A 141,123-nucleotide genomic window follows, 5' to 3' on the forward strand; every position below is an offset into this window, starting at 1 on the left:
CTGGACCCTGTTCCTGCCTCCTGCCGTGGCCCTCCTGCTACTGCTATCGTCATCATATCATATTACTATTACTGACATCCTAAACCAACATGACCCCTTACTAAAGTCGTTGTGCTTTCCCTCCCCACAGGCTTCTGTGGATGGTGGTTCAATCTCATGGTGATTGTCCCTGCAGTGGTCCTGCTGTGCGCCTGGCTTACTACTCACAATTATTTGAATCTTTTCTGTCATAGGAATCGAATGTCTTTTACATTGTTCATTCTGTACACATGACATCCATTGTAGTCTCTCCATCCCAGGAGAGCGATCCCTCCTCTGATGTTCTCCCTGAGGTTTCTTCCCTAATTTCCCCATGGAAGGGTTTTTCATTTTTCGGGGAGTTTTTCCTGTGCCGATGTTTGGGTTTCGGGACAGAGGATCTCACATGTGTACAGACTGTAAATCCCTGTGAGGCAAATTTGCAATTTGCGATTTTGGGCTATACAAAATAAAATTGATTTGAATAAACGTTGACTAAACAACTACAAACTACTAGTGCACGGAAACACACGAGGGTGTAAAAACACACTAGACCCCACCTCACTCATGGGTGTATACTCACACACACACAGTGCCTGCCCACCACCTGCTCCCTCTATTGGCCTAGTGACACAATCGGTTGTCAAGGGGTATGTGTGTTTGCCTGTGTGTAAGTGTGTGTGTGTGTGTGTGTGTGTGTGATTGATGACGGGTCGCATCTCGCTGTGCTCTAAAACACTTCACTGATTTAAACTGCTGAACCAGCAAGAGGCTGTCTGTGTGTGTCTGTGTGTGTGTGTGTGTGTCGCACTTGGTCTGAGCCAGAGAAACACAGCTGGTCAACACAAGTTCCCAAGCAGCTGCTTCCTGAAGAAGGTCTCAGTACACTTCAAACCCACCCGGCTGTTTATTCCTCTTGTTTTACACACTCCAACCCGTGCTTCTGCCTTTTGTTGCTGGTGATAATGACATCTAGAATCAGCGCTAATGAATAGTATTGAGGCTTTGTTTATCTCCACTGGTTTCATCCACCAAGTCCTGATGGGCTTGTCCATTCCTTCGCTTTGGCTCTTTGTCTTTTCATAGTGTGCTGGTTGATTTGATCAGCTTGATGTGGGGCGGAAACTACCCTAATCCTGTACAGCGGAACCTCTGCTATATTTTAAGGGGAATGAATTGACCTATTTTACTAAGTCCAAACTTATCATCTATCAGTCCCTCCTCCATAAAATCTCCTTTTGGATGTTCAAAACGTGTACACGCATTGTACATGCATTCAGGAGACTGTGTGGCACTGAGACCTTGTGGCTGTTCTTGATGAAGCATCACATCCTCACACAGAGCCAAGAATGAGGTTCAAATCCAATGGACCACTTTGAGAACCACTGCGGTAAACTGTATTTCCTCACTTTGAGTATGATCAATAATGTCTGGGCTGTGTAATATGAAGCCTAATTGTATGCAAAAAAATGGATTTATGGAAAAAGAACCCCAATCGTTAGGACTTAAACTCTGGTGGTATTTCTTTTCCTCCGCCCTGCTGTATTTTTTTTCCTGTATTGTCATGTCGTATTTAAGTGTGTGTGCACTCTGTGTGTGTGTGTGTGTGTGTGTGTGTGTGTGTGTGTGAATGTGCCTTTCTTCACAGCGGACTGGATGATATGGATGTGTCAGTGTGTGTTCTGAAGCATAAGTGTGGGGGGGGGGGGGGCACGTGTGTGTGTTCATGCATGCAGGGAATTAATTCTGGGTGTGTGTGTGTCGAAGCGTACGTCGTGCATTAATCGCACGTGTGTGTGAATTCAAATGGAGCGGAAGTTCATACAAACTCACACAAGTCGGAACAACTTTGAGACTCAACTCTTCCAGCCAACTCATCTCAGCTCAATATCTAAACCTCTCCCAACATATCCAGTGCCTGGTGATGTCAGATCATCTAGTCTAACGCCTTGTTACCGAGCAGGAACATCAACTGTGGACTTCCTCCTAGGATGCTTCCTTTATGACCTTCATCACCTCATCCTGGTCGATGATGCAAAATACAAATTCACAATGTTCCAAAGGTCCATTGCTCAGAAAATACAAACCCTCCCATAGTTTGGCTGATTATTAAGCCAAATTAAATCATCGGACAATCCCAGTCCCAATACGGATCGCTAAACTATATCACCCCCCATGTTAACCGAACCAAACTATCCAGCAAAAGCAGCATGTAGCAACAGATAGAATGGTGGGTCTGTCCTTTGCCCGTAAGAAAAGGAAATAACTGTAATGGGACAAGTGAATCCGACCTGGGACCTGAATCAGGCTACATGATGTCAGGTAAATCATTTTGAGTCTGATTTGGTTGGATCGGAAATACTCTGTGGTTCCATCGCTGGGATGTCGGTGAAAGGCCCATTGGGAGCCATTAATGTTCGCTGCGTGTGATGTCACATGGCGGCCGGCTGCCAGTAGCTCCTCACTCGATGGTCATTTGGGTCGTCAAACAAGCTGCTCAGAGACAAAACGCAAAAAGGAGCCTGAACAAATCGATTGTCCTTTGAATGGGCCATCCCGCGATTCTCAAGCGTGTCCAAAACCACACTTACAAGATTACCAACAAGATAAAAAAATGAACGGTCGCCACAAACGATCACGCTTGTGCACAAGAAGCCCAGCACTGAAATCCAGCAGCCGCGCCAACTGTGCACTCGTCTATTGCGTCTTGCTCCTGCGACCGGTCATTTTCTGCTTGGTTGTCTCATGGCTGTTGTAAAGGCTTTACAGTGTCTCTCTGTAATTACGCATCTGTCTCTGGTAGAAGCTGCAGTGAATCAAAGTTTGTGTCCAACTTTTTAATTATTTATCTGACTTCAATATTGTTACTGCAAGCGAATGACCTGCTTTCACATCATAATAACACAAAGTGCGGAGCCGTGGAAAATGTCAATTCGATGTTTAATCAATTTGTGCTGTGAAGCGGATCACAACGTCTGTGCTGTCTATTTCATTACTTCTATTTTAAGTTGGCGTAACATTAAAAAAAACACTTATTGACTGCTTGTATTACTTTTTATTATGAAGAAGATTAAGAGAGATCACAAAGGAGAAATGTCGAATCAGAGAACAATTCAACTCAATAACTTAGTTTTAGGTTAACGTAATGTTCTTCTTAACAGAAATCTATCAAGCGAAAAAGCATTATATTCCACAACTAACTCATTAATCTCACATTTATGGTAAATATTTAACTCGGAAATCAACATTTTTTGACATGTGAAAGGCTGGACTCAAGAAGACAACTGAAGTGCCCCAACGATTGATAAAACATGATTAAGTTTTAATGACGTGCCCACTTGCATCCCCTTGTAGTGTAAAACACACGCATGTATGTGCGTATTTGGATTTGCTTCCGGTGGAGAAAAGATGATGAGATTCCCTCTCGGATATCCTGCACGAAGAAGAAGAGAAATCATGATAAAGAGCCACTCGGGCTGCTGTGCTGTGGAGAAAGTGAGCTACAGTCAACTAATGGGTCCTCTTGAAAGGGAAAAATGAGATGCAGGGCCACATGTAAAATATCCCAAACACTTAACCCACATTTATAATGTTTATTTGCTGTAGTTGTACCAGAACAAACCAACAAATGCTCTTTCATCCTCATCCTAAACCCTTAAGAAACACACCTTCTGTGTCTTTCAAGCAGAGCATCGCAGAGGCACGTTACGTTATGGGATCTCAAACTATAGATCAGCGTAGAAGCTGTCTCACAGACAGCTCCATAGCGTGACTGGAGGTCTAAATCCCCCAGGGTCTAAACTATTGCATTTACCATCTTCCAAATGGGAATACAGTTGATTCATGAAACGCGCTGTTTTATAAAATGTATTCGGGAAATGTTGTAAATTCACATTTTGGATTTTTAGAGCTGTGAATTTGTAAATAAAAGTAACACTCTGTTGTAACAAACCAACAAAGCTGACATGTAGCTACTTCCATAATATATTGACTCTGGGACGGATACAGTTGGTCTGCAGCAAATCCAGCAACTAAAATGATAAGAAAATGTGAATGAAAAAGAAGACTTGTTTGAAAACCTCGCACGCCTCAACTACGGGATTTTACTTGGATAACTTGATGAATAAAATGGTTGCAGCGGCAAAGGGCATCCCGAAAGAAATGTTATTGCCTTAAATGACCCATTATATTCCAATTGAGCAGGTAGCGAATAACCGATCCTTTATTTCATACATTTACAGAGAAATAATGAGAGGGAGAAAATGCCTGCAATGCCCTTTTCCAGGCTCGCAGTTTTCTAGTAGGGAGGCAATAGTTAACAAACATCCTCTTTGAAGAAGAATTGCAAAGAAGGATTGAAATAAAAGGGAATTCTAAGTTAAAATCCCATATCACAGTTAATAGTTAAGTATTTGTAATCATGTCAACACACACACACACACAGATTGATAGAGGCACCATCTCATCTTTTTCTCCACACACATCCACACAGATACACACATACAGAGCTAATGAAGTGAAAACGATATTCTCTCCAGAGCGTCGCAACAAAAATGGAATTTGCACTTTGTGAAACCGTTGGCGCACTTACATTTAACACAAACACACACACACACACAGCTCACAGCCTTAAAAGGTGTCATTTGTGTGCTTCGGTAAGCATGCTGAATACTCCCCCTGACAGCTCCCGGGAAAGACACGGGGCCGACAGGAGTCATTGTCAGCAGAGAAGAAGGGAAGGGAGACAGAACAGCGTTTTGTTTTTTGCCCGAGGTGGACAAACACTTTTTACACAGCGACGCCAAATGTGTAGTTTTATACAATTTACTGAAAACAGTAGATCAATAGATCAGAAATGTACATAACATGCATAGTTCTGGAGTTTCTTCTGACATTACAAACAGGAAAGATAGTCCTCCAATAACTTGAGAGAATGTTCAACCCCAATGAGTTAAATGCTTCCCTCAACTATCAATGAAAGTCTGATCGCTGTTCGTACTAAATTGTGCATTAAACAGACACATCGAATCTTGGGGGATGCAATAGATACCCTGGTTTTATTTGTAGGAAAAGCTGTACGAATATACCTTTGAGAGAGAGTTAATATAGAAAAACTTTGACTTTATTCTCTTGGTCATTTGGGATGTTGTCGTCGTTTTTTATACGACATTATGTTGTATCGCTTTCACTAGGTCACCACTCTCTATGTGGGATATAGTCCTGGGTTCCTCCCATAGCTCTGTTGAGTTTGACACAAAGATCTCCGTCTACCTATCGGTGCCCGGGGGCCCGGGGGCCCGAGGGGCCCGAGGGGCCGGGGGCCGATGCAATGCATTCATCCGCCGCCATGGCCGAACACATAACATATTCACTATCCAATCCCCCCCAAGTTCCACTAAAGTTTGGACATGTATGTGGACAATCGGGCACATTCAACTGCAGAAGTCACGTGGGAGACCTTTGCATTGAAGACCTTTGCATTGAAGACCTTTGCATTGAAGACTTTTGCATTGAAGACCTTTGCATTGAAGACCTTTGCATTGCAGACCTTTGCATTGAATACCTTTGCATTGAAGACCTTTGCATAGAAGACCTTTGCATTGAAGACTTTTGCATTGAAGACCTTTGCATTGGAGACCTTTGCATTGAAGACCTTTGCATTGAAGACCTTTTGCATTGAAGACCTTTGCCTTGAATACCTTTGCATTGAAGACCTTTGCATTGAAGACCTTTGCATTGAAGACCTTTGCATTGAAGACCTTTTGCATTGAAGACTTTTGCATTGAAGACCTTTGCATTGAAGACCTTTGCATTGAAGACTTTTGCATTGAAGACCATTGCATTGAAGACCTTTGCATTGAAGACCTTTTGCATTGAATACCTTTTGCATTGAAGACCTTTGCATTGAAGACCTTTGCATTGAAGACCTTTGCCGAAAATGTTTTTTAAAAAAGTGAGAAACCTCTTTAAAAGTACTAATAAAGCACAACGCTCACTTTCTGAGTGCACTGTGCTGTTTGAGTGCTTGCTGCCTCTGATGGCCGTTACCTGTGCCCCCCACACGCACACACACACACACACACACACACACACACACACACACACACTCCCTGTCTCTCTGTGTCTGTTTGTATTTCAGACAGAATGGTAATCATTGGCCAGTCTAACACCATCTAGTGTTAAATGACTTGGAAACGGCATCGGTGCCCTCACACAATACACGCATCTAAACATATACTGTGTGTGTGTGTGTGTGCATGACCTCAACTGTTTGCTTGACTGGCTGCATGTTTACTTGACAAGGCTCTTTGTCCTTTTGACTGAAAGCCTGTGGACACAGACACAAACACACACACAGAGACACAAACACGTGTCCACGTGTAACAGCGGGAGGTGAGAGAGGAGCCGTTTTGCTAATGAGCTTTTATCATTCTTCACTCTTGGCCCCTCAAAACATGCGTCTACCCCTCGTTCGTTGCCTCTCTAGCAATTATCTTAAAATTTTTGTTTTTGGTCGTCACGAGTCCGAACGTGCGTCCTTCAAACTCAGCATTTCCAGAAATTATGCCGTTGATTGGATAAAGATTGAATAAAGCCGATTGGGAACCTTGAGATTAAGCATTTGAGGTGTATTAATTGTTCCCTCCTTTCTTTCCTTTCTTGTTGTTTTCATTGAAACGTTCTCCATGGAACATCCCCTTTCCCTCCTGCATGCACCATGTGCCCGTCAGTGTACCTGCTTCTTCATCGGCCCGTCCTGTAGCTGGTGATGTCACGTCAGCTCCATCTGCCCGCAGCGTGTCAACTCATGCCAGAGCCTCAATGTACGGATGAACAGAACGAAGCCGTGAAGAGCTGTCACCGTTTTCTTGCGTACATAGTATTTATTATTCCATCAAAGCTAAGACGGTTCGTGCTATACATGACAGATTGTTTAATTTTGCTGATGTAATCAGTGACAGTAGATGGGAGACGCTAAGCTTCCATTTGGCTCCGTTGGAACAGACTGTGAGAGCGTTAATCAGGTGCTCATCATACTCATTGGTGCTTCGACGAAAGCTAAAAGTAACGAATTGCTGTTGTGTGTAACCAGTTGAACTGGATTTCACATCCATATCCGTCCAAAATCTTGTTTTTTTTCCCAAAACGTGTTGAGATTAAGATAATTAGCATATGGTTACAGCATACAGTTATCGTTTTAGTCATAGTGTGGAAGTTGGAAACATCAGGTTCACCAAAATGGAACGCATATGATGTCACACTGACCATTAACCACCAAAATTGAACTAGTTCATCGTTCCAGGGGGACGTTTGTTCCATAATATCAAAAAAACAGTCATTACACTATTGCGTTTGCAATATTGCGTTGACGAACTAAAAATCTCGATCAGCTTCCTAACTCTTGTCAAATTTACACACACGCTGTGTCCGGGAACACTACGTGAGTCTGACAAAATGTTCTCCAAAGAGAAAAAGGTGGTCAGAGAGACCAGAGCCTTTAACCAAGAATGGACACACTCTTACACTATATGGTGGTTCCTCCTCCTGTGTGCCTCACATGTCCAGAGTCCATGACGATTATTACAAGAGGTCATGTGAAGCTCCTCTATGAGACAACTACATGTCCCGATAAAATATTTATTCACAAAGGTGACTAGTGAGCCAGAGCCCCAACCGGTCGCACAAACTAAGTCTGTTTCTCAGTCTCTTTGTGGAACTATTTGGACCCTTTTTGACCGATTCTGACCCGGTAGCTTCTGTGAGAACGTGGATTGAAGCCAGTCATTGTCTTTTTCTCCACAAAGGTTTTTGGTATGAAAGAATACCGTGAACCTGTTTGAAAATGCAAACATTTTGTGATAAAAAGTAAAGAATGAAGACAGATGGGAGAGTGGTAGATAAAGGGGGGGAGGAGGAGGAGGAGGGGGAGGAGGAGGAGGAGGGGGAGGAGTTGATAATTGTGTCTGACAGAGGGAGAGAGAGAAAAAGTAGAGTTGCTAATAGTGTGTGTGATGTTGGTATTGATCAGTCACACAGACAGAGAAATGGGACGTGACACCATGACCTGACACTGTGGCTAATCGAAAACTAATTCCCCGTCTCCATCATCATCATCATCATCATCATCGTCGGCGGCGATGACAGAAACACACACACACACACTTTTAAAGCTGGTCATCGTCCAGCAGCCATTATTGTTTCTTGGGTGTCGTCTTAAAGAGCAACCTGCAGGTTAGAGACCACAGTGAACAAATGTTCAGGAACATCTTGTTGAAACTCATATGAATGTGAAATGACATAAACATTTAGTAGGACGCTCAGTCGAGGTCCAGCATCATCAAAAGAAGAACAACCTGCCACTTTTTTGACTGACAAAAGTCCGAAATGATGGACTCCAGTGTTGCGATAGGATTGTCCAAGATGACAGACTCAAAGTCCATCTTTCAATTGGTCGTATTGTCTCGCAAAATGTCCTTTATGCCATGCAGAGGTCCAAGGACAAAAGATGTGTGCAGGCTGCAATGCCCTCAGAGGCAAATGTAGGACTTGCTGCCCCGTTCTCCTCCCTTGCACTGAGGATAACCCCGCCTGGCTTGTCCAGCATCGTCTTTGATCCAGAGATACTGCACGCCACCGATCACTCCTCGTTCAAGTGGTTGCAGCTGTTTGGAGGCCTCTTGTTGGGTTTGGGGGTCTTTCAGGGTCCAACCAAACTCGCAAACACAAGACTTGACTCCTTGACTCAGTTCACATCAACCGTTTTTACAATTTCAATCTGTATAATTGACCATTATGGAAAATGCTCTTATATGAGAATTTGGAGGGGCATAAGTAAGTAATACGTATGTAGTATATATAAATTCTCTATCTCTGTCATCTCTCTCTCTGTCTTTGTGTGTGTGTGTGTGTGTGTGAGTGTGTGTCTGTCTGCCTCTCTCCATTAGTGAAGATGTCTCCTCAGGTCGATGTTTAGCGAGGTGACAATTGGGGACGCCCACTTCACTGTAAACATCCAATCATAGACCTTATGACTCCCGGCTGACCTCTGACCCATCTCCACGCTCAGTTTGTCTGTGTGTGCGCACACGTGTGTGAATCTTTGTGCACGCATCAGGCTGAAAGCACCGAGTGATTACGCTGTCAATAAACGTGTTTATTTCCCAGGGCCGGAGTGAAGCTTTTCTCGGAGATGAAAAGGTGTTTTGAAGCACTTTGTTGCAAAGCGAAGCACACCTATAGCTGTAATCAGATCGCTGTCTAAAGAACAATGTGAGGGCCAAAATAGTGATCAAAAATCACAGGGTAAAAACCCAGAAACACACAATCGATGCCTCTAACGGCAAGGAGGAGAGGAGCAGAGAGAAAAGGCCTTCAGACAAATCCAAAGGATATTTAAAACGCACCTCGGTGGACACTCCTCTACAACCTCTGTGACACTATTAGGAGTGGGTGAGTTACTCAGTGACTGAGTGCTCAGAAGTCGTATGAATAAATCTGTGTCATCCACAAGAAAAACCATGTCAACAGTTATGTGGAAATCCAAGACAGTATTAATCAGCTTATGTTCGCACCCATGATCAATACTGCAGAGGTATTTAGGAATGCATGAAAACGATGGAAGGCATAAATGAAGATTTGTTTTAGTTTATAATTTATTCAAAACCATATGTGTGCAGAAGCAATTTATTGCCACGTATTTTACACATGACACACACTGGAATTGGTGAAATATAAGGATAAGATAGCATAAAACAAGAGAAAGTCAAATAAATATCCAAGCAAACATTTTTAAAAGTTAAAACATGTATGTATGTCCGCATATTTCCATCCAGAGGAGCAACCATTGGGTCAATGGAGGACGGAGAAAACTGTTTCTGTGGCGAAAGGTCTTGGTCCAGATGGACAGCAGCCTCCTACCAGAAGGAAAGGGCTCAAAGAGTCTGTGTCCGGGTGAGAGGGTCCTGGAGACAGAGAAACACTGTTATTTTACAGATTTTCCCTGTATTATTGCAATCAATAATTCAAGTATTTTACTTTACATCAAATCAAAGGATATCACTAAAATCGCTTCTTCTTGAGAGACACTACTACACAACCCCAACCATGTGGTTTACCAGAGGAACCCCTCTAACCACGGTCACCCCGTGTCGTACAAGTTAAACCGTGGTCATAATCCTATTTTCTGCCTGGACTATTGCAATGCATGGTAGTCCTGTCTCGGCCTTTACTGAATATACTTTTGTCAGATTTATTGACATGTACGTTCTTCTACTCGCTGTGATATGACTGATTGGGGCGTCGCAACATGTCTGAAGGTTTCAACATCAAGGGCAGTGCAGCTTTGTACCACATTATGTTTGATGGAATGAAAACAGCTAAATTGAGACGCAGAATTACAGAGTTGAATATAAAAGTAAACATTAATATAAAACTAATATGATTTACCTTAAAACAATGAAGAAATTGTTAAAATGCACTGTAGACCTTTATATAAAGCTAGGTATTTAATTACGGATAGTTATTTTACATAATTTAGGAAAGGAGTACAATGCTGTATAAATAATACAGTATATTTCTGTACAAAAATGAGAAAAAATGTAATTTATCATTGTCTAAATGAACAGCTGGGTTGTCAATTTACAGATGTTTATATATAATTAAGCGTTGGTAATGAGCCCTCGTGTGATGTGTATTTCCTCCTTTGTTTATATTACAGTTTTCTTTGAGTGTTTGGTACATATGGTGTTAAAATGGATGCGTGTTGAAATGTATGAGACAACTGTAAGACGCCCTCAAAAGTTTACATTATTTTTGTGGTTTGTGGTAAACGTAAACTGTTGAGTGGTGAATAAGCAAGATAATGTGAACCACAAGACAGAAGCAGTAAAACAATTTTTACCTTCATTCATATGTTTGTATTTTGTACAAAACTGCAATTAAATGTGAAGCATCCAATTGAGCCTTTTTTGTGAAAAACGAGTACTAGGAGTAGGGTTTCTTTTCAGGCTTTTAATTACAAGACAAAAAGAATAAAAAATCAATCATATTTATTTGAATAAAAGGCAGGTAACAATTTCCACACAGAAATCCTTTGCAATCTTTACTCAGGAAATCTCAAGTTTAGTTTACTTAAGAGTATGAATTGTTTTTTATTGAAAAAATTCAAGTACATTTTAATTGAAAACGTCTTCTTTGGATATGAAATTCAACTACCCTTCAATAGCAATTACGTTACTTAGGCTACCTTTGCATCGAGATTAAAAAAAGCCTGAATGATTGAGTCTTTCAGGGTTATTTAATCTGTCCAGAGGAGGGTGATGCAGCAGCGAGATAAGACTATGGCTACAACAAAAAAACTGGGTTGTCATAGACAAGAATGCACCTGCACATTTTCTAAACACACTGTCAAATCTGTTGGTGGGACGATTGTTAACGTCTTAGTTTTCCTCAAGCTCCTGGCTTTGAGCGATCGGTCCGGCCAGTGCGTTGATCACCGACCCGTCAGGAGCTGGATTGTTGGGGGTGAACACAACGAGCAGATCCAAACTTTTGCAGATGAAGCGGTTTTCAGCTAGGGTCATGTCCACGGACGTTTTTATTTTCCCGGGCCATGAGGCTGGTTTTATGACATTACATTACAGTACATGTCATTTAGCTGACGCTGTTTTATTTTGTAGACCACAGACACCTCTCATCACTTCCCCACCTGTTTTCCCTCACGCCCGTCTCCAGTTTAACTATTTAAACCCCAGCTGCTCACCCTCTCGTGGTCAAATGATCAGTCCTGCACACGGCAATGTGACGGTCCACGTGTCAGACCCGGACTTAACAGAGGACTCCGGGGCAGAAGGGTGAACAGAATAGGCCGTCTTTATTAGGCTCTCCCACACTGGGCGATAAAATAAGCAGCTATATAAAAAAAAAAACTATAGGAAACCTATAAAAATTCCCTCGTAAGGAGGCGAGACAAGGCACACTGCGTCTGTGGTGGCTTGGGTAGACGAATAGACACTCGAGACAAAGGGAGACGTAGACTATAAGACACATGAGGGTAATGGGAAACCGGTGGACACAATCAGGAATCAGGGAAGACAATCTAAATGGTGACACATGAGGAAGGGCAAGTGACCTAAAATCTTTCAAAATAAAACAGGAAATGACGTGACAAAACATGGAGACAAGAAAAACCCCAACTTGACCTCACGCCACGAGCGTCAGTTACTTGTTTACCTGTGACTTTGTTCAACCCTTGTTTTGGCTGAGATTGCCTCAGATCTACCATCTCTGCAAGGATCACCGGCCTGTCACCCAGCTACCTTCCAACACCACTCCAGCCCCCAGTCAACCCAGACCTATGCCATTTCCACCTCTGCTCCACTTTGAACTGTTCCTTGTCCCATCAGTATTCGGATCTTGGGTCTATCCCAACACCTATCATGACAACAATCAAAATAAACAATATATGTGGTATATTCCAATGAATGTTTTGTTAAATCATAGCACTGGGTTGTCTTATTTCCCTGTGTATGAGCTGGTAGCCACGGCACATGCTCAGAAGTTTGCGAGCATGCACTAAAAAGGGAAGTTTCTCATGTCACATCCCCTTAAGGTAACTGAATGACTATTTCTGTAAAATGATTCAGGTGACTGCTGCACGGCCCTTTTTTTAAGATGTTTTCCAGGCATCTTCAACTCGTACGAGGGCCCTGGTTAGATCCAGTACATACTGGAAGAATTCTATGTCTCTCCTGGCCTGGGAAAGTCTTTGATCCAGAGGGACGTCTGGAACAAGACGGAAGGATTGGCAAACCGACAGATGGACATTAAATGTAAAAATTACAAACGATAAGTGGGATTAAACAAAACAGCTTACATTTTGTGGACATGTATGCAAGTAAGAAGTAAGAACCGTGATATAGAAGTACCAGATGCGCTTGTACTCTGGTTCCATATGCGCCCCCCTATCTCAGACCAAAATGTTTCTGGTGCAAAGAGGGTTTCTAGTTCCTCGATGCATGTTCAGGCCAAGTGTTGAGCGATTAAGAATTCCACATACATTAATAAAACATTGGGATGGATATGTTGACACACACACACACACACTTAGATTATACTGTCAACATGTCTGAGCAGTAATTACAGACAACCTGAGGGCAGCTCCTCTTCTCTCCTTTCTGTCCATCTCGTTGTCAACAATGCAACGTCTTTATGATATTATCTGATAGATGGTGAAAAGAATGAGCCTCTCAACCTGCCAGCACTCAACCTGACATTTATCGAATGTAAAGCTTTAGTAGTCAGTAATTATAGAGAGAGAGGGAGCGCTTCCATCTATGTAAGAACAACAATTACACACTGACCTGGTCCGCAAACACACAGAACAGTGCGGATCCTATATTGCATACTGCGAACAGAGATACCGAACGAGGCGTTAACGCAACACTCCTCACATGAAATAATCTGAGAACGTCAGCAAAACTACGATCCAAAAGCTTTCCTTCCAAGTCAACAGTACAATTACAAGTAATGCATTTAAAGCCTCGAGGTCTCCAGTAAGAGGAATAGTCTGTAGGTCTGTATATTTGAGCAACTCACATTTACGTGGGAGTTTAAAACCAATGACTAGCATTTGATTGGACCGCTAAAAGGAGGGAGGGCTCCATATGTTGTGCGATCCCCCGTGAAAGCAGTGTGGCTTCACACACACCTCCCTTGTCACTAAACATTACAAATTCACTAAATTACTGTTTTGCTACTTTCATTTTTTTTTTAATTCGTCATTGTCAAGAGCAAAAATTAAAAAAGTGTTTCAAACTACTGAACATGGCCCATCTTCATTTCCTGGCCCATGTTAATTAAAAATGTACCTGAATAGCCGTGGTGTATAAAATAAGAGTACAATATAAATTAATAAATACAAAAGTACAATTGCAATTGTAAGTAGAGCATTCCTTGTCACATATATAAGGACTTAGCTCATTATAGTTATATGTACATATCTGATAATTAGAGGGAACCTAAAGACATAACTAACTTGTAGTGACAAACCCACAGAGGGTTCGCCAAACAAGATACAGAATATTAGCCATCTAACGTTGTATGGAGGATCTGACTGATAAACATCCAAAGAACCATTGACATTTTCCTCATATAGATTTAAACAGGAAATTAACGGAGGAATTCCATTGACTATTCATCTAAACAAAGTTTCAAATAAATCAAAATTTGGAATGGATGAATTCCTTGTGCTCCTTCTCGCACCACAGAACAACTGAGGAGCTGTGATCATCGTGATCCTTGGCTGCCATCTTGTGGCAAGTCAAAACAAATCAAGGGAAAGACACAAAGGACAACGGGAAACCAAATGAACTTACATTGCATTACACTACATGCCATTTTTAGATAGTGATATATATAGTTTATTGATATTCTGAAGAGGTGTGTCTTTAGTTTTGCGGCGGGAAGGTGTGAAGGCTCTCTGCTCGTTCCACCATTTCGGGGGCAAGGACAGCAAAGGTCTCGTCTTCAGCCGCCGTCGGCTCACCTGCCTCTGTCCTGGAAAAATGGAATCCTCGTCGGCCCGAACTGCGTGCCATATCAATGTCTTCAGAATCAGGGTTTTATGATATGAGACTTAGAATTGCGTGATGGAAAATTACTGAGACCAAGTAGGAAGTTACGTTAGCCAGGGGGGGAAACCCCTGTATAGTAAATTTACATTTTTCTCTCACGCACACACGCATGCTAATCCAAGGCCCTTTCTTCCCCAGCCTCTTATCCGCCATGGCGCCAATCAGCCACGCTCACTCTTGTCTGGTAGCTGCAGGCAGGATCATTAGTCAGCAGGATTTGAATGGTCAGGTTTGGTATGGACGGTTCCAAACTGAGTGAAATGACCCGGTAGTGTAAGTGGCCGCCATGATAAGAGCTGTTTGAACAATCTAATGCTAAGGAAAGAAGCTTCAATGCTTCTGTTAAAGGGTTGGGAAAGCCCTTCGAAGGAGGCCTCGCCTTTGTTCTCGTCCCGGCCGGAAACGATGAACCAAAAGAGTCAACTTGCTCAAATGTAAAAATCAAAAAGTATTTAATAACTAAACAAAGTGATGAGGAATACAGTTACAAAGTGAAATACAATGCGAACAATGAAATATTTCTCAAAATAGAGAATTCCCTCATTAAGTCTAAAGTGACTTATCAAAGCGGCAGCAGGAGAATTGTAACAGTCCTTTCCCCACTTTGGTCTTTTTAAAACTCCTGAGGTGTGTCTTCTTGGGTGCATCTGAATGTCATTGGCGTCTCCTTCAAACGTGTCTCCTCATGGACTGTCCCCCTCACATCGAGGTGTGAAGCTGCAGCTGTAACCTGAGACCTTTCTGTCCTATCTGTCCCTCACATTCCAATGCATTCCATGTAGATACAGTTGGCTTTATGCCTCAATGAGTGAATGTAACAAAGAATGCATGGTTTGTCTTCATCTTATAACTAGTACACTTTAATTACAACACATCATTAATGATCACAGTTCATCGCACTACATCATAAGATCTAAGACAGTTCATGTGGTCCAACACTCAAGACATTTCCCTCAATCGGCTGTCTTACATTCAGTTGCTCATCTACTACCTGACAGGAGAAAAAACTCCCAAAAAACCCTCTTTGGTGATAAAATTGGGACTAGCATCCGTCCCCAGGTTTTAACATCACAATGTGACAGAATGTCAATGTGTACAGTGTTTAAATGATTTACATGACTCTACATTGTGTTTGATTCATATTGCATTCACTTCATCTGGTGAGGATGCCCCCTGGGCTCCTCCCTATAGGGAGGTGTTCCATGCACGTCCAGCTGGGAAGAGGCCCCGGGGGAAGACCCAGGACTACGTGGAGAGATGATATCTCTGCAGTGGCCTGGGCACGCCTTGGGATCCCCCAGTCAGAGCTGGTAGATGTGTAGACGTCATTCTCCCATATCCTGACTACACGTTTGTTGGTTTGTACTTCACTAATGTGTCGTTCTCTTGTTGTTATGTCTATGTATCTTAAAATAAAATCATGTTACCCGTCTTGTGACCCCTCAGAATGATCTCTGTAGCAGCATATGGATACACACCATCAGGCTGGAATGGGGTTGGGAACTATCAATTAAAACCATTTATTATTGATAGGAGGATTCTTAAACATTTTCTTGTTCTTGCACTATGTTGTCCTGGTCTGATGTTATGCACCAACCGCCAAGTCAAATTTGTTGTATGTCTAACATATGTTACCAATACATGTTCCTGATTTCTGATTCCTGAAACCTGGCTTGGGCGTAGGGCAGGAACAGGTTCTGCCACTGACTGGCTTCTGTTTAGAAAAATAAAAAATAAATGCTCCTCTTTTATCAAGAAAGCTAAAGGTGAATAATATTTGTCTGTTGCTGCTGGAAATTCAAATAATCCAAGGAGATTTTGGAAAAACCATAAAATCCCTCTCTGGGCAAGTTTTATCTGCTTTTATTATGTAGGACTGTAAAGTCACACCCATTGTGTTCCTGACTAAATGGACACACTAAGTTGTTCTAACAAACACTCATATGTTCTGGTTCTCTGTTTGACTTTTGTGAAACCCCGACTGGCGTTCTGGTCAGTTTTGAAATTTGACCTCATTTCTTGTGCAGGAAGTTCATACAGCCCTAAAAAGCCAGGAAATGTCAGGGGCCTGACTGTAAAGACCAGGGGTGTCTAACTCATTTTAAGTAAGGGGCCACATGCTGTCTGCTTTGATCTCCAGGCCCGGCCAGTAAAATCATGGGCGATGGGCAAGTCAACGGAGGTGGGGGAGGAAAGGGGGGGGGGGGGCACCGCCATTTTCAAACGAGCGCTGTCAGCTTGAGAAGTGGCAGTTGGTATGTGCCGATCTCAGAGTGCTTCTCGTGCGCCTATGAGACCCTTGAGGATGGTATCAGCGACGTTGGTGTATGAGAAGGAAGGAATCAGTCCAACACGTTCTGGCTTTTCCTCATCACTTTAGTGAAGTCCTAACAGCAACACTCCAGTCTCAATGTCACGTCCACACGACTTTCCTCTTTCTCCCTGTTTCTACTCCTCCGGACCCCAATATAGTGCCGATTAGAGTTCAGAATTTATATCCATCTTAACATAACTTAATACTTATACTAAGTATGTGTATACAAGATGACAGAATTTCACTCACACATCCCTCCGCCCCACCTGTAAAAGAAGAGTCGTTGCTTCCAAACAGCTGAATTTATACCTTTGGTACACTTTCCAACATATACAAAATACCTATATAAACTGGACTGTAATGAAACACTAGGAACAGCATCCTTGTTTTCGTATTATGAATGTTTTCAACTGCAGAAGTCACGTTGGAGACCTTTGCATTGAAGACCTTTGCATTGAAGACCTTTGAGGATGGTCATACCCCTGACATACACTTTTTTTCGGACATTAGTTCCATGACGTACTTGAGGACGCACACAGCGGCAGTATCACCAGGGGCTACCAGGGTGTTTTGGTGGTGGCAGCTCCTTGAGTTGAAGGACACACAGTAGTCTGAGTCCTATCTAGAGCAGTGGTTCTAGTGTCGCAACCCCCGTTTTCAGGGGGGTTGCAGGTCTGGGTCACAGGTCCAGACAGGCACAATTCACGTCCAGTCTGGACAAAGGGGTTTGTCTGCTCTGACTGCATCTGAGAGGGGCGGATGCGCGAGGAGTGGGCCACCTGAGCGTGCTTTGGGATGCTACATTTGTCATAAGTTGCCTCTTATTTTTTTTTAAAGGGTTTGACAGTTGGTGTGAGCCAGGTTGGGTCAAACCATCCTGACCTTGGGCTCAGCTCTTGGATCCTGCTGGTTCAACAGTTCATAGTCCACTCCAATGGCACCACTGCCTAACCGTCACGAAAACGCTGATGACGCAAGCAGGTCACCCATAGGCCAGACCGTCCCATTTCAGAGACCGCTCGGTTGTTGGAGGACCAGCCCAGGTCTACCGCAAAGGTTGGGTCCCCCAAGGTTCGATCGTAGGGCCGACCTTATTCAACATCTACATGCTCCCACTAGGACAAATCATGCAAAAAAATTAAATTGACCACCATTGCTACGCTTGATGACACCCAAATCTATGTAGCGCTATCACCAAACGACTATCGCCCCATAGATCTTCTGTGCCAGTGCATTGAGCAAATCAAAGACTGGATGTTTCAAAATTTCCTACAACTAAATGAAGACAAAACTGAGATCATTGTATTTGGTGCTAAAAAAGAAAGGTTTAAAGTAACCCAACACCTTCACTCACTGTCGCTGAAAACATCAAATAAAGCCAGAAATCTGGGGGTTATTATGGATTCAGATTTACACTTGGAGAGTCACATCAAATCAGTAACAAAATCGGCCTACTACCACCTCAAAAATGTAGCACGACTTAGAGGGGTCATGTCAGCTCAAGACTTAGAAACACTTGTACATGCCTTTATAACCAGTAGACTAGACTATTGTAATGGTCTCCTTGCAGGTCTCCCAAAAAAAACTGTCAGGCAGCTCCAGCTTGTTCAGAACGCTGCTGCTAGAGTTCTAACAAAGACCAAAAAATGTGAGCACATTACAGCAATTCTTAAATCCTTACGTTGGCTCCCAGTATGTCAGAGATTTAATTTCAAAATCCTACTGCTCACATATAAATCACTACATGGTTTAGGGCCAAAGTATATCACTGATGTGCTTCCACTACATAAGCCTTCAAGATCACTAAGATCTTCTGACACCAATCTGTTAGTGATTCCCAGAGTAAATACAAATCATGGGAAAGCATTATTTAGTTACTACGCAACAAACAGCTGGAATAAACTTCCTGAAGATTTAAGACTTGCCCCAACTCTGACCACGTTTAAAACAAGAATGAAAACTTTTATGTTCAGCTTCGCCTTCTGCTAAACTTTACCTACATTGCACTTTTAACCTGTGCCTTTAATTAAACAATTTAAATAAGATTTTAATTTATAATCTTATTTGCTGTTTTTAATTGTCTTTTAATTCCTGCATTTTATTTCACTTTATTGCATGAAATGTTATGATGTGAAGCGCTTTGAGTCTGCCTCGTGTATGAAAAGTGCTATACAAATAAAATTGCCTTGCCTTGCCTACGAGGATGCAGGTTGAGACACAGCTACCGTGCAGCCAGCTTGGACCGGATGTGCACGCACTGTATCTTAACCTGAAAGGGCTGCCCGGATGTGGTTGGCCGTAGTCGCGTGGAGCTTCACGCCGGGTTGGGTGGACGCCGCGCTGCTGCAGGCTGCATGGAAGAACGCGCTCCGGGGAAGCGCCGCGGGGAACCACTGCAGCTGCGCTCGGGACGCCGTTCACGCGTTCGCCCCTTCCTCGCTCGGATCAAGAGGACACTCGTGTCCGCCGAGGCGCCGCGGCAAACATGTAACGTTACGCCCGTTCAAATGTTGTGGTGGTTATTTTGTTGTCCGATTGCCGAACGTCCCCGTTTGCGCACACCTGTTGGTCCTCTGAGCCCCGGGTCTCTGCTCAGCGGATGAACCGGCTTACCGGGACGTGTCTCCGCCGGTAACAACGTCGCAGAGCGCCGATAGAGTGGCAGCGGGCGTCCAGGTGCGCCCGCAGCGGGCGTTTGCTGCGTGCCGTCGGGGTCGGACTGGACTCGCCGCCGTTGTGGATGTTTGCCACTTGATTTGGAGACGGAGAGAAAAAAAAACCCAAACGTGTGTTTGTGCGCTTTCTTGTTCGTGTGCGCGTGCGTGAGACCTGCGGTAAAGGCGCTGCGTGCGTGTTCTCGCAACCACAGTTTGGGAGCGACTGCGCGCGCGCGCGTGTGCGTAGTTTGGGTACTGTTTGGCTAAATCACTGAATGAAGTCATTCCTATTTGTTAGCTTGTAAAATATACTATAGTTTATCATAACATTTCATATACATTATTTAATATAATGTCCCATTGAATCAAAAGGTTTGAGTACAGCTGAACTGCAGTTTTAAGAACTTTTAAAAAATATTTAGAGCTGACCCACAAACCCACAAAATAAAACGGTTGACTGTTGGTGTTACCACACAATATTTACTGTAAGCCAGAAACGGCCATATGTTTCTGTCCAAAATCGAAGAAAATATATCAAGATATTAAACGAAGGAACAAGAAATGTCAAATGCGTGGAAAGTAGGAGCGTATTCGACAGAACATTAGAGCTGTGTACCTGTCAATGTATACTTCATCAACTTGATTTATCACAAACAATACAACACTCAAATATTCAAATGAAATGAGTAATTATACAAGAAATGTCATTGAAGAACAGTAGCTTAGTTTTTCTAACTTGTTTCTCTAATAATCTGGAAGGGGGATTTCAGTCCGATCTCACAAGACCCGGTGGAGCTAATTTCCTCTTGGCCTGGTTTGATTATGCTCTAATGCCTTTATTAAGACTAAATCCCCATAAAATATCCCCAGCTGATACTTTCATCAGGAGAATTGCTTTTGACATTTTTATGAAACGTGTTACATCTTGTTTGATCTCGTTGACATATTCGAGTCAAGCGTTTCCACTGTGTCTCTGTCACAACCACCTCTGTAGAAACCTTCACTATATCGATGAATACAAGTGGAAAGAGTGTGTGTAAGTGCACTGAAGTGGAGATTTCAGATCAGTTTGAGAAAAGATCTGTCTTTTTTTTTATAAAAATCAATTGAATTTACCCCATTTTTTTTTTTTTAAAGGGACATTTTCATATCATCATGAAAAGATTCTCAACAAAGCCAAACAGGGCACCTTATTTTTAGACTAAATGACTCATTTATTGAGTCGTTCATAATTAAAGTCACCCCCACACCACATTTGTTTTTGTCATCTGTCATTCATTTGTTATGTGTACTTTTACTAGGAACTAAGTTAAATAATGGATCATTTATCTGTGTTATGCAGCACAGTGATGCACAAGGAAATCATTTCCAAGAAAGACATGACATACAAAATAAAAGCAGTGTAACATTCCCGTAGTGCATTTGTTTTTCAGCATGAAGAACGTAAACGGCATCACCGAATCCAAATAATATGACCGGCATCCTCACATTGAAACTGTGTGTGAGAACCAAGCATCACTCCAGCTCCTCTCTGTGCAGCAGCCTAGCACGCCTAGCCAGGTTAGCTTAGCTTCCAGGCCCGGGCTAGGTGGGCGGCCATCGCTTCCAGGGCTGCTGCACCTTTTCCGATTGTTGAGCGTTGACCTCCACATCGGACTCCAGTCATTTAAACGCCCGCAGTTCCACCTGGTAAACAGACTTGATTGAAACAAGCCGTGAAGAGGAATCATTTACTAAAACGTCTCAGTGAGGTACACCATCAGTGTAATCATGCTACTGTGGAGTTGACACCTCCCGGTAATAACGGTTTGCTCACTACAGTTATGATGGCATGCCATCAAAGTTGAATCTCTTTGATAAATGCATTTTACCAAGATTTGAATTGGAACAATGCAACCAATCCATCCAACATTTTCCCCAAAGTTGTGGTCTACTATAAGGAAGAAAATGCATTCTTACCGTTACAGTTCCCATGTGCTATTTATTGACACAATTAGGTCAGTTGGACTTAGCTATGTAGCGCACACACACACACACACACACACACACACACACATAGGCATGCTCCTTTGAAGTTAATGACTTCCTCTGGTGGGTTCGACTTCCTCGAAGAACTGGACAAACAGCCAATTAAACCGAACATAAAGACACTGGACATGCACACGTACACGCACGGGCCAGTCTGGACTGTTAGAGTTGTCATTTTTTACATGACATTTTTTACGCTTGGAGACATTATTTTCTGCAATTCATTACATTGTTTTGCACAAGATTGAAAAATGAATTCGAGAGGAGTGTGTTGTGCACCTTGTTTTTTAAAAGTACTTCTGTATCAACAAAAGTCCAACAACATTTGGTTTTCAGACACAAATAAGGTGATTTTAACACAAATCAAGTTGTTTAATCTCCTTTTTAACCAGTAGCAGTAAAATTATTTATTGTAAATCAACTTACATATAACTTAGATATTTATATAATCAAATCAAATATGAAAAATCTATTTGCCACCACCAGGATATTAGATTTCTTATCTCAATTAAAAATCTATCTAAAAAGTGAAAATGCTCTCATTGGTTGGGACGCATGATGACGCCTCTCTCAACCCAACACTGACCCGAATCTCCCCCTCCGTGTGTTTTTTTTCATTGTGTGTATTTAGAGCCAGTGTCCAAAGACTTTTAAATTATAATGCATTAAAAAAAACCTGCATGATGAAATAATTGTTGCGTTAATTAATGCGCGATAACTGGTTAAGTTGTCTGGCTTTAGTTAAAAGAAACCACAATCTCTTCTAAACTTTAGGAGAAACATCTAACCTCTTTACAGCAGACTTCTAAGAATATGCATTCATATGTATTCAGTTGTCAGATAATTTCATGCAGGGAGTATTGAAATGTGGACGAATTGCAATAGATTATATGTGACCTAGAAGGTTAAAAAAACTACAAGATGCCGAACAGTTTTTGAAAGACACATCTAAACTAATAGAAGCCTCTGCTTCGTGGAGTGGCATAACGTTGTCATAAAATTCTCCCTACTTGGCTTTTAAAATGTGAATAAAAGCGGTAATGGACTTGGGAATTGGAGGTATTGTTCTTACACCATATAGGCATTATTTTTATTACTGTATGATTATCTTTGCTTATTTATATCTACAGATAACTCTGTATATGTGAATATATATAAAATATATGTGGGTGTGTGTGTGGCAATAAGAACACTGACAGCATTATAAAATACCTTAACCTACTAATCATATTTACTAAAACCTGCATGGCAGAACCAAACCACAGTAACCTTCGGTCCCCACACACGGTTGTGATTAGCCTAAAATGAATACACTATCATAGTTGCACACCCTTGCACAACTTTTTTTCTCTTAACAACGTCATTGTTTAAACATACTCATTGTTTGTTCGCCATGTTTCATAGTACATGTTTCTATTTCAGATTCATGTCTCATAATCGTTGGCCCCCAACATGTTCCAATGTGGTCTGGTTGACATTCTGGAACCCCTCTCAGTGCTGGTCAGGGGTCCCAGATTAAACCATTGATGCTTTGGGTGTCTCTGTACCTGCCCGTGCAGCAGCTTAACCTGGTCAAACCCAGTGACAGTTTCCCTGCTGCACATTCGGCCCATCAGCGTTGTGTAACGGACCCAGCAGATAGCAGCTTTCTCCAAATCGCACAACCTACATTGTGTCATGTTCAGATTCTGATATTCTGATTCAGGTGATGTTTTGTATTGATATGGAGTTTATTTCAGTGTGCGTCTGTGGTGACCATATTTGAATGGCTACACACTAGTAATTAGCCCGCTGCACTCAAGTGACAGTTAAGCTGCTTATTGGCCAGCTGGAGATTAACCAGAAAGTCCCCACTTCACAGGGGTCCACACACACACACATAGACGGAGCCCGTCACGTGATGCTAAGTGAAGTAGGATCAGTCCGTCAGCTCATGACCACACTGATTCTATTTCAACGTAGCATTTTTCATCATTACACTACATGTTTGCTCCCTGCTTGTTGAACTGTAAGGAGAGACAATCTGACCAAGGAAGAAGAGTGTTACCGATCAGCACTTCCTGCTGCTGCTTCACAATAAAGGCCTTGCAGCAAAGAAACAGAAGTGTGAATGTGGGGTGTAAATGGAGACAATCCCATTGCGAGATTGTGTCTCAATCTTTGATGAATGTTTGTAATATTTTTATAACCTTTTTGATCAGTTGTCTTTGTTTAAAAAGGAGAATGATATGCATTCGATGGCTGCAGACAAGATAATGCACTGCCCTGATGTTTGAGATCATGAAATGTGAGATCAGGACGTCTTTTATTGGTCTTCTACTCACTGATAATGTTACATTGCAAAAAAACAATCCGCGTTGAAGATGTCCAGAGAGCTAGAACTAAGGCTTCATTCTAATAATACTTTTTTTTGGAACCTGAGGATTTGACCCCAGCTGGTCAATAGCGAGAATCCACATTTTAGAGGTTGCCACAGTAGGGCCGAGTGCGAAAAGTGGTCGGTGGAAGGTTCCTTTGTCAGAATGGCAGGTGCCGATGGTCGGTGGCAGGTTCCTTTGCCATGACGGCAGGTTGCGTGGTCGGTAGTAGTTTGCGGTGGTAGGATCCTTCGGTGGTCGGATCCTTTTTCAGAACGGCATAAGCCGATCTCAGTTGAGTATTTAGCGACATGCAAATACCATGTAACGTTAAATGAATATCTTCGTGACGTGATGTTTTTTTCTAACTTTATTAACAATCTAGCAGACCACAGCGACTTGCAAGTAGCGCAGCGTCGTAAACAAAGTGATGTTTGTCTTAATGCGGCTTTAGAAATGGGATTCTATATTTATTAAGTCTGAAAAGGGTCATTTGAGCAATGTTTTGATAACCGACCGAAGCCAGCGGACAGAGAGCACTGACAGCCCATCGACTGACTACTGCCCCCCCGGTCAAACCGTTCGCTCGACCACCAGCCGTCTCTGGGTTTTCGTTGTATTTATTTAGTCCGATACATATGTCCCACTATTGTTTTAGCGTTGCCATGCCTCTCTGATTACCGCCATGTTCCCATCATCCGATAGGCAGGTCGCGTGATCTGTCGCCAGTTTGCTATGATATGATCGGCAGGTCACATGATCTGTCGCCACCTTCCTATGATATGATTGGCAGGTCGCATGATGTGTCGCCACCTTCCTATGGTATCATCGGCAGGTCGCATGATCTGTCGCCACCTTCCTATGATATCATCGGCAGGTCGCACGATCTGTCGCCACCTTCCTATGATATCATCGGCAGGTCGCACGATCTGTCGCCACCTTCCTATGATATCATCGGCAGGTCGCACGATCTGTCGCCACCTTCCTATGATATGATTGGCAGGTCACAAGATCTGTCGCCACCTTCCTGTGATATCATCGGCAGGTCGCACGATCTGTCGCCACCTTCCTATGATATCATCGGCAGGTCGCACGATCTGTCGCCACCTTCCTATGATATGATTGCCAGGGCACATGATCTGTCGTCACCTACCTATGATATGATTGGCAGGTCACATGATATGTCGGCATCTTCCTATGATATGATCGGCAGGTCACATGATCTGTCGCCACCTTCCTATGATATGATCGGCAGGTCGCTAAATCTCCTATGCAATCATAGGAACATGGCGATAATCAGAGAGGCATGGCAACGCTAAAACAATAGTGGGACATATGTATCGAAATAAATAAATAAAACAATAACCGGCTAGTGGTCGGGCAAACAGTTTGGCTGAACCGGGGAAAGGGCGGAGGGGTAGTAGTCAGTTCGGCGTCAATCGGTTGCCAACTGGCCCTGACACAGTACATACGGCCTGGAAGTTACAACTGCAGGTAGTGTTATGTCAGAGCAGATACAAACATTGTAAAATGAAATCTTTACAGCTTTGTCCATGTAGTTTTTGGAGGGGGGCGTCCGATGATGATGTTAAGAAATTTTAGGTAAGCATCTTCTCAAATGAGACGTAACAAGTGTAAAAATATTATACAGTACATTTTTGAATAAGAACATGCGCACGTGTGTCTTTGTGCATGTCTTTGTGTGTGTGAGTTCAGTCTCATGCGGCGCCAGCCTCCATAACTCTTCACTGTCAAGTCTTCTGGAATCTCCCGTTCATGTAATCCTCCCAGACCGCTGCCGCATGCTCTCTGTCGGATTCTAGCATAAACTAGTGTACATTTCTTTACATTGAACCTCTTTTCATAGCTGGTAATCTAATTCTTTGTGTTTCACTACACAGTGAAATACGAACTTGAAGGAACTTCTCACCGGTCATCATTGATCATGAAGTTTCTCTAACGCCCCACGGGTACATGTCAGGATCACGTTGTTAAAAGCACGAGAGTATCAAATAGCTGCTGTACAATATGTCATCAGAATAAGGGAAACACCGTTGGTGTATTAGGAGTTGGAGAGATCTTGAACGCACCAGCAGATGGAGGCTCACCCCATAATGACAAGAACGTCCTGTTACTGCTGCCGGCATTTCACTCCGATAAACTGGTCCGAGTTCACCCTTTTGTTCTGCGCAAGTTGCTCCAGCTAACTGACTCTACATTTTGGAAGAAGCCAGCAGGAGAGCTGACATGCCCCTCCAAGTATGTTAACATGTGTTGCACCTTTAAGGAAAGAGTTGTAGCACAGGTGTGTGTTAGTTTTAGAAGAATACTTTATTCCTTTACAGGGTAAGAAGTGCGCATCAGCGCCAGTTACACTTTTTCTCTTTTCCTTCCTCTTCCAAAGCGCACGTAAACAATCTCCCGCTTGTCTCCTAAAACAAGGACCCCTTAGGTGACCTCTCTGCCTGTATAACCAGAATAACTCAATTACCAACACAGGTACATAATCTCTTAGCAAAGGAACATACACCAGGTTAATAAACAAATAATTAGAAAATCAATCAAAATTAAATAAATAAATAATGGAATATAGGGGGTAGCATCTCAATCCTGTGGACCCCACTGAGTATTAAAAAGTAACCTCGGGATGCTGCTACATGACGTCCTGCTTGTTATATTCTACTCATGGTAGTAATGCGCCAAGAAACAAGGAATGAAGAAGAAGGCTGCAAGCTGGTAAAACAGGCGTCCACATGATGGATTATAAATACTGTAAAATGATTTATGAGGAACATAACTGTTTTGTTTAGATCTCATGGAAAAACACACGAAATCTAAAATATAAGATTTGTTTTACAGGACAACTTCTTAGAGCCCCTTTGATATTCTGGAGGACCTTTATGAATAGAGAAATACGGCAGAGCTCCAACATCCACAAAGAACGAGAGGAATTTATCAAACAAGCTGATAGGAAACAAACATACCTGGTCTAGTATGAACAGAAAGAATGTGGCTTTGTTTCAGGTGTGTTTGCGTATGTGTGTGATTTACACTCACGCTGAAAAAAACGTTCTTTGTTCACCAAAGGCCTCGAGCTACAAATGTAGAAAATAATTCTTCAACAACTTGTTTTTAAAACACACGCATCATTTCAGGTTATTGCAACAGTTTGAGATTATATGACAACAACCTTTTAAATCCTCAACCCAAATGATACTGTAACGGTTATAAATGATTTATGTTTGGAAAATGGAATATTGATATTGTGGTGGAAGGATGTTGGTTAAAGAATGATCTGTATGTTCTGAAACAATACGCACAACGGGGAGAAGGGGGGGGGGGCAGGAAGACTGGGTGTGTCAGCCGGGAAGAAGAGGAGGGAGGATCGCTTCGCTTTTTCCCTTTTCCTCCCTCCCCCTCCTCTTCTTATCAGTGTGTGTGAGGCACAGAGCGGATCAGTAGGTGAGTGGACGTGAGGATTACCACCAGGGACAGTTGCTATGGGGGAAGAGAAAGGGGGAAACAGACCGGGATAGAGGGAAACACTTGCCCAAGAGAGAGCGGGAGGAATCCGAGGGTACATCCACGAGGACGGACTGCTTGTTTTGTGGAATTGGGTTGTTCCCTCACTACGATATCTGGACATCAACCACAACGGCTACCATGTACAGTGGATATGGAGGTATGCAGCAGCTAATCATTAACTCTCCGTTGCTCAGGATGAACTTACTCTTGCTGGTTAACAGGTTTGTTAACAAAGAGTTCCAAAAGAACAACGCAACCTGTAACTTGGTCCAAGCCATGATTGTTTGTTACAGTAATGTGATTGGATTGGAACAGAGCAACATGCTAACAGTCTCACATCTACTTTGAGAAGCCTTGTCATCACTTGATACCTGCTTAGTGGGATCTCTCATAGAGGTGACCACCTTAGGGACCATGCCGTCATGTACGTCAGTGCCTGGTTTAAATACGCAGTTTCACTTTAGATTTGATTTGCTATGTGGCAATAACTTCTCCATTGTTTACTACACGCCCCATCTGAGTTTCAAGGATATGTTCATGTTTTGTTTTTGTTTTTTCTGTCCTGTACCTGTACTGACCTGTTCATTGCCTCAGTTTTATTTTGCGGTCTATATTAGCCATTTTAACTGCCTATTACTACATCCTGGTTTGTAGAAAGTCTTTAGCACTGTCTCATACCCATGAACTTCCAAAAAATAAAATGAACCCATCAACATCAGTAATGATTGATTTGATTGGCTAGCATGTTTTTGTTAAGATCACTATTTTAACCTCCTACCCACTGTTAGACGTACATCACTGCCAGTGGCAGACACAGTGAAAGCTCAATAAACAAACAAATCTGTGTGTGGCATGAATCTTGATCGGCTACCCTTGGAAAAATGTTAATTACATATATAAATCGGGGATAAGCCAGTTAATGCGCCATTGTTGGTTTGACACAATAACTAATTGACTCATAATTATTTAATGGCGCATTGCAGTCTGAAAAATACATACATTATTATTATTTTGAAGGTCGTCATTTTTTTGAGGACTTAACGCCTATTCCTAACTACTATTCCTTGACCTCTGTGGAAAACCTCACAGGGTAAAGGAAAGATGGTTAGGAGAAGCAAACCGTGATGTTGGGGTGGTGTGTTGTTGGTGTGTTGTGTTGTTGGGGTGATGTGTTTGTTGGTGTGTTGTGTTGTTGGGGTGATGTGTTTGGTGGTGTGGTGTGTTGCTGGTGTGTTGTGGTGTGTTTGGTGGTGTGTTGTATTGTGTTGTTGGGGTGATGTGCTTGGTGGTGTCCTGTGTTGTTGGGGTGGTGTGTTGGTGGTGTGTTGGGGTGGTGTTGGTGGTGTGTTGTGGTGTGTTGTTGGGCTGGTGTGTTTGGTGGTGTGTTGTTGGGGTGGTGTGTTTGGTGGTGTGGTGTGTTGTTGGGGTGGTGTGGTGTGTTGTTGGGGTGGTGTGTTTGGTGGTGTGCTTTGTTGTGATGTTGGTGGTGTGGTGTCTTGTTGGGGTGGTGTGTTGGTGTGTTGTGTTGTTGGGGTGATGTTGGTGGTGTGGTGTGTTGTTGGGGTGGTGTGTTTGGTGGTGTGCTGTGTTGTTGGGGTGGTGTGTTGGTGGTGTGTTGGGGTGGTGTTGGTGGTGTGTTGTGGTGTGTTTGGTGGTGTGTTGTTGGGCTGGTGTGTTTGGTGGTGTGTTGTTGGGGTGGTGTGTTTGGTGGTGTGGTGTGTTGTTGGGGTGGTGTGGTGTGTTGTTGGGGTGGTGTGTTTGGTGGTGTGCTGTGTTGTGATGTTGGTGGTGTGGTGTCTTGTTGGGGTGGTGTGTTGGTGTGTTGTGTTGTTGGGGTGATGTTGGTGGTGTGGTGTGTTGTTGGGGTGGTGTGTTTGGTGGTGTGCTGTGTTGTTGGGGTGGTGTGTTGGTGGTGTGTTGGGGTGGTGTTGGTGGTGTGTTGTGGTGTGTTTGGTGGTGTGTTGTTGGGCTGGTGTGTTTGGTGGTGTGTTGTTGGGGTGGTGTGTTTGGTGGTGTGGTGTGTTGTTGGGGTGGTGTGGTGTGTTGTTGGGGTGGTGTGTTTGGTGGTGTGCTGTGTTGTGATGTTGGTGGTGTGGTGTCTTGTTGGGGTGGTGTGTTGGTGTGTTGTGTTGTTGGGGTGATGTTGGTGGTGTGGTGTGTTGTTGGGGTGGTGTGTTTGGTGGTGTGCTGTTGGGGTGGTGTGTTTGGTGGTGTGGTGTGTTGTTGGGGTGGTGTGGTGTGTTGTTGGGGTGGTGTGTTTGGTGGTGTGCTGTGTTGTGATGTTGGTGGTGTGGTGTCTTGTTGGGGTGGTGTGTTGGTGTGTTGTGTTGTTGGGGTGATGTTGGTGGTGTGGTGTGTTGTTGGGGTGGTGTGTTTGGTGGTGTGCTGTGTTGTTGGGGTGATGTTGGTGGTGTGGTGTTTTGTTGGGGTGGTGTGTTGGTGTGTTGTGTTGTTGGGGTGATGTTGGTGGTGTGGTGTGTTGTTGGGGTGGTGTGTTTGGTGGTGTGCTGTGTTGTTGGGGTGGTGTGTTGGTGGTGTGTTGGGGTGGTGTTGGTGGTGTGTTGTGGTGTGTTTGGTGGTGTGTTGTTGGGCTGGTGTGTTTGGTGGTGTGTTGTTGGGGTGGTGTGTTTGGTGGTGTGGTGTGTTGTTGGGGTGGTGTGGTGTGTTGTTGGGGTGGTGTGTTTGGTGGTGTGCTGTGTTGTGATGTTGGTGGTGTGGTGTCTTGTTGGGGTGGTGTGTTGGTGTGTTGTGTTGTTGGGGTGATGTTGGTGGTGTGGTGTGTTGTTGGGGTGGTGTGTTTGGTGGTGTGCTGTGTTGTTGGGGTGATGTTGGTGGTGTGGTGTTTTGTTGGGGTGGTGTGTTGGTGTGTTGTGTTGTTGGGGTGATGTTGGTGGTGTGGTGTGCTGTGTTGTTGGGGTGATGTGGTGGTGTGCTGTGTTGTGTTGTTGGGGTGGTGGTGTTGTTGGTGTGTTGTTGGGGTGGTGTGTTTGGTGGTGTGTTGGTGTGTTGTGTTGATGGGGTGATGTTGGTGGTGTGGTGTGCTGTGTTGTTGGGGTGATGTTGGTGGTGTGTTATTGGGGTGGTGTGTTGTGTTGTGTTGTTGGGGTGGTGTGGTGGTGTGCTGTGTTGTTGTGGTGTGTTTGGTGGTGTGTTGGTGTGTTGTGTTGGTGTGTTGTGTTGTGTTTGGTGGTGTGTTGTTGGGGTGGTGTGTTGGTGGTGTGTTGTTGTGGTGGCAGACCCAAGCGCAAACACAGACCAGCGAGTGAGGGAGATAAAGCAGAGGCAGGTAGACATGGGAAGATAAACAGATAAACAGCGACGGAGGTCAATCGATTTGAGCAGTTTGGAACATTCTCAGAAAACAGGAATTGCTGATCAGCCGCACAACGCTTGTGTGGACGAGAAACCAGGGTAGATATGCTGTGCAGCGATGGTATGATGGAAAGCAGCTGGGTGAGGAGGAAGTGTAATCCGGTTGAAGTCCCGCAAAAAAGACACACAGACACACACACACGGAAAAAGAAGAAGGCGCGGCTGATGTAAATATGAAGTAACTGCAACACTTTGCACCATCCAGAAAAAGAGTTTTAAAGATACATTTAAGCCTTGTTTTCATCTATACCTGCAGACATGTTTAAGAGTACAGATGCAGTCGAAAGTTTAGACCAAATATAAACAGGAGGGTTTCTGTATGTGGGGATTTGCACATTTCCTTATTTGCATTGAGTTTTTTTTTGTGCAGTCAAACTCTCAGCTATCAGCTGTAAACACCCTTTGATGTGTGAACTCTGCATACTAGCGTCAATCTCCTCATCTCATTCTTTCCAAGAAGGTTGAGGCATGCTAGGCTCTGATAGCATGGTGCTCCCAGCTTCATTGTGTTCTCAAACACTAGTGTCCTTTTGGTGGAAGCTATCTAGCGTGTTTGTTCCGTAGCTGGTGGGTTATTCCTGTGTCTCACTACAGCCATAAACTGACCCTGCCCTCCATGCAGGAAGTTACTCCCCCTTGGGTTTCCTTTTCCTAAGGAAAGTAATGTGGGGGAGGGAGTTGAGAAACTGTACTCAGCGTGGGGGTGTATTTGTAGCCGTGTTTTTGTGAAGGGAGGACTATGTTCAACTGACCCTTCGTTCACCTTGCTTAGCGTGCAGGACAAACCATACGTGTTTCAGTCCGTTCTCGTCGTGTTATTTCTACAGTCACAACTTCTAGTTTGGGTCTCAATAAGTCTGTTAACATCTGTCAGGTCCTTACAGGTGCCTTTCTAGTTCCAGGTAGAATATCCCTCATTATCCTCCTTTTTATACCTCGACTGAAGGTATTTCCACAGCAAACACGCATGTTTCATGATTTGACAGGTTGATTCACTATAGAGGAGGATGCGACCGTCTTCTCTGGCAAGCTTCTCCAGCTGCAGACCCAGACCAGACTAACGGCTAGATCCAGCCCCAAATAATCAACTCACTTCATTGGCTTCATGAAAACAGATGGCATTATGAGACGTGTTCGCTATGAGCTGCCAGTGTGACATCAATTCAAATGCTCCTAATTAGGGATCTTGCGTCTGATCCTCTGAAATGTCCATGAGTAAATCAACTCTCACTTGATTCACTAGATCAGTAAGCATTGTAAACATGAGTTTATATTGGCAGTCCCTACTTTCTGGCCTGCTTAATTTCGCATCCGGTAAATTACATGAAGGCCAAATAAAGGGGACTTGGATTTATGGGGATTTTCCAAACAATCTTGTGACCTCAACGCGAGTTACGGTTCATCCCAGGAGACTGCGAATGAACAGTAAACTCAGTCTATTCCCTCCAACTTCCTGCTAGTGGTGTCTACACTGTTATGGTTGTTAAATAATTCTCTGGTCTGGAATCGTAGACGCCATGAGTAGGTCAGTAAGTGTACCATGATTATTCATCAAATGAATACCTTCATATCCAACCCTCGGGCAACCCTGCGCTTTTGTGTGTGTGCGTGGACACCCTGCTTGGTGATGGGCTGTGTTTGGGTCCTGCGCAGCTGATTTTTCCAGAATGGTCTGGGAGCGTGAGGCCGGGGGAGCATCAAACAATAGTCGCGGTGTCACACACTCGTTTACCACAGAGGCGTATGGAAGGCCGAGTGCGCGGCTCGGAGCGGACTAGATGGTGTTACCGGGATGCGCTTTTGTCAATGGGCTGAACTGGGGCGCTGTTTGGATCAGGTAGGGACCGCAAAAGTATGTGTTTTAACTGTGCAAGTTCAGGTAGATGAAGCTTAAACAGAGGTAATGGATCATTAAACTAAATGGGACGCAGATCGATCAGCTCATGAAAGTCTGATAACAAGGCGAGAGATTTCCTACGGGACAGGAAAGGGAGAGAAGTGTGCCGACTACCGCTGCTCTGTCCGAACGGGGACCGGGACAGAGACACGGGGCCTAACGCTACTACGGAGGGACAACTAGAAAACCAGAAGATGACACGCGTGTTAAAAAAAATGCAAAGCATGTGCATGTAAAATGAAGTTTCGTAAACATTGGCACACGGTAGATATTCAGGATAAATGTGTATAGATACATATATGTATAGGTTGTATTAGGTTAATGTGACAGTGTTGGTTCCTAGCGCCTTGCTCCTATAGAGAGTGGTCAATGTAAAGGGAATAAATGGTCCGTAATGGTAAAAAAGTAATCTGTTGTAAGCGCACACTGGCTCCTGATTCTGCTTACATCGGAAGGTCGCTGGAGAAGAGATGGTTTGTTGTTAAAACCTTTCTGGTTTCTGCGCAGAAAGTGGGATGCTTTGTTCTTCCAGTCTTTGTCAATGTGACGGTTTTCTGTTGGTGCCTTTTTCAAGAGTGTCATTGGGCAAGACACTTTAACCCAACATTGCTCCTGGAGCTGTGACTCCTGTGTGTGGATGTGTGGTAGCTCCTGTCGTCAGTGTGGGAAGACTGTAGAACATTTATCCACTAAGGGTATGAGGTGACTGGAAAGGGTGCGGTTCTCTGGATCCAGCGGTTTGGTACCTTTTTTAAAGTATCAACCACAGTAACCCCAACTTCCACAGACAAAGAGTATATGCAATCAATCCCTTTCTGTGCACTGATCTAAACGCAGCACAAAAAGCAAATCTTATACTAGAAAATAGTTGGAGAGCCTGTATGTTTCCCTTTTAAATGGTGGCACAGCCTTAAGGAACACTTGTGGGATGAGCAGCCGAGCGTGTGGGTTGCGCCCATGGAAGTTCGGCCCAATCTTCTCTGCCAAAGCCAAACCGCTTATTCTGCCGTCAACTCTTGTTTGGAAGATTCAACTCCATTGAACACTTGTGCGATGAGGCTGGGTGGGCCGATCGTGCCAAAGTGACCAACACAACCACATTGGCTGATTCGGATGCCATCCCACTAGTACCGTGTGACCAGGCTGGTGCCCAGGTTGTGGCTGTGGATGGTTCTTCTGCGCTACTGGGGCTTGTGGTTAAGTAATTGTAGATTTGCCAATATGCTTTGTTTCATGAGACTTCAGTCATCTTACCCGCCAAACCAGAGTCAACAGCACAACAAGCATTGCCAGAGGATATTTGCTGCTCATCCCACAAATTGTATTGCCAATAAACATTGTTACAATTGAGAAATAATCTATCAAACAGAAATTGACTTTCTTCTTGTGCTGTTTATATAAAACCAGAAGCAGAATGGTCCTGGGACTGCGTTATCAGTGGTAACTGTACTAGCGCTGTGCAAAGAGGCAGAGGTTATCGAGCCAGCAGCGCACAAACAGATTCCATTCACATGACGGGTATCGAAAGACGTATTTTCAGTACTGGTGGCACTCAGTTTCTGGTTATAGTTTATTGACATCTGTTTTTTTTCTTCTCCAAATCGAATTAACATAGTTTACCTTCTTCTCAAAAAGTCACTTTTTAGTCGTTGGGATCCCCAATTCGGGCTACCTGCAGCTTTAATACATCTGTGAGGCTTGATTACTTCCATCTGTTCGTCCATCCGTCACTGTCTTCAGTCGTTAAGCCTTTATTCTATCATGATGCATGCACCTAATACGTTAACCACCCCAGCTTCAGTATATGCAGTAAAGTCCCTCCAATCCACAGAACGAACATCAACAGCATTAACCTGCGGTTTTAGAATTGCCTTATTTTTGACTCTCTTTCCAAAGAGAATCTGGCTCCGTCATTATTATAAAAGTGTCGTGCAACGACGTATACCAGCTGGGAAACTCATTGAGTATAAGATCCAAATGCTTAAGAGAGACTCCTTATTGTCACTCACTGGGTTGGCACTCTCATAGAGACGCTGAACCTCTGTGACAGCACACGGTGATATGGCATGAACTCAAAAGGGGGGAAGTGGCCTGAATGGGATGTCCGACCGGACCGTTCCGCTGTGCGTCTCCGTCAGGGTGCTTCTCCCTCTCGGAACTGTGCTGTCTTCCTTTATCTCTCTATTCCCCTCTAGCTCCTCTATGAGGGGACTTAAATTGGGTTAAGTCAACAACTGGTTGACCGCTGTCCCACTGCACATAAACACATTCTTTGGTAGGAGTAAGTGATCGCATTTACTCCCGTTTACCTCGGGTTACTGGGTTTTTAGTATTTCAATACCTTTTCTGTGAATTAAGAGTCAAATTATAGTTGTTCTTCATTCAAACGGTCTTTGAACTTCGACATGAAAGTTGTACAACAATCAATGAAAAGAATTCTTCACATCCCTTGTGATTCCGTTCAACTGACCTTTTGCTCTTCATCCCGATGGCTGCAGCCCTCAGGTCTGTCTCCCTTTGTCCAATTTCCTGTCCGGAGAAGCAGTTGCATCCGCCTTCCTTTGGGATTGTGACATTTCCTGCGCTACGAGGGGAGTGGATGGGGCTTTAAACAGGATGCAAGGCACTGTGTCAGCCCCAGTAGGAAAACGCTGCTTTAGCTGACACAAGTTAACCGCTGACGCACAACAACAAACCACTGCTCCTGGCAACAGGCATAAAAAACAAAACAATTGTCACAATGTATCCAGATATCAACCACTGTCTCTTTGAGTGGCAGCTATTATAACGGACATGATAGTGATGCGAAACGCCCCCCCCCCCCCCCCCCCCCCACACACAGTCTCCAACGCAACCGAAACCACATCAGAGGCATTGTTCATCATTTGATCCGCTCTTGTGTTTGGCCTTTAAATATCGACCACTTAGCACTCAGTGGCTGATCGATTGCCGCCCGGCCATGTTGGTTTTGCTCAAAGGCAATGTTAATAAAGGTAATCTTGATGAAGTAGCTAGTGTGTTGTTTTTTTTATTACCCAACCAAAAACCCAGTCCAGAGATGTTTTCTCTGGACTGTTTTCTTATGAAAGCATCTATCAGCACCAGCTTCAACAGCTGCTGAGTCTAGTGGTCCTTCGACATGGCAGTGAATTAACACTCAACCTGTAAAGCTAGCTGCTTGTAAAAAAATCTGAGTAACAACAGCCATAAAGCCATAAGTACTTCACTTTTTGTCCGAGCATTTAATTGAATGATTGCTGTCAGGATTCAATGGTAATTTCATCAAATATAACAAAGTGTTTTTGATGAAGATGATCAGCCCTGCCTTTTACAAATCCTACTGCCTTTTGTTTAATCTGCTTTTGTGCTTCCAATTAGGACATGGGACATACTGGTCACACAGTGACTCACTGTTAATACACTCAAGGATGAGTTTGTGTCAATTGGAGTGAGAATGAGATCGCATACAGACGTGTACGGCGTAGAATAGGTGGCAGCGTACTGAAGTGACTAACGTTTAGGGCGTCATCGTACCAGGCCGGGTTATTCTCGTCAAATGTGTCAGTGTTTCCAGCAGGAAACGGGTCATTGACCCACTGGATGCTGACCATCACAAAACAATAGATGGTGTTTTAACGGCCCTTTCTGGTTTGGTATAACAAGATTCTTCTTTTAGTTTGGAGAAGTCACATCAGTATATTTGCTTCATATGGAGGCAGTTTTATTTGAAAACGCTTGAATATATGAGCGGCGCGTTAACTCCAAATCAGTCTGAGGGGGGAACCCAGAGAGGGAAGTCTGAACAGAATCAACTCTCAGGGGTAACGGGAGCTGACGTCGCGCCAATCCCAGAACCGCCCATCAGATCGGTAGACTGACCAAAACGCGACGGGGTGTAAAGTTCTGTTGTCATCAGCCTATTGATGGTTCTTCTCCTCCCCTCTGTGCAGGGAGCCCGTCCCGATCCCTCTCCACCATGTCGCTGTCTGTTCGCCCAACCAGGCGCCTCACCTCCAGATCCATCACTAGGAGCCAGAGCTTCACTGGAGTCAACACCCACGACAAGACCTACAGGTGCACATCTGTCAGCTGGATCTCAAGAGACAGCCTGGATGTGGTTGTATTCATAAATACCTTTTTAGGGACACATTTTGGGCTAAAGACGTGGTAAACGGGATTGGCTTCTCCAATTTAGACCAAAATGTACCCTATTGAAAAAGGGATGTTTGGGTCATCTTTGAGTTAAGCCTCCAGAATATGTATGAGTCAATGTAATATCCCATCTAAAGAGACATCTTAGAGTTCTTGGTGATTTAGTAAAGAGAAATGTTGAAGTGCTCCTTTAGTGAGGCGACTGGCCACGTCAGAGCCGGTAGGGTTCAGTCCAGGTTAATCGGTCTGCGGAGCGTCACGCTTGGTGCCAACACACAAGACGGCAACAGTAGTGGTAATGTGGATTACAGAACAATGGCAAGATTTCCACTACATCCCCCAAATGCCCTAAGTGAACTTGTGTGCTCATACAGTTGAGAAATAGTCCAATATGGATTATCATAATTTAACCTTGAAGAATCAAGATGTTTCGTATAGTGTTTTTGGGCATAAACTGGAACAATAGCAGTTTATTGCTGCCACTTGTAATAAAAATATGCTGAGATGCTTTTCACTTTCACTTTTCACCCAATATTTAAAATTTGTACTGACATATGTTGGTTCTTGTTAGAAATAAGTTTAATCACTAATACAAATACATATGTAGTGTTATAACAATGTTAAAGGAACTGGTGCTCAGAGACTCTACCTCTTTTTTTCCACCAAAATGTCCTCCTTGTTGCTATTAATAAGTGAAATATTTTCATTCCCCTGTGTTGTTGGCTGGGGACTCAATTGACTGGGACAACTGGTACTTTCCTGTCCAGGATAACCGTGGCACATACTATTCCTCTACGGCTTTCTTTGACGATACAAAATATGTAGCTGGAAAATAATTATTGTTTTATTGTTGCAATAAATCTGTTTACTGTATAACTAATTTAAACAACAAACATAAGAATATGTACGGCATACCAATTTATCATGGTACAATGACACTACTTTGATTACATTATCGGTTAATTATGTGTAACAGGAACATTTGTTGACGTAACGAGAAAGCGCTGTGTTGAAATAGGATAACTTATATAATCATAAAAATCAATAATCATTATAACGTGTATAAATGTATGTTGAAGACGCAGACCGATATAGTGTCAATACGTGATACGACAATGCTGTCAAATGAAAACCGAGTTGGATCCCGCTGATGTCAGGAGGGGATGTTTAAAGGATGATCCTGCTGATGTTGCAGGAACCTCTCGGTGTTCAGCGCTCCAGCTCTCAGCAGGAAGCCCAGCAGAGCCAGTAGAATGTTCAACCTGTCCGCCAAGTCCAACCCACCACCCAAGGTCCCTCAACCGGAGCGCCTGGACCAGATCTACGAGGCCCTGAAGAAAGGCCTTCAGTGAGTACACCGTCACACGGTCCTGACTGCTGGTTTACAGTGTCTGAATATAGGCTGTTCGGATTGAGCCGGATACTTTTCCTGGTCCTCATGTAGCACCTTTTTTAATGTTTTTTTATTTTAAAGGGACAGACAAACCTGACTTTCTACAATAATGTGACCTTTAAAAACCTCATAAGCCCACAACGTCCCCTTTTTTGAGGGCTCTCCCTGTTGAACCCTGATTATTCTGCCACATACCATCTCATAAGAGAGACCCATCACAAACCAATCAAATAATGCTGCACACCGTTCCAAACGATAGACCAGGGGTGTCCAACTCAATTGCACAGGGGGCCAAAATTCAAAACACACTTCAGGTCGGCCGAACAGGATAAACATTTATTGAACACACTAAAACTAAATGTTTCTTTTTAGTATAAATACAAACAGACAGGAATGTTATTCTGGAATAAATAAACTTAAACTTTAAATAACTTGAATTATCTTGCTCTCCATAAAAATATATCCAGTCGAAATTATACAAGTTAGAAATATGAACATGCTGCAAAAAAACGCCTGAAAAAATTAATAAAAGTTGTGACAGTGCTTGTGATCAAAGTAAACATTAAAATAACAAATCAAAACATTTGAATTTCTTTGCTTTTGTCATTTTATATTTAAAAAAAAAACTTAGATTTTAAATATCCCAAATTATTTTACTCTCCATAAAAATATCCCCTGTCAAAATTATACAAGGTAGAAATATGAACATGCTGCAAAACAAAACAAAACCTGGAAATATAAATAAAATTTGTGCTTTTCAGCAATAAGAAATAACGAATTAAAACATTCCGTTTTCTTTGCTCTTGTAAAGAGTGCAGGCAAAGTTTCTGAGACCCCTGTTGTTTCTTGTAAGGAAATCAGCTGTGGTGGAAATTTTGTGGATTTAGTCCTCGTGAGAACTCCAAAGTATCTTGAGCGAGCCTCACCCTAATCGCTTACACTTTGATACGTCTGTCATTGCGCGTTTGTTTGTGTGTTTATTCTCTCAGGTCCTACCTGCAGGTTCATCAGATGGAGTCGGACAGCCTCAGCCGACAGATGAAAGAATCAAAAAGGAACTCGAGGCTGGTATGTTCTCACCACACCGTGTGGCTCAGCACTCAAAGCACAACCCAGATTCGTCTTCTGTCTGATTTAGACACCGCTACGCTATTATGCGTGTGCTGTTTCAACCTGTGGCATTCAGTCTACTAGACATGACGAAGGAAAATACCAATTATCCTCAAAGGTGAACATTACATTGTGCCACTAAATGAAAGAACGTGAGACACTGATAGCCTGATGTTCTCTGCCTCCACAGGGTTTCCTCTATGAGTTGGACAAGGTGAGCTACAGAGAATTCTTCCATCCAGCGCATCCGGCCTTCAGACCCCTTTTCTACATTTTGTCATATGTTGAGCGCATATGTCTTCAACCCCTTAACCTCCATCCAAACTGATTGACTGAGCTTCAGCTTTGGCCGAGAAGAAGTGGGGTGGGGGGGTCAGAGGGGGGGGGGGGTGAATACTTATGCATCCAACAACTTTTTTGTCGTCGTTGTCGATTGTCACTATAATAAAAGGTATTTTGCACCTTCAAAGTACTATGCGTGTTGGCACGTGAGCTCTGCAGGGTGGTGGAATCCTTACGCAAGGTACTGTTCTTATCTCAACTGCCGAGAGTCAAGGGGGGGGGGGGGGGGGTACATCAGAGACATGCCTTCATTTCTAATTACGGTAGTTAAAAATAACAAAGTGCTCATTACGGAAATTAGAGCGTATCGATTTGTTTTTAAATCGACGTACGCAGAAAGGAGAACGACCTCGTTCTCCGCTCGAGGAGACTTGAGACCACTCCGTACGTAGGATGTAACAGAGCGACGGATCATGGAACTCACGCGCCATATCACAAATTAGATCAGCGTGAAATTGTGTAGAGTTTCCCCCTTACTGGGCTGAGCTGTGGGGGGGGGGAATCTGAGCGGATCACAATCTTATCGCTCACCCCACTAATATGCAAAAGTTGTTTTGCCGCTCGGGAATATTGTATCGGGAATGTGATGGATGCAAATTCAACACCGTCCCCCATGTTCACCTGTAGTTGACGTAATTCAGTATAGTGCACATTTCCAAAGAGCTGCGTTTGTGTTGCAAATTAGATTGTGACTTTGTGCTTCCCTCTGGCAGCAAGTGAAGGTGACGGAGCGGTACATCAGACGACTGGAGTTTCACCTCAGCAAGGTAAGACCACCGCGATCCCCCTCAAACAAAGCCTGCTCATGATTTCATTCCAAAAATGACCCCACAATAGTTTTTGAGTAAAGACCGCTTGGTTTAGATTTGGGTCGTACACCACTGTCAGCAACCAAAGATATCAATACCGGTTGAAAGTGTGTGCCATGTGAAACAGATTTCTAGCCGTTACATCGAGCGACATTAGACAGACCCTTTAGGAAACCTCAAAGTCACACAATAACACACACTAACTAGCCGCAGCGAAACCAGCCGTCCGTTTCCTCAGAGGCGAAGTTACTGGTTTTGTCACCGAAGAGAGCAAAATAATGGCTTTAGTTCCTTGTTGGAAAGACAAAGCAGTAAGCGTGTATATCGTGTTTTTAGCCGGGGCCTTTATGAGATCCGTTGGGGTGTTTGGGTTGTTTTACTTTGTATTTCCTGGGTTAAATTCCCTTCCTGCCTGTCTGCCTCGTCCCTTCTTGTTCCCTCCTGTGTCCAATCACCTGCGCCTCCTCAGTGTATTCAAACCATGTGTTTCCCGTGTCTTGTGGTCGGTCTGTTTGTCATTTTTGGTTTTTGATGCTGAGCTCTGATGTTCCTGCTTCCCAGCCGTTGTATTCCCTGCTTGCTCCCGAGGCATCTCAGTTATGAAGAAGTGATTTTGTTTGAGACCCGGTCTGCATTTGAGGCCTACTTCCACCGTGAAATCCCAACAAAATGACATTTTGCTGTCAGCGGACAACACCCCCACTTCGAATCCCCCAAACTCTCCCTTTCAAGTCTCTGAATGCAATGACTTTATATAAACATTTTGCATAGCGTTGGGTGTAATGGTTGAAACCTGCCTCAAGGCAAGGCTTCATCGGGTAGAAGGACGTACCCTCTCGCCCCTCTTTCCCCAGATCGAGGAGCTCTACGAAGCCTACTGCCTGCAGAGGAGACTTCGGGACGGAGCCAACAAGCTGGCGAAGGCTTTCAATGCCTCGCAAATCAGCAAGGAGGCCAAAGAAAGTTTAGCAGAAGCCAATAAAGGATACAAAGAGTACACGGAGGTAAGACGAAGGGGACGGAGGAGAGAGGGTGAGGACGCAAACTGAGACGGTGGAGAAACGGTCGCGGAAACAGAGCGAAGGGAGATAAATGAGGAGTGGATTTACAAACCAAAGCTCTTCAATTCGTATTTGTAGAAATGGATAAAAAGTCTCCCTCTCTGCAGAACATGTGTTTGTTGGAGAGCGAGTTGGAGAACCAGCTGGGGGAGTTCCACATCCGAATGAAAGGTAAGAAGGAACCACGGCCCGGGTTGGTTCACACGCCGGGTTCCTCGTCAGGACAAATCCTCACATGTCCCTCTTCATACATTGATACGGTGTGTTGATTAAAACAAAATGTAGCTACTTCCCCGTCATCAGAAGTAAATCAGATGTAATGATAATCATAAACTAGAAGCCAGGACCTTCTTGCTGTGAGGAGACCGTGCTAACCACCTTCACGGACGTGTTATGAAAACGAATCTCTTCACAATAGATCGGTGCCTTGGAATGACCTAGGACGCAGAAGAAGAACGGTGTGTTTGAAGCTCCAAACGTTTCGATATCCGTTTCCATTTGTCTTTCAGGTCTGGCGGGATTCGCCAGGTTGTGTGCTGGTGATCAGTATGAGGTTAGTTTCTCTGATCTGTTCTAATAGCCAAACCAATCCGAATACTAAGGATCTTATACTATACTGAGTTATGAACACACAAAAAATCATAATACAAATTATAACACAATAAATAAACATTCGAAATGACGTAATGATTAACTTCCTTATGTCTTGTGTTCATACTGTTATTTTTGTATCTGTCTATTGTTATTATAATTATAGCATTATTGTTAAGGAACTTTTAACTGGTTAAAAGGTTTTACCACATTTACTCATGAAAAATAGATGGATTCAAATTGACTCAGGAAACCATGTGAGGTAGGTGGGCAGACGACCGGCACGTCTGGTTGGAATTGCAAGACCTACAATTTGTACAACCCGAATTACCCTCAAGCCTCGGAACATCTCACACTGTGCTGCTGAGGGCAAAGGCCTCGCGTGAAAAGGCGTCAACCGGCGCGTCTGAGACGTCTGCGTGACGCGTTTTTTCAGGTCTTCATGAAGTTCGGCAGGCAGCGGTGGAAGCTCCGGGGCAGAATAGAGCTCAACGGCAAGCAGGTGTGGGACAGCGAGGAGACGGCGTTCGTGCCGCTCGTCAGTGAGTTCCTCTGCGTGAAGGTCAGTCCTTAACGACGGCGTGAATACTCCGTATCGCCCCCTTGTGCCCATCACACAGATTTACCTTCAACACTGAGTGCGTTGACACGCCGCAGCGGCCTCGGCCCGAGCGACCGACCCCCCGTCGAGGGCAGCCAACGCTTTTGATCGTGTTCCTGTCGTCTCCTAGGTGACGGAGCTGAAGGGCTTAGCCAATCACGTGGCGGTGGGGAGTGTTTGCTGCGAGACCAAAGACCTGTTTGCTGCCCTCCCCCAGACGGTTGCCGTGGACATTAATGACCTTGGGACTATTAAACTGAGCCTTGAAGTCACCTGGAAGTAAGTTTGGCCAACAATGATTTCAGCGTACTGAGAATCTACTGTTGGTCAATAACATGAAGCGCTGTTGAGTTTACTAAGAACATTTCTTAAAGTTTTGACGTGTTATAAATCGGTCTCCGTTGCATACTGACGCCTTCGTCTGTAAACAAGGTCATTGGAGAGTAGATTTCTATGTAGTTATTTTGAATGCATGTCAGCGGTTCCCAGAAGTTTGATTCCGTGTAAAATCACAAGGAGGCCAAGGTCCAAGGGAGAACGGGTAGTAAAAGTAAAATGACGCCAAAATCAACATAGAATGAGTTCCTCGTTGTACCTTTAACATTATATTTATTAATTTGCTCTTTGTCCCCCCCCACTCTTGTCAGTCCATTTGATAAAGATGACCTGGGATCAGTGGCAAGTTCTGTCAACAAAGTCCCCACCGTCAGTAAGAGAATCTCCACCATCTTCAACCAGAGTCCTCCTGACACGCCCTCCTTACGGGAACAGGCCTTCTACGTGAGTCCTTTAGGGTTCTGCTTGCTTTTCTAGGAGACTCGTCCCCGGTGTCCCGCTGCAACTTCTCTAGTCTACAACAATTGGGTATTCTGTGCAATATCATAGTCATAGTCATAGTTGTCATCGTGTCTGGAACTGGCTGTGTACTGTGAGGAAAAAAAAGCAGTTCAGGTCTCCGGGTTTAGTGACGGGGGAAATGGGAGTTTTTAACCCGGCGGAACCCCTTAACTTTCCCTTTTGTCCGACCCGCCGCTCCATCGACGTGCAGTCTCTGCCTCGGAGTCTGACCGGGCGGCAGCACTGGCCGATGCTGGACATCTTCCGAGACACGATTAGCCAGAGCTGTTCCTGTAGCGACAGCTCGCCGACAAGGCCGCCCACTGCAGTAAGTCAATACGGTGGAGAACCTCCCCCCCTCTCTCCGACCCCCCCCCCCCACCCTGAATGTCCAAACGCAAACCCCGCTGGTGGATTGATGAGTGACAGTAACGGTGGTGTAGAAACCTAGAGAGCAGTAGTAGGCTTAGTCCCATATTTATTCAAGTAGCACAGCAGTCGTATTAACATGTGTATGTAGTCCACAGCTGGCCGTCAAATCAAATCATTTCAATTGAAATATGGAAATATTCATCGTCAGCTATCTTTTTATCATACACCAATGTTCTTTTCTCGCCTTCTTTTCAGATTTGAGAAGGTGCATTCGCTCAAAAGCATTGTTCTTTGTCTCTTTAGTGTCGCCGGGAGTTATGGTTAAGGCTGTAATTGCGACAACTACATTTTTACAACCTAAATTATCCTCAAGTCTTGGAACATCTCACACTGTGCGGCTGAGGGCAAAGGCCCCCGTGTGAAAAGGCGTTAAAAAGCTACGACTTTGGAGCCCACGTCACTGAAGGAAACATCTTGTCCCCCCATTCATGACAAACAGTTTTTGAAATTTACAAGGAAATTGGAAGGACGCAGCCCCCTCTTTTGATTCCACGTGTAAAATGGGTTTTCCAATGCTGTTCACCTTTTTAGCTCAGGTGGTGCGTTACGAAGCCCTTTTTACTGGTAATACAAACTGTTCAAGGATGTTTTCAACTGGGACTCGACAACCCTGCACCCTGACGTTGGACCCTATGTCTCAAACCGCCGCTGCCCACCGGATTGTGGGTGCAATGTAATATATTATAAGTATAGATTTATAGAGAAACGTATAAAACAATTTAATGAATGATTGATCAGCTGTTTTTGTAGCCGTTTGTTTTGGTGTCCCAGTCATTGCCGTGAATGAAACGGAAGCAAATGTGAAGAGAACAAATGAAGGTGATTGGGGTCGATAGGGGTTGTCGTGGCGCAGGGGTTAGAGAAGGTGTGCTGTGAAGCACAAGGTTGTTGGTTCAATTCCAGGCGGCCCCCAGGCTGCCCCATGTTCCATGTCGAAGCGTCCCTGAGCACGACACCTAACCCCTAATTGCTCCCCGGGCATAAATGTGAAAAAAAGCCATGGGTTTAAAGTGTAATGTAAGTCGCTTTGGATAAAAGCGTCTGCCAAATGACCTGTAATGTATTTTGGGTTCGCCAGATTGCAACACGCCTCAGAAACGGTCACAATTGAACCCAATCAACACATTTTCATATATGTCCGCTGTCGACCGATCAACGCACACACGTGCTCTTTGACGTGTCCGCAAGGAAGATGGTGTCACTGGTGTTTGCGTCGATCAGAATTAGCCTGCTAGCAGCTCCCGGACCCGGAATGGAAGTGAACTGGTTTTGCTCTTTTTTGGGCCTCCATGACGGCGGAATCGTCGGGGGCCACGTAAGCGAGCGCTTCTTTTCCCCATCGGTCCAGCCCCCCCTATTTTTTAAAACGAGCGCTGCTCTTTTCCAGAACATGCTCCGGCGTCACGAGGAGTTTGAGAATGGAACGGCGTGGTCTAATTCATCAGAATCCTCCGACGACTCCTCCAGTCCTCGGCTGTCTGCGGTCGGCCTGCGCGGCTCTGCGCGTCACAAGGTGAGGCACGCGGGGATGGGATGGTGGATTTGTCGTCCCGTTCGGGTCTCTTTATCGCGAGGGCCGTTGGCTTGCATGCGAGATCAGCAGTGGAAGGGTCTCCACCTGAACCCTGCGTCTATAGCGCGTGGCGATTCATGCAGTGGGCCGTGATGGTTGGTCCAACAGAGTCATTTATGTGGCTTTTACTTTATTTAGCTTGTAAAACTGTTTTTTCGTCTTTGCTCCCATCTGTTTTTAGATGAGACGAGAACAAAACCACTGGTCACAAGGTCCCTTGTTAAAGCCGTTTTAGTCAACCGTTAACTTTATTTAATTATTATGTCACTTTGTTTCCCTGTTTAATAATGTGCAGGTGTATTATGTTCCACCTGGAGCTTTTTCCCCCTCTCTGAGGACATACCTTTCTTGGAATGAGTAATTACCCTTTTTCAGTCGGGGTAAAGCCGCCGCCGCCGCGCAGATAACCGCGTTTCCAGCGCTAATAGCTAACAGTGCAAACCAGGGTGCAGGCGGTTTCTGCATAGATCACCTAGAACTCCTCAAGAAAAAAATATATATTTGTCATAGTTTATCAGGAATCAGGAAACATTTATTACCAAAATATGCCAAACATACAAGGAATTTGTCTTGGCGGTTGGTGCGCGACAGTAGACAGTGTGACAATAGACAAGACAACAGCGCACAAGTAACAAAATAAAGTAAAATGAAATGCTAATGCAATGGGTTAGTAGAATAAGGCTATGGGTTAGTATAAAACGAGGGAATAAAGTTACAAATTTTAAATATTAAAAAAGTTTAAAAAAAGAACTATTAAGCATAAAGTGCACAAAGTGACGAGTGACGACAAAGTGATGAATTACAGTTAAAGTGACAATTATTGGATGGCTGCAGTCCAAGCCGCCTGCAAAGCCGCCCCCTCTCGACAAAGTGCTGCATGTGCAGTCTAACAATTTAATGTCCCGGGTTCCGGTAACTCAACTCCTTTTGTTTAAATGAAAGCGTGCATAAAGTCAGTGTGCGGAGAATCGTGGACGCAACTTGTCAGTCTGCATGACTCTTCCACCTGTGTCTCTCTCTCTCTAGTCCGTGGTGGTGACCCCAGACATCCAGCCAGCTGCGAGCGGGAGGTCCTCCTCTCAGCCCGACGTCTCCTTCCGCTCCTCCGCTCCACCAAACCCCGCGCCGAGGGTCGGCCCGCTCCGGGAAGCCGCCGACTCCTCCGGAGACCAAACACAGAGCAACGGGTGATGAGTCTGATAAGCCGATGTCTTTTCATCGATACGTTGTGTTTCACACCGACACGAACTGACACCCAGGCTGCCTTGCAGGGAGGAGGAAAAGGGCCCGGCCCCGGTGATGACCGGACCCGACGGCGAGGACCGGGACGCGGCGGCCACCACCACCGACGGCCACTCCTCCCGCGGCTACTCGCGCTCCCTGAGCCACATCAGCGAGAACAGCGCCGACGGCGCCGCGCCGACGGACAGGCCGGCCGAGTCCGGGGAGGCGGCGCCTTTGGCGTCGGGGGGGCTCTCCGTGAGCGACGTCGAGATGGAGCTGCCGAGCGGCACCCCGGGGACCACCCCCCGCCGCGCCGACTCGTCCGGCTCCGGAGCGGACGCGCGGCCAGAGAGCGTGGACCTGACGTACGTGGCCCGCCGGGTGTCTGTGGAGGAGGAGGAGGAGGAGGAGGAGGAGGAGGAGGAGGGCGGCGCAGGAGCAGATTGTCTGCCCCAGGAGGGGGGCGGTCCGGTGGACAGTGGGCTGGAGGACGCCCTGGTGGCCGTGATTTCCTCTTTGGATGATTACAGAGGACAATTCCCCGAGCTGCAACTGCTGGAGCAGGAGCTGAGGCTGCTGCAGGTCACGCTGAAGGTGAGGACGAGCGAGGCTCCCGGAGCTAGTTCTCGAGTAGAAGTGACGGCACACCATGTCACGCTTTTGTGTCTTCGGTGCTTGTTATTAGTATTTGATGGCGAGGCGAACGACATTGTTTTAAACCCAAATGCTCCTCGGGTAGCAGGGAAGTATGGAAGTAAATCTGTGTCATCGGATTTTGAAAGAAAAAGGTGATTGAATTTCTAGCACTGAATATTTATGCATTGAAATCATGTATTTGAATGTTTTTCAACGTTAAAATATTCAACTGCAAAAAATTCAACCGCAAATAATTCAAATGCAAAAATTCAATGCAAAAATTCAATGCAAAAATTCAATGCAAAGATTCAATGCAAAAATTCAATGCAAAAAAATTCAATGCAAAAAAAATTCGAACCGCAACATCCGGGAACACAAGGAAGAGCAATCGATTCTAGATTCAAGATCGGAGCGTGCGTCAAGCAAAAGGAGCGAGCGCCCCAATACAACTTGGGCTTGTCGACTATGATGACCGGATTTCAGCCATGTCCATTAATAACGGGGCTTCGTTGAGTGTTTTAACTTTAACTTCATGCCATCAGTGTGGTTTGTGTCTGTACGATTCAGTAATAGACAGCTGATGCTGGGATGCTTCCACGAGCTATTAGGAGGGATTGGCGGAGTTTTGCAACCAGGAACGCGCCTGTAGAGCGCATAGGAGCCGCTGCAGCGTATGATCTAGAATCGGTTGCTCTTCCTTGGGTTCCCGGATGTTGCGGTTCGAATTTTTTTGCATTGAATTTTTTTGCGTTGAATTTTTGCATTGAATTTTTTTTGCATTGAATTATTTGCGGTTGAATTTTTTGCAGTTGAATATTTTACCGTTGAAAAACATTCAGATACATGATTTCAATGCATAAATATTCAGTGCTAGAAATTCAATCACCTTTTTCTTTCAAAATCCGATGACACAGATTTACTTCCATAGGGAAGAAGTGATTCGTGTTCAGCATCTCTGGAAGGCATAACGTCTCTGTGTGATCCACACAAAAATCCCCGTGTGAATATTTTGTAAATGTGCATAATACATTATGATTTGAAAAATCCGATATGCACGGACCACGGCGTCTTTTATGTTAGAAGGTATAAAGACATTAAATAAAGACTATAAAGAGCGTCGACGAATGACGTACGACGGATTAAGGAGATGAGGATGGGAGGTTTCATTTGAATCAGTCAAATAAGATACGGTCACACGGAGCCACGGCGGTAGTTCAAATACATCATCACCAGAAGTTAAGCGCGTACGTCTCAGAGAGCCGTCAATCACATTAAGCCGACACATGACTGCGCGTGCAGGGCGGCCGGCGCAGCCGGACGGCCAGCGTGGCCAGCCTCGCGGTGGAAACGGCTCTGGGCAGCTTCGACTTCCTCAACGCGTCCGACTGGGAGGAGGAAGAGGAGAAGGGCAAGAAGAGCGGAAGTGGCAGGTCAGTGCTCGCTCGGGAAAACCCCCAAACCGCATGTGTGGGGGGGGGGGGGGGGGTTTGTCCGAGGCCGCCGCGCACTCTTCATCAAGTCTTCATCAAGTCAACCTGCCCATCATGTCGGCAGCTTTTCACCTCACAAATGCACAAACGACGCTTTTTTTAGAAATAGGTGCAGCAAAGATTGATGGAGGAATAGGGTTCACGGTCATCTGTCATGGACGCTCCTCTCAGACAGTGTCCAAAGTTAATAAAAGTCCTTCCTTGGCACAATTGTCGGGATACTTTTAATCCAAATAAACGAATTAAGATTCGTTCCTGTGTGAAAGAAATGCTGTGTTTCTGCAAGCAGACGAGTGGAGAATCAGTTTGCGGCTGAGAGAACAGGCTGAAAAAACACGGGTTTTCATGACTTCTCCCTCAATTTGGCCTTCGGAGGATTAATGTGCATTGGCTTGATGGCCAGATTCTTGCCGCGGCCTGTGGTCGTACACGAGGTCACATCCCTGTTTTTAAATGATGACGTCAGTTAAAAATGGCATCTAATTTGTTGCTTAGGAAAGGAGTCATGCATTTTGATTATTTGATTATTAGTGTTAAGTAGTTAAAGAAGCTTTACGGAGTAGTTGGGTCACTGTTTTATAACCGTTCTACTATGAAGCAGCATTCATTCTCAGTCACTTGCACCTGATTCTTTTAACAAGGTTATTGATTACACACAGACCAAATACGGGACTACTGTGTGTGTGTGTGTGTGTGTGTGTGTGTGTGTGTGTGTGTGTGCGTGCGCAGGTCTCTGCAGGAGGGCGGCTGGGACAGCCCCCCCTCCCCCCTCACCACTGGCTGCACCACCTTGGACGGCTGCCTGGTGGTGCACCTGAAGAACTGCAGCACCCAGCTGTTGGTAGGACAACTTCTTTATCATTTCTGGGATTGATGAGTGTGATTGTTTGTCGTGAATATCGTAGAATCAAGTATGAAATTCCCTTTTCCTTCATCAAAAGTGCCCATTTTCTTCTGGCGAATTCGTGAAGTTGAACCCGAAGTGCTGTTGTGACGAAAAAAGGTTGAAGGCGCTTTAATCGTTGAATCTAATCTTCTAACAGCTGTGTTCATAATACCTCAAGGATGAAGTAGGAACATTATTTTCCGTCAGTACCTTATTTGAAGCATATGAGCGCTTCAAGAGGGTTAAATGCATTAGTTTCCTTCAGAAATCACTAAATCAAAATAACGTTTTATGTAGCTTCAGCCGCTGTAGTTGTTTTCAGTGGCAGTGGGATCTTTACTACTACGGAAACAGAAAAGTATTACGTTTCACTCATTAGTATTGTATTTTTACACTAAATGCTGTAGGAGCAAAGGCAGATTTCTCTGGGAAAATGACACCCGACTAGTTTTGTCCTCTGATAAATGTGGTGGGATTCGGTGTTCTGGAGAGAACTCAAAGTATTCATTACAGACTAACATGCAGTGATACATGTTGAAAATGAGTATTTAATTACTTCATTTAAAGGTAATTAAATTACTTACCAGTTACTGTGTATCAAAAGTAATGAGTTACTCTGGAAAGAAACTTTTAAGTAACTTATAAGTCCTGCTTTTTAAATGTAATGAATATAAATAGTACTGAACAATAATAAACATATTTTTTAGACCTATTTATTGTAATCAACAGGGCAACAGGCCTTCAAATCAAGCAGCAGTACAAAAGTCCTTTTTAATACTTAACTTATACCTTAGCGGAGCAGGAAGGTCTGACCAAGCGTCTTGGAGGAGGAGAAGCTTTAATATATTCTTTACTGAGAACTCGCAGTGTGCAATGAGACCCAATAAACGGTGCAAACGGGCGTGACGTCTTCTTCAGCGTCTGGGCGTGTTTGGCCCGCTGCGCTGCCGGGAGATGTACGCCTTGGACCGACTGCTGAGGGAGGCTCGGGTGCTGGAGGCCGTTCGACGCGTCGCCGCGGACGAGCCCAGGCGCCGCCGGGCGTCCGAAGGTGAGAATTGGATTCGATTTAGATTCAACTTTATTGCCACTGAGGCAACGAAAATGCAGTTTAGCATCCAACCAGAAGTGCAAAATAGCAAAAAAGTGTATGTGCATATGTAAAGTGTAATAAGTGAATAATAAGATATGAACAGTAAGAAATGGATATGCAATAACGGAAGCCGCTGCTCCTTACCCGTGTCCATACGTTATCGCATTGACGACGCATTACGTACTCCGGACGTACCTTAATACAAGGTGGAACTTGTTGAGCAGGTTGGTCCGACAATAAAAAAAGGGCTAACTCCCTCGCATCTTTCCTCTTTCTTCACATCGCCGCCCCGTCGCCTCCTCTTGTCTCAGTGGTGCCCCAGCTGGGTCTGTGCCTCGGTTCCGTGTCGCTATGGCAACGGTGTGTGGGCCAGGGCAGCGTGTACAGCGTGTCGGCGGAGAGCTTCCTGGACGCACTGTCCACCACCTACTCCGGGGTCCTGCCCGAGAGGGCCGGCAACATGGCCGACACAGGTAAATCTGCGCGCGTGTGTGCGTGCGTGCGTGCGTGTGCGTGCATGTTGTTAACACCTGCCCGTGTTGGCTTGCGCCAGTCTTCCTGACCCTGGTGGAGCGCGTGCTGGACCAGCGGTTGCCGCGGCGCGACGGCAGCAGGGACGCGGCGACGGTGACCCTGTTCCAGTGGTGGAGTTACTTGGAGGCCAACAGCGTCGCAGAGATGGAGACGCTCGTCACGGAGCTGGCAGAGGAAGGTATCGGCCGCGCGTTTCCCCCCCCCCCCCCCCCCCCCGAAAAGCTCGACGCTTTGGCAGTTTCGGCGCGTCCTCCCGGGAAAAAAAAAGGGCGGCAGCCGCGTGGGAACCCGGCGTTGACAGTGTCGTTGACCCTCCGTCCCGACAGTGTGGTTGGCGCGGAGCCTGGCCTCGCGGGACCAGGACGCGATCGTGCGCGCCCTGCGCCGCCCCGCGGAGCGCGGCCTGCAGGGGGAGGGGCTTCACGCCGTGGCCAAGCTGCTGAAAGACCCCCGAGGCAAAGTGTCGGCGTCCGCCAGCTCCGCGCTGAGGAGCCTGGCCGCGCGGCCCCGGCCCCGAGAGCAGGTGAGAGCGTTTTACTGTAGCGCGTACGCGGCGATCGTTGACCTTTTCACCTCATGTCAGACTGCTGGGAGAAAAAAAGCGGAATTCATACCAATGAACCACGTCTGTCCGAGTTCATTGGCCTGCAAGACCAATCAAAGTCAGCGAATATTTACTAATTCATTCATTCAAGACTAAATCTAACAAAAAAGAAATTGAAAAAAAAACGTAAACCCTGTTTAAAATAACCTCTCACATTACGAAAAAGGAGCCCGCGAGACGTTTGAATCTGAGAAATCGATCTCCTCAATCACGAGTCGTGTCTTCTGACGTTGCCGTGGTGACGTGACGGGCGGCAGCGCCGCTTAAAGCGTCGACTCTCGCACTCACAAAACACCTGTGACGTCGGTTGAGTCTCTGAGGGGTCGGGGGGGGGTCATTTAGACATCCAGATACAGTCCCTCACTAAATGTCAGGAATGATATTTTTTTGCACGCTGACATTTTTGTCTTTCCCACGTTGTTTATTTTCAGCGTCACTGTAAAGCAACGCCGGTAAAAATTGAACATGGGAGAGAAAATATCGATCGAAGGCATCACTACAGCCAGGCCTCATTACAGGAGCTCCCCAAGTTGGAGATTGAGCGTTACATTTAGAGTTTTTGTTATTTCCAACTGCTCAATCTTATCTTAGGAATGTTTTTTGCCGAATGCATATTCATATATTACATATTTGTCACTATGTGGAAAGAGGATCGCGCAATATTAGAGTTTCATCGTGCAGAAGAACCTGCTAACTGTAGACAAATCTTTTAGCCAGAACAGAACCGTCCTCTTTTACGATAAGTCTGTATGGCCACGACAATAAAGATGCGGAACAATAGACAGACATTGTATTAATACGTGAATATATATATATATATATATTGACTACGAGGTGAACAGGGGTCATAATGCAGTGCAGCCTAGTGTGAATCTTGCAGAGAAATACAGGCCAACCAAGTTTACCGTCACACTCAGGAGTTCTTGAGTCAAGTCAGACAGGAAGCCTGAGATATGTCCGTTTTTGTTTTTTCGCAATGACGGGAACCTCCATCGTGTCGGTGCGCGGCGTCATCATCCCTCCTCAGGCTCTGGTCGGCTGCTTGGAGCTGCTGGAAGACGAGGACGTGGACGCCAGAGTGTGCGGATGCAAGGCCTTGGCTTGTCTCAAGGTACGAACACACCCTCCCCTCCCCGCCGCCCGCCCGCCGCCGCGTAGCACGTCCGCGTCGCGCTGACCGCTGTGTTCCAACCCCATGTCGTTCAAGGCCAAAGAGAGCATCGACCAGCTGGTGTACCTCTGTCGGACGGACAAGGACGAGGTGCGAGAGGCCGCCAAGCAAGCGCTGCTCGTGCTCGGTAATAACAATGATTGTCACAATGATCGGGTTTGTTGGATAAACGCATTGGTTCATTCGTCGTCTACTTTTCTGTTTTCTGTTCCCGACGCGGAGCAGGCGAGGAGGGGAAGATGGCCTACAGACACGTGGAAACGTCCCAGGACAGCGTACCGAGGCTCTTCGCTCCGGGAAGCATGGCCAGCACTGCTTTCTAAGCCCTTCCCCCTGCACACACACACACACACACACACACACACACACACACCGTTTAACACTGGGCCACAAAAATGTCTAATGCGAGCGGGCGGGGACACCTGCGGGACGAAGGCTTGAGTGTTCACTTGAGTCTCAAGCGATTTGAACTCGCTTTGTCGGGCGATCGCCGGCGTCACGCCCCACTGAGTTCCCGGAAAATGTTGCGTTTCTTGCGACGCGTGCCGCTACCGTTTCCCCCGGTGACGCGGTTAGGCATGCACGGAGTGAACGTCCCAAGGTAAACAAGGTGTCCACTGCGTCCAGTCCTGCCTTTTACTGAAGCCCGCTGACTCTCGACTGGCTGCAGTCTAGGCTACTTGAGACCGGTCCACGGGGGCCGGAGTCGAGTCCAAGCGGAGCCAACGTGACCCATTCCAAGTCCTCCACGCTGTATTTTTATTTTTCATTTTCTCATCTGCCTCAGCTGTCTTTGTTTGCCAACCTTGATTTGTGACGACGGCTCCCGGGAAAACCGCGACGTATTCATTCTACACGTACGCGACGGGCCTCCGGCACAACGGTGCCGACCTGCAGCTCTGTGCGCCGCCGCGATGGATTCACTTCTAACGGGAGGAAACGTTGCTTCGTTCTGAAAAATGTAGCCGTTGGCGAGGAAATACATCTTGAATATCTATTTTTTTTTCTCGGAGCATAAACCACCGGCACCGTGACCAAGCGCCTGGAATCATCAGATTCAGCACTTCTGGCCTCCCGGCTGGTTTAACGCCCGGCTCGAGGGGGTGCGACTCGACTCTCAGGCCCCCGTGTGGGACGGTGGTGGTGTAGTGGCAGCAGGTGAAAGACCCCCCCCAGAGGCTGACGGTGTCGAGCTGCCTGAGGGTGGTTCAGCGACTCAGTGCCATTGCCACAATAGTGACGTATCTTATTTTTTTTAATGGAAATACGTATGTGACGGTATGCCGCTCGATATTATGTCAGTGTAGATTTTGTTTTTTAAATCCCAACAGTCTTTATTTGTGTACTTGATTGGATGCGTTTTTACTCTTTTCTGCTGCAGTCGTTGCAGATTGTTTATGATGTTCTGTTGAATATGTATTTGCCTCTGTTGTGTTCGCGTTGACGTCCTTAAACATTTGAGCAGGAATGATCCTAATAGAACCGAATAGAATTCAATATTCCACATGCATGAAATCGTACATTACAAAAGGGCCGTGACGGAGCTTTTGCCGCTTTTATGCCATTTACTTAAAAATGACGTACTAAAACCCGAGGAACGTTTTCATCACGAAGTACAGAAGATTAGTATTTGACCGTCTTGACCGCGTGCAATTGTTGTATAATAAGATGACGACCTCACGACGCGAGTATTTCTTCATTATTCTCAAGTAGCACCTCGTGATTGTGATTTTTGTTTTTTTCTAAATCATCATTTAACTTATACGGGATACTAAAAAAAAAAAAAAAAAAAAACAGCGAGCGTGAAGTCAAGAACGTGGTTTTTTTTTTTAGTAAATGGGTAGAAGGGCGCAAAAAGCCTGGTGTCATTTAGAGAAGCGGCGGTTCCCAGAGAGTCGAGATCGTGCTGAAACGGCTCCGTTAATCCGGTTTATTTTAAGTGCGTTTCATTTGTTCCACGGTGGCGCTGCACTTTTGCCTTTTGTTCATTTCCTGTGTCTCATTCTCATTCTGTATCATGAGACGAGACCACTTCCTCATCCGGACGGAAACATCTGTGCATATAACTGATAACGTTCGGACATTCACGTTTTCACTGGATGCATTGTGATTAACTTATATTTGCATAATCAATGCAGTAGCTAGAGTTGGTGTGGAGGATGTGAGTGGCAGGAGGCCTCAGGCCCCTAATACACGTACAACGTGCCAAACGGCTTTGACTGAGCGACGCGTTCGGAGGAATCCGATCGGTAGCTGCTGTGCTCGTAATGCATCGACCATCTTCGACCATGGTCGCCATATTTATTCAGAGTAATGGTTCAATTTACCTGGAAGATTGAAGCAATACTATTATACAGAGGTGCCCTCAGCTGAAGGCATTCGTAGTCGACTAATACTGACACTTATATTTATTGCTGGCTATAATTTGACACGTAAAAGATCTAATTTTCCTCCTGTGTTTGAGAGAGATTTCATTCATTCGCAGTCATGTGGAATCACAGTATAAGGATTGTCCGCGTTTTAAGTGCCTCAAGGTTTGACAATAACAGATGCAAAAAAATAGATGATATACTTTATTTAAGAATGGAGAATTGACAAAACAACAATGCAGCACACTTTATATTTCCCCCCACAAATGAAATCAATTGTACAGGATCGGAAGTGGAATTTGTATTTTGTGTTTTCTAAAAAGCATTTTGGTTTCAGATATATACAACGTATTAAAATGTCTTTAAAAAAAATGCCTCACGCGCCATTTGCTTTGTTTGCTTTGTTGATTGTACACAAACACGTTCAAATGGCCTCAATCAGCGGCTCCCAAACTCGAGAACGCCGCGGCCCAATTTGAAATCTGAAAATCTTCTGCGGCCGACCCAAACCTTTAATCACAACTCTGATCAAAACATAAACTAGGGATGATTAAATGACCTTAAGAATTTAACTGATTAAAAATGTGTTATCCGACAATGTATGTTTTGTACCATTTTCTCCAGAGCTCATATATATTTACTTTAATACTACAAGAGGGTGCCCCATTTGACATTGTTTTTTATATTAATTTCAATGAATAAAATAATAATAAAAGCATTTTATTTATTTATTGTAAATTACCTCTCGCGGGCCCACACTTTGGGAATCGCTTGCCTAAATAAACTGACTAATTGCCCTTTGCCTGTGATGAGACCGCAGCTGTAAAAAAATGTTATTATTCAGGAATCAGGAAACAGAATAATATCAAAATAAAATGAAATACAATGAAATGCTAAGGGTTAGTATAAAATAAGAGATTAAAGTTAAAAAATATTAAAAAATAAAGTGCACTAGCGAACAAGTGATGAGTGAAAAATGACAAGAGAGTGACCGGTGGCATGTCACTTTAACTTTAACACTTTATTCTCTTATTTTATACTAACCCATAGCCTTATTCTACTAACCCATAGCATTTCATTTTATTTTATTACTTGTGCACTGCTGTCTTTTTGTCTACTGTCACGCACCAACCGCCAAGACAAATTCCTTGTATGTATGACATATTTTGGCAATACATTTTTCCTGATTAAAAATATTTAAATATTAAACAGAACAGATAACACAATGTGCATCAAATTGTTATAATAATTGATAATATAAAATTATTATTTTAAATTAAATGAATTAATATTTCATAAAGTTGACAGTTTTTTTTTCTTTTCTTTATTCCAATAAACACCTCCACATGTCTGCATCCACGTCCCTGGAAGAAGAGTCGTCGACCCACAAAGAGCGTAATGAACGGGGATGCAACGCGTTCCAACGAGGCGCCCCTCCTGGCCAATCAGGGTGCCTGCAGCGGCTTCGACACCACCCCCCAGCGGCCGCACACGCGCACTGGAGCCCAACTGCCATTTTGTGGCAGAGGCTACTCTGCTAACGCGGGAGAAGGATTAAAACAAACTGCGAAGAAGCCCGCGTTTCCCGCGGGCGCGTTAAACTTTGCGGCGCAGGAACCCCGTCCCCCTCCCCCCGCTTTCGCTCGAGTTGAACGAGGACAGAAACGCACAGGAAAAGAGGTAAAGTGAGAGTACTTTTTCTGTTAAGGGGGGGAGTTTGCAGGATCTTTAATCGGCCTCTAGGTGTCACGATGGGGCTCTGGGTTCCGGGCAGCTTCGTCGGGAGAGAGTGTTTGTCTCCCTCTATCGTTATCGAAAACCCCGTCAAAATACGTTTAAATGACCCGAGCGACGATAAATGTGCACTCGACCCGCTTTAGTTCGCACGCATCTCCCAGAATGTCGGCGATGATCACTTAAGCGTACTTCGGTTTGGTTTTGGCGTCTTTAGGCCAGGCGTCCATTTTCTCGCTTCTTTGTTTCCCATCTTTACAGGCTTGACAACATGGGGAACTGGCGGGGTTTAAGTCAGCGCCCTTAGCTAACGCTAGCGTGTACGGGGGGAGCAGACGCACGGCGGGTTTAAGGCAAACATTGACATGCCTAAATACAGCGGGGATATCGCCATTGGCGCACGCGTTTATTTAGCGTTACTCAACTTAAACTGTAAGCAAATAACGTGAAGCGTAGCAACTCGCGTTAGCCAACAGCTAGCGTTAGCCAACAGCTAGCGTTAGCCAACGGCCCGCGTTAGCCAACAGCTAGCGTTAGCCAACGGCTCGCGTTAGCCAACGGCTAGCGTTAGCTAGCTAGTCTTCTCCGAAGATAACTAGGCCCTTCCTCCACCCAAGAACCCTTACGTTTTAAAGTTCCCCCAAAAGCAACCACGCGAAAACCTCGATGTGCCGCATCGCACAGCTAAGCCGGTCACAATCGCCTCCGTCGTTACGCGTGTTTTTTTTGTTTTTTTTTTACATCGCTGGCGACGCGGAGCCGGGGGCCGCTCGGACAAGAGAATGACGAGGCATTCGAGTGAAAGATTGACCGGCGGCCACCGATCCCCGAGGAGCGGACACACACGATGCGTTTATCCCCCCCTTCCTTCCCTCCCTCCACCCACCCACCCCGAAATAAGTCCTCTTCCATCGTGAAATGTTGCATATCGCCGGCTTCCCTTGCCCGCGACGGCGCCGCGGTCGCCGGGGTTGGCAGTTGCTGTTGCGTCCGCCGCCCGCTTGTCTATTCTAAGCCCACCGTGAGCATCGTAGCCACAGATGTATATAAATGGCAGAGAGCTCCCTCTACGATTCGGCTTGGAGAGCTACAAAAATACTGCCGCGTGAATGCGACAGCTGCCCCGGGCCACTGCCTTAAATGTGCCGCTGGGCATCCGATGACGGCCTTTAGAGAGAGTGGACGCGGAAGCCTGCAAACAAGCCCGCGTTGTGCTGAACAACATGGCCTTGTAATGATAATACAGTTCACATTAACCACGTCGTTTGTGTACAGTTATCGTATACTGCGATTGTTGCAGCCACATTATCCAACATGATGTAATGTCCTCTCTTTGTATGTCGCATTTATAATGACAAAAGAGGCAGTTGTGGTCAAACCGTTGGATTTTCGCTGTACACAATCTTGACAGAACAATTGTGGGGCCAAAAGTTTTTTTTTCTGATCTAAAAACCAGGGGGCATGTGACATTTTTTGAGAAATGACTAGACCGCTGGTTACAAATAAATATTTGCAAGAACCACAGACAAATAAAACCCCTCTGCCTTAAAGATTCTTGTAAAAAGCTTTTCAAAAAATGTGTCCATGTGACCAATAAACACAAACCTAACCGTGCTCTCTATTGCAAGTACGATTTTTTAGGAATTTATGCGTTTGCATCTGCTGAGATTGGACGAATAAAAAGAGTGGAGAGCAGCTGTCGTGGTTGTGGAAGCACTCAATGACTGAGTTAATGTATCTGTCCGTCCCACAGACGGGACAGAAGTGTCCCAAACAGAACCGCTGACATGGTCAGAGGTGCGTGGGCTGTTGAAGTCGCTTCATCTAACGTCTCTCGTCTTCCTCGCTCTCCCAGAACCAGGAGTCTTTTTGTGCTTTCAATTTAACAGCGTTAAAAGCTCTTATTTCTGCTCAGAGGACGAGGATGGAGCCATGAGCGGAAATGCACAAGTTTTTTTTTGTGATCTGCTATTTCCCATAATAACGAGACAAAACCCCATTTATGTAATTTGTCCTCATTTCCATTCAGGCACACAAGGCTGATTTGATTAATTCTATTATTTCTATTTGCCTAGAAACATAGAGCATCGTCAAATACTTCCAGTATGCTACAATCCCGTTCTGGATTATTTTAAGGAATTCAGACACAAATGCGAATAATTCCGCTGATAGAACAACACAATTGTAACAATACAATACAACACTCAAAGCAACAGATCAAGACGTCAATGCTGTTTTTCAACCAGGTAACTGGCTAATAACTGGATTATTTTATCTTTATTAGTAGTAAACAGTTCGCATGTGAACAGACACCAAATGTCAAAAGTCCCCTCAGCTGATGATAAGCTGTCTCAACAAACAGATGTCACTCCACTTACCGAGATGAAAGGACGTCTCCTGTTTCTTCTCTCCTTGTGTTGTTTCTTCATGCACATCTTGTGGTGGGGGGGGGGGGGAACTGGGACGCATTTAAGAGATTTCATCAGTGCAGCTGTGTAACGTTTCCCTCCCCTCCCCATCAGGTGGACAGGGACAGTCAGGTAGCAGAGCAGGTCTTTGGTTCAGCAGCAAGCAAAAGGCAGAGCAGCCGTATCACAACGCTGCAGTCCGGCCTACGGAAACCATGAAAGCAGAGAATTTATCCTTGTTATTCCAGGTAACACTAGTAGTGTTAACAACAGAAGGGCTGTTACCACCCTCCGCAGCATTACTGTCGACCAGTAATTACTTTTTTATTGCTGTTTATTTGGGTTGAGAAGTAGCTCGCGAGCGGAGACGGTGTGGTTACCCGTGTTTTACAGTGTCGTGCTAGCGTCTGAAGGTGTCTCTGCAGCCCTGTATTTAAGGAATCTATTTCATGATGAGTTGTAGGGTAAATGTGCTTATTCTGTCGTGGTGTGAGACTTTTCACTGCTGTTATAGAGCAAACGTGTCTTGTCCGGGAGGTAATGTTTTTGTTTCCACATGTCTCAGTTCCTACCCATCATGGACAGCGGGCCAACGGAGGGTGCAGGGGGCGTGGAGGTCCCGCCCAAAGACTTCCCCTCGATCCAGGCTGTTCACAGTCAGGACATGGTGGCTGACCTCCTCCAGCAAGCTGCAGAAGCCGGGGGCGTGATGGAGGGACACGGAGGAGTCGTCCTGGAACAAGGTTCACTCTCAATTTCACATGAAACCGTCCCACATTAAAAAACTGCATTGAGTAGTCCATTTTTAGTGTTTAGTTGAAGCAATTCTTCTGGACCATTTGGTTGAATGTGTTATTCCCACCAATGTTTCAGGTCACGGGGACGGAATGGAAGCAGCAGCCCAGCACCAGCTGATGGAAGCAGCAGCGGTGGGGGTTGGTGTGGATGGTGGGGCAAGTGTCGAAATGATGGTTATGGACTCACTGGATCCCACCCTGTTGCAGATGAAGACTGAGGTAAGCTGATTGGCAGGAGCTTTGTGTTAGATGTGACATATCGACGGTTATAGACTTATTGAATGATTGCTCAAACTGTGGAGTCCTTATGTCCCTTACAGCTCATTAAGGCGTAGTGTATTTTGCAGGTCATAGATTCTGCAGTGGGGGGATCATCAGCGACACTCGGTGTTGTCGGTGGGGTGGCGGGTGCCGCCCACCAAGCCACCGTAACCACAGTGGACCAGACTCAAATCATCACACTTCAGGTGGGTGCTCCTCTAAAGCCATTTTCTGTGACCGCGTCCTCCGTTCAGTTCTCATTTGGATGGTTGTGTGGCGTGTGTGCTGACCTCCGGTCCCCTTGTTCTCAGGTGGTGAACATGGAGGAACAGGCTGCTCTGGGTCTTGGGGAGCTTCAGCTGGTCCAGGTGCCGGTCTCTGCCACTACCGTGGAGGCCCTGCAGCAAGGCACCTTTGTAGACACCACTGCCATGCCAAAGGACGGGGACCCGGTTATCTGCCACACGCTGCCGCTGCCAGAAGGCTTTCAGGTGAACAAACGGACCCACTCCCAAGTAAACGTTAGGTGGACTACACTTGCATTTCGTTTCATCCAGCTGAACAAGCTAGCGTTAGCTCGCTAACAGCAGCAGTGAAGCAGTTAGCAAGACTAAAGACACGTCGTTATTTACTCGCCTTTTTTGCACCATTCATTATTTTTAATGTGTCATCTATATCATTTGTGCTTTGTTCCATATTGGTTATTGTTGATAAATATATTTGTGTGTTGTACTGTTTTTGTGCCATTTTAAATTCATCTCGTAGCACTTGTATGTGGTGTATACATTTACTTAACTTGTACTGATGGCAATAATTTAATGAATAAGTGTGAACATGGGGGCGTTTTGGGAGTCTGTGAGCGTTAATAAAGCATAATAAATATACTTATTTGGGCTCCCTGTATATGCATTTGTCATCAAATGGCAGAAATAAGACCACTAGGCAGTAGTCTACAGATTGTGTTATGTGTTTCTTTAGATTTTTTTTAACCAATATAAGCCTGGTTAGCTAGCGTTAGCTAGCTAGCAAGCCTTCGTAGCTAACGTTAGTCAAATAGCTAATAAGAGCTAGCCCACGTTAGCTATTGGTATGGCGATGGTATGTTGCTCGGTCGTCTGGTGACGAAAGGACGCGTATTTCTTCCCCTCGATAAAGTCTGCAGTAGAATTCGCAGTGCTGGTTGACAACAACGTTGGCAGTTCGAGTCCCTCGGGTGCCTTGCAAAAAATGCGGGTGGTTCTCTTTTCATCTTCCCCCACCCCAAGCTAATCTATCTTCCATTTTTCGATTGGGTGCGTGGATTTTTTTCTTTTGAGCCAGAGGTGGTGGCTTGATTTGCTCACAGGTCGGATCAACAAGCTCCTTTTATTCATTTATTTATTTAAAGAATGTTTGATTCTTCCCGCACACATGCATGACAAAATGTTCTCTTAACTGTACCTTGTTTGCTCTTATTTGAATGCCCTGGGTAGGTGGTTAAGGTGGGAGCTAATGGGGAGGTGGAGACAGTGGAGCAGGAGGACGAAGGAGAAGCACACCCTGAAGAGGAGGAAGAAGAAGATGAGGAGGTGGGGAACCAGCTGCTGGATGAAGTGGAGGAACCTATTCATCCTCAGAACGACGACGCGAGTTGGGCCAAAGACCCGGACTATCAGCCCCCACACGGCGCATTCAAAAAGCCCAAGAAGGCAAGATCGCTGTGTGGTGTCAGTCCCTTTGTTATGGGGGGGGGGGGGGGGGGGGAAGGGCGTGAGACCCTTCTCTGCTTTGCTTTAACTCTCTGCTTAAGATTAAGAAGGTCTGACGGCTCGCTTGTTTGTCCAGGGCAAGAAGAGCCGTCTGCGTTACGGTGAAGGAGATAAAGACATGGATGTCAGTGTCTACGACTTTGAGGAGGAGCAGCAGGAGGGCCTCTTGTCTGAGGTCAATGCTGAGAAAGTGGTGGGCAACATGAAGCCACCCAAACCTACCAAGATCAAGAAGAAAGGTGAGACACCGCGCTCTGCAGAATCCAAGTGACATTTTTGTAATGATTAATAGGTCAACATATTTAACACGCTTAATTACTTATTTTTGGATAATGATAATGTTTAGGGAGTCAATTCCGTCTCTACATATCACCATAACTGAGGCGAGGGTCGCTGCATTATATGCCCACCTTGCGAGTGTTGTGTAAAACATTCCAAAGCCAGATTCTAACGCAGTAATTCCATGAACGACGTGCGTCAGGCGTGAAGAAGACGTTCCAGTGTGAGCTGTGTAGCTACACGTGCCCTCGGCGCTCCAACCTGGACCGACACATGAAGAGCCACACGGACGAGAGACCTCACAAATGTCACCTGTGTGGAAGAGCCTTCAGGACGGTGACCCTGCTGAGGAACCATCTCAACACGCACACTGGTATACGCCACCGCGCGTCTTCATAGAATCAGAGGAAACCAAGTCATGCAGCAACGGCCGCCCGACTCTTGTCCTTGTGTTTTTACGCATGCAGGAACTCGTCCGCACAAGTGCACGGACTGCGATATGGCGTTTGTGACCAGCGGCGAGTTGGTCCGCCATCGTCGCTACAAACACACGCACGAGAAACCCTTCAAATGCTCCATGTGTGACTACGCCAGTGTGGAGGTAAACCAATGCTTCTGTCTGTTGGTGGGAGGTTTTTTAAAGCGTAATGTTGGACATTTGCTACACGATTGTCCCATCTGCACAATGTGCCACTTAATATTAGCAGGAACTGGAGTTAATGAGAGCGTTCACTAACAGGACACTTGTTTGTACAATACATCAGTTCCTGCGCTGGTGCAAAACGGCGGCGCTGGATGACAGACCGCACGCTGTGCATTGCAAATGAAGGTTTAAAATATTAAATGTATGCGCTTGTGTGTGTGTGTGGATGTTGTGCAGGTGAGCAAACTAAAGCGTCACATCCGCTCCCACACTGGGGAACGTCCATTCCAGTGCAGCCTTTGCAGTTATGCCAGCAGAGACACGTACAAGCTGAAGAGACACATGAGAACACACTCAGGTAAAATCGATGCCTTTTCTTCTCTTCTTCACTTTTAAAGCAGTTGAGGATTAACACGTTTTTAAGGTTGTTTTTTTTTGACTAAACATCGCGTTCCAATTAAAGAGATGGGGGCTCATTTGACCCTTTTTTACCTCGTTCATTTAAAGCATGTACTGATATAAACAAGATTGTTTAAATCTATACTTTTGGGGTAATCAATAAAATGTGTAACTTGCCTCTTGAACATTGTTACATTTTAGCCTTCTTTTGAATCTCCTGTTAAATTATAAAAGTTCTTAACCTAAATATTGATCCGACTCAACTCATTCAGGAGAGAAACCTTACGAGTGCTACATCTGCCACGCCCGATTCACCCAGAGTGGAACCATGAAGATGCACATTCTGCAGAAACACACGGAAAACGTGGCAAAATTCCACTGCCCACACTGTGACACGGTCATCGCACGCAAGAGTGACTTGGGTAACACACACACACACACACACACTGTAAATCCAGTGGACAAGCGATGGTTCATTCCCTTGATGTGCTTTCTTTTGCTATCCGTGCGCTCCTCAAGGAGTCCACCTTCGTAAGCAGCACTCCTTCATCGAGACCGGAAAGAAGTGTCGTTACTGCGACGCCGTTTTCCATGAGCGCTACGCCCTGATCCAGCACCAGAAGTCCCATAAGAACGAGAAGAGGTTCAAATGTGACATGTGCGACTACTGCTGCCGCCAGGTGTGTTCCCTGAGACCTCTTCAGGAAGGGACCGGTTGGGTCGCCGTGCTTGGGGGCAAATGAGGAACTACGTTTGAATGTCAGGAATCGCTTGAACAAGTCCGCAGCACTGAAACGATGAAAATCATTATCGTCCGTTTATCTATTTAATTTGAAATGTTTACATTTTTAGGCTGCGTTCAAAGATCTTTACGGGGAAAGTAGATAGAAAGAAGCCTCTCGGGACGACTGTAAATAGGCCGTCTCTGTTTAGGTTGGCTGGTAGATGTTAAACGTTTTCACTGTGATCACACGTTCAATGTTCGCGCGATCAATCAATCATTGCAAGGGAACATCTTTCAACTCGGATCAAAAATGTGCTTTTATTGTTCATTTTGTTTTCATACCGCTGTAATAAACCAGCTAACACATGCTGGAATAAGATGACCTTTCCTATAGAGCAGGTCTTCAAGGATTGCTCTGTATTTGGCTCCGTCCATCCTCCCCTCATAGTTCCTCTGTAGATGCTGAAGAGAAGCATCCCCACGGCACCATGTTTCCCTTTGTCTCATCTCACAATAAATCTTCTGCATCGATCCCAAATATTTTCAGCAAAACGAAAGGCTTTAGCCTCGGCGCTCCAATCGCTCCGGAAGAACTGTGTAACGCTTGCTTTGTGTAACTGTGTCTCGCGTGCTGCTGCGTCCAGGAGCGCCACATGGTCATGCATCGGCGAACGCACACCGGGGAGAAGCCGTACGCCTGCAGCCAGTGTGAGAAGACCTTCCGGCAGAAGCAGTTGCTGGACATGCACTTCAAACGCTACCATGACCCCAACTTCATCCCCACGGCCTTCGTCTGCCCCAAGTGTAGCAAGACCTTCACTCGCAGGGTGACGACACTCTTCCTGCCCATCGCGCACAAACTGTTGGCGCTAACCAGTAGCTAGTTAATCAGAGCTACCGCTGACTGTTAACGGTGTGCTCCTGCAGAACACCATGGTTCGCCACTCCGAGAACTGCAATGGTGAGGTGGAGGATGCCGAGAACGGAGCCCCAGCCCCGAAGAAAGGAAGGCGAGGGAGGAAGAGGAAGATGAGGAGCAGGAGAGATGAAGAAGACAGCGGTAAGGGTTTCGCATCGTATGCAGTGATGGGCAAGACGTTGTTTACTCGGGTCTGATCACTTTATATCTGATGTCTCTGCGTTGTTTCCCTTTGATGCAGAGGACGATAATGCTGAGTTGGATGAAGAAGAAGAGGAGGAGGATGAGGAGGAGGAGGAAGAGGACGGAGAAGGTGTTGGCGAGGAAGAGACCTCACTGCTGCAAGAAGAAGAAGAGGAGGAGCCAGAAAGCATGGAACTGGACCAGGCCCCCGCTGCCATCCCAGTACCAGCTCCTGACGAGCCACCTGTCAAGAGGAAACGAGGCCGTCCCCCAAAGAACGCTCCCAAGCCGCCTCCCACACCGAGCAGATCCGCCAGGGTGGCCGCCAAGGCAGCGGCTTCTGGTGAGAACACGTCATGTTTCTGGCCTCTTTTTCACAGGTCCTTTAGTTTAGGAACAGGAATTCATTTCAAATTGGTGCTGGGCCAAGATTTAACTGGATTAAATTCAATAATACATTTTTTCCACTCTTTTATTTTAAGGTAATGTTATCAGGTAGAGATTTTAAATGAAAAATGTCCATTTAAAAGAAACAATACGGCTTTTATTAAGAAAATAAACGCACGATGAAATCATTTCTCAGCGTTACTGGATTGCCTAATCTCAGGCCTAATTGTAGGCAAACCTATTTCTATTACCAGACTAACTGGAGATGCTATCCAGGTTTTTTTCCCTGGTTAATGGTGTTCAAGTGTTACTTTATTGAATCTTAATATTTGACTGTAAATGCAAACGGCGACTGTCTCCAGTAACTTATGAGGCCCATGTGTTTGTAGCCGTAACCCTTGAGCGTCGCTCTCTTGTGCTTTGCAGCCGCTGCTCTCGTCCAGCTGGAGGATGAGAGCACCGGCGCAGTGGAGAACATCACGGTGAAGAAGGAGGACAGCCAGGCGCCCGAAGCGACGCCCGCCGAGCAGGGAGCGGCCCCGGCGGCGGAGGGGGCGGAGACTGTCGAGCTGCCCGTCAACGAGGACGCGGCCAGCGCAGCGGCAGCTGCCAACGGAGACCTGACTCCGGAGATGATCCTCAGTATGATGGACCGGTGAATGAGTGAAAACCGGCTGACGCACACTAACATTTCCACACCCAGGGCCCCGTCTTCACGTACCAGCCGCGTGACGCCACATGGCCCCCCCCCCCCATTGACGTGGCTGCGAAAAGATGGCGGCGGGAAAAACGAGCGACGCCGCGTGTAAATATTTCTACACACACACACACACACTTCAGATCCATGTCCATCAACTGCATACTGAGGATTGTGGGTGTCACACAAACACACGCTGACATCTCCTGCGTCGCCCACGCTACAGACGTCGTCCACGCTAATGACAGACGGCTCTAAAATGCTTCTTTCCCGTTTGAAAGTCCTCTAAGTGAATCGTTGTGTATTTTGCTACTCGTTTCTACCACAAAGCCACATCCTGTGCCGGTGCTTCGCACACACACACCTCGCAGCAGGAGACCATAGATGATCTACATTCACGCTGACTCGCTTGCTCTTCTTGCTAATGCGCAGATCCAAACCTTTTTACATGTATGCGTGTGTGTGTATGTACATACATCTACATGCATACGTAGTTTTGTTTTTAATGAAACCTAGTATGTCTAATGAGATACCACCACTCCGTATATTCTTTTCGTTCCCTCCTCGGCCGGTTCGCTCACGGAGGGGGAAGTTGACACGGGGGATTAATTAGTGAGAAAAAGGACACCAGAAGATGCGTTCCGATGAACCCTGAGCGGTCCAGTAGCTATGGACACTTTCCCTCAGTCGGCTCCTGCAAAGGACCAACTCGCGTGCTTTTTATTCGTGGCGGATGGAAGATGACGTTCCCCCTCCTCCCCTTCGTACCCGATAATGTACTTTTTTTTTTAAAAAATGAGTTTATGCACCTGTCGTGAGCTGTGGTTCCGCCTCCTGCCGTGTCCGAGTCTGTACATGCTGCACTAAAGTCAATAAAAGCAGATTGGCTCATTGTCAGCTGATCATTTCATCATTTATGTATCCGTAAGGGATCATTAACGGCCTGCAGGTAAATACACTAACACGTGTTGAAAGGTTTCCTGGCGGAGCGTCGCGGTTCTCTCTCGCGTGCTGAATCTGTGACGCTCAGCTAGTACGATGTCTGTAAGAACCACCGACCCGCCTTCTTGTAACCTCATATGTGACTTACCGTTATCGGGGAGGCGTTCTCAGTGTTTTTAGCCCACGGCTTTCCTCTCGTCATCTACAAGAGAATCAACGCTGATCAAATGAGTCGATCCCGCCACTTGGCTTTGTGAGTTTGACCACAGGCTGCTTCAAGAAGTGGTCGTCGGTAGATGGAGACACTTAACCTCCGTAGCAAGAAGACGTAAGACGTCCACCATGAGAAGGGAAGCACGGACACCGGTGGCCGTCTCCGTGAAATCAGACGGCTCATTCTGTGAGGCACGGCGTCCAAAATGTCCTCATTGTTCTGCTGGAGGACGGAACAACAGCCCTGCTTTTGGTTTTACACAACGCATGGTCCTTTTTTGACAGAATTGTTTTTCGAGGCGTCCCTGTTTAGAAGGCAGGAACGCGAGAAACCTTTTGTCTGCATGTTGGAAGATGAGACCGTACGGCCGACCCAAAAATAAAATCCTCCCAATATCAAGTGACTGCCGCTTACTTCATTTCAATTCTCTTCCAGGTCAGTAGAGCAAACGAATGTGGAAAGGCTTCAAAACATCGATTAATCCCACACAAAGAACCGTTCAACACCTTTTCTCTCTTTGGCAGCAAAGGGGGGACACACACACACACACACGCACACCATCGTGAGCGTTTGTCTCTGGTTGTTTTGTCTGGTTTTGTTTCCTTCTGGCTGTTCGCGTGTCGGTGCACAAACACGCCGCCTTTTAGTGTCAAACCTGCACTTCCATCACAGCCGGGTGCGAATAAACACCAAAATAAACACGCGTTTATTATCACACAATCTTCAATCATTCACTAAGACTTGTACTTTTAACCTGATAAAACGCATCAGATCAGTTTCTTTGCTACATTCAGTGAGTCTCACTGTGGAACAGGATGTGTGTGTGTGTTTGTGTGTGTCTGTGTGTGTGTGTGTGTTTAACACGTGTGCACGCTAAGCAAGAACGGGAGAGGATGTGTGCGGGCGGGCGGGCGCGGCCTGAAGAGCGATGCGCGAAGCGGCGCGTCCACGGGAAGCGAGTCGACTGCCGCCGCTGCTGAAGCTCTTCCTCAGGTCTCTGCACCCGGCCTCTTTCCGAGAGCTTAACACACGCACTGGCGCCGCTTTCCCTCCCGTTATCTCTTTGTGTTGATGATGTGGCGCGAGACCAGTTTGCGGTCAGCGTAGGCGTGTCGCAGGGGGGGGGGGAGTAGACGGTCACAGCTGCGCGCCTGAGGATGTACGCCGTCGGCCAGAGCCAGCGAGGTGAGTCCGCCTCATCGGCGCCGTCCATGGTGTCGGTGCTCTGTGATGCTGCTCAAGTGATTTGAACATTGTGACGCTGGGAATTACTTTAAGAAACGTTCTTCTTTTGCCGTTGTTTTGCACTTCCGGTCAAGAGGTCATCGTGTTTTTTTTTTTCTGTCTGAAATAAGGTTCGTGGTTAAGACGAGATGAAGAGAATGTTTGTTTGTTGAAGGAAACGACTTGAGAGGATTCGCTGTTAACAACATGTGTACGGATGGGAAACGTTTGTTTGCCACGGAGATTCTTCTCCCCATTAATCACAAGGAAAAGTCCCATGTTGCATTTCTGCCAAGTGACCCGGCGATGCCGACTTCCTGTCGGACTGCGAGACTACGTCCTCCTGTAGTCCGTCTCCGGGCAGAAGGTCTAAACGTGAGAAAATAAAAAAAACATGTTGAATGCCAAAAAAAAACAAACGTACCCGTCGCTTGTTTTTAACAATCGCAAACCTCAACCAGCTGTTCAATAGATGGTTGTCATCGATCGGTGCCGCGTTCTAGGATCCAACGTAACTCACTCAGGTCTGCAGCTACAAAAGGTCGAACATGACGCGTCGGTCTAACCGCCGCGTTTCCATGGTAACGATGTGACTCAGTGGTTTGCTCGGTGACCTTCTCCGTGTGAACATGTCCTAATGTGATCACTTCTATTGTCTCATGTACAACATACCGTTTTCATTCATTTCAAGAAATGGCGTTTATTCACGCGTTTGTTCCCTGTGGCTTCACGGTTCCCGATGTCTACATTTAAAATGCGTCTTTAAATAAATGCACACTGGGGCACATCTGGCAGTTTGTAGCCGTTTGTTTATCTTCAGTTTTCGTTCACATTGAAGCACAACTACGCAACTGAGATCCAGGGTTAAAAACGAAATAGACAAAAAAGTAACGACTTTCTGTTCCTCACAAACTGGAGAACATGAACGGACAATAGTTAGTTTCTATATATTACAGAACATTGATTCTGAATCTGACTTCTCATCCATTCCACATGAACTTAATGATGAACTGTGGATTTTCTATGCGTTGCTCCTTTAATCTCCACTTATCGACGCATTTCCCGTTGATGATTTTTGAAGTTTCGAAAATATCTGAGCCTTTAAGAAAGAGGACGGGACCATCGGCGATTGACACACAACTTTCCACAAATTAGACAAGCGTTTTCTTTAAAGGTTCCCCACAGCGCTGCTCCGACCAGCAGTCACAGGCAGAACCACCTCAGCTTGCCGCGCTTGTTTGTGTGAGCAGATCAGATGTCCGAGCTGCTGAAGCCTCACCGAGTGTGCGTGCTGCTGCCCATCGTCCTGAACCAATCGGCTGCGGCAGGCGGGGGGTCGGCCGGCCGGTTCGTGGTGAGTGACGGACGCAGCTCTGCTCCCGGGGAATGGAGGCCGCACATCTGGGTTAAATGTGTATAAAACGAGGGAGGCTCCATGGACCTAGAATCTATCTACTGAAATATAAATATTCATCAAAGACAGCAAGCAGCTGCTGGTCCCGTAACGTCTTGTCACGTGTGCCTCTGTCCCAGGTGCTGAGTCTATGGAGAGGTTACCTGGTCGTGAGCAAGCCACCTGTCAGGGTAAATCACACCTGCTGGAGGGACGGTGTGCAGCTGCCGGTGGAGGCCGTGTGCTTTCCTGTTGAATTCATTCCTCGTGTTCCCACCTAACGCAAATAAGTAGTCGCGAGGTTCCTCATCGGATGCCGTCCATCCCATAATACCTGTTTAAAAAGTTACAAACAGCGGCTGGACGGACCACAATTTGGCTTGTTGGTCGCCCCTGATGCTATTCCAGCCGATGTGGTGTGGTTGGTTTATCTGGGTTGAGTATCGTCTCGAGTTGTCCTGTGTGACACTAGATGAGGGATTGTAAGTTTGGGGTTGCAGAGGCGTTGCAAAGAGGGGGGGGGCTATGCCACATATGTTCCTTAATGGAAACTACTTTCTTCTCACAACATTTCTTACGTAGTCGTGTGCTGTAAAATGTTCAAATATTTTAGTTATCAGCACAAACGGGGGGCACCAAAATGTAGACAGATATTTTCTCCCGTCGTTTCTAATCTCTTGTTTGTGGAGCAGGTGGAGAGCACTTTCAGCTTCTTGGAGATTCGCTCCATAAACATCCACAGTCTCACAGAGGTGCAATATTTATACATGTATTATTTTTAATGGTGTTAATTTGTGTACTCTTTGCTCTTTTGTTTATCGTAAAGGCCGTTTAAGCATTTGTTCCATTTCCTTGATATTGAATGTCAGTTTCTTCCACTAGCTGAACTATTAAAAGCCTGAATCCTCACAACTTAACTGGATGGAGTGAAGTTTGAGGGATCGGGAAAGCCCAAAAAAATCAAAGCAGGTCCCAGGATCTTGTCATTATGTTGCCTGTTGCATTATATATATATAATATATAATAAATATATTGTTATATTTTATTTTTATATATATACTATATATATATATATATTGCAAACTAGCTAACATTTTGTTCATCAAGGAGGTGGAATAAATGTATATATAAATGTACAATAATAATATATATATATATAATATAAAATATATTGTTATATATTATATATATATATATATATATATATAATAATATAATATATATATATCGCAAACTAGCTAACATTTTGTTCATCAAGGAGGTGGAATAAATGTATATATAAATGTACAATAATAATATATATATATATAATATAAAATATATTGTTATATATTATATATATATATATATATATAATAATATAATATATATATATCGCAAACTAGCTAACATTTTGTTCATCAAGGAGGTGGAATAAATGTATATATAAATGTATAATAATATGTGTATATATATATATATATATCAATCCATAAAGATGGAAAGCAAAAATAATGCTGGTTATTGCTCACGTTTTTACCGTTTTCCCCGTTCAGCGGTAACACACGTGTGTATGTTACAGATCGTGTTGGAGGCCGACGGACTCACTCTGTCCTTCGGTGTGTCGCACGTTGCGGATCTTGAGGCCATGGTCAGTCACGTGACCGCCTCGCTTAAGAGGGTCTTCCCTGATTCCTCTCCAAGGTGACTCCCTCTCAGCAGCCTCATTCGTAATATAAATGACGACAATGATGTCCGTCGCCGTATGAGTGGCCCACCTGGCAAGTAGTCTCTGCTGTCCATGCTGGTGGTCCAATGGCTTTTCTTGAATAAAATGGGTCCACTTGTGAATCGACTGTCAGGCCACTGGGTGCCGACACAGCTCAAAGCCCCCCGCTGCTTGTGTGGCTTAATATACGTCAATATGTTGCAGTGCATTTCTTGTCCTTCGATTGCTAGAAATCTGCTGAGGACGAGTCCTGCAGACATCCAGCAGAGGCTCCTCACGTTGACGAGCGCGGTAGAAGAGCAGCTGGACAGTTGGCCCGGTCCCTGTGGTATGTACCTGACCACCTGGTGGCGTGACGCCTGCTGTACGTGCAGATGGAAAGCGTCTGCATGTGTTCCTCAGGAGGATTCTCTGACACCTACGCGGCTCTGTGCGACTTCAACCGGACGCCCGTCAGGGAGGAGATCCAGTGGGTGAGACACGACGTCACTGTCGAAGGCCATTTGTTTAAACATTAAACGTTTGCCACGCAGCCGCTCAACTGGCACTGAATGATATCGGTGGTGTTTCCAAAATGACGCAAAGCTAAACTGTTTCCACAGGATGTTGACAACATCTACTGCATCAACAACTGGAGAGAGTTCAACCTGCAGGACTTCAGCCACATCGACAGCAGGTGTAACACCGTACAGCGTACATATACATATATATACACACCTGTGATCTATGAAATGAAAAATGGTTTTGTCAGCATAGATAACGGCTTCAGTTGTCCATCCGGTGCACTCTTCAAAAGGACATAGATGGTGGTTAAAATGTTGATTCTGCAGCCCTTCAGGCCGCTTTTCAACCCGGGAACTGCAGCCGTTTTTATCGCTTTCTTCAATTCGACTGGACCTTCCACAATAAAGCCGCACACGTACAAACTCGCCTCAAAATACCCGAGCTAACCCGCTCACACCCAAAAGTGCCGAGCGTGAGTTTCAAGTGGAAAAGCGGCTTTAGGTTCCCCTCCGTTCCTCCCAGGGACCTGGCCGTAGCAGTGTCAGCTCTGTCTTTCAACCGGTGGTTTACCAAGATCTCCTGCAAGGACCTCAAACTGGTAAGCTCTTCTATTTTGTGTTGAGCCCTTAATCTTATTCATGGAAACCGTTTCAGAAGTGTTTTTTATGCAATTTATACTTTAATTTATGCAAAAAGTAAAAAACAAACAAATCCACAGTACTTGTTCCAGGTAACAGAAATAGTCTTTAAAGGTCATTTGGCACAGCGAGAGAATTCGGCTTTATTCAGTCAGACCGTATTAGAAAAATGCAGCTTTGTTTTGCATCAAAGCACAGAAACACTAACCTGACGAGGAACCAGCTGGACGCGTTTCCTCTTAAATTCTCAAAGCCGCAGCTGTTCTCTGGAGGAGGAGTTCATCCCACCTGCTAAAGCATCTCTAGCTCCCACGGGTGAAAGGTGTTCAGGGCGTCTGCCTCTGTCTCTTCTCCCCTTCAGTCAGTCGACATCCAGCAGGTGTTGATTTTCCTGCTGTCCAGATCTCTCAGTCTGCAGGAGCTTTCACTGGAGGCCAGCGGACTCAGAGTGTGAGTGTGTGTGTGTGTGTGTGTGTGTGTGTGTGTGCTGTAGCCATGCAGCACATTCGTGTTTTACACGTGCACGTTGTCCGAGGGACAAACACATTTAATCCAAGAGATCAGAGCCGTTCACAGGGAATCATTGAGAAGTAACCTGGTTGTTCGGCTGCAGGGACTTTGCGGTCAAAGTGGCAGCAGCGCTGCGGGAGCACCACTCCTCCGCCCTGCAATCCATCAACCTCTCGGGCAATCCCATCGAAGACAAAGGTGCTCTTTTTAATCTGCAGGTCTAGAACATAGATGTGACGTTCCACCCTGAGCCGAGTGGCCACTTTTGCTTTGTTGGTGATAAGTTGGTTTAACTGTAAGAACATTTGCCCTATTTTTCTTGCAGCATCTTGCAAATGTTTTTTTAGCTTAAGTCAGCATCGATGTTTTTAAATCCGCCTCTCTTTCCTGCACTGAACAATCTAAGTATTTGCTGTTAAAATGGTCTAAACAAACAAGAGAAATGGCCACTGTATCGTACCAGGTATCTATTCTAAATGAGCAGGCGTGTGTGGCGTTTTCATTCCCAGGGGTCATCGCTCTCAGTCGGGAGTTGGAGAATCTGGCTGAAGGACTCAAGGAGCTTTCTCTATCCCGGGTGTCGATGACTGCTAAAGGTGCACACACTCAAACGAACGCACACGCACTCGCGTTCCCATCCCTGTACAGGACACCACATTGCAGAAACCGCACACGGGCACGAGCGGACCTGAACACGCTGGGGGGGGGAAATGAGAAAGGCACAAAGAGCAACCGTAACGTGAACCCCAACCTCAGAAGTCTTGATCCTAAAACGTTCACATCGTGTTATTTATCCACAACGTGAACGTGTAGACGGCGTCATGTTGGCACAACACGCGCAACACGCGTGACCGTCGTATTTTAAAGTCCATTCACGGTCCCGTGCATGAGCGTGCTCTGTTCACTTGCAGGTCTCGGCTCCCTGAGTCAGGTGTTGTCCTCCACTCGGCTGTTCTCGGCATCTCTGACCCACCTGGACCTGTCGGGTAACCCCGGCATCCTGGTCGCCGAAGACGCAACGGTGCGCCGCCTCTCTGTGTGTGTTTCTCGTGTCAAATAGGGTACAAGATAGTGTTGCCTACAAAGAATAGCGTACTTGCATTTACTGCACATTGACATCCGGAAGTGTAACTATTGCTGGGAAGTTACAGAGATCATGAAAAGGTAGATAATATAAAATGAGAGATACTTCGATGTCCTGCAGGCAAATTTGCGTTGGCCTCCAAGCCGCTGCCGCACGCAACGGAGCACAGGTCATGCATGCAGCCGTGCGTAAACATGCTTTAGTGCACATGTCAAAAAGAGTAACAGCGTGATAAAACCCGCTTTGATCAAGACAAGCAATAAATATTCAATAAAAAAGGCAAAGTACATTATTCCCGTGATGCCACTTTTTGTTGTTCGGTTTAGCAGGAGACGACGTGACGGCAGTGAACATCGGCGAAACCGTTTTGGAAAGGATAGCAACAATAAATATGATTTTAAAAAACTAAATCTGTATAATATTAAATAGTAAATACTGCATTGTAGTGCTGGTTTAACGCAAAACATGATTTACACATTTCACATCTGCGTCAGACTTCTCAGTAGCAGTTTAAACCGTGCAGCATGTCTGGACACCTTACACATAAGCAGCATGTATAAACACTGTGTGTGTGTGTGTGTTGCAGTTTCTCTTTAGGTTCTTATCCGGTCCAAACTCTCTGTCTCATCTGGACCTCAGTGAAACCAGCTGCCCTCTGGACACGGTCAGTTCACACGAAAGCGCTCAATAGATAATAAATATGAATATAATAAATCATTCGGTCAAAGCCCATTGGCAGCGAAACAAAACAAAAACAGCATTCCTGTGTTGAATATTCTGAATTGGAATGCAGGTGAAAAGAAACCGAACTATTGTCACGGTAGGCGAACGTCAGCGAAACATTGTCCATCCGCTGGGAGACACGCGAATACCAAAATGTTGAAAGTCGATGGGTGCCGCGCGCGCGTGTCACTGTGTGCATATTGTGTTTTTGTGAACCTTCTGCTGCAGTTATTTGTGTCCCTGTCCGCCGGATGCTGCAAACTGAAGCGACTGAGCGCGGCCAGAAACCCCTTCAGCCACAGGTCAGCGCCGCTCTTCAGTCCCTGTGGTTCCTCTCTGCATCAGACAAGTCGGCATTGTGGCAGAACTGGACCAGTGTGTTGGATTTGTGTCATTCGTAAAGTAACGTTACGTGCTGAGTGTTGAGTCAAAATAAAGCAGGATGGAACGTTCAATTCAAATCCAAACGTGTTTATTCTGTAGCAAAACCTAAAGCTCTCTATTGCTGTAGTTCGGGCTTTGCTGCAGTCTTCTCTGTTTCTGCAGAATGTCCACTGGCTTCAGCAATGCACTGGTGGCTTGTTAATCCTATGGCATAACTTCACAGTCCCACAACGCGACAAAGTGGTGAAACACGATTTAAGAACACAATCCAGGCGATGGACACACGTATTACACGAGTCCTTGTTTTCATGTGTGTGTCTTTGCACAGCTTTTCAGACCATATTTCCCATTAGAGTTCCTCATCAGGTCAGCTGGTGTTTGTGTTTTCGTGGCTTGTTATAAGCGTGCGTGTGTGTGTGTGTGTGTGTGTGTGTGTCTGTGTGCAGAAAGGTGCAGAAGGTAACCAGGAGCATTCGGGAGTTCTTCAGTCAGAGCACTGAGCTCCAATATGTGGGCCTGTCTGCAACCAAACTACCTCCACAAGCCCTCAGGTGGGTTTATTCCCGTGTTGCGGTAACGTTGTGTTCCCTTTTGAAGTAAACGTTGAACGTCTTTCCTCGCTTTTACGATTCACGTCACATTACGGCTTTATTGGTAGAACAATGACTTTCACCCCAAGCTAGTTCTGCACCACAATAGAAATTGCACTATAATGAGTAGAAGTGAGGGAATTTAAATATTCATTTTGTGCAGTTATAAGGCCGTGTTCGAAAACAAGACTTTCCTCTAGAAATATTTTATTTAATACACTAACTATTTGTCTTTGCCTGTGCTGATGACGTCCGACGGTAGAAAGAAAGGAAAAGTAGCTCAGCTTCTAGTTAATCGGCACGGTGTTTGTTGTCAGTAACTTTGCTGCCACTTCCTGCAGTTATAAAAGGTTGGTTATAGTGCAAGAGGAAGCCGGATTGCTCACGGTGAGTCCGCTGTGTGTAGACCTGTGTGTTTTGTTTCAAACTAGGTTATTACTACAGGGTCTGGCCACCAACACCCGTCTGTCCGGGCTGGAGTTGGACCTTAGTAGCTGTGAGGTAGAGTTCACACACAAATGCAAAAAAAAAAACGTATTTTTCCAGCTCCAGTAGACAATCTACTGTATGCCTGTGTTTGTGTGTGTGTGTGTGTGTGTTAAGCTGCGTTCCGCAGGGGCCCAGGTGATACAGGAGCACATATCTGAAGCCGCGTCTATCAGAAGTCTGGATCTCTCTGACAACGGTACGCAAAATCACACACACACACTCTCAAAGTAAAAACGTGTACGTGCATGCAGTTAATCTGCTCTCCTAGTTTGAGGACGTCGGTCCAGTTCATGTTTAAACACACAAAACGAGAACACAACGAGTTCCAGGTCAGCGAGCTGCGCTTTCCCCTCCAATTGACCTGCGACTCCAACCTCCCACGAGCTCCAGTCCTTTGTCCCCCGAGTCCTCTGACCCTCCGCGTTGTCCCTCCGTCCGCCGCAGGCTTCGAGAAGGACATGGTGACTCTGGTGCTGTCCGTCGGCCGGTGTCACGCCCTTCGACGTCTCGCGCTGGGGAGGAACTTTCCCGTGAAGTCCAGGTCTGGGGAACGTGGCGTCAGCCCGTCGCACAACATCTGTCTAGCCGCTGAATTCCATATGTAGTCCCAACAGATACATCTTTACTACAAAGGCTCTTAAAAAGAGGCAGAGATCAGGGACACTGTGGGGGCGAAGACAGCAGGACTTTTAGAAAAGTGTTTAAACATTTCTTGCCATAGATGTTTTTTTTATTTCATCAGAACAGTTCTGGGGAGACTGCAGGTGAGTAAAGCTTATCGGCTACAACGTAGTGACATTAATAGGAAATAGGAAACCCAAGACAAAGGGATACATCCCTCACCTTTATTTGAATGTCCTCCATCATATCAGCCACAGCCGAGTCCAAATGGAACCAAACCTTCACTGCAAGCATCTACTCTCGTGTCTCAGATCCGTAGGTCGGTCTCTGTTTCTAAACCACGTTTTGTTTCACGCCCGCTTCCCGTCCGCCAGAGCGCTCACCGATGTCGTTCACCGCATCGCTCAGCTCATTCAGGACGAAGAATGTGTGAGTGACACAGCGTGATCAGTTTACTTGCTCGTTTTTTTTTTCAATCCAAACGTTTCCTTCCTCTTGGGCTCTGCCGCCCGCCTCTGACCACGTGTCTTTGTGGATTTGTGTGCGCGCAGCCCCTGCAGTCTCTATCGATGTGCGACTCCAAGCTGAAGAGCGCCATGCACGGCCTGCTGAGCGCTCTGGGCGGCCACGCCGCTCTGACCGAAGTGGACATCAGTGGGAACAACATCGGAGACACTGGAGCCAAGATGTTGGCCAAAGCCCTGATGACGAACACCAGGCTGAGGTAGAATTTTCTCCACAAACAATCCAGCTAGAAGTAAAGCACTTTGTTTTATTCTTGTAATACATGTGCTCATTTCTATTGGATAAGAATATAGAAATAAAGAACAATAGAATCGGTTCTAGCATTCATCCGCTTAAGTGATCAATTACCTTTTAATAAGCCCGAGTCGTTTGTCCACAAGAACCGGCACGATTCAGGTTCTCCTCTCAGTTGACGTTAGGACGTGAGGCCGCGGCTGGCCACTAGGTGTCACCGCCGACCTTCAGCAGCGTGGACTTGACGTTCCCCGCCGCCGCCGGAGACTCCGGAGCCGACTTAATGCAGCTGAACTGACCTCTGTCTCTCTTTCAAGGACCTTGACATGGGACAGGAACAACGTAACCGCCAAAGGGCTCCAGGATGTGGCTGATGCCTTGGAGAGGTCATGCATGTGCACACACACACGCACGCGCACACACACACACACACATAACATATTGTGTGTCTGTGTCATGTAGGAACTTCACTCTGCTGCATGTGTCCGGCCTGGCTGACATCACCCAGAGTTACCGCAGCAACCCCGAAAGAACCAAGGAGGCTCTGCACAAGGTCAGTGTTCATTGTTTACGCTCGTCTGGATCACAACAAGTTGAGAATGTGCTGTAAATCTCAAACGCACAATTGTATTAAGCCTAGATTTAGCCACTCTCTGCTGTACACCTCCGGTGTGTGTGTGTGTGTGTGTGTGTGTGCGTGCAGATTCAGCAATGTTTGGACAGAAACAACCGGAGACAGTCGGAAACGGTGGAAGCTCAGAAAGGGTTCGGAGCTCGCCAGTCTGAGAAGGTAAGAAGTTAAGCAACACATTATTAAGTTAACAAAACTCCAACGTAGTAAACTGAAAGTGTTAAAAAAAAAAAAGGGCTCAATTTAGGTATCTTATTGATTCATTTCACGGTCAATTTCATAAGAACGCCATTACATTAGAAGGTCCGATTAGCACATCCGATGGTTAAAAGAGATGTTTGCTGAGGGGTTACATGAAGAGAGAAGTCCCCTTGGTCTCCTTTTGACGTGGAAGCGCTCGGCCTGTTTCTTTAGCCACGTCTTTCTCGGTCGTCTCCCATTTCAGAAGGTCCAGGATTTGTGTCAGCAGCTGAAGAACAGCCTCCAACATCTAAACCACTGCAGCGTTCAGGAGGTCCAGGATGACATCGTGACTGCACATGAGATGCTGTACACCGCGAGGGAATCCTTGAAGGTTACTGGCTACTGAATGAATTTCGAATTATGTCGGGTTTTTTTGGACTAAATAATCACACACAGGCTCTGGAGTACTCTGTTCATTAAAAGTACATCCATGTGACTGATTCTCTATCCTAACGTCTCGTTGCATGCAGCTGCTTCCCTCTCTGCGCGAGGCCGGCAGGAAGTGTGCCCCTGATGGTGACTTGGTGAACTGCACCCTCGCCGACGCCGCTAATGCGCTAATGAACGAGTTCAACGGCAGTATACAGGTGCACGTTCAACGCCCGCTGTTCGCTGGGGTAACGATCGTAGGCGGTCACGAGAATATTCCAGAAACAGTCGTGTGTTAGATTCCAGAACAAGGTAAACGCCTTAACGGCATAACTCGGGCTGCGTAACAGCAGCGGTTCATCATGAATGCAGAAGAAATTTTTTGTTTTTTTTTAAATATGCATGTTTTGAGTAATCCATCAACTTATATGACATGGTTGTAAATAGCCATCCACGCCTTAAATCTTTGGCTGCTTTTAGAATAACTTATTTTCCCCGTTAAGATGGTTCAGCTACTGTAGAGAAAAGGGCGCCGTTTCTCGCTCTTTAATCTCACGAAGTCCTCGGCGAGAACGACAGCTTTGTTTCTCCGACGCGCCCTGAAAGCAGCTCCGTATCTCACTCAGCATCTCGCCGTCTTGAAGACGAGCTTTGGCGTGTTTGGCAGCCGTGTACAACCAGTATGGATCAACCGATTAACCAATGGATCCATATATATAAGGCGCAGGGTCGTTTTTTGAGGAAATTAAAGCCTTTTAAATGCGCCTTGGAGTGCGGAAAATGCGGTATATTTACTTCAATACCACAAGAGGGCGCCGCGTTTGTTAAACAACGACAGGCGGACAAGAGCGAGAGCCTTATTGTTTCATTAATCTGTCCGTTTAAATTGTTTGTGCTTCATCAACTAATGTTTCACATAACTAATGTGCCGCATCATAAAATATTTTTATATTAATTTCAAACTTTTAAAAATTGAAAATTAAAAAACTTTATTTATTTATTGTAACTGACCTCTCGCGGCCCACCTGCAGTACCTTCGCGGCCCACCAGGGGGTGTATCTTTTTAGTCACTTTTTGTATCAATTCATTGTTTCTCTCTGGTCTCTTTGAAAGTCCGTTTGGTTTGAACAGTTCTTCAAAGGCCTTTGGACACGTGAGCCTGTCCCAGAGGCGGGCTGAGCATGACAATATTATTATTCCGAATTTCAAATTTAGCACCTACGTATGATATTGCGCTAGTCAGACACCACGTCCGGCTTGGTCTGAGGCTGCTTCCTCGGCGGCTTCTGCCTTGTCTCGGTAATGCCTGCTCTTGGTCGCGCTTACAAACCCTTGTTTTTCCAGGCGTTGGCTCAAGACCTGATGAGGGGTGCAGAGGCGACGTGTCCACAAGCGATCCAGCGATCCAGGGTGTCAGAATGCCTGTCGGAGTGCGTGTCCAAGAGAAGTAGGCAGACAGACACATTCCTGACAAGAACCCTGGTGGAGAATATGGGGCCGATCATCAGCAACAAACTGCGGTAATAACTTTCATGTAATACAGCGTCGTTGTGGTTTTGGGGCTGAGCTCCATCTCGCCGGAATACCGTATGCCAGCCTACCCGCCGAACCCAATGCGAGCGGGACGGACCGCGGGGGTGGCTTCCATCGCTACCTGGTCTGTCCCGGACTCCCGGCACATCTTCAGGGTTTGCCAACTTCTGTCGAAGGTTCATCCGGAATTACAGCACGGTTGCTTCCCCGCTCGCGGCTCTCACCTCCTCCATATTCCCTTTCTTTGGACCTCTGAAGCAGAGAAGGCCTTCAAGAACCGTGTCCAGGTTCACCTTCAGATTGGTTTGTGGACTGCTAATGTTGCAGTCTCCCTCTTGGAATATGGCCTTTGCGCTTCTTTGCACCCAATGAATGGAACGTACCATATTTGGAACGCCGAGGGACGCTAATGAGTTTTTATTTTTGAATGGATTTTTATACAGTCTGACTTGTTTTTTCTGCCCTTTACTGGTCAGCAGAGAGAAACCACACTTAATACACACGATTGACTTCACTCAGGAAAATCAGAGGTTCCTGCCTATTTCAATACATGCTATGAATTGTGGGTAATTCCCTCAGGTAAAGTCTGTCAAAGTGTGCATAAAGGGCTCCAACTGTCTGCGTGGGAAACCTCATGTACTTGGTATTTTGACAGTGGGACGGTGGGACGGCCCTAATCCCCTAACTCTCGTTTTGGGAAAAAGATTATATATCTATCAGCTCCGTGTGTGTCTTCATTCACCTGTTGGGTGGAGTTACCTTTTAGGAACATAGATGCGTCCGATTACCCTTTAGCCACTACCCCAATATTACCTTTTGATGGCTGTAAATGAGTGGCTGATTCATTTGAATTGGTCTTCCCTCTGATGTGTGCATTTGTTGTCTCCTGTCTGCCTGTCTAGTGAACTGAGACAAACATTGAGTGTCTCTCTGGCTGAAAGCCTCATCGAACAGGTTGTTCACGATCTGACAACGGCGCAGCACAAAATGGTAAATGTGTGGTTTCATTTCCATTAGTGTGACTTAATATGATGTTGATTACTATAGTCCATCCATTTTATATTTATCATGGGAAATAAATCCTTTATTTTAACGTTAGTTAATAAGTTTATGACCAGCCGTAGATTTTAATAACACATGAATTTATCTATAGAATTTACATTGTAACCTGTAGTCCACTGCAGTCAATGAAGCACCTTGGTAGGATGGAGTTAGGCACGTTTTCACCTCCTGGTCATGAAGAGCACACGCTTATTATTGATGTTCACGTTTATTATTGTGCCTGTCATGGAACACCGTGGAAACAAGAAGTCTCAAAACATATCTTTACATATATATATATATATATATATATATATATATACATATACATTATGTATATATATATATATATACATATACATTATGTATATATATATATATATATATACATATACATTATGTATATGTATATATATGTGTATATGTATATATATACATATACATTATGTATATGTATATATGTGTATATGTATATATATACATATACATTATGTATATGTATATATATGTATATATGTGTATATGTGTAAATATAAATATATATATATACATATACATTATGTATATGTATATATATATATATACATATACATTATGTATATGTATATATATATATACATATACATTATGTATATGTATATATATATATACATATACATTATGTATATATATATATATACATATACATTATGTATATGTATATATATATACGTATACGTATATGTATATGTATATATATATATACATATACGTATATGTATATATATATGTGTATATGTATATATATATATATATATATATATGTGTATATGTATATATATATATACATATACATATACGTATATGTATATATATATACATATACATAATGTATATGTATATATATATATATATATACGTATATGTATATGTATATATATATTTGATATGTTCCACTCATTACTATTGATGTCTTTCTGTATTTACTATACAGGATAATCTTATAAAAGAAAATGTGTCTACTGCCCTGAACGTCGACGTCCCAGAGCTTCGACTGGTCCACAGTGACTTCCCGACTGATGACGTGAGAGACCGTTACCTACCTGGCCGTCCATCATTGTTACTCACTCATTCCTTTATGTGTCGCATTTACGCATCTTGTGCTTTTTCTTTCTCATCACCAGTACAGTCCGGCATTTTGGAGGAATAGTTTCCACTCCAAGAGCCTGAGGCCTGCTCCTTCAATTGAGAGTGAGATAAAACCACAATAACGATGTGTTCCTTCGTGTCTTTCCTCCTCCCGCTGAAGCCGTTTGCATTTGTGGGTGTCTGTGTTTCTTACAAAGCCACGAGATGCAAGTTGTAATAATAAAAACAATGTACTAAAAATGCGCTGTTGATCTGGTAAACGTGTTAGCAAACATCCTGAAATGTCTTTTAAGCTGCTTAATGTTCCTCTATGATCACCAGCAAGAACAATTTTGCAACTCACAAGGTACCAAAGAAACTTTGCTACAAACTTGCACCCAAAACATGATTTACCTCAGTTTCCATTTCAACCCATGACTATGAAACACACTCGATTCACAACTGACCTCTTGATCTCTTTCTATATATTGTAGTTATTATAAATGTCTGCCGTCAGATCCAATCACAAAAACTATTTATTGCTGTTTCGGCAGAAATTCTTTTCGGCCTTTCCCCAAAGCTGTTTGTCTTCACCTCTGCACGCCGCCACAGGGCCGAGGCCGAGCTCAAACTCGGTGTTCTCCCGGCTGAGCAGCACGCCGACCAACCGATAGGAGCGCCCGTCTCGCCTGCACACGTTCATTTAAATACATTCACTTAAACGCAGCTTCTACAAAGGCTACCAAGTCCTCCTTTGGATTCTTAGCCCTTCAAACTCCAGCGGGGGGCCTCCAGCGACAGACGGGCCACGTGGGGCCGACCCCAGGTCCCCGATTACCGCAGCCTTTGACCACCCGATCGGGTAACGGCCGTCGGAGCCCCGGCGAGAGCAGCAGAGGCTCCTCCTCTCTGCTCCGCTGGAGGCCAACGCTGACACCGATCGATCCGGGAGGTGTCGCTGGGAGACACAGGAGAACCAGCGCCGGGACGGAGAGCGGTCGGGCCTTTCTGGGGTCTTCTTAATTGACTCTGGTGCTCGAATACGTTGCTACTTTTGTCCAAATGCAAAACACAAAATGAAACATATTTATAGTTATAAACCACCAAACAGATGCAATGACGCCCAATTTAGTGGACGTAGACGTACTGCCTGGAAGATTCAAATGGAGAAACATATTTTTGAAAATATACAATTTACAGCCCTGTTTATTTCCCCCCCTTTTTCGTCATGTTTTCTTTCTCATTTGCAGGCTAGAAACCCCTTTGTGACGCTTAATGTGCTTAAATCTGTTACTCCAGCCGTCAGGAACAAACCAACTCAGGCCGTAAACCTTTTACCTCGTGTTGCACGTCTCGTTTGACCCCTGGTCCTCCCCCCTGCAGGACGCGCCCCCTGGTGGACACACGGCCGTCTTTGGCCAAGTGGAGCACGGCCTGTTTACTCTCACATCCGTGACTTCCACCCTGGGAGAGACGAGACGGGGGGGGAGAAAAGATGGGGGAGGGGATGACGAGGAAACGTGGGGGTGGGGGGGATGTAGGACGCTGTAGCTCCCGACCCCCCCCCCCCCCCCCCCCAACCCCGCTCCTTTTGTTTGATTGGACGATAGCTTTCATTTAACAGAATAATGTGCCTTAAATTTACTGCTCTGCTTCCTCTCTGCATGTTTATGCTCGACTGATTATCTCCAAACTGCCCCCCCCCCCCCCTCTATCAGAGTCATCTGACACCCCCTCCTCCTCCTCGTTCCCCTCTCGTGTCTTTCGCATGCGGCTTGCCTGCCCTACATACAGGGCATCTCCGCAAAAAAAGCGCTCAGACTGCATGGGCCGGATTCGCCGCGTCTCCTCTCATCCGTCTCGCCGCTGCGCTCTCAGGCTTCCTGGATGCCGACTGGGAGCAGCAGACCAGGGACGGAGGAGCAGAGCGACAGGGTGGAGGAGGAGGAGGAGGAGGAGGAGGAGGGAGAAGGTCCTGCCTCTCCCGGTTGCCGATGGCAACCCCGCTGTCAGTCCGTTTTCTGAGCCCCTCCCCCTCCCTCGCCCCGATCCCCTCCCTCTCGGGTCCGACGGGGAGGAGGCGGAGGGAGGAGGGGGAGGCGGCGGCAGCGGATGCTGCGGCAGCGGCAATATCAGGAGCGAGCGGAGCGTCGTTCACTCCTCCTCCCGGCCTCCCCCTCCCCCTCCCGCACTCCGTCCCCGCTCGAGCTGCAGGCGAGGAGGCTGCCGGCCGCGGCGGCTCACCCAGACGACGCGCTCCCGTCCCGGGCCGCGGCCCTAGCCCGGTCCCCCTCCCCGGCTCCGGATCCCCCGCTTCTCCCATGGAGCCTCTACCCACCCAGGGGCAGATTCTACGGCACTACACTGCCACCCGTCCAAGGCCACGGCGCACACACACGCAGCCCCCCTCCCCCAGGCCTCAGGTAAGAACACACACACACACAAACACCTACAAAACAGCTGTCAGTTTGCACGTCGTTTCTATTCATGCACGCGATTTACACGCCGGCTGAAGCGGGAGACGGATGAAGGGTGGAGGGAAGGGCAGTTTAAGTTGATGGGAGCTAATGGCACGACCACACGGGGGGGGGGGAGGAGAAGGCGATGGAGATGGAGGAAACAACACAGTGGTTAAAAAAAAAAAAAAAGAGAAGTACAGAGCGCTCGTATGACCGTGATGCTGAGGCTAATGCAGCAAAACATCCACCACGTCCATCCCTCCTTCCTGTAGCAATGACGGTAGCCATCTTTATCTTTGCATCCTCTCGCTCCGTGTAGTCGTGCTCAGTGAAGTGTGAGAACAAGCCGAACCATTTTGGGAGTCGTGTTCCCTGCGTCCATCTCTCTCTCTCTCTGACTGACTCAGTTATTCATGTGTTCATATTATTGGGGGACTCTTTTCCTGTGCTCCACTTGTGATAACGGGGGGGAGGTTGACGTCTCTTCACCTGCAGTGACCTTGCGTGGGCAGATTGCACCTCGTGTGTAACGTAGAAGAGTAAATCATTTACTTTTTTGGTATTTGACTTTAATGTAAATTGTCCAACCAACTGGAGTTCTTTTTTTTTTTTTTTTTTTACAAATTCAAATACAAATTGAAAAGATGTAGATTCCCGTTAGGCTTTTAGCTTGCTAGCTTGATTGAAGAAGGGCTTCCATGACCATCTAGCGTTCCCGGGTGGAGCCAGGTCGAGTTGGCGAGTTGACCTGACGCCGACATTATTTCGCCCTAAAGGAGGAAGCGGCTCCACATTCATGTCGTCATTAGTCACGAAAGCTCTGAAAAATACATGCTTTCGCCAAAATAAATTACACGAACATTTGCTAATTAAAATGGCGGGCGTATCACCTGTCGTGATAGTGATTCCTGCAGGAATCACATAATCCTAAGACTCAGCACACCAAGAGAAGCCTGCGCCTGCATTATGTCGTCACTTCGCCGTCAGTTACATATGGCCACTATTTTTTTTTTTAAAAAGAAAAGTTTTTTTTTTTTTCATATTTCAAAATAAAATACACAAGTCCTACACCCAAATAGGAGTTATGTTTGTTGTTTTGATACAAAGAACACTGCCTATTTGGGGGGAAAAGGCAGCTCGGCATATTGAGCTGACGCCGTTGTGGAAAAAAGGGAAAAGATGCTTTTCTTTAAGCCTCTAGAACACGTGAAACACGTGTGCCGCTAAAAGCGGCTCTTTGTAAAGGTTCTCTATTGCGTCACGCCCAAATGGTTCTACACAAACGATGCATGTTGCCATTGAGCACATTGTTGTGCAACGACACAATTTCAAGACCGGACTTTTTTTTTAAAAGTAGTTCTGGGAAATAATCCAAATGGCCCCCGAAAAAATTGACGCTATTACATGTTTGGGTGCTTTCACCAAAAAAACATTAACACAATGAGCTTTTTTACAAAATAAAACTCAATGTGTCCTTTAAACCCGAGGAATCAGAAGACTAGAAATGTACCAGACTATAAGACAACAGTCTCGTATCACATGTTGATTTGATATCGATTTATTGGCCATCACTTATCGAATCATGTGAACTGTCCCACCCAGCACCGACTCGTCCAGCAGCAGAAAGATGGGGCTTAATTGTCGGGAATGTCTCTTTCTACCCATGTTGGGTTTGTGTTTGCGGGTCGGGTGGACTCGACAAAGACTGCACCAATCAGGCTCCATCACTACTGTGGGGGGGGGGCTGAAAAACCCTCATGGACGTCTCTCGTCATTTTTTTTTTCCCCCCGCTACCGATACTAATCGCAGATCATCGAGGATTCCACATTTCTCGCCGTGGTTGTTACCGCAAAACCTCACCTCAGTGTCAGAGTTATTTAGAGTTTACAGCAAGAAAAAAAAAGGTCAGTTGGTGACAAGAACGAAAATGGCATCATCATCTTCTTCCACGGTTTTCTTGTCTCCAGATGCTGTAAAGCTTCACCTGCAGGGCGTGCAGTGTGTTGCTGTAGATGTCACTTTATGTATCAGCCTATGCATGGTGTGTGTGTGTGTGTGTGTGTGTGTGTGTGTGTGTGTGTGTGTGTGTGTGAGAGAGACAGGTGGCTGCGACGGAGGTGGCAATGAATAAGACGTAGAATAATGAAGATGGAGAAAAGTGCCGTGTTCACTAACAAGAAAAGAACCCGTTGTTAGTCCAAGCCTTTATTTTGGCAACTGATTTAACAAAGTTAAGGTCTTGACAGAAGAGTAGGTCATTTAGCCATTTGCTCACTGTTAGTTTGACTTTTTAGCCGTGTTGCGTGTTGCGTTGACTGATTAGAAGCGCGTTGGGAAATGTGAGGGGAGCCTGAAAGGCGTCGAACAGGGATGGCAACTCAACGCATGTTCAGTCACTACGGTCACAGGTGCTGCTTAATAGACGAGAATGAGCAGAGTGTAAATGGTTTAAACACACTGGGATAGTCTGGTACCAGGTACATGCCGACGCACACAATCAAAAAGTCACAGATTTTTGGCGTGGAAATGGGTCCAGTCCTGAACTTCCATCGTGCAAAATGCACTTCGGCCAGATTTGTGCGTTGGAGCTACGAAAAATTATATTTTGGTCCATGTGCAAAACATGGGCGGAAGATGGGAGCCCATTAATGTCCATTCATCAAAAATGCCCCAGACTTTACACACACTACAACGTCTTCACAGCATTCTGGTCTCTCGGAGGAAGTCTGAAAACGCCAAAAGGCTGAATTGGAATTTTTCGGGGTGTGATCCGTGACGTGTTCTGCACATGTGATGATGCCACCTCACATGGTTTGGAAGTTATGCGGATTGAAAATACAGCACAACACAAAAGGGTCTTTGGCCAATATCTTCTAGACAACAAATTCTGCACAATTTGCAAACAATTAAAGCCAGTATGTAGGAGGAGTTTGCAAAAAGTAGTTTTTTACTAAATTCAAAGTGGTGGGAAATAATTACAGGCAGAGCTCAGCGGTCAGAGAGATTTTTTTTTGTCGAACTAACGGAGCCTGACGTGTATCGGGAGCGACGGGTGTTGCTGATCCAACTTCGAGGGAGGGAGGGGGGGGGGGCTAAAGGTCACGGCAAATTGGTAATACCAAAAATGCAACCAAAGAGGAAAAACAGGAACAAATAGGACGTTGTCAGCTGCTCGGCCCTTAAAAAGGGAGTTTTTTTTCCGCTTATTGGATTTGACCAAGTTAAGAATATTGCTCACACGTCCCAACGGTCATCGCTTGGTCCACAGCAACTTTCCATTCATCAGAACGCATCACAGCGGTTACAACTATTCTGCTTTTTTTTTTTTTATTGTCAGATCATGCACAAGAACCATGAGATCGCATGCATTTGTGCGTCTGTCTGTGCTTTGTGCACCTCCGTGCATGACCCACCAGCCGCTGCTCCGTGTGCAGACACTAAAAACGGCAAACTAAACACGCGTCTTGCAGCGGAGCGCGTAGCGTGCTGCAGCAAACGGTGCGCTTGCTTTGATTGTTTTTGGACGTTGTGTCTGACTAACAGCTTTTGTCTAATAGAACTGCCCGGACACACGCTGGAGCGCCTCTCAGTCGCTAGGCTTCCAAGCTGAATATGAGGTGATGATTTATGTTAGAATGAAGAATATTTATACGGTATATGTACTGTTTGGCTATATTGTGTTAAATATAACAGCATTCTCAGAAAAACGAGTAATTGTTATGTAATGAGGCTTTGCAGAGTTTTAAAGATTCTCCTGAGCAACGATGTCGCCTGTTGTTTCTCTCTCTCTCTCACACACACAAAAACATCTAAACTATGATGCAAAATCTGCATTCTGATGCTGTTTTGTGGTGTTTTGTGTTTCAGGAGCCGGTTATAAAGGCGGAGAATGAGGCCAGTGAAGCGATGGGCAGAGTGGACGAAGGAGTAGAAGAGTTCTTCACCAAGAAGATCATTCCTGACCACCCGCTGTGAGTCGACCACACGCGCTTACAGACATGCGGACGAAATCTTTACCTGCGACGAGTCAAGAACAGGACAGAAGATTTATAAAGCCATGAGAATTTATGTGGAATTTAATAAACCTGACACATTCACATTCATATTTCAGCCTAAAATGCGGCACGCTATGGCTAATGACAACCAACCAACCGCTCACGGTTGTCATAGTAACCAAACACACTGAGAGTCTTTAGCGAGCAACGGAAATAGTTTGAATTGAATTCATTCTTCATTCACTGTGAGAGGGGAGCACACAGCGTCTTCTCATGTCATTTGTATTTTGTTTAATCAGGAAGACGAAACCTCTCTGGAAACTAAAATGTGTTTTGTTCCTTGTTGTGTGTAGAACGCATGCTGAATGTTTTATAGCGCTTAACAAATCCCTCATCCCCCTCCGTTTAATACCACGTAGACATACACACCGTGCAGTACGAAGTGTCACGCGTAAAGTATTCTGAGCATTGATTGCTGCTGAGTGTCCCGCCATACGCGTCCGTTTCAACGTTTTCATTGTCACCCCCTTTTTCAACAACAGCCGCCAAGCAAAAGCATCCGTTGGAACAGAACTCACTCCCCAAATCGTGACCTTCTGGTGTAAGTAGGGAGAAAACACGATTTGAAGCCTGAAACTGTTCCATCCCCAAACAGCGTGGGCGGCCGCTGAAATAGCAGCATGTCTTCCTGCATATTTACGGTCTTTGCACAAAATTGGGGATAGCGCTTCCGCTTCCACCGGCTGCAAAAACAGCAAGGAAGCCCGTTGCTATTGTGCTAGCTACTGTGCTGCAGACAGACTGACCGCTGGAGCAGGAAGCGGCGCCCGCCGAGGGATGTTTTTGCGCCGCGCGCTGTTTGCGTGGCCCTCGTCGATGTGCGTCTTGAGTCCCATAGCAGTAGTCGTAGTACTGAGTGTCTCTTCTTTGTCTGTTGCTCTTTCTGCTGTCTCCCTGCTGCAGAAAAGGCCGGTGGGAGGAGTCAATCCCTGCCCGAGCCACTCCCTCAGAATCAACCCCCTCTTGCTCCTCGTCTGACAATATCACCCCCACCACCCCCACCACCTCCACCTCCACCACCACCACCACCACCACCGTCCCCTCTCCCTCCTCTCCGCGTATTGACACATCCCTCCCATCCGCTGACGTTGCACCCCTCTCTGCACCCTCCACTTGCCCCACCCCCTCTTCTGTCACCAACACCACTCTCCCCAACAAAAACGTCAAGAAAAAGTTTGGCGACTTCTTTGCCTTCAAGAGGTCTCGGGCCGGCCGAGCCACCAAGGCAGGAGGGGGCGAGGGAGGAGGAGGAGGAGGAGGAGGAGAGGGGGTGAAGGTCAAAAGGACCTCCATTGCAGACCTCATTCGACCCCTCCGCGAGGCCAAAGACAGGGAGAGGGAGAAGGGGAGAGGGGCAAGGTCAGTGGAGGATGCTAACGTTTCTGATGATGCCGCCGTCACAGAAGGGACCGTCGCCACCGGCCAACGTCTTGCCGGCGATGCCAGGGGAACGACGCCGCCGCCGGCCACGGCGTTAACCACGCCGCCGGCCCCCAGTGAGATCCCTCCCTCTCGCGCCGCCACCGCCGCCGCGACGCTTTCCGACCCGCGAGAAGAGCCGCCTCCCGTCTCACCGGGCCGCGGCCCCGCGGTCACCTCCCCTCCACCGGGGCAGGAGCGGAGCGGCGGCGGCGGCGGGCAGGCGAAGGAGATGAGGTTAGCGGGGACTCCGCACGGTGAGAGGCGAGCGAAGGTGACCAAGAGGTCACTGAGGGAGGGCAAGAGCCAGAGCCTCATACTGCTGACGGGATTAGAGCCCGAGGACAAGGACGGCAGACACAAGGTCAGTTTGATGACGCGCTCAAACGGGGAGGGCGGGGCAACGCTTGCATTTCGCTGGGAATCACGAATTAGAGACATTGTGATACAGGCGCTTGATCTGCACGCCTGCACCAAAGATGAGAGAGCACTGGTTTAATTAAAGGCTGAAGCAAACAGAAAAAAAGTCTTCAGTCTTAATTTGAAGCCGCTGAGGGTCTCAGCAGACCTGCAGCCTCCTGGGAGTTTGTTCCGGATATTCGGAGCAGAATAACTGAAGCTGCTTCTGCGTGTTTGGTTCCGTTACAACCAGTAAAATCCCGAGTACTGTCCTGCGTGTCTGGACTAGAAATGATAAGTGTTTTTTTTCTCCACATTTTCATCTCCATGTACCGTCCTCCAGAAGTATGCGTCTGAGAGCACATCTAGTTTTGAGCAGAGACTTCAGGTGATGCTGCACAGAATGGGCGTGGCCAAAACCCCACCAGCCCAAACCAAGGCGAGCCAGGTAGGAAGTGGTGAAAAGTAACCCGTTAGTTTGTCCCGTTCTCAATCAGTTCTATTTTTCTTTCGTTTAAAAAAAAAAGTTGCATTTCACCTCAAAAGAAAAAACAGGCGGCTAAACGGCCAAAATGCCGACCTTGTGGCTTTCAACTCACAGTCCACGAACCGATTGGTGACTTGGCCGACCTTTGCTTGTCGACTGATTATTAGCTAATTATAACTGTAAGCCCCCGATGAACCTTTTAAAGTAAAAAAAAAAGAAGAAAAAAAGACCACCAGCGAGAAAATTCATATTGTGCCGTCGGGTCAAACTTTATTATATCGGATGGCACAATTGACCCGTTTAGCAGAAACTCAGACCACAGCAGGGCCTCCAGCAGGACACGTTACATCCTCTCCCTGGATTGCATATATTTAAGATTTAAGAATTACAAGTTCCAGAAGACTATTGATCAAACTTTCCATCATCTCTTTGTTTTGCTGCAGAACACAGAGGAGGACCTGAGAAAGGCCAACTCCGAAGGTGAGCTTACGTTTCAGTCATTATTGAGAACACAAAATCTTATAATCTTCAGTGTAATTCAGTTAAAGCGTACAAGAAATGCATTTCAAGTTTAACTTGTGCCAGCTGCTGTGGTAGTTCTAAAGATAATATTGTAAATGAAGCACAAACGTAACATTCTACATTTTATGAAATATTTCGTTTACATTAACGCTGTCGCTTCGACGCCTTCCGTTAATCCGACTCCCAGACTTTATTACATGTGCAGCTTGGATTCAACTGTACGCCACGTCTGTCCTCAGGCGCTATCCTGGACAAACCTGCCCCCCCTGCCACGCACAGCAAGCCACGAACCATGTCCACTTCATCAGGTACATATCTACTCTGTCTGGATAGACAAAAACGTTCCTTCGTTAACGTGAATCCGTGAAGATGAATCCGTTTTAAGGTGAGACACAAGGAGAGAATATTGTCATTGGGCAGACGACGTTATGTTATATTATGTCTGCTTTCGGACTGGAAGAAGAAGAAAAATACAAACTAAAAATATATTGTGGGAGTTTATTTGACCTCTTTGCGTATTTTCTCCTTTTACATATTAAAGAAAACGTTAATGTTCTAATATCAATAACTTATTTCTTTAAAGATCTTTTTCAATTCATAAATAAGTTATGAAATTTCCTAACCCCCCCACCCGTTTTTTTTTTTTGAACCTTGTTTCCAGCAGACCCCAGGCATCCCGTGAGAGCGCTGGACACCACCCGCCCCGACTCCCCCCCTCCCCTGAAGCCCGTTCCCTCCGAGCGCCCCGCCGGGCCTCTGCCGCCCAAACCTGCCGTGAAGGCCAAGCCCCCGCTGCCCCCCCCGGCTTCTCCTGCCGGCCTCGCCTCTCGCGCCGGGAGCTCGGCGGGGAGGGTCCAGCTCAGAGCGCACCTTCACGACGGCGGGCCGACGGAGACGGCAGCAGAGGTAAGACGCGGCGCTCTGTCACCTGATCACCTGTCACTCTTTGTTTAAAAAAACGTCCGAAAACTGCAGAAACATAAAGTCAATAACAAGGGAGCGATGTTCTTGAGGCCTTTACTTTGTTGGTGCTATGATGACTGGTTCAAACGTACAACTGACGGGGTCAAATACTCTGAACATCATTCATACATTTGTAATGTGACGACATAATGGCTACAGTGACTAACGCAGACCACAAGAGGGCAGAATTCAGTCTTTTACTGAGGCAATAACAAGTTCCCGATGGTCACCGACGGAACATCGCTGCTCTCAGCACTTTGTCTTCTTCACATTAATCAAACTAAAAAACAGCGAACGCTGCTTGCGGAACTCGCACATTGAATGTGATGAAGGGAAGCCATGTTTTTCTTCTTCGTCATAATGCGGTTTTGAGCTGGAACACAAATCAGAAACACTTCAATGGTAAAAAAAAAAGAAAGTTGGCTTGATGATTTTGTGCGGGACAGTAAAAGTGTAGTGACATAAGACATGATATAAAATGAGAACGTGGAAACAGAATATGATTGACAAACATATTTCGTGCACCCACAATGCACCTGTAAACCTGGTGATGTCATTGGTTAATAAGAGCATTCAGAATCAACAACGTATTAGGTTTACACAACAATACGGTATCTGTGATCATTTCCCCTTTAATTAAAGTTGTTGTATGTCAAACTAAAGTGTAAATTAAACACACAGCTTTAGTATTCATGTCCTGTCGGCCCCTGTGATTGTCTGATCGTTTCCACCTGTGTCCAATCACCTGCACCTCACTAGTGTATTTAAGCCGTGTGTCTCTTGTGGCGTCATTGTCTATTGTCCCGGATGTTCCTTGTCTTCAGGCCCCTGGATGTGTCTCGTTCCTGCCTGCCTTTCCTCCCCCCCCCCCCCCCCCCCCCCCGGGACCTGTATGCGTTTTTGCCCCTCGGCCATTTTTATGTTGGAGTCTTTTTGTTTTCGAGAAGCGTCTGGGCTGTAAATACAAACATTCCCCAAACATCCGGGACCAAAGACAATGACGCCACAAGAGACACACGGCTGGTGATTGGACACAGGTGGAAACGATCAGACAATCACAGGGGACGACAGGACAAGGCAGGACGTGAAGTTACCCGGGGACACGAGTGGCAGAAAACTACAAAATAAGACAGGACGTGAACTGAACTGAATTTTGTTTCCAGTCAATCAGCTGGTGCAGGTTACAGGTATTAGCCGATAACATCCTTATTACCTCATTGAATTAACTTTGATAAAAATACATGCGATGATATTCTCTTAAAGCAAATATGGGAAACTGAAAGTAGGGCAGAAATGTCAGATCCATAGACGGCATGAACATAAACCTCACCGCAGGTACGATTACAAAAAAGCCCCGGTGAAGAAAGAGTTCAGATGGCCCCGTGGTGGAATATAGAACACTCTCAAGCAGAATGTTCAAAACAGAAGACGTCGGTACACAAGTCAAAGGTACATCTCCATATGTCCTGTGTCACATGAACATTGTGGATTCACAAACGGAGCCAGCGATGTGATATTCCGCTTCCATCCATGACAACATTGGGAACTATCCAGTAGGTTTCAGGCACGACTTTCATCGTCACATGTGTGTTTGGGTCATGAAGCACATGGAGTCGATCTGCTCATGCACTGCTTGCAGGATTGTTGGCTTAAGACGCCTCATGGGTCCTCCACATGTCCACGTTCCCTCTGGTCTCCCTCCGCAGAATGGGAGCCAGGGGCGTCTCCAGGGTGCCGACTTGGCCGAGCTGCTTCATCAAGCCCCGTCTCCATGGAGGTGTCCCGGCGCACAGGATCGTTCCGAGAAAGCACAATCGGCGACCGATGGTACGTCTCAATCCGAGTGTTACGGTTTGGGCGGATATGTTTAAATGAAACATAAAACTTGAACATTGAAACTTTTCAATTTGACACGTTGAATGTGTGTGTGTACCTCCAGAGAGTCTTCCTAGGACACGGCAACACGCGAAGGCCCTCCCACAGCGCAGAGCCGTGTCCGTCCATGAGGACGCTCTGGCCATGACTCAAGGTGAGGCTTTGCCTTTAGTAAAGATGGAAACGTTGAATTATAAGTATAACCGTAAGGTCAGGAATATGAAACAAGTTAAGACCAAACTACACGTTTATAAAAGGTTAATAGATATTTTTACACATCAGTTTTCGCTACTACGACAAAAGTTTAGAAGATTTGAGAATTTATTGGGGTTTTTTTACATTTGTTTGCCTATGTGAGCTTTACAATATGAGAAACATTACAAACAAAAACACAACAAAAAACATCAATATCGTAGTCATTATTTAGATCATTTTGATAATGATTGGATTTTTAAAGAAAGCCCATAGAGCCCGTCTTTACTGTAAGACCAGGCGTGATGGTAAACACATGGTGACTCGTTCAAACTTAACTTTATTTAACTGAACCTCAATATCGCTGCTGCAGGTCTTCTTCTTCTAGCATTATTATGGTGGCATCTATCCAATTCTTGCATATTTGCCAGAGTATTGGCCTTGGTTTAAAAACCCGAGTGTCACCCTAGTAGCCCCACTGGGAAACGTGCCACAGCGCCCGCACAGACTTGAACGGGTCGGCACTTAAACCAAACAGCGTGTACCAGGAGCATCATAAGCAATGGGCACTAAAACGAAAGGTTCATAATCTCTCTGTGTTTTCACGAATCAAAGAGGAACTTGGTCTTGAGGAACTTAATTCTTGGTTGTCTCCCTTTTAAAGAGCTGAAGGCAGTGTTACAAAGATCCCCCATCCGTTTCCGTGGAAACAGAGGAGACCTGCCCACCTGCACCGAAGATTCATCTGGAAGGGAGGAAGCAAAAATAGCTCCGGAGGGTGAGAGAGGTGTTCACACTTCAAAACAACTGAAGAGCATTTATTCTTTGATAGATTCGTTTCCTTTCGCTCTCCGTCCGTCCAGCCGGTGACGGGGGGAAACGGGAGCCCGAGGCGGAGCCGGGGAGGACGGGTTGCGAAGAGGAGACCCGGGGCCCGGGGCGTCCGTCCTCTGCAGCTCGGGGTCCGCAAGAAACGTTCGCAGCTCGGCCCGTCCTCGAGAGGCCTCCTGCCGCAACCGAGAGCCCGGAGAGGAAGCCCGCTTTTCCCGCCACGTGGGAGAAGAGGAGCCCGGTCGCTCCGCCGTCGCCGCAAACTTTCGAAAAGCCGACGCCGGGCGAAAAGAGCCCGAGCGCAACGCAAACCCGATCGCCGGAACGCCCCAGGGTGAGCCCCCTGTCCCACAAGAGGCAGAGCCCCGGCACGTCACCGGCCACGGCTGACGCGGGGGGAGGACGCGCAGTCTCTAAACCGCACACGATGAAGGCCGAGCCGGCAGACCAAAGAACTGAGCCGCCTCCGTCTGAATAGCGAGCGCTCAGGAGGAGCCACAGGTCTGTGAACGCGGGCGGGATTGCGACGTTGGGCGGGTGCACTTGATCCCAGGACGGCACGGGTGCCGCATCAGCCGGCGGAGAACCGCTGCTGTGTCCCACGACCGGGGGGGGGGGGGGGGGGGAGTGTTGTTGCACGTTTAAGGCGCCGAGCCAGCTTCAGCCGAACAAGCATCGGCAAAACGCTTGCAGTGGAAGTTCATCATTGTGTCAAACGACAGAGTGACGTCATTATGAGTTGATTCTTTCACTTTTCCTTCCTTGAATTCTTTTTGAATTTTTTTTTTTTCCCCCAAGGTGAGCAAGTTCCAGGAAAACGGCGTAGACATGTTTCGTTGTGACTTTGATTTTGGAAGTTGGTCTACATTTGCTCCCAGTCTTCCACTGTGTTGGTCATCTGTTTTTTTTTTTGGGGAACTTAAAGCCGGGTCATTGAACCGCTCACTAACACCACCGACTGCCGAGGACGCTGGCATGCAGGACCACAAGGCGGCTTGGAAGTTGTGCGCACAAACGGGCTTTGTCGTGATACTTTCGTCCGTTGGCTGTGGATTACTGCGCTCACGCTGGTCCCGATCCATGTACTGTAACAGCGTTTGTGCTACGAGCCATGCCATCTCTGGTAGGACAGACCATGTGACAGGAAGTAGTCTTTGCCACGTTCACGTCAGCCCACTGAGTAACACGTGTGATGAAGGGAAGCCATGTTTTTCTTCTTCATCCTGACGTGGTTTTGAGCTGGAACACAAATCAGAACCACTTCAATGATAAAAAGGCATGATATAAAATATCAGAATGTGATTGACAAACATATTACAGTGTTAGAAGGTGTTTAATATCCCTTCTCTTGCCACCCTATCCCCGTCCATCTTTAAACCACAGGTGAGACGGGTTGGCAGGGGGCAGAAAACCGATGAATTGGCCATTTCTGTTTATGGACCAGGTCCATTGGCTCCATCAAGCTCACGGGGAGAGATGTAACTGTACGTCAGGACCTCAGTAGTTCACCATGACAATTCCCTGTTATTGTTTAAGATCATTCTTTATATTCCGTTGAGAGAAAAAAAATAGACAAACGAAACAACGATACGTGTCTTATGCCACTTTCTTTATAGAAGGGCCAACAACTAAACGCAAGGTCCAGTTCAGTCAGTCGGTATATGATCGGTTCAAGAGCCTCGTCACCATATTTGGCTCAGTTGTTTTCTCCGGCAGGGGAATTATTCATTCAGCGGAACAGCACAAGACCTTCGACTTTATAAAGAAATCGTAAGGTGGTAACTGGGAGGTTTGAAACCAGGCAAATGTCCGGCTGTGTAAAGCTTAGTTTTTCATACAAATTATGCTCTTGCTATAAAAAATGGAAATGAACACAACATCTTTATAAAAAAATATAGTTTATCCAATGAAAGAAAATATGTCAAAACGTGTTTATTTTCTCACAATTTGTATACATTGAAGATGATGTCAAAACACAACCTTTGGTCCCGTTATGCCATCCATGCGATGAAAATATGTCCTGACTTGTTAAGATGTCTTTATATCCACCTTTTTACAATCTCACAGGGGTCACTAGAGTTCTGCATGCATCTGTTGACTCACATCAGCGTGTGACATTCAACTCGATTTAGGTTCCACCCTCCATCAAACAACCACACACGTAATCGTCCCATCGCGCGACGCCGTATGACCACACGACGATGTGCGACAGCGGCAGTGTGTTCGCTCCATCGAACTCTCAGGGCGGCTGTGATGAACCTGAGCCTCCGTCTCATCTCGGGGGAAGAGTTTACTTCCACCCCCCACGTTGCTCTCGGCCTTGCACGCACAGTATATGTACAAAGCTACATGAAGCAAATAGAAACAGAGCTATGAACAGAGTGTAAATCCATATCTATACATGTTAATGATTAAAACGATTACGTTGTGTCATGATCTCGTTGCCTCTTGTTTTGTTTAACGTGTTCCGTCGCTCCTGAAAGTTGAGACGATGATCCTCAACTGATCGGGGTTGCATTCGATGCAGACCTTTATGGATGTTCAGGATGTAGTTCCTGGTCCTACATTTTATTAGACCGCGGTGACATATTATGCAAAACCTACTCTTAGGTTAGGTCAATTATCTAATCAACCAATCACATGGCGGTTTCTTCAATGCATTCAGGGGTGTGGTCTGCTCAGTTACTGGGATTTTCACGCACAACCCTTTCTAGGGTTTACAAAGAATGGTGTGAAAGGGGAAAAACATCCAGTATGCGGCAGTCCTGCGGGCGGAAATGCCTTGTTGATGCTAGAGGTCAAAGGTCAGAGGAGAACGGCCCGACTGATTCAGGCTGATAGAAGAGCAACTTTGGCTGAAATCACCAGTCGTTACAACCGAGGTACGCAGCAAAGCGTTTGTGAAGCCACAACACGCACAAACTTGAGGCGGATGGGCTACGACAGCAGAAGACCCCCACCGGGTGCCGCTCATCTCCACTACAAATAGGAAAAAGAGGCTACAATTTGCAAGAGCTCACCAAAGTTGGACGGTTGAAGACTAGAAAAATGTGTCCTGGTCCATCAACTGCAAGATGCTTTCCTACCAATATGGGCCGACGTTTCTAAAGAACGCGTTCAGCACCTTGTTGAATCAATGCCACGAAGAATTAAGGCAGTTCTGAAGGCGAAAGGGGGTCAAACACAGCGATAGTGTTCCTAATAATCCTTTAGGTGAGTGTATATTTGAGTGTTGAACAGAATCAGATGACTTATTGTTTTTGCCAGAGAATTGTCTTCAGTTTTTTTTTCTTTTTTTATAATGCCAGACTGATATTATTTTAGTATCAGGAGATATATTCTTCAGCTCACTATTTAAATGTTTACTTTGCCAAGACCTCTGTATTTTTATTTCAGACTTTCACTTTGGATACTGTAAAGACAAACTTTGATTAGTCAGTTGTATTTTATTAAGACCCATTTTGAGTCCAGATTGGAGGATTTGGTTTCTGACTTTGCTATTTAATAAACCAAGCAGAGCTGGTTTGCACTTTAATAACTTCCAATGGCAGAATTAGTGTTAACAATTTAACTCCGAATAAGTGTCAAAAATGAATCTGCTCAGCGTTAAAAACACTCTACGTAGAGTTAAACCCAACACCGAGAAGTTTGACACTGGTGTAGAGTTACATTTCAAATCTATTAAAAGAGTTAATTTAACTCTCCCAAGTGTCGCAAATAAATCTGATCAGTAAATTTACTCTATGTAGAGTTAAAACAAGTGTGAGACTGGTGTAGAGTTAAATGAACGCTTTAATAGATTTGAAAATTAACTCTACTAAGTGTCGCAAATAAATTTGATCAGTGTTAAATAAACTTTATAGAGTTAAAAACCCAACACCAACAAGTGTGAGACTGGAGTTGAGAGTTACATTTCAAATCTATTAAAGAGTTAATTTTAACAATACAGGTCTAATACTGAATAAATAAGACAGTTTAATGCTAAACATTTTCCTTAAATCGTAATTTACACTATAACACACACCATAGTCTTGTACAATCATAGCTGTGTTGTATTGTTTACATATCACGTTAGAAAAGGTGACAGTACGCGACCAAAATACATGTTTCCATCAGAATAAAAGGCCGTGTGAGACTGATGTGCTTTCACCAAAGTTTTGGTTACATTTTTTAAGTTTTTAACAAGACTTTTTGAAAAAACAATGTTTGGCTTCAAACCTCATACACCAAACATGGAGGAGAGGGCCTATTTTTCTTACAACAACTGGGATAATGAACTAAAAAATGTCACTTAGGTATCAACCGTCTGGTTGGAAATACCGTCTTGAAAAGGCTGAAATGCTTTAAATAGCAAACCATGCCTTCAGTTACACGAGGAGAGAAAACAATATATACAATCTGTAACAACGGTAGGAGACAGTGCCAAACAGAACAATCACTGTCGAAGAGATCCCCAAACATAAGAGGTGTGTTGCCTGACCTGCATTTAAACCAAGATCATTGCTATCATCCATTTTTAAAGCCGATGGACGAGTTTTTCTTTCCAGGTATCCATAATTGAAGCGATGAATCAATCCGTTCACACAAATTAGTGGCTGTAACTTCCTTGGTATTAACCAAGTGCTGGTAAACAAGTTCAAGCTCAAATTGACCAACACCTTTCCAGGATGTCATGCATTATATCCACAGCAAAGTTATCACAAATATGGTAATAACTCAAGTGGTTTAAAAAAAAACACTCTCTCCTCAACCCAAAATGTGACAATAATTGTCAATTTTGTCAACACTCAAAAAGTGTTGAGAATAAAGATCTTTAGAGTGCAATACAACACCAGGTTGATCTTCAGAAAAGATCCCTTGGAAAGCGTCCCTTTCTGCTAAACAAACACGACAACAGTATTTGGCCCTGAAAGATTCAACAAATCCAAATAGACCATGAAGTGCAAGATTGTCTCCTGTGATCTGCACTACACGTCCTCTTAATGGACTATCAGATACTGGGGTTTGTACACCATCTGTTTCCAAACATTTCAAATCCTCCACTAGAGGCTTCAGAATGGCATCAAAACCATACTTTTTAATGTCATCGGTGTGGAAAAGCAAGAGAAGCTGAAAGTTCATCAGTACAGAATTCAATTTTGGGGGGGGGGAGGTTTCTCAAAATAACGTACATGCAAGCCAGTTTGTGGCACCCTGTTTTGGGCCCTAAGGGATTGGCCGTCTCGTAGTACAGCTGGAGCTGTAAAGCCTTCTTCTCCAAAGAAAATAATCGATTACTTTTCACATATGCGCCATCACCAATGTCTTAGAAGCCATCTTTATGTACTTGTCTGCTGAAAGGCCCCCAGTATTTCTTTATTACTAAGCATAGACTGGATAGTTTTGAGGACCGGGACATAGACAAACTTGTCTGTAACAGAACCCTGACTGTACATCCCAGTTGTTTTGTCAAGCCTGACATCAAATCTCACACCTAGAACGTGTTCTACTGATCTACATTGGTCTTAATGTGCCGAAAATGATGTTTTTGTAGCTGGTTGTCATCTACGGTCCACTACAGTTACATAAAGTTGTCGTTTGTGTTTTGACAACGTTTTATCTCATAATTTCGACTTTCTATCCCCTTTCTTCAGTGCGGAAATGGGCTTCCATAGTTGTGTGAATGCATCGCTCCAGCCAATCCAAAGACGGGGTTTGTAACCAATCAGGTGTAGATACCATGGTGACTGGCCCCGCCCCCTTACTGTCAGAAAGAAAAACAGCGAACGCGTAGAAAACTCCTTCGCTCGCGAGCAGAGATTCTCCTCGCGAGCGAGGAAGTTCATGGTTCGCAAGCGAGCAAATAACTCGCTCGAGACGAATTTTTGCTGGCGGATGTTTGATTTACGCGCGCGCATCAACCTGATTTGATGCTTTGTCTTTAATAGTGTTATTACATAGCTGCATGGTAGTTGAGGGTGTGTTCTACTGACAAAATACTTCAAAATACAAATTCACCGACCAAACCATAGAGGATTGCATCAGTATCATGGATTAAATCCATACTCTTTGACAACATAACCGTGACTTTTGCAAGGTGCCAACAGCTACTGTGGCGTACGTGAGAAGGACGCCATTGAAGATGGCGCCGCTGCTTCCCTACAGCTAAGGGCTAACACATGCTAATAGACATTTTTAAACACATGACATGCAGTCAACTGAATAAACAAACAACATCTAAGTCGACCTAACATCACAGCACATAACATAACGAAGTGATTATACTTTTCCTTTATAATTAGATCAATGTATAGGAGCCAGATAAAACAAGGAGGTTACGCAGGGCTACTAGCATTCTAGCTAGCGCTCAGCAGTCGGTCTTTCTTAGCAACGTAACATTAGCTACAAAACAAAACCCAGTAATTCATAAAAATATTAGGTAGTTAAATCCGATCATCTAAAATTGTTTATTCAAATTTACCTAATGCACTTGACCGGTTACTGACCTGAGAAAAATAGAAATCAATGACACAGGCAGACGTGTGGCTTCTTCCGTCAGCGTCTTCTCAAGCAACGAGACGCTGCACTGCCACCTACTGGCCATAGATAGCACCACACACCGTGAAGACATGTTCTTCATTCCAAATGAATACAAATTAAATACAAATGTGACCATGCATTTTGTGTAGCGTCACAAGAACATGGATCCGTCATGCCTTGTTACCACTGTGCAGGCTGCTGGTGGTGTAATGGTGTGGGGGATGTTTTCTTTAGGCACACTTTAGGCCCCTTAGTGCCTATCGGGCATCGTTTAAATGCCACGGCCTACCTGAGCATTGTTTCTGACCATGTCCATCCCTTTATGTGCACCATGTACCCATCCTCTGATGGCTACTTCCAGCAGGATGATGCACCGTGTCACAAAGGTCGAATCATTTCATATTGGTTTCTTGAACATGACAATGAGTCACCAGATCTCAACCCAGTAGAGCATCTTTGGGATGTGGTGGAACGGGAGCTTCGTGCCCCGGACGTGCATCCCGCAATTCTCCATCAACTGCAAGATGCTATCCTATCAATATGGGCCAACGTTTCTAAAGAACGCGTTCAGCACCTTGTTGAATCAATGCCACGAAGACATTAAAATAGACACGAGACAACGGCGCAACCCTGAATGAAGGATACGCGGTTTGAAGATGGATGGATGAGACAACAACAATTTTCTTCACATTTAATACGCCATAATCGAGCGGACGGTTATACAATAACAACGTGAAAGACTTTCCCTTTAAAATAATGTGTTTCAGATTCTCTTCGTAGTCAATATAAGTAATTATGTATTATAAGTAAATATTTCCTTCTACTTGAATTGTGATTTATCTTTCTACAGCTTCGCCTGTCACTTCTGAAAAATAAAACATCTTTATGTAAAACAGCAGACATCTAAAATCCCCAAATACAGTTGTCACAAACCGACAGTGGAGCTCTTTGGCTTTAAAAACACCACCTCTCCTCCCGTGTTGAGTTGAAACTAAATAGTTGCGGAGCGAGAAATAGTCAAACAAATGGCCGCAGTGTAAAGTGTGTGTGTAGCGCTGATTGAGAGATGCTAACCGACCAATCATGTTCAGCTATTGTTGTTCCCAATAGAGCCAAAACAACAACAAATACGCAAGTTTGCAATCTTTGAACATACGTAACTAATACTAACGCTCATATTAGGCCATTTACAAATCACACGATTATTCTCCACCTCTAAAGGCGTAATAAAGTATCTCCGTCGTTGTGTTCATGGACAGGAAATGTGGAGCACATATCAAAAAAAGCTTAAAGTTCCATGTACTTTTCACTTTGACTAAACAAATCCCATCTTTCTGTAACTCGCTTCCCAATAAAATAAGTAAATAGGAGCTGATTGGACCCCGCGATGTGAATAAATAGAATAATGAGACCGGTCTTCTCTTGCAGGAATGACGCGTTTCTGCTTCTCGTCACTCATTCTCCTCTTCGCTGTCTGAATGAGCCGGCTCCTCTGGCTGGAACAAAGGATTGTGGACCAGGTTGTGTAGATCTCCCGGAGAGATCTCGCTCATCTTCCCGTCCATGCCGAGCTGCATGGGCTGGATGAAATTAGTCCTGCGCGAAGAAGAGAAATGGTTCAAATGCAACCGTGAGTCCACTTTGTGATGACAGACCCGGTATTTGCACAACGGTTAAAAAATAAGATGGTACCCGCCACCGAATTAATTTACAGATTGACAAACAAAAGGGTCCCACCTAACAACAGTACAGGGACAGTATAATCGACGTTACAATTAAGGGCGAAGACTTTCTATATGACGGTAGAGGTGCGTCTCCAGGAAATGACGGTGAATGAAACAAGGCTGTATGTTTGCGTGTGTCCTGCTCTTATTAACCTCGACAGTCTGTCGAACATGCGGACCAGCTTCATGGCTTCGTACTCCTTCTGTTCCTCGGTCATTCCCTCCATAGGGTTGGGCTGTTCTTCTTGTACCACTCCTGTTATTGGGTTTATACTAGAGCGGGGAAAAAGACAAGAGAGAAACATCAAAAGGCACAGAAAAAAAAAAGCAAAAATATATGTTTTTCAAAAGAAAAATGAACAGTTAAGTCTGCAAGGCGTAGAGGTCAGTTTGCGACCTTTAAATACAGACTACAAAACAGTTAAGGGCCTCAATTGCAGAGGATCATTTTGTAGTTGCCGGGTGGAGAGGTAGTGGATCAGGTGTCAGGAAGTCACCGATCCATCATCAACTGCAGAGTTTACCTCGGAAAGCTCTTGATCAAGTTAAATAAATAATAAAAATAATATCAGCTATTTTATTCTGGACAGGAAAACCAGAAATGATCTTGATGTTTCAAAATAATTGCATTATAATAGAAAAAACGTTTTTGTAAAGCATTGGTCGAGTCCATCAGTTGGGGCTGCACCATATATGTTATAAGAAAGGTCCATTTGCGTTTGTAGTACTGACTGTGCCTTGGCCTCCGTGTACTCCTCTGTGTCGGACTCCTCGTCCTCAGAGTAGACCCCAGAGTCTCTGCCCCCCCTCAGCAGTCCCCGAGCAGCCAGCAGACCTGCAGCATTGCCGTATCCGGTGTACTTAACGAACCTAGAAACTGCAGAGGACCGAACACGGCGCTGTTCACCTGGAAGTGTTTCAACCTCAGTTCAACAAGACAGCGGGTTCCCAAAGTGTGGGCCGCGGCCCACCAGAGGTACTGCAGGTGGGCCCGCGAGAGGCCAATAAATAAATCAAACGTTTTTCATTTTCAATTTTGAAAAGTTTGAAATTAATATAAAAATATTTAGGATTTGAATTACGTGTTATTCTTTTATCTGACCTATTTTTGATCCGTATCATGGTCTTAACATTAGGGTTGCAAATTTCTGTATTTTACTTAAAACGATTGATAATTGATAAGATACATATCCCACATCTTTTTGTCATTTTGAAGTATTATTTGAACAATTCTAGCGGCACATTAGTTGTGTGAAACATCAATCGATGAAGCACAAACAACTCAAACGAACAGAATAATAAAACAATAAGGCTCTCGCTCGAAACGGCTGCTCTTTTCCGCGTGTTTTGATCGGAGTCGTGATTAAAGGTCCGGGTGGGCCGCAAAAGATTTTCCAGATTTCAAACTGGGCCGCGGCGTTCTTGAGTTTGGGAAACCGCTGCAACGAGACCTTGTTTGAAGCCATCACCCTTTAGACCAGGGGTCTCAAACTCGCGGCCCGCGGGCCAATTGCGGCCCTCGGGACGATATTTTGTGGCCCCATCCTTAATATGAAAGTGTAATGTTAGTGCGGCCCGCAAGTTTTATACTGTAACCCCATTGTCAGCTGCTGTGTGGGACATGTTATGATGTTCTGGTTTCCTACTGTGTGCTTGTCCAGTGAACGTGGCATGCGTGTGACTGACATGGGGGGCGGGTCGTGTGTGTGTCGGCCGAGGTGCAGAGAGCAGGAGGGTGAAATTCAGTTTCCTGCCCTCTTTCGCGCAGGTGATCATGTGACTAACCGTTAGCATCGCTCGTTTAATAAAGTTTTCCTTTACGACTCACACTAACAACACATGAAGCATCTGACGTCACCGACGAGCGTCTCCGTCCATCACTACGCAGCTTCGATTCACGTAACTTCACGTTTGGCTATAAAGGAATTCCACGGTCACATGACCTTAGGTCTCCCCCGCTGAGTTAAAGGAGGACTAGTGTTGTGGTCTCATTCGGACCGATCCCCCAGGGTGGGGTTCAATGACTGCTTTTGAAAGTGAGTGTTAAGTTGTGCTATTGTCGACCATGCCGTTCGGACGCTAGTCTGGCCCGCGTTCGGTTGAAGCGGGCTGCATCTGGCCCGCAGCTGATTTGAGTTTGAGACCCCTGGTTTAGACCATAACACTAGCCGAGGTTTGTGTTTTTAAGATTTGATCCTCACAGCACAGCTAGTTTTGGAATGATCACGTTATACAAACATTGAAAGAAAGAAAGCGACGTATAGGAATTTCCCTCACCACTTTCCTTGCAGAGGACAAAGAGGAACTCTGCAGCACAGTCCTTGACATCGGTGTCAATGGACGTCATGATACGGACTAGCTTGTTCCTCAGCGCGCTGCCCACCTCTGGCCTGTTGGTCACATCGCGCAGTGGAGGCAGCACCTGAACGCATACGAGCCATCAAAACTCATCGCCCGACTCCTCGTCGTTGGAAAATCTTTCCCCAAGCCCAGAACCGACCTTTGACCTGAGGAACTTTCTGGTTTCTCGGTGAATTCGGGCGCTCTCAGTCAGCAGGTTTAGAACCGGGAGAAGGGTTTCCTTCAGCTTGTGTCCCTGGGAAGAAAGACGAGGAAAAAATGATTTACAAGCCGTCGGATCGTCCGCGACGTCTCAGACGTTAAAGTCTAACGTTAGTGGTAAAGATCATCCTCCCAGAAAACTTTGTTTACTGCAATAAAAGTTACGCTTCACACCTTCGCAGTAATGATAATTGTATCCGAGGTAATGAACCCACATTTGCACCGGAGCGTCTCACCCGGTCAAGTGTTTTCTCCATAAACTCCAGCAGCATGTCGACAGCATCCACGTTGACCCCCATGTACTCAATGGAGCCCGGCTGCACTTTGGGGACCAACAGCACATCCAGGCAGGGCAGCGGGAGGTTTCCCAGCAGGTTGACAGTGTGGCTGAGCTCGAGAGGAGGAGAGTAAGGGCACCGCGTCAAGTAAGGGCGACGGCTACACGCACGATTAAGAGAAAGAGAGACGCGTGCACCTGTGAAACTCATCAGTTCGCTCCTCTCCGTCTGCGCGGCTCATAAGACAGTGTCTCAGCATAGCTGCCAGATGTCTGTACTCTGCCATCTCTTCCTTCACATAAGAAAATGAATCCTGTTATTTACCGATTAACTAGTTCAAAAACGCTAAAATTCACAACGGGCCCCAAAGAGAAAACCTAGCGGCCCCCGACCGTCTGCGGTACCTCGTCGACCTGCCGTCTGCTCGCGTCGAACGTGACCGTAAACAGTATCTTCAGTATCTCGATGGCGAGTTCCGTCTGCTGCCGACTCAGTGGCGGCAGTTGTTCGGGTGGGACGTCCTCGGACCCTCCCCTCGCCGCCTCCAGTGTATCTGGCCAGCACAGACCCAGGGTGGCATCCAACTGGTTGCCTGGAGACACGCGGAGGGGAGGCTCTTTAAACCCCTTTTTAAATGCGCGTCTTTTATTGTTTTATCTTTATAGATTTATCATGAACAAATCCCCATTAGTTTCACACGACCATCATTCGTTACGTTGGAGACTCCATGTATATTCATCGACAATCATTTCTAAACAATAATAATAATAATAAAGACACAATCATCTCCAGAGTTGTACCGTGATTACACAACCATTTGTGCGCTAATGTGTATTTTGCATGAAATGAATCCAAACATCGCGACACATGATGGTGTCAAATCTAATCAGAGCCCAATGGTGCAATAAAACTTGAATTCTGGGTGTTTTTGAGCCATTTGTGGCTCAGATAAATCCAAGTGAACTGAAGCTCCAATCTCGCCTGTGTTCTGTGGGTTTCCGTTTCTGAACTCACCACGAGTCAGATAGGTCGCAGATGGTCGCTTACGACAACTTGCACAACTTTGTTTGCCGATAAAATGAACCCGGCGTTACGTACACTGGTCACACGTTGAAGGGGTTACCTAGCAGACTGATGCCGTGGAGCTCCCGAACTAGCTGCGCCCTGACGTCCACCCTCAATGCGGTCAGCAGGAAGGTGATGCGCAGGTCAAAGAAGCGCACCTGGACGGAGAGCAGACGCACGGAGGCTTCTTTCATCTATCCGCTGACTCCTCTTCAGAGATTCTTTGAGAGGCGTTTTCTGTCTTGTAGGTTTTGTATCTAAAGACTTCTTTTGTGCATGTGTCTTTCAAAGTGTAAATAATATCCTAAGAATCATATTTGCATTTAACTCATTTGCAATAGCAAATTCCTAAATGCAGATTGTATGGGTATATTCAGGGTAATGAAGCTCTTGGTTAATAAAAACTAAAAAACATGTTCAAATATTGGAAACTGGTTGCTTCATTACCCTGTTTCCTTTACAGGTTGCAGCAAAACTAAATGGCAACGGTCAAAGTGGAGAACTTGAGGCTTCAAACCATAGTCACAAAAAACAAAGGGGGACTTTAGGACTACGACGAAGTCGATGGAAATCAAGTGATTACTTATTTGAGTATTTCCCGAAACTGCAGCTTCCATACTTCTAATTCGACTCGCACATTGAAACATCTACGCTCGCAGTTGAAGTCCATACCTCATGGATCCAGTTGGGATCATAGCACTGCTGCAGCCTCTCTGCCAAGCCTTTTATCAGCTGTAGATCCGCTGCTACCCCCTGCAATTCATCCATTCATCCACCAATTCATCCATCCATTCATCCACCAATTCATCCATCCATCCACCAATTCAGTCATTCATTCATCCACCAATTCAGTCATTCGTCCATTCACCCATCCACCCACCAATTCAGTCATTCATTCATCCATCAATTCATCCATCCATCCATCCACCAATTTATCCATCCATTCATCCACCAATTCATCCATCCATCCACCAATTCAGTCATTCATTCATTCATCCATTCATCCACCAATTCATCCATCCATTCATCCACCAATTCATCCATCCATCCACCAATTCAGTCATTCATTCATCCACCAATTCAGTCATTCGTCCATTCACCCATCCACCCACCAATTCAGTCATTCATTCATCCATCAATTCATCCATCCATCCATCCACCAATTTATCCATCCATCCATCCATCCACCAATTCATCCATCCATTCATCCACCAATTCATCCATTCACCCATCCATCCACCAATTTAGTCATTCATTCATTCATCCATCCATCCACCAATTCATCCATCCATCCATTCATCCACCAATTCATCCACCAATTCATCCATCCATACATCCACCAATTCATCCATTCATCCACCAATTCAGTCATTCATTCATCCACCAATTCAGTCATTCGTCCATTCATCCATCAATTCAGTTATTCATTCATCCATCCATCCATTCATCCACCCATTCATCCATCCATCCATCCACCCACCCATTCATCCATCCATCCATCCACCCACCCATTCATCCATCCATCCATCCAGTCATTCATTCACCCATGCATCAATTCAGTCATTCATTCACCCATGCATCCATCAAAAAGATGCCTTTTATGAGCACAGACCACATTCCACTTAACGACGTGAGGAAGTGATGTCAGCGTGGGAGGGGCCACACAGCGGACTCACCTGCCCGGTCTCGTTGTGCAGCAGGATGTTAGAGATGGACTTGAGTGACTCGGCAATTACTTCCTGGTCAGAGTTCTCCGGCGGAGGGGAGACTTCCTTTACCTCTTCGCTGGACACCTGCGCTGCGCCTTTTCCTCCTCCGTCTTCACCTTCCACCAGGGGGAGAGGGGGAGAGAGAGAGAGAGAGAGAGAGAGAGAGAGAGAGAGAGAGAGAGAGAGAGAGAGAGAGAGAGAGAGAGAGAGAGAGAGAGAGAGAGAGAGAGAGAGAGAGAGAGAGAGAGAGAGAGAGAGAGAGAGAGAGAGAGAGAGAGAGAGAGAGAGAGAGAGAGAGAGAGAGAGAGAGAGAGAGAGAGAGAGAGAGAGAGAGAGAGAGAGAGAGAGAGCGGCAAAGTCGAGAAAGACCCACAACCGACCTCTGTGTAGACCGCTTGTAGAGTAAGAGGTTGGGACCCACAAACTACAAAATAATGATGTCTGCCTTCCATTAGGATGAACTGCATCCAGGTTCCTGGTAGCGTTGCTTCCCGGGGACACGTAAATTGTGAATGAATTGTGATTGTATTACTCTTTACCAGTCTTTTGACTGTGTAAGGCTCTTCAATACTAGGTTGAGAGGAGCTGCCATACACAGAGACACCTGCCCATTAGGACTCATCTAAGCATCCACACCCATCAATACATGACGGCACCGTCTTCGGGAGCAGTTTGTGGTCTCAAGGAGGAGCTAGGAATCAAACGGCAGATCTTTTAAAGGGGGACAAACCGCTCTCCCCCTTTACGAGTCGCGGTTGCCCGGCTACGTAATTGAAAATTGCCATATTTAACGTTAACGACATCTTCTCTGAGTGGTTTGCAAAGGAAAGCAGCATTCAAACAGCCGTTTCAATTAAATTGAATTTGAATGCATTCAAATCAGAAATTTGCACCGAATCTACATGTTTCACTTTAGATTTGAGAAGACTTGGTGCATTAAAGTGAATATTTTATAGGGCGAAATCTTTGGAGCTCTGCAGAAACGTGGGGAGGGGTCGGCGGGAATTACCTTGGCCCTCCGCCGGCTGGCTGTCGGGTGGCGCTGCACTGCTGACCACGGCGATGCCGGCGTAGCGGGCGAGAGTGGACATGGCGGGCAGGGTGATGAAGGGCTCCAGGCAAAGCTTGTCTCGGGACAGGATTCGGATTGTTTCCAGACAGGCCAGCTGACAAGAAGGCTGCAGCTCCCTGTCCAGGAAACCCAGGACCAATCCACCTAAAAGCTACATCACACAAGGAAATGAAAGAATTACATTACAGGCAGACATATTGAGACAATTTAATACGTCATTATTGAAATTTAAATACTCCTGTTCTGAAAGAATAGATAATAAAATTGAAATATCGCATATCTACGTGGTTCTCAACATGGGGACGGCTGAGGTAGGTGTAACTATGGTGACGGTGCTGACGGAGCTAAAAAATGGGGCACGCTCACGTGCATTTGTATAGATTTAAGTGTTCTGTGGTAATTCAGGTGGTTTTAACAATAGAACACAAGGCGAATATGTAGAATCTACAATCTAATGAATAATAAATGAACCGGGTTGCAGCTGGATAAGAAAAGCTACTCTACATGGTACAATGTACCGGACAATATTAACACTTTTCTGCCAAAGTTTTTCACGTTTGTTTCATTGCATTTAGTGACTAGTTTGCTTTTCAAAACGTCGCCGTTGTCGGTCCGTCATACATTCGTGCGTCCTCATTAATCTGATGTGCGTTCATCAGTGAAATAATGCCCGTTAATGACCCGCTCAGATTACATCACCCGTGCTTAGTATCAAAGACTAAGCACGCTGATCTGGAGCGTCATGGCGGTATTCAACGCCGCGCAGCACACGTTCATCCAGATTAGACCTGGCCGTTGACGCTCACGTTGGTACGAGGGTTCAGCCACACGCGGGTGAGCGTCTGATCAAAACGGCCTGTTGGAGCGTTTCAGAATTTGGCAGCATTGCCACGAAATTGTAGAAGTAATTTAATTTAATGGCCATAAAAAAAAAAGAAAATCTGATACGGGTTCAGATTCTCACCGCTGCTGCACGAATCCACCCGCTGAGCATGTACGACCTTTGACCTTTAGGTACTTTCTGGACTTCCTGAAGTTAGTTATCTAATATTGGAACCCGGCAAAATATTAATAGAATAAGAAAATAAGAAAAGGAATACAGTCAAAGCTTGACATGTGCTCTCAAAAGCATTGTTACGGGTAAGTCTCGTCTTTTCTGTGGTGACCAAAATCAGGAAATTACTTAAATAACTCTGTTTGATACCCGAAACATTATTAAGGCCTTAAATAACCGTTTTATATTTAAAGATACAGTGAAATAATGTTTTTATTGGTTCAAAATAGGTTTTCCATTGTTAGCATTGGCCTTTGAGGGTCAACATATATGAATTTGAAGCACTTTTATGGAATATGGAGTAACTTATGTATCTAATAGTCATTGTGCACTATGAGCAGCAGTGCGTTTACATGATTAAATGGTAAATTGACTTTCACTTGGTGCATTGGTGAAATATAATAATAAAATAAGGTAAAATAAGATTCAAACATATATAAAACACAAGGATTATACGCTGATTGCAGGAGATACCGTACACGGGGCCGCCTTCCCGTCAGTGACTGACATTTGTACACCTTGGAGTTAAGAGTCGTGCCCGAGGACACGTGAACACTAGCGGAGGCCGGGGACGGGACAGGAGACCCCCTGATTGAAGGACAGCCCCCGTCCTCCACCGAGCCACAGCCTCTCGCTCCTTTGTGCGGATGAAATACCTGTCGATCCAGCGCATCCTCGTTGCTGAAGGTAAAGCAGTGGGTCATCTGGAGGATGAGGAGCAGAGGGTGCAAATGAAAAGGGTGTATCACATATACGAACTTTACGTCATCACACGTTTGTAAGCTGAATGAATGGACCTGAGAAAGGGACCTTCGGCGCTAAGCTGATCTCAGCTCTTAAAGGCTTAAGCGGGCAGGATTTGACCGGGGGGGCGGGTGGGGGGGTCTGAGAGACTGTATTCCTGCATCGGAGAATCTAATCCTATTGCCTTCGAGATCAACCCCCACACAAAGCAGTCGAGGCCGAGAGGAGCACGCGCAGCATGTCCCGCTCCAGCTGCAGCAGGTGGTGAGGAGGTCAGGAGGCACTTGGACAAGTCGAGATCGAGGGCTCTATTTTTGCGCAGATCACAGCTAAGCTCGCCTCCGCTAAGATCCTCAGACAGAACTTCTTGATGTCCGGGAGGAGACACACAGTTTTGCTTCCAAGAGCATGATGATGATTAGGATTATTTTTATACTAAATTAAACTAATGAAATGTGTTGTAAATTTGTAACATTTTTTAAATGATCAATTGTTTTATGTCTGAAATCATTTGATTCATTTAACAGAAACGGAAACCGTTGTCATCTTCACACTGCGAAATGTGATAAACGTGATTTAACGTGTTTAAAAGGAGAGCTGTTGCCCCGGGTTACCAGATAAAAAAGGAAACACCAGGGGAGGACTGGCAGGAGACAATGGACAGCATCGTTAGAATAATACTAATAGAAAATATTGATAGTACATCACATAGTTCCTTATCAATCTTGATACTGTACAGCTGGTATTAATACTATAATCAACTTGTAATCGGAATCAGTTGAAAAATGGCTTCCTCAATCTCTCGTTTCAAGTCTTTTTCAATAATGTTAATTTAGTAAGTACGGTCAACCAAGACCACGCGCCTATACATCTCTGGTAGAGACCTGTCAATCACTGTGTAGTCCCGCCCCAAAGCATCCCCCTGCTTCTCTAGGGGTTTTTGACTCTAAATGGAGCATAATGTACAAAATACATGTCATGCGGTATTGACGGATATTTAAAATTAGAGATTTTAGAGACCATAAACTTGTGTTTTCAATATTTACAGGGGGAATAAATCAAGCGAGAAGTAGAGTCATTTTCTCATAGACTTCTATACAACGGAGACCTATACGTGGAAATCTATAAGCGCGGTTCGGTTATGTTTGGCCTCGGTTGGGTCTTTGTTTTGATGTTTTGTGACTTCATCACGTGGACACACACACACACACATAACTGCTAGCTTTGATGCAACAACATCATAATGCGTTACAGGATATTCCGCTGCCCCCAAGTGGCCGAATAACGAACAAAGATGCTTTGGTATCTACTTTAAGAAATGAAATAAATTGAATACTTAATTTCAACGCTTCCATTTCAGTTTATAACTCTCCAGTATAATTGTGTTGAAAACCCTCACAATGATTGCGTCAAAATATTGGCTCATCGTCAACAAATATTTTATTTTTTATTAAACGTGAGGGGAAAAACCTAATATTTCTAGAGATGTTGATAAGGACGTATCCCACAATACGGACAAAATGCATCATCATCCAAATCGACTCGGCTACTTTGGCGCACAACTACAGCTATCGACGCTCCGTTCACGTCGACGTCGATGACAAACCTCCGTGTTGTAGCTCCGCAGAGCCGATAACGCGGTGTCCTGCTCTCCCCTCTCCATCTGCTCTATGGCGCCTTTTACGTCCATTTTCACCGCCATCGAGCTCGTGCAGCGCTCCCCCGGATCCACCTTCGCGGCAGGACGGCGCGCGTGTGTGTGTGTGTGTGACCTGTCACTCAGGTGGAATGTTCACGCCGGAGTTTGTCACCACCCACAGACGGCTGCGTCAGGCACGACGTGCGCGCGCCCGCAGGCCCCGCGAATGCTGCGTTCAGGTGTCGCGGGGAAAGAAGGAGAAATGGCGAAGTGTTCGAATTGCAGCTTATCTTGATTTTAGGATTTTAGGAATTTGTATGCATTTATTGAACGATTATTATTATTATGAATATAGTTGTTTTTATTAGGACAATATATATTAGCAAGTGTAATATATGGTCCAAGAGTTTGTGCTTTTTGCAGAAAACGATTTCCCTAATGCCTAAATTGACAAAAATACGGAATATCCCTTCAACAACAATCTTAACAATAATACTCATGATTATTAAAATGATAATGATGATAATAAAAACAACAGTACACTTTTATTTACACAACTGTAATATGTGCAACTATTTTAGATATGGATAAAGTGAGTTACTTGTATTTGAAATGTGTATTTCAATTACTTTTGAGTATTTTGTAGTTTGTATTTGGTAGGACCGATAAAAAATCGAATGTAATTTGTAACAAAAAACCTGAGGGTGGAGTCCTTTTGTTTTTAAAATACTCAAAATACTTCCACAAATAAAAAAAAACAGTTCAATTCAATTAATTGTCAAGGTATATATTGTATCTCACTCTGACTGTCAACTACCTTGATGTAAAATTTATGTCTGGGTCTGGCTACATATCCCATTGTAGACACATGGTGAATATTAAGCTAGCGATCGATGCTAACCTGCTAATAACGCTAGCGTGCTGTCTAGGCTAGTGCATAGCCAGTGTTTAGCAAGCTAATATACCAGTAGCTAGGTATAGGAAGCGGGATCTTGTATGTTCCTGATACCCTTTAAAAATACGTCTGATCATCTAATCATGCACTGTATTACAAGTTATGTTGTATCTTCTTGATTTGAGTGTCAGAATGCCATATCAATTACAGGCAGATATTATAGTTCAGTTAGCCAGGCTATGACAGTAGCGGCCCATTTGTTAAACATTAAATATCCACTTAATCCTATTTAAAAGGCAAATAATGAAGGTCTTCTTATTTTCATACATTCTACAGTTGGCCAGGTGGACACTATGTCTCAGCAAGATAATGAACATCAACAAGCATAGATGGAACCAAGCTTATGTCTGCAATCTTCGATGGAATCGGGTCTTTACCTGAATTAACTGGTTTTAATTAATTTTTAACTTTTATAGTACATTGGCATTATATATGATGCTATTCGTATGTTATGAATATTTTCTTACAATGGTTATGGGATGTTAAGGGATTTTAAGTCCCATCAATATATATATCATCAATCAAGTTGTTGTTTTTTAATAGCGTTGCTAAGTTACACTGGGATTCTGTAACTGTTCTTCCCTTTTTTGTGTGGCTCTCCAGAGCTTTGTGTTTATTATATAGCCCAAACCTGAATGCTCTGCAATACCAAATTGTGAGAAAATGTAGAATTCAGAAAAAAATATATTATATTATAAATACAAAACACATACATTGTGTTTTGTTACATTTTCTGTCACGTGTATTTTGTAATTTATTTTAATACATTTGTTTGAGGGGTATTTCGTATCACAATACATGTGCTACTCATGTATTCATGCGTCAGGGCGAGAGCTGAATAACGTGTTTACCTGGTTACATTAATATGGTCTTCCGATAGACTCCGCCCACAAGTATGCGAGGCCAAAGGTGAAAAACATCTCAGATAACAACAGATACGTAAACCTCTGTCAATTGGGCGTTTCTCGTGAAGCCAACAGCGTACTGGTAATCTGAGAGTATGTTCGATTTTGAATACCAAGCAAACGTGCGAGCGGAGTTAATCATGATATTGTGTATTAACCCAATTTGATCCATAAGCGACTATATAACTCAATGAGATTTATTTTTTACTTTTACTTTGACCAGGTGTTTTTTTACAACCATATATACAGTAAATAAAATCAGTATAAACTCCGCTTTTCCGGGCCGCAACACACATATGATTCAATTGAATGACGTGGTGAAGTGGCAGGCTCTGTAGCCAATAAAACCGCAAGGCGTACTTTGAGTGACGGGATTACAGCCAATAGCTTTGCAGTGACCAGTTGAGTGACAGACACGGTAGCGCTAGTGGGGGAAGGGGCCGCTGAAGTTGACGGAACCGCCATCTTGAAAAGTGCCCTCCGATGATCTACCTTTTCGCGCCTGTCAGAATCAGTTTAAAACGCGTTATTTTCCTTCGGAATTTCGTGTTTTCCCGGTGTTTGTTTTGTTAAGACCCGGGGCTAATGGCAAGATAAGCTACACGCTGGAGACTCGTTGTTCGCCGTGGTCTATCGGTAGGTACACTTGCCGGCCCGTGCAGTTGGTTGGTGCTGAAGAGACGGTAACCGCCAGCGGTCTGTGGATAGCCGGCTAACGCTAGCTGCTTAGCAAAGGAGCATACTTGGCCATCTTAACGCTACGCTGTCAGTCGCTTTGGCTGTACCTCAAGCTAGGACAGGGGTAACGCTACACTTTTAACTTTCCGTATCAGTAGCTAGTGTGCTGCTAATAACGTTATTTATTTGGCCCACCTATCATCCAATTAGTGATCGTGTCATAGCTTAATGATCAGGTCAGTCCGACGTAACGTTTGACGATAGCGAATAGTTTAAACCCGGTTTACGTTGGGTGTCCAGGTTAGCTAACAATAGCTAATGGAGGCTAGTGACGTTAGCCCGTTGGCCTGAGCCGGTGCGTTTCTTTTGCGTTAGCAGTAGTCTGTTTTGGGGCCCTGGTATGTAAATGCACTGACGTTACTGCAAACGTAACGTTGGTTCTCCGACAATAAAACGAAAAAGACGCTATTCAGTGGTATCGTTTTATACGCCAGACTCGAATCCACATTTTGCCTTGCGTTTTAAACCACGCAATCAAAGTTAAAAGACGTTTCTGACGTTATTCGATGAGACAAGCTACGTCAACTCTTTTTTTTTTTTTTTTTTTTTAAGGAATGCCGACTTTGCGTGCGTTTGTTAGATGGCAAGACCGTACCGACTGACTAATACCGTCATTTGCGTTTACCGGCGTCCACCAACTGGTTCGGAATACGGTGTTAAACATCACTAAACCCCCACAGGTCTTGGTGTATAAGCTTTTGGAACTCTGTTGATTTTTAAGTAAGGAAATCGATGTTTGGGCATGCGCGCGGTGCTTTCATTGAAAACTGTCAAACGTCTGTCGATTAGTACCGAGATCGATCTTTTTGTGGTCTCCTGACTGCGGCATCTCATGAGACACGGTTACTGTGGTTCTCATAGACCTTCCGTGCGGTTACCATGGTGATTGTATTGTTTGTAGCCGTTGGTTTATCTCGCTGTCATTTGATTCAGGCGATAATGGTAGAGGGACACAATTTAGTCCTCGATCTTGAGACTTTATACGATTTATGAATGTATTTATTGTGCCTGCCGTGCACCGCTGTTGCTAAGGTTCTTCACATGGAAAGAAAGATTATGAAACCACTCAAACGTAAATATTATGATCATGACAATTACGTTATTAGTTTTGAGTTCACAGTGGCTAGCATCAGATGTTTAAGAATGGTTCGCTTTTAAATCAGAACTTAGAAACCGGTTTGGATGCACGGTAATAACCTGGTTATAATACATCTTCCCTGCAGCTGAAGAGTAATGTAATTCTCTTCTGAAAAGTTTTTGATGTAGAATATATATTTTTTTCTTGATTCATTTGGGCTGTGTGGCAGAAGTGAATGATGAGGTGTAGAGTGGATGTAGTATACGTTGTGTACAGTAAATGTGTTTCTGGCTGGTCAGCATTTCTGAGATTTGACTGAGACAAGGTGACGTCGTGATCTTAATCATTAACAAATGTTAATGTTGCGTGACGAGCTTTGGCCAATCTCTACAGTGTCTTCATTTCCGCTGTTCTTACTGTACGCGCTTATCCCGCCTCACCTTTTTCACCCTTTGTAAGTTTGCAGCTTACGTCTATTTTGACCTGTAGAAAAGGCTGATTAATGAACAGCTGAGCTGACATGTATCGCTGCATCATAAACTAGAAACGTTGCGTGGTAAAGCTCTCCAAATTTAACATACAAGCACAATAAGAAATACAGGTGCTGTATCCGCACTAACCGCGCAAGTAACGGCCAATTTCTGTCTTTCCGATATGGTCTGAACGTGGAGCACCTCCGTAGCAATCCGTTTGTATTTGATGTGGAAACAGGACCTGAAATATGGAGCTGATAGTCCTCCAGCACGGAATCTAACCTCAAGCATTTAATGAACTGTCAGTCAAGAAAAGATGCCAAACATCTGACACGGCTACATATGCATGAAAAATGTAGCATACTTAAATATGTTTTCTCTCAGCACTTTACCCAAAGCGCTTTCTATCCAGTTTCAAGTAATGTTACCCTTATTTGGCCCTCAACGCAATACCAGTTTTGAATTTTGTCCCTCTCTGATTGAGTTTGACACCACTACTTTAGATCATGATGGGCGGGTGGAAACCTGCCGTTTGTGAAGTGTGTTTAACCGTCTGAACTCCACGCCGCTTTGTGCTCCCATCATATCTTCATCTGTGTGGCTTTGATTTTTACTGCAGCGTGCATGACCTCTATTGAAATATATGTGTGATATAATACTCTTTTCATGGCATACACGTGCAAAATGTAAGTTGATTTTCTCAATTTCCTCTACAAAAATCAGCAAACAATGAAATCTACACATCCAACATTTTGTGTCCAGGAGTGTAAGTCTGTGTAATATTTCTATTTTTACCTATTTACACATTCTGACAGCCTCTCCTATTAAGCAGCATGTAGACTGTTTTTACAAGATCTGGTTAAAGCTAACTTTTTGTTTAATTTTTTTATTTTAAATGCGACATGGAGAAGAAACCGTTTTTTGGTATTGGATTTGTCATACGTGACGTGTTCAAGGAACTTTGGAAAGATGAAAATCTGAACATGCTTTTCCATCCTGCTAGTTCTTTGAGACTTAGACCATTTATCTGTTATGGTCGCACTCTGCATTGTTTCTACTTAGACGTCCATGTGAACGATTTGTTCCTTTTTGCTAATAATATCCCAAAACGGTGAGATATTCCTCTAACAATATAATGACGTCCTTTTCCTCTTCACAGGTGTGTGTGCTGTTAATCCACTATATGTGTGTTTGGTCAGTCTGTCCATCACCTCCGTCGCCCCCCCCGTCTGTCCATCTGGCTAACCTGGAATGGGCCACAACTCCCAAAGACTAGAACACAGCTATTTTTAACCTGAGCTCCGCTGTTTGGACTCTAATACTCACAGGTAGGCACAACTGTTATACTCCGATAACCTCTCATGGAAGGACGCTTTTCTTTTTTCTTTTTTTTTTACTAACACCGTTGCTCATGTTTTCACTTTCCTTTAAAGCCAACATGTTTTGGAAATTTGACCTCCACACCACGTCCCACATCGACACGCTGTTGGATAAGGAAGATGTGACTCTGACGGAGGTGATGGATGAGGACGATGTGCTGCAGGAGTGCAAGGCCCAGAACCACAAACTGGTTGACTTCCTGTTGAGACCCCAGTGCATGGAGGACCTGGTCACCTACATCACACAGGAACCCAGCACTGAAGTTGAGGAGAAAGTTAAATACAAGTGAGTTGAAATTGAGCAAAGGATAAGAAGGGTTTAGCCATTCAAATGAAAGCCCTGTTTTGTCTCCTTTCAAGAACTTGTCATACTGCATTTCAACCATTTTTTTTCTCGTCTGCACTGCAACGGCTCCTTTACACTCTGGATCGTTTTGAGCATTTAGTGCCAGGAGTTGTCCCATGAACAAGTAAATACAATATCATAGTTTAAAGACGTGTGTGTGTGTGTACCCTAGTTTTTTCTGTCAGTATGAGGGTTCCAGGATGGAAGATGTCACGTGTGTACAGATCATGAAGCCCTCTGAGACCAATTTGTAATATGGGCTCTACAAAATAAATTGAATTAAGCCGGAAATCCGTGCTTAAGACTCCGGCTCGGGACAATAGATGTTTGTTGAAATCAGCAGGAAAGCTTGGTCAGCAAGTCTAGTAAGCGGACTATTTGGAACTGTGGATAAAATTTGTATTTTTTTTGGTCTTCAGGTCATTTACACTAACTCAAACTTCTGGTAGCCTTTAGAACAAAAGTTGTTTGTTTGGCATCCAAATTGAATCCGATTGACTTGAAATTGAACATTAGGGTTCAGATCCAGTTATTCTTTCATCCCCTGCTTATGATTCCTGTCATCTAACAGCACATATTTGGTGGTGGCAGGTGTAAAAGTTCATCTACAGTTTTGTAAACTTTGACGCTTTTGCTCTCCCGCAGGTATCCCAACATATCATGTGAGCTGCTTACATCCGATGTGGGCCAGATCAACGACCGGCTGGGAGAAGATGAAAACCTGCTCATAAAACTGTATGGCTTCCTGCAGAACGAGCCGCCTCTCAACCCGCTCCTGGCCAGCTTCTTCTCCAAGGTCCTATCCATTCTTATCGGACGCAAGCCAGACCAGGTAAGTGGGTGTCAAGAGATTGTTGTATCTGTTAACGGCATCCAGGGAGTCCACTGAAATACTTTTTTCATAATCAATGCCAAACCGCAACATTTGTGGGTAATCGGGTCACATGCCCTTTTGGTTTATCCTGTGTACAGATTTTAATGTGTATGGCTTGTTTGCCTGTGTTTGTAGATAGTGGAGTTTCTGCGAAAGCGGGATGACTTTGTGGACCTGATGATCAAACACATCGGGACGTCTGCCATTATGGACCTGCTGCTGAGAATGCTCACCTGCATCGAGCCACAACAGCTACGACAGGACGTTCTCAATGTGGGTCGCGTGCACTACTACAGTAACACTTTCTAGCACATCCCATATCTGTTAATTTCAATTGGACCATCCTACAAAATTACGGCAGCAAATGAGATTTCCCTGTTTGTGATCTGGCAGAGTTTAGTATTCATACAAAAGAGAACGCATGCTGCAGCACCCGGATGCATCGACATTAGTGTTTGGACAGGTCCAAATGTTTTGACAATAAGGCTGTCGTTCGAATATCCGCTTTAATAAAACACAAATATATTCGAATATCTGGTTGCGCATTAGGCACGTCAATAACAGGACAAATTAATACAGCAAGACATAACCACTTGTATAGGTCATTTATTTAAGTTTAAACATATTTAACATATTCCCTACACAAAAATAAGTAAAAGAACTGGCCAATCGCCGAGACCGCAGATCGCACTCTTTCTCGCTCTCTCACGCGCGTACCGCCACAAAGTTTTTCCTTGGCAGGAAGCGGCAAATAATCAAACCAGTGCATGAAGCTGTTGTAGCCGATCTAGTCTGTTTTATTCATGCACTATACAGTCAGTACAGGCGCGCGCCCCCGCAAAGCAGACGGGTTGCGCCGCTGCTGCTGCTGTTATGTTATGTGTTTTTATATATAGTTCTATATATATATTCGAATATAGAATATTTGCTGACAGCCCTAGTTGACGTCTGGTCTCTGCTTCTGATTTTCAGACTATGCAGAAAATGTGCAGAATGTTTTTCTGAGGCAACTATCTTTAGTATTGTGCATGTGTCTGTTTGTGCCCTCCCCCCCCCCCCCCCCCCCCCCCCCCCGCGCAGAGATCAGGGGATAATTGTAAATGTTAAAAAAAAAGATTTGGAGCAGCATACTGACTTGCTGGAGGAACATATTCCTTCTGCTTGACATTGAAGGTGTTCTTGCTTCGGTTGTGTGCCGTCGTGATCGTCTTTGTCCTCTTTCAGTGGCTGAATGAGGAGAAGGTGATTCAGAGACTCGTGGACATGGTACAACCGTCTCAAGATGAAGACGTGAGTTTCACACTAGCGCTTTCCTGCATTGGTCACCAGTTTGTTCAGTTTGCATTTAGGATACATTTTACTGTTACTTACTCCATATACACTTTTTAATACTGTTTCATTGCTGTTTTTGTAATTATGTACTTTTAGTCCCTGATGATCCTCCTCAGCAAATGTAAATATCACATGACTACTTCTGAACACATCAGTGTAACATTAGAATTTCTCTCCCAATACCAGTGTTACTATTATTTACCTAATCAGGACTTTTCTGCCCACAGGTTGAAATCCGCTAATGTTAGCTAGCTCTCCCCCTGCAGATTTCACTACTGATTTGTTGTTTACAATATAGCCTTGCCAGGGGAAAAAAAAAAAGTTTCATTAAATATTTGGTGCCAATTTGAAAAGAAAATGTCTCACTTTTAGCATCAGCTGGTTGCTGACAATTTATTTAATCCAACTTTCTTAACTCAGAGACACTCCAATGCCTCCCAGTCCCTGTGTGAGATCATCCGGCTGAGCCGGGACCAGATGTTCCAGGTCCAAGGCTCCTCTGATCCGGACCCACTTCTGTCCACACTTGAAAAGTAGGCATGCATTTCCAAGAACTTAGACATGCAGAACTGCAAGTTAGTTCAATATTTGGTTCTTATTACTGTAGTCATTTTCCATGTACATCAATTTGATTTGTTTTGTCATCTGGCTACTGTCCTTCTTGCCTAGTAGGCTACTAAAGAAAACCACTCTTCACTGGAAACTGCAGGTCTTTGAAGGCTGCTGCTCTTGTCTGTCCTCCCCCACAGGCAGGAGACTGTGGAGCAGTTGCTTTCTAATATCTTTGACAAGGAGAAGAAGGAATCTGCAATCGTCAGTGTCATCCAGATCCTCCTCACATTATTTGAGACCAGGAGACCAGCGTACGTCCTGTGGCCTTTGTGTGTGCGTGCGTGTGTACATTTGATGACAGATTTTATAGTAACTTTTCAAAGGGTCTAGTTAAAGTTTTGAATGAGTGCTAATCTGACCGAAACATGAAAGTCACCTTATTAAACGGGTGGTAAATTCAGAGGATCTGCTTCACTTGGAGAGAACGCTCAACGTGTATTTGTCTACCAGTGTCCATAGTTGAGTAGTGCGGCGCTTCACCCAACTGACTCTCTACGTTGCAGGTTCGAGGGTCATATGGAGTGCCCCCCTGGGATGTCCCACCCTTCATTCTCCGTTAACCACAGCATCCTAGAGGCTGTGAGACCCCGACTCAAAGACTTTCACCAGCTGCTACTCGAACCCCCAAAGGTAAAAAAAAAAAACCCGGATACAAGCAGTTCAGATGAACTCAATGTCTTGTTGACTGAAGTTACAATTTTGCAGTTTGCAAGGGATCATTATTAACTCATTTTGATATGTTTTCAGTTTATTTTGAATTAGTATATTCTTAGAAAGCAGCTGAAGACTACTGTCAGAATGTCCTCTACCACATACTATAATTATTCAGGAATCAGTTTGCGTGTCTGCCAGTCACTTGTGGCTTTATTGAGCAGTGTCTTCTCTGCCAACAGGCCAACGTGATGAAGACAACGTGGGGGGTGCTGGACCCCCCTGTTGGCAACACCAGGCTCAATGTGGTTAGACTGGTGGCCAGTCTGTTGCAGAGCAACACGCACAGCATCAACACGGAACTCATTAACCTCAACACACTGGGAGTCATACTAGTGAGTAATGTCTGTTTTAGTTTCCCTGGTGTTTCTTCTGTATTACAAACCACTGCAAGTGGCATTTTAAATCTAAATCTTAAGAACTGAGGCTGAACTGTGACAACGGTTTGATCTGAGATCATGTGTTATAAATGACAGATACTCAATGGTATTTTTTCTGGTATGTTTTTCCTCATATGAGACTTTAAAAACTAGGGGTGCAACATGAATTATGGTGACTTGATACCCTATTCCTTTACTCAATACAGTATACTACAGCATCCATTGATGCTGTAATAGCTTTAGCCTGGTCGCACTCTGCCACAGACCCTTTCCTAAATCGGGGCTTGTATATCTGTCTACTGACACTTTAAATTGATAGTCACAATACCCAAATAAAGTGTGAAAAAATAGTTTAAAAAAAATATATTTCCTGCTCAGCTTTTTGAAAACAAATGGCATTAAATGATTATTGGCCTACAGCAAGATATTAATCTTGCTGAAAACAACATGGTGCCATCAGAGCATTGATTATACACGCTATGTAATGTTGCCAAAGCACTTCCACATTTCGCGTCTGCCATCTTTTTTTTTTTCCCTGACAAGCTTGTGCACGTGAGGCCATGTCTCCCCCCCCTGTGAGCTCGCCCCCGCCCTCCTGTCAGTCAACGCGTGCAGGCGCATGACTGGGTGCAGCGGTTAGCGTGCTCTGATCACACTGGTTCTTGACTTGTTCCTATAGAAGAAAACTTTATTGCACTCTTTGTTATTGAATTCACTGCCTTAATTGTGACGATCTGGTAGTGTGCAACTGTAAAAAAAAAATAATAATAATAATAAAACCTACAAATAATCGTACACGTGAAGTTCCTGTTTAGCCTTTTACCTGCTGTAGTTTTGCATATGCAAGTTTCCCTTGACATTTCAGTTTGAATTTTTAGTTACATTGGGAGTTGGTATATTTTGATGAATTTGTTAAACTAGAGATTGGGTTTGGTAGGTAGTCTGTTGGTCACTGTCACCGTACATAGTACATACTGAGATCATCTAGAATAACTAAATAACATCTGTAAAAGTCTAGTATCTGGACGATCTAAACAATTTCTTAATGACCCAATTTTGTTTTGTTTTCTGCCCAGGATATGTATTTCAAATACATCTGGAACAACTTCCTCCACATTCAAGTTGAGATCTGCACAGCCATGATTCTGGCTATGCCCCCGGCCCCCACTGACATCCAGCTGGACACAGAGCAGGAAAACCCCCGGGAGAGCATCCTCATCAAACATGTAAGATATGGGTAATAAAATGCATTCAGCGTAAACCCAACAACGGATTGTCAAATTGGACAAATGCAGTGTTTAATGGCACAAGTAATCTGGGTAATCCCTGCCGTGATCCGTTCATTTGTGTTGGCGAGAATGTACGTTGTACTGTGTAGAAGGACACAAGTCTGAGAATACGTTAGATAGGGAAGGCTGTACACCAGGCATTTCTGTGTGTGCAGGAGCATGTTATGCAAGTGGGTACGCTTAAATGGCTGTTTTAATATCCTCATTTTTTTTGTTTTATTCCACCAGCTGTTTCAAAAGGGACAGTTCATTCAGAGAATCATCGAGGCCTGGAGCTCCAATGAGAAGGATCAGTGAGTATTTTGCTCCGCTGCAAATGTGTAATTATGCATCATTATGTTATCGTGGTAGATTTATGGCCGGTTGTCCCGTTTGGACGCGAGGAACGTAACGAGCCTTCCGTTTACTCGTCATCAAGCTAGCGTTAGCTCGCTAATACACGGCAGCAAAGCAGTTAGCAGGACTATGACACGTTTTTATTTACTCGCCTCTTTTGGACCAATCTGTTGTCTTGTATATATTTTGTGCTTTGTCCCATAACGGTTATTGTTGACAAATATATTTGTGTGTGTTGTACTTTTTAATGCTGTCATATACGGTAGTCCAGTGCGCTTGCGCATATACTGTGAGTTATACGGTAATTGATGTTATGCCTGTAAAGGGAGACACACAGTGATCCATTAAATCAACTAAGAAGCCTCTAATGCATTTATTTACAAATTTGAAATTCATCTCATAGCACTTGGTTGTTTTTTAGCTGTATGCATTTACTTAACTTGCACTACAATGATGGTAATAATTGAATGAATAAGCTTCAAGTGAACATGTGGGTGTGTTTGAGTGTAGTATAGAGAACTAGTTCTGACGTTAAAACAAATCCTGTTAAATCTTCCGATTTTGTATTTTTTAATTTTTAAAAATTATGTTCAAGGAGCAACCTGTATTTTTTGCAATGTGAATTTGCAGTTCCGTTTTAGAATAAAGGGTTGAAAATTAAAGCTTTTTAATGCTGTTTAATCCGATTCATTGAAGAAATAATCGACTGATTAATTGATTATCAAAATAATCGTCAGTTTTAGGCCGTTGGCGTGGTCGAAGGTTCGCGATGGTTAGGATTGTGATGCGTGGCTTTCCTGCTCATAATGGAACGTCCAGATGATTGCATTGATGCGTTGGTTTTAGGGCGGAAGGCGGTCGCCGACGAGGCTACATGGGTCACCTCACCAGAATAGCCAACTCCATAGTTCACAACTGCGACAAAGGCCCCAATGGACCACAGATCCAACACCTTATCGCCGGTAAGGACTCTTCTGTCTGCGGCAACTTGCGTTCCTCGTCTGTCTTCACCTCTGTCTTTCAGTTTGAGGCCGCTGACTATAAACTGATGTTGCCAGCGATCTTCCCGTAGCATGACTCCACAACGTAACTTGTGGCTTCTGAAATGAACACAAGGGCACCGTTCATTAAGTGTGTGTGTATAGTGCTGCAGTTGGTGTGTGTTTGTGTGACACAGAGCTCCCAGCGGAGGACCGGGAGAAATGGGAGGCCTTTATTTCTGGCCAGCTGTCCGACACAAACAAGAGAAACACTGTTGACCTGGTGAGTAGCCACATGGACTTTTAACCCTGTCGGCAGGCTTTATTATTTCCCTACACATGTTGGTTTGTGCTGCGCCCTTAGACAGTGCGCCCTTTTTCTTTTCATTTGTCCCAGCGTTTTGGATTCGAAAGGAACCTTTTAAAGCCACAGCCGGTGTTCTGTGTACACGTCAATCTCCTAAACTGTCGGGATTCTCACTTATTGCTCTCTGTAGGTGAATACCCACCACATCCATTCGTCCAGTGACGATGAGGTGGACTTTAAAGACAGCGGCTTTCACCAGGACTCCTCTCTACAACAAGTAAGACCTACACACTCGAATGCAGCCATATCCACGCGCACATGGGCCCAGCTCGTCCACAAGTGTCTTCTGTGGTCTTTCTGACTGTTTTCATCTGAAGCTCTAACCTTCTCTAGATCTCTTTTGAAAATGTTTTTGATTACTTAACTACTAATGTTGTTAAAAAAAAACAACATTCACATTGACTTTAAATAAAAAAAGAATTGTCTGATATTTTTAGAAATCTAATGTAAAAGCAGTTTGGCATTTGAGTGCAAATGCATGTTCTTTATTTCTTAGCTATTAACCTGTCTAGCCTACATGTTAAACATTTTCCTTTTTGTGTTTACAACCACATAAATGTAATGACCGCCTTTTGTGTAGAGCCAAGACTATATCATTATCGTTGGTCCTGGGTTTTGCCAGGCCTTTTCTGATTATCAGATGCAACAAATGACGTCCAATTTTATTGAGCAGTTCGGCTTCAATGACGAAGAGTTTGCTGAACAGGACGATGTTGTGGAGTGAGTACTCATCCCGCTTGACTGTACCTGCTGTCTAAATATTGCTGTGTAACAAACGAAGGGACAGGGCACTTGCGACTCGCCAAAGGTGTTATTCTATACACTCATTCAATAATACCACTGCTATCCAAAGCGTTCTTGCCAACATTAAAATCTCAATGTTGTGCAGCATAATTTAGATGTATCTTAAGTCACATTTAGACTATTAAAACTAATGCGATTACCTCAGGATGGCCTCATTTTCTCTTTTGATATGGCGTCCGAAGTCATTTGAGCAAATGGCTCAAACTGAAGAATCCAGAATGTCCAGCTTTGGCGTTGTGGTTGTGTGCTGTCCCTTTCTGTCGTCCTTACGGCAAGCTGGTTTGGGTCTTGTTTGGTTTGAAGAAGAGCCCTTTTCTCTTTTTACATGCGTTTTTTTTTAAATTTTTGGGCAATATCGGACAAAATGAGACTTTTGGCCGAGTGAAACCAGCGGTACATCAATACTAACGTTCCTGTAATTGTTTTACCACAGATATTTCTCCCTCGCGCGCGCACACACTGCCAGATTAAAATGCACGTGTGTATTTCCAAAGATGGGTCTGGAGGTTCTATCTTACTGAACTTTTGACTCCATAGTGACCGTCTAATAACAGGTTGCAATGGTAGATTGAACTTTTCTTGCTGTCTGGTCCGTTCTACATGATACTCTTTAAATCACCATCATATGAAGTAGTATCTGTTGAGCGGTTGGCGTGTTTACTTGGAGGAATCGTTGGTTTGATGTACCCGCTGATTCTTTAAGGTGACGGTCCGTCCCCTCAGAACGTATCCGACTGGGCCTTTAATGTCAACGCACCCGACTGAGCCTTAAAAACAATCCATGCAGGTCAAATACTTCCCATTTGTCGTGTTTGAGAGCAAAATGAAATGGACTTACTGCAATTTAGGGTGGTGGGATGGAGACGCTCCAGTGGGTGGGGTCGGTTAGGCTCTTCTGAGTTGGTGGGACTGGAGGTGATTGTGTGAATGTGACTTGGTCTTTAGCGCTTGTTTTTTTTACTGCATCACGTTCTCATTCTGGTTTCCCACCGGAAAGTTGAAGCCACTCAAGCAGTTTTAGAACTTCTGACAATCGTTTTTAGATGAGATATTAGTTTACTTAAAGATTTGCATCGCTTCCACAGCACACATCTGGACCGTGGAATAATTGCAGTTTACCTTCACCATCAAATAAAGTTTCAATATTCAGTAAAATGCGCAATCAAGACATTGACACTCGTGCTTTTCTAGTCACCGATCTCTGGTGACTTTGGCAGAATCTGCTTAGTTAACTTGAAACGGACACTGACGGTCAGCTGACTAATCACAGCGAGAGAGAGATTCATTTGTTTGGTGGAAGCGTTTATTCCTTTTTAGGATGAAACGCTATAAATGGCTGAACATTAGATACATTTATCAACGGCAAAAAATAACATGATCAGGGATCTAAAAGTTTGCTCCTTTTTTTGTGCCGATCTTTTATCCGTTAAGTCGTCGTTTACCGTGGAGGTTGTTTACAGTCTCTGCTTCAATGCTACCTGCAGATTAACAGTGTTTGACCGTTATTGTTGGGAGCTTTGTTTTTCAGCTTCTGCTTGTCGATGAACAACATCCAATGTTAAATGTTCTGGTACTTAAATCACGCTTTTTGGGAGAATTTCCACATTTAGCCGTTGTGAAAGCGGCTATTCCCCTTCAATGAGGGCTCTTCTTTCTTTGGCCAGTTTATAAACCAAAACCCACATTTCTTTAATACTGCAGACGGGTGAGGGAGAGTTTTAGATCAGTATCAGACCCGATGTTCTGCTGAAGCCTGTCTGCCTGTGTGTTTCTCATATCTGTGGATGCCTAATGACCCTAATTTAACTAATCTCTCTTCTCTTTAACATTGCAGTATTCCCTTTGATAGAATATCAGACATCAATTTTTCACTGAATACAAATGAAAGTGTAAGTACAATGATCATTAATCTTGACTTCATACATGAGAACGGTTCAAATTAAAAGCAACGAACGAAAACGTCTTTTCATTATTGTCAACGTGGCACGTTTTGGCTTTTTGCTCAAATCAGATTTCAAGCAGAACCCTGATTCGATCAAATACTTTCCCACATGTAAAGCGCACGGCGCTGCCCGAGGCGGCGCCGTGCGCGTTGGTGTCTACGTCGGGTTTGTCTAAAGTGTGCGGCCCGTGTGTTTTGCTCCCAGGCGAATATAGCTTTGTTTGAGGCGCGCTGTAAGGAGAAAATCCAGCAGTTCGAGGACGCTGGTTCAGACGAGGAGGACATCTGGGACGAAAAGGACGTGACCTTTGCCCCAGAGGCACAAAGACGCCCCAGGTCAGTCGGACAGCGCTGCTGTGTTGCGTAAGATAATTGCACCTCAGTGCGACAAGTATTATGAAGACGTCACTAACACGCGTGATGTGTGTGTGTGTGTGTGTGTGTGTGTGTGTGTGTGTGTGTGTGTGTGTCCATCTCAGGAGTTCAGGCAGCACGGACAGCGAGGAAAGCACGGACTCCGAGGAGGAGGATGTGAAGAGGGATACGTTCGAAGCCTCCAACCCGAGCGCCGATGACCGAATGGAGGTGGACACAGGTCGGTGTAGCAACACGACGCCAAGCGAAGCAGTAAAACGCGGGAAGCCAAACGAGACGCGCTCAGGATGCTAAAGCTGTTCCGCCCAGTTGCCAATATTTATAATTATGTTTGGGATGTGTAAGATGTTTTTGAAATGACCGTTTTGTGCACGTAGGAGTGGTGCTGCATGTTGTTGTTTTTATTAATAATTCTTAATCTCTTCTTAGGGCCCGTGTGGACGGCCAACTTTGACGACATCCCCATGGACACCGGTACGTCCACCGCTCCGGCGACCAGCCCCAGCAACCCTGCTGCCCCCGCGGCTTTGTCCCCCCCACCCTCCTCCTCTTCTACGGAGGAGCCCCCGGAGGCCGCGTGGAGCTCCACCACTCCTCCTGCCACCGCCAGCTCCGAAGGCTGGGCAGATTTCTCCAACTTCACTCCCGTCAGGTGGAGCCTCCCCACGGACTCTTTTTTTCAGTTTCCGAGAGTGCGGCGGCGACAAATGAATTTGAACGTTTTTATGACCGCAGAAATGTCTCCTTTCAGCCCCAAAGACCCTCTGAGGTGCAACTCCCCTGTTGCCATGGAAACCAGCATAGAGACAATGGACCCTCTAGGGGTCAACGCACCCATACAGCCTGAAGGTGAGATGTTTATATTGACCTAGTGACACTTAGGTGAGTCTAGCTAATGTGTATAAATAGCTGATTTGAGTTTTAATTTGGAATGTTTCAATCCGACCATCCCAGATCGTGATGGTTGGCTGGGTACTAGTGTAGCTTCTCCCCCCTCGGCCTCAGCTAAGGATTGTGGGAGACGTAAAGAAGAGGAGGAGGAGGAGGAGGAGGCCGCTCCCTGTGAGCAGCGCAGCATCACGGAGACGGTCATCAACGGCTCCATGAAGGAGACGCTCAGCCTCACTGTCGACGCCAAGACCGAGACCGCCGTCTTCAAGAGGTTCGCCAGACACAAGCGCACCGCGGCTCGCTAACGCACGTCTGTTTTCCCCCCGAGGAGACGCCGCAACCGTTGGTGTTTCTTTTGCCCAAAATCGCTAATTACAAATTTACCTCCGGGAGCTTTACAGTCCGTACACACGCGACGTCCTCGGTCCCGAAACCCTCCCGTCGGCACAGGAACAAACTCCCCAAGAAATGAAAACCCTTTCAGGGGGGGAAAAGGGATTTAAACCATAATCATACGCTTAAACAGCGTGACCGAGAGTTGGTTTAAACCGTATTGACAGTGAAAGTCAAACTCCTCCGTACGACGCCGTGACATTATGACATTTGAGCTCCACTTTCTACTAATTACTCAAGCGCACCTGTCAGCAACGCTCCCATAATTCCACAGGTTTCCTGCTGTCCTCCTGTCCCCCGTTGACGCTGCGTTCTACTGTGTCTGTCTGTCTGTCTGAGTAACAACCGTCTGAACTGAGCTTCCCCTCCTCTCTCTCTTGCTGTGCGTTGTGGGTGTGGTCTTCTTCAGAGTTTTGAAATCTTATCGGTATGTACAGCCAATCAGAGATCAGCCTGCAGCCGTGATGTAGTCTTGTTGTCACGTCAACCACCAACTTTTCTTTCCCAATTTTGATCTTCTTTTGGTTTCAGCTCCTTTTTGTTTCTTTATTTCATTATCTCCATTCTGCATGTGTTCTTATTTATTAGTTTATGGCTTACTTCTGTCAACAAGCCGAACGGATTAAACGCCACATTATTCATTTTGATGACAGTGGAAGTGCAGCTTAAGTGGCCTAAACAAACGGCGTTAAAAGTTTTATTGCGGTTTTTTTTTTTTTTGGTTTTTTTGTGTTGATCCAAGTTACAAATGCACAAATTAAATGTAAAAGTGTCACAATACTGGACCGGCACAAGCACTGCTGATTGTAAATGCATTTATACAGCAGTGCGCTCAGCATTAAATGTATTCTCGTCCTGTTCTGACCAGACGATAAATTGAGTGGATATGATGTCACATTGGTGCAACAGTTACAATTAATGACACACGTTTTCTTCGAATAATCCAGAATCGTTTTTTAATCAGAAAAAAAATGAGTAGGTATAACTTGATTGTAAAAAATCACTAATGTAATATTAATAATAACAATAATATAGTACATGGACAGCACTTGTGTCGTGCCTTTCCAGTCTTCTTACTGGGAATTTTTATTTTATTTTTTTAATCTTAAAGCGTTTTCCTTTGGTTCAGAGTGGCCCCGTTATTAACTTTCTAGCTGCCGCGATGTGTTTTAATTGGTCTTCCAGCATCAGCTGGTCCGCTGCCTTGCGTTCTATTCGGGTGCGTGTGGCCGTTTTTTGCTTTGAGGCCTCATCAAGATTATTGGTGGTTCTCTGACACAAAGCGAGACTTGACGGCTGGCAATTTGGGTCTAATCGGCCTCCAAATCGGGCGGCAGGCGACCGCCTGCTATTTGGCTCTGAAACTGCAAAGCGCATTCTGTCAAACCGTTGACTTTCTCCATTTGCTGTACATTTTGATGCTTCTCCGACATGCTGCTCCATTTCGACACCCTTTCACCCTTTTTTTTTTTTTTTTTTTTTTTACTGCGTGCTCCCTCCCCCCAGCATGCGTCACTCACTGTGTTCTTTGTGTCTCTGTGGGGGTCGCGGTTGGTTGTGATCACCTTGTGTGGTATTGATGTGTGTGTGTTTTACAGCGATGAGGAGAAGAACGCCTCTGCAGAGAAATACGTTGAGTGTGTGGATGCAGAGAGAGCAGGCGTCAACAGCTCAGCCGCATCCTGCTGTCCCAACACGGGGTGAGGACACACACACACACACACACACACCCACCAAATCATCTTTTTACTGCTCACAATTAACTTTTTTCAATCTAATGAAGAGATTATAATTAAAAATGATCTGTTAATCCGCCTGTTTTTAAGCAGTGAGAAGTGTCGGCCTGGTGTCGAGCTTCCCAACGGTCCTCTGGAGGACATGTCCCCCAACGAGGAGGCCAAGTAAGTCTCGACTGCAGCCACCGGCACACTAAGCTCCTCCTTTTTACTGCCGTTACTCAAAAAAGTGGACGTGGTCTTTTGCCCGCCTCGTCTTCCCAGACGGGACCAGAGCGCCGTGTCCTCGGAGCCGGCTGTCAACGGGCCGGCGTGAGGGTCTCCTGACGTCCAGCCGACGTCCAGCCTGTTCTGCCACACACGGGACCTCCCGCTGACCATCCAGCAGAGACACCATTGTTCAGAGCTGTACCGACCCCCCCCCCCCCCTCCCCTCTCCCCCAGGACCAGCAATACTCCTATTGGCTCACCACTGACGGACAAGACAGGTGTACAGACACGGGACAAACTGAGAGACATACTCAAATGGATACAGAATAATTTTTTTTTTTCTGCATTTGTTTATATACTATTGTTCTTGAAATGATGTGCAACTGATATCTTGCCACTCAAAATGAAATAGTAATGTTGCTTTTAGTTAAAGAAATGATTGTATGAATAAAATATTTTATAAAAAGAAATGTATACAGGAACAACTAAGATGAATTCCCACAGAAGCCCAACCAGCTGTTACCTAATGCAACGGTAGATCTCTGATCCCATCGGTCTGAGTCTCTTAAGCAGCATGCTCACACACTTTAAAAAAATACCACACTGTTTTATTTTTTGCTGCAGTTATTTGTAAATGTTCTTATGTATTCCACTGCATTGAGTAGGATATGGCAAGCTTTTTTTTATGGGGTGTAATTATTATTCTTTTTTATTTATTATGGAAGTAACATGATGGTTTTATTACTGCGCTGTACCAAAACGCCGTCCCTCCTTCCATCATGGCTGCGTGGGTTCTGACGGATTCAGTGAGACGTCATCGGAGCCCAAACTGGGAACCGGGAGTCCCAACTAAACCGCCGCCGCCGAACCAGTTCTGAAGACCAAGCGAAGCACTTGGCAGCAGGCCGCTGAAGACAAAGCGACCCCTTTGAGAAGCTCCTGGTGTCCAGGTGCTCGTTGTGCTTCGGCCGCGGTTCTGGAGCGTGAGGCTCTGTTCAGACGCATTACACCGAATGTGAGGCAACGGTTGCTGCAACTGTTGCCAACGCGCAGCCTCAGCCAATCAGCTCCGCGCGCACCCCTGAACTCCCCGGCCACCTTCCAGCGCGCTCGTGGTTGTTGGTTTTTTGGTGCGACTTGTCAGTCCGAACCCTCGTGCGGCCTCTTTGTCCTTGATTCGGCGCCTCTAGGAAGTCTGCCTTCAAGAGGCGATGAACTTTTGAAGGCGGTTTGCTGATTTAGATGAGACCAAAGTAAAAAAAAAAAAGCCAGTGTTGGTCTGAGGGCTGCAGAGTGTCCACGTGAGGTTCCAGAACACCCGACGCACAGACCTGCAGGCCGCGGTTTAAATGCGTCTCTGTAGCCTTTCCACGGACTTGCTTCCTTTCCCCTCTTTGCCAAATGGAACTTTTCTTTTTTTCTTTTTCTAACCAACAGACGACACACTTGGTTGGGGGGGGTTGGTCTCAAAAGAAAATGTAGTTTTCTGCACCGTACCAGCGTCGGAAGGGGAAGCAGCTTTCTACAGATGGTTCAACCCACTTTTCTGTCGCATTATTGATTTGAATTAAAAATGTTGGGTCAGCCTGTCACGGCTCAGGCTTTATTTGACCGGTTGCACCGTCCCGCCGCGAAGGTCTAAAAGCTGGTTCTTCAGCGCTCGTTTCACACCTGTAGGAAACTCACTTCCAGACTCAGGAATTGTTGGAACAATTGGTGTCGAACGGCGTCGCTCGTCTTCAGGCCGGATGTTGAGATCCTTCCCGTCTGAACCCAGTTTAAACAAACAGAAGTCACAGCCATCGTTTGATCACGCCGATGAAGGTCAGTCGCTCCTCTTTGTTTCAGGCAAAACACATGATGCCAACGTTAGTTCTAGATATTCATTTATAAGCAAGAAAATACATAACGCAGCTACCTGACTATGGTTCTTCAGTACCACCAGAATAAAAGTAAATATACTATTTGCTAGACTTTGAAAGAATAACTTTCAGTAGAATTGATCAGATGCAGAAATTGCATAAAATTCTATATTCTTATAGTAGTCAACGTCAAACTAATATGAAAATCGGTTTATGGCACCTAAAGGCGTGTAAGTACGAGGTCGTCATGGGCAGAAATGCGACGCAGAGTAATCCGTGATGAGGCTGCCACAGCCAAGCATCCATGCGAACTGAGGAGCGAACACACGACGACGTCGCGTTAATGACAATCATCTGGGTTCGTGCTCCTGAACACGCCGCACATCTTATTCATCGCGGATCTTTTGTGCGCGTGATGTGAATGTCGAGGCAACGCTTAGGTCACGTCTCCCAGGCCGGAGGATCTGGATGCACCAGGTGGAGACGATCTGGAGATCAGGGCGGGTTGGAGGAACTCACTCACTCACAGGAAGAATAAAGAATAAAGCCTGAAGGAGGAGCCGGTGAGCTTTTGAGTGGTCGACTAATTATGGCATCAAATGCAAGATAAACTGTTATATATTTAATGAAATGTGTGTTTTAAAAAGTATTCAAGCTAAAAGTAATTGGATAAAATTGATTTGTGTGTATTCACCGGAGTTGAAAGCTGCTAAAGTTTGTAAGGTTAAAATCATCGTTAAATGGTGTTTTAAAAATGTATTTAATTTGGTTTTGGGATACTTTCAATATGGGTTTTCTTCTTATTTTGAGGTTGAAATTGGACTTGAGGTCCATTGTTCTGGTGAAAATCTGGAACTTGTGAATCTTGTCGCATCTGAAACAGTTCTGTTCCCCACCCCCCACCCCTCACCATTTTCCTGCTTTCCCTTTCTTTCATTTCTGGAATCAGGAAACATTTATTGCCAAAATATGTCAAACATACAAGGAATTTGTCTTGGCGGTTGGTGCGTGACAGTAGAAACAATAGACAACAGGACAGCAGTGCACAAGTAATAAAATGAAATGCTAATGCAATGGGTTAGTGGAATAAGGCTATGGGTTAGTATAAAATAAGAGAATAAAGTTAAAGTTAAAAATATTTTAAAAGTTAAAAAATAAAGTGCACTATCGAACAAGTGACGAGTGACGACAAAGTGACGTGTGCAGTATGAAGGGGAGTGACCGGTGGAATGTTATAGTCAGTCAGTGGGGGACCGGCTCTGTTGATGAGCCCGACAAGAAACTGTTGGTGTGGCAGGAGGTCTTAGTCCTGATGGACCTCAGCCTCCTGCCAGATGGAAGGGGCACAAACAGGTTTTGTCCGGGGTGAGAGGGGTCGGCTACCATCTTTTTAGCTCGCTTCAGAGACCTGGAAGCGAACAAGTCCTGCAGGGACGGCAGATTGAAGCCGATCACCCTCTCTGCAGAGCGGATGAGACGCTGCAGCCTGCCCTTGTCCTTGGCTGTGGCTGCAGCGTACCAGACGGTGATGGAAGAGCAGAGGATGGACTCGATGATGGCCGTGTAGAAGTGGACCATCATCGTCTTTGGCAGGTTGAATTTCTTCAGCTGCCTCAGGAAGAACAACCTATGCTGAACCTTCTTGGTGATGGAGCTGATGTTCAGCTCCCACTTGAGGTCCTGGGTGATGATGGAGCCCAGGAAACGGAAGGAATCCACAATAGTGACGGGGGAGTCACACAGGGTGATGGAGGAGGGTGGGGCGCTGTTCCGCCGGAAATCCACAACCATCTCCACTGTCTTCAGAGCGTTGAGCTCCAGGTTGTTCTGACTGCACCAGGACACCAGATGGTCAGACTCCACCTGTAGGCGGACTCGTCCCCACCAGAGATCAGTCCAATGAAGGTGGTGTCATCCGCAAACTTCAGGAGCTTGACGGACTTGACGGAACAGTCAGAACTGAAGAAACCCCAAAAATGTTTCCTGTAGATTTTAAGCCACGCGTCTTCATCCTTTCTTTCTGCTATATTATGAAAGACGGAGGACACAGAACTGAGAAAATGAAAATAGATGCTGACTTATCTTGGAAGTTGTAAAGCAAACATGAGTTGTTGGGACTCTTTATAGATCTGTTCCCCTTTTTTGGTGTTGACCGCTAATGAAGAACTCCGACGAGGTTACAGCTGAAGACACGGTGTTCCACGACGGACTCCTGTCCTGAAGAGACGTGAGATTAGGACGTCCGCGGACGGCGCATGGAGAGGACAGCTGCCGGTGTTCCTCTCCATCCATAGAAACGGAGGGGGGAGAAGACTTTGACGAGTTGGTTGAAATAAGGAGTCAGCGCATGACCTCCAGCTGTTGTTTTTAATCCGGTTTATTGCTTATTACCTTCTTGTCTGATTTTTATAGTAAGCAATTACATAAAAATGTACTGAAGAAAACCAAAATGGGCTTTATTTGTCACGTTTAAGTTGTATGATTTAATCAGCATGGCCTACTGAGCAGGTTATGTATTTCTTATAGTTTTTAAAGTATTACTACTGGCGTTTGATCCAGTTATTACTCAAATAAATCCAGTACGCTGTACTACAGTAGTACTACAGTAGTTCTCATTGATGTGGAGGTTAAATGTGTTGTACCTCCGTCACACTTCTGTCCACCCTGATGGAGGGAATTCTTCCTGCGGGTGAGAGGATGTTTTTACACGTGTACACATTTCAATTGCGCACAATATAAAATAAATAAAATAGAAATAATACAATTTAAAAGTGTGTCTGGCAAGTTTTTTTTTTTTTTAAACACATTCTACAAGCAGTTGACTTAATTCAGACAATTTATTTTTTAATTGAAATAATTTTACATCAGTTATTTTTCCTGTTGAAGATCTTTTGTACTTTTATTACAACAGCCACAAAGCAGCAGTAGCAATAATAATAATAATAATAATAATAACTCAGCTGGAGAAGCAATTCAACGCGGAGAAAGACTAAAAAAAGAGAGTAACATGATGGGCGACCCCCCCAGCTGCCAAACATGTTTTTACTACAAGGAATTGTGGGTAATCAAGTTTTTTTTTTTTTTTTATTCAATAGTCAGGCCGGTTCCTTCTAGAACCCAATGGACAAGAGGGAGGAGCCTCAAACACTCAGTGGGAGGAGTTCAGTGAGGGTCCGCCCACTTCACAGGACGTTCATGCTCCCAATCCTCTCATTGGACGTTCAAAAAAAAAAAAAAAAAAACCCATTTCTTTCCAAAATGTCAAATTCTCCTCAAACATTCAGACATTTGGAATAAAACAAACCACAGTGAAGCTGGACGTAAAATCAAAATGCTCAGTCAATGAAGTCCAGCTCTGATATGATTATCTGTCAGGCATTAGGACAAAAATAGAAAAACTTTAAAGCTCAGCTGTTGGCAGCTTCAGTCCATCCTTCAGGCAAAAGCGCTCAAATCCTCACGGCCTCAACCAATAGGATCCATCCGGCCACGGGACGGGAACGCCCCATTTCAGTCCTTAACCTCAGTCAGATAGTGATCAGACCCTTTTATTACATTTTCAAACCTTTTTTTATAAAAACAAAAATTACAAAATAAAAACACCGGGTGACGCAGAAACATGTACATGCAAAATAAAACGACAACGCCAGGAAACAAATGTCTGATTTAAAGAGATCCAATCGAAGACGTTTTCATAAAGATATCATGAAAAACACGTTAGATTACAGTGCACTTTGTGTAAAAAAAACAAACATAAGAACCACACGCAGAAGATGAAGGCAACGCCGGGCGCCCAGTGATGACGGGCTGCGCGCTACGGAAAAGGATGATTGGGGTAAAAACAGGGGGGTTCAGGGAGGACCGAACTATTTACATTTGTGTATCTACAGGATTGGAAAGAGACCCAAAAGAGACGAAAACTCTCACGGCGCCCGATAAACCGAATCGGTCGCGAATAAACCGATGGGGGCGGCGGGACGGGCGGGCGGGCTGCAGAGAAACCAGCCCCAGCTGGGCCGAGGGGAACGGGGGGTTCTGACAGGGTGGTCATGGGACATTTATAGGAGATGCAGACGGGTAAACGTGGCCGAAAGTTGACCCCCCTCCTCCCGTTCGTCGTCCCTCATAGCTCAATGCGAAGCGATATGTACAATAATTTTGTCCCGTTCATTGATGGCGACGGCCTAAAAACGCCCCCCCCCCCCCCCCCCCCCCCCAAAAAAACCGTTTGGCAGGTGTCCTTTCTGATAAAGACGGGAGGGCTGTGAGCTGGTGATCGGCGTCTTATATGAATCCCATCGGGGCTTCTTCTGATAAACGTTATCGCGAACCCGTGCTTCACTTCCGTCGGGGCTCCAGAGAGTAAAAGAGGCTTTAACAACACAAATAATAAATACGAGGAGGTCCCCGACCCCCCCCCCCCCCCAGCTACTGCTACACAGCTTTCCTATTAGATAGAAATGGGAGATAATCAGTGTGCTGCACTGAGAACACGTTTTAAAAAAGGAACCAACGTCGCCGTTCGTTCCTGTCGAGGTCCCAAAAAAGTTTCACCGGCGCAAGAAGAGAAACACAGAAAATCTTTTGAAAGAGAAAATCTTTTTGCAGCGACAAGAGTCTCACGGCTTCCCCTTCTTCTCTCGCAGGCAGCGCCTCACTTTCTCACCCCAAAGAGACCAGAAGCCGGGGGAGACCCTGAAAACCGCCGGGGGGACGGGGGACGGGAGCGAGCTACATAAGCGGAGCGGACCGGAGGAGAACTGGAATGTGAGCTGCTGGGTCCAAGCCTTCAGGGCGGGAGGAGGGCAGAGAGAGAGAGAGAAAAGAGGCTCACAACATGAGCGGGAGGGAGACCTGGACCTGGACCTGGACCTGGACTTTGGACTTTGGACTTGGATATGAAAACAAACGCCAAAAGTGAAACACGGCGGGCGAAAGAGAAAGATACAAAGAGTAACATCGCGGCTCCTTCGGGGCGTCGGGGGACGGAT

The 141,123-nt window shown here is 45.2% G+C and overlaps 7 protein-coding genes across 31 annotated transcripts in view; 4 read left to right on the plus strand and 3 right to left on the minus strand.

The window, feature by feature from the left end:
• Positions 1-19,158: 19,158 nt before the first annotated feature.
• LOC144390795 (rho family-interacting cell polarization regulator 1-like) lies at positions 19,159-54,916 on the plus strand. Of its 4 annotated transcripts, none has more exons than XM_078097233.1 (25): positions 19,159-19,452; positions 36,752-36,875; positions 38,149-38,301; positions 39,336-39,414; positions 39,647-39,670; positions 40,512-40,565; positions 41,462-41,611; positions 41,776-41,839; positions 42,178-42,221; positions 42,696-42,821; positions 42,991-43,139; positions 43,508-43,640; positions 43,909-44,025; positions 45,517-45,642; positions 46,729-46,889; positions 46,974-47,520; positions 48,862-48,992; positions 49,782-49,893; positions 50,857-50,989; positions 51,343-51,504; positions 51,585-51,743; positions 51,892-52,088; positions 53,197-53,280; positions 53,377-53,467; positions 53,566-54,916. In XM_078097233.1, exons 1-25 carry the CDS (start codon positions 19,320-19,322, stop codon positions 53,661-53,663), a joined length of 3,351 nt encoding a protein of 1,116 aa, XP_077953359.1. In that variant the 5' UTR covers positions 19,159-19,319; the 3' UTR covers positions 53,664-54,916. The 4 variants fall into 4 exon arrangements, with proteins under 4 accessions (XP_077953359.1, XP_077953361.1, XP_077953360.1 ...); XM_078097234.1 differs by lacking the exon at positions 19,159-19,452 and adding an exon at positions 27,435-27,689; XM_078097235.1 differs by lacking the exon at positions 43,909-44,025.
• Positions 54,917-57,021: 2,105 nt separating this feature from the next.
• Positions 57,022-68,443, plus strand: LOC120809683 (transcriptional repressor CTCF). Of its 5 annotated transcripts, none has more exons than XM_040163679.2 (17): positions 57,201-57,389; positions 59,966-60,099; positions 60,417-60,594; positions 60,725-60,867; positions 60,996-61,115; positions 61,221-61,400; positions 62,382-62,597; positions 62,734-62,896; positions 63,139-63,309; positions 63,404-63,537; positions 63,817-63,937; positions 64,251-64,400; positions 64,498-64,658; positions 65,347-65,529; positions 65,630-65,762; positions 65,863-66,147; positions 66,618-68,443. In XM_040163679.2, exons 2-17 carry the CDS (start codon positions 60,067-60,069, stop codon positions 66,848-66,850), a joined length of 2,604 nt encoding a protein of 867 aa, XP_040019613.2. In that variant the 5' UTR covers positions 57,201-57,389; positions 59,966-60,066; the 3' UTR covers positions 66,851-68,443. The 5 variants fall into 5 exon arrangements, with proteins under 5 accessions (XP_040019614.2, XP_040019613.2, XP_040019611.2 ...); XM_040163678.2 differs by lacking the exon at positions 57,201-57,389 and adding an exon at positions 58,825-59,689; XM_078097238.1 differs by lacking the exon at positions 57,201-57,389 and adding an exon at positions 59,113-59,240.
• Positions 68,444-68,929: 486 nt separating this feature from the next.
• On the plus strand, positions 68,930-99,234 carry LOC144390794 (uncharacterized). 3 transcript variants are annotated; one of them, XM_078097230.1, is made up of 42 exons: positions 68,930-69,229; positions 70,519-70,622; positions 70,802-70,852; positions 71,354-71,413; positions 72,223-72,344; positions 72,600-72,697; positions 72,772-72,842; positions 72,972-73,045; positions 73,396-73,471; positions 73,873-73,961; positions 74,125-74,219; positions 74,531-74,617; positions 74,933-75,042; positions 75,692-75,769; positions 76,057-76,130; positions 76,659-76,763; positions 77,234-77,303; positions 77,406-77,487; positions 77,736-77,832; positions 78,287-78,341; positions 78,464-78,636; positions 78,989-79,057; positions 79,134-79,224; positions 79,375-79,461; positions 79,748-79,876; positions 80,016-80,132; positions 81,259-81,434; positions 82,350-82,437; positions 83,462-83,551; positions 83,652-83,718; positions 85,474-86,018; positions 89,613-89,672; positions 89,923-90,026; positions 91,014-91,893; positions 92,272-92,376; positions 92,859-92,895; positions 93,177-93,245; positions 93,599-93,843; positions 95,607-95,727; positions 95,840-95,929; positions 96,632-96,745; positions 96,831-99,234. In XM_078097230.1, the coding sequence occupies exons 1-42, from the start codon at positions 69,202-69,204 to the stop codon at positions 97,274-97,276; spliced, it is 5,529 nt and encodes a 1,842-aa protein (XP_077953356.1). In that variant the 5' UTR covers positions 68,930-69,201; the 3' UTR covers positions 97,277-99,234. The 3 variants fall into 3 exon arrangements, with proteins under 3 accessions (XP_077953356.1, XP_077953357.1, XP_077953358.1); XM_078097231.1 differs by having other exon boundaries at positions 69,069-69,229; positions 73,200-73,471; XM_078097232.1 differs by lacking the exon at positions 68,930-69,229 and having other exon boundaries at positions 70,105-70,622; positions 73,200-73,471.
• A 4,760-nt stretch (positions 99,235-103,994) lies between these two features.
• On the minus strand, positions 103,995-115,384 carry LOC144390797 (chaperone Ric-8A-like). Of its 5 annotated transcripts, none has more exons than XM_078097241.1 (14): positions 115,132-115,384; positions 113,438-113,485; positions 111,665-111,878; positions 110,623-110,771; positions 109,619-109,699; positions 109,005-109,104; positions 108,286-108,473; positions 108,079-108,173; positions 107,840-107,990; positions 107,542-107,637; positions 107,319-107,463; positions 105,774-105,918; positions 105,195-105,314; positions 103,995-104,913 (listed from the first exon to the last, which is right to left on the minus strand). In XM_078097241.1, the coding sequence occupies exons 1-14, from the start codon at positions 115,225-115,227 to the stop codon at positions 104,769-104,771; spliced, it is 1,773 nt and encodes a 590-aa protein (XP_077953367.1). In that variant the 5' UTR covers positions 115,228-115,384; the 3' UTR covers positions 103,995-104,768. The 5 variants fall into 5 exon arrangements, with proteins under 5 accessions (XP_077953367.1, XP_077953365.1, XP_077953368.1 ...); XM_078097239.1 differs by having other exon boundaries at positions 107,819-107,990; positions 115,132-115,357; XM_078097242.1 differs by having other exon boundaries at positions 110,623-110,765; positions 115,132-115,350.
• Positions 115,385-117,394: 2,010 nt separating this feature from the next.
• LOC144390799 (serine/threonine-protein phosphatase 6 regulatory subunit 3-like) lies at positions 117,395-134,740 on the plus strand. Of its 12 annotated transcripts, none has more exons than XM_078097244.1 (26): positions 117,395-117,660; positions 120,473-120,641; positions 120,747-120,978; positions 121,684-121,870; positions 122,048-122,185; positions 123,137-123,202; positions 123,665-123,777; positions 123,994-124,107; positions 124,360-124,486; positions 124,750-124,902; positions 126,024-126,173; positions 126,465-126,529; positions 127,419-127,534; positions 127,750-127,835; positions 128,050-128,136; positions 128,542-128,639; positions 130,558-130,612; positions 130,871-131,001; positions 131,145-131,260; positions 131,470-131,692; positions 131,792-131,889; positions 131,995-132,202; positions 132,734-132,751; positions 133,923-134,024; positions 134,151-134,225; positions 134,325-134,740. In XM_078097244.1, the coding sequence occupies exons 3-26, from the start codon at positions 120,752-120,754 to the stop codon at positions 134,374-134,376; spliced, it is 2,805 nt and encodes a 934-aa protein (XP_077953370.1). In that variant the 5' UTR covers positions 117,395-117,660; positions 120,473-120,641; positions 120,747-120,751; the 3' UTR covers positions 134,377-134,740. The 12 variants fall into 12 exon arrangements, with proteins under 12 accessions (XP_077953370.1, XP_077953371.1, XP_077953372.1 ...); XM_078097245.1 differs by having other exon boundaries at positions 134,154-134,225; XM_078097248.1 differs by having other exon boundaries at positions 117,428-117,660; positions 128,560-128,639.
• Positions 134,741-134,937: 197 nt separating this feature from the next.
• On the minus strand, positions 134,938-138,892 carry LOC144390802 (uncharacterized). The gene has a single exon (XM_078097257.1). The coding sequence runs from the start codon at positions 137,921-137,923 to the stop codon at positions 137,375-137,377; it is 549 nt and encodes a 182-aa protein (XP_077953383.1). The 5' UTR covers positions 137,924-138,892; the 3' UTR covers positions 134,938-137,374.
• A 58-nt stretch (positions 138,893-138,950) lies between these two features.
• LOC144390801 (C-Maf-inducing protein-like) overlaps positions 138,951-141,123 on the minus strand; it is a 27,304-nt gene continuing 25,131 nt past the window's right edge. The window contains exon 21 of the mRNA XM_078097256.1: positions 138,951-141,123. This exon is cut by the window's right edge and continues 244 nt beyond it. The gene's annotated coding sequence lies outside the window, so the exon portion shown is untranslated.

The sequence above is a fragment of the Gasterosteus aculeatus genome, chromosome Y, assembly GCF_964276395.1.
Source record: "Gasterosteus aculeatus chromosome Y, fGasAcu3.hap1.1, whole genome shotgun sequence".
Lineage (NCBI taxonomy): Eukaryota > Metazoa > Chordata > Actinopteri > Perciformes > Gasterosteidae > Gasterosteus > Gasterosteus aculeatus.

What these genes read in the sequence shown, in the direction of transcription:
- LOC144390795 (XM_078097233.1), top strand. Translation starts at nt 19,320, where the DNA reads ATGGAAGAACGCGCTCCGGGGAAGCGCCGCGGGGAACCACTGCAGCTG. An exon ending in CGACAAGGCCGCCCACTGCA is followed by an intron (nt 44,026 to 45,516) that starts GTAAGTCAATAC and finishes GCTCTTTTCCAG; the next exon opens with AACATGCTCCGGCGTCACGA. An exon ending in AAGAAGAGCGGAAGTGGCAG is followed by an intron (nt 48,993 to 49,781) that starts GTCAGTGCTCGC and finishes GTGCGTGCGCAG; the next exon opens with GTCTCTGCAGGAGGGCGGCT.
- LOC120809683 (XM_040163680.2), top strand. Translation starts at nt 57,108, where the DNA reads ATGAACGGGGATGCAACGCGTTCCAACGAGGCGCCCCTCCTGGCCAAT. An exon ending in GAGAGATGAAGAAGACAGCG is followed by an intron (nt 65,763 to 65,862) that starts GTAAGGGTTTCG and finishes CCTTTGATGCAG; the next exon opens with AGGACGATAATGCTGAGTTG. An exon ending in CGCCAAGGCAGCGGCTTCTG is followed by an intron (nt 66,148 to 66,617) that starts GTGAGAACACGT and finishes TGTGCTTTGCAG; the next exon opens with CCGCTGCTCTCGTCCAGCTG.
- LOC144390794 (XM_078097230.1), top strand. Translation starts at nt 69,202, where the DNA reads ATGTACGCCGTCGGCCAGAGCCAGCGAG. An exon ending in TGGTCGCCGAAGACGCAACG is followed by an intron (nt 75,043 to 75,691) that starts GTGCGCCGCCTC and finishes TGTGTGTTGCAG; the next exon opens with TTTCTCTTTAGGTTCTTATC. An exon ending in CCAGCTGCCCTCTGGACACG is followed by an intron (nt 75,770 to 76,056) that starts GTCAGTTCACAC and finishes CTTCTGCTGCAG; the next exon opens with TTATTTGTGTCCCTGTCCGC.
- LOC144390797 (XM_078097239.1), bottom strand. Translation starts at nt 115,227, where the DNA reads ATGGCGGTGAAAATGGACGTAAAAGGCGCCATAGAGCAGATGGAGAGG. An exon ending in AGGATGCGCTGGATCGACAG is followed by an intron (nt 111,879 to 113,437) that starts GTATTTCATCCG and finishes TGTGTGATGTAG; the next exon opens with CTTTTAGGTGGATTGGTCCT. An exon ending in TGTCCTCTGCAAGGAAAGTG is followed by an intron (nt 105,919 to 107,318) that starts GTGAGGGAAATT and finishes GGTCCTCTGCAG; the next exon opens with TTTCTAGGTTCGTTAAGTAC.
- LOC144390799 (XM_078097244.1), top strand. Translation starts at nt 120,752, where the DNA reads ATGTTTTGGAAATTTGACCTCCACACCACGTCCCACATCGACACGCTG. An exon ending in AGAGCATCCTCATCAAACAT is followed by an intron (nt 126,174 to 126,464) that starts GTAAGATATGGG and finishes TTATTCCACCAG; the next exon opens with CTGTTTCAAAAGGGACAGTT. An exon ending in AGAGAAACACTGTTGACCTG is followed by an intron (nt 127,836 to 128,049) that starts GTGAGTAGCCAC and finishes TGCTCTCTGTAG; the next exon opens with GTGAATACCCACCACATCCA.
- LOC144390802 (XM_078097257.1), bottom strand. Translation starts at nt 137,923, where the DNA reads ATGGTTGTGGATTTCCGGCGGAACAGCGCCCCACCCTCCTCCATCACC.